Below are 144,179 nucleotides of genomic sequence, written 5' to 3'. Positions count from 1 at the left end.
AAATTGCCTGATTATTGTTGGACAACTAGCCACAGCTTCAGCTACATGAATGCACTTAGTCTGGGTCGCGAACAAAGGTGGGGTACCCGCAGATTCCTCGAGTTGTGGCACATTAGGTAAGATAAGGCTGTATGAAATGTTAACCGTGGCCCACTTCGCGAGGTATACGCTGACCTCAAATGCGACAACTGGTTGGGCATTCCTCACTCAGTCTTTCTTGGCAGACATTAATGATGTCTCTCGCATGGGAAATGAAATGATGACCAAGGGCTTTGCACAGTACCAATCATTATGTTTCTTTGCTTATCTGGGGGGAGAAACAAAAATAAGAAAAAGAAGCAAAAAGGAATGATGAACATAAAAGGATTATAATAATAATGCCATCAGATATCCTACAACAGCGAGGAAGTCACTGCAGTACGTCTAGCAGTGGCAAAAATACAAAAAGTGCTGTTTGTCTTTCTCAGATTAGCTGCAACTTTGAAACAGCCTCTGAAGGCACTTTAATGCCCGTACTGCAAACATATCTTGAAAAAAAAAAAAAAAAAGGAAGAAGCACACAATTTTGTTTTTTCTTCTGTTCCAATTCAGCCAAAATTAGTTGTTGTTTTTTGTTCGCTCGGGAACCCTGATAGTACTCGAATGGCATATATTAAGCCGGAATTCTAAAAAAAAATGAAAATGCAACTTTTTTAGTCACATTTTGCAAACACTTAAGTACGTCCACCGTGTTACGTCTATGAGACATTGAAAACACGACATTCGGAAATGTCACATCAAGGATATCCATGGGACGTCTATGAGGCATAAAGAAAAAGTCATTCACGAACGTAAAATTTTGGATGTCCATGTGACGTCCATGTGACAGGTGTGATATCTGTGACATATCCGACCTTTCTGGGATATCTTTTGGATGTTGGTGGTTTGCTGGGCAGGATTGTCGCTTTTCAGAAAACGTAACAAATAACGTCGCTACCGCTGTCATATTTCGCTTTCTTCGTTTCCTACATGACTGCACAGCCGTCACAATCAACACAGTTTTCGACAACTTCCGCCTCTTCTGTTTTCCCTCTAGCCCTGTAGTATGCGTGTTTCGTTTTGCACGTGCTTTTTAGAAGACACTGTATGCCAAATGTTTCCATGCAGGATTGTCGCTTTTCAGAAAACGTAACAAATAACGTCGCTACCGCTGTCATATTTCGCTTTCTTCGTTTCCTACATGACTGCACAGCCGTCACAATCAACACAGTTTTCGACAACTTCCGCCTCTTCTGTTTTCCCTCTAGCCCTGTAGTATGCGCGTTTCGTTTTGCACGTGCTTTTTAGAAGACACTATAGGCCTAATGTTTCCATGCAGGATTGTCGCTTTTCAGAAAACGTAACAAATAACGTCGCTGCCGCTGTCATATTTCGTTTTCTTCGTTTCCTTCATGACTGCAGCGCCGTCACAATCAACACAGTTTTCGACAACTTCCGCCTCTTCTGTTTTCCCTCTAGCCCTGTAGTATGCGCGTTTCGTTTTGCACGTGCTTTTTAGAAGACACTGTATGCCAAATGTTTCCATGCAGGATTGTCGCTTTTCAGAAAACGTAACAAATAACGTCGCTACCGCTGTCATATTTCGCTTTCTTCGTTTCCTACATGACTGCACAGCCGTCACAATCAACACAGTTTTCGACAACTTCCGCCTCTTCTGTTTTCCCTCTAGCCCTGTAGTATGCGCGTTTCGTTTTGCACGTGCTTTTTAGAAGACACTATAGGCCTAATGTTTCCATGCAGGATTGTCGCTTTTCAGAAAACGTAACAAATAACGTCGCTGCCGCTGTCATATTTCGTTTTCTTCGTTTCCTTCATGACTGCAGCGCCGTCACAATCAACACAGTTTTCGACAACTTCCGCCTCTTCTGTTTTCCCTCTAGCCCTGTAGTATGCGCGTTTCGTTTTGCACGTGCTTTTTAGAAGACACTATAGGCCTAATGTTTCCATGCAGGATTGTCGCTTTTCAGAAAACGTAACAAATAACGTCGCTGCCGCTGTCATATTTCGTTTTCTTCGTTTCCTTCATGACTACAGCCCCGTCACAATCACTGATCTCTATGTATAAAGGCTGGATCGCGCATGGGAGAGGGGCTCATGGGGGAGAGGCGTGCCTTCGGGCCGCCATGTTGGTGGGCCCTAAAGTGCTGTGTGTGCCCATAGAAAACAATGGGAGGCAACAGAGATTGTGAGTATTTATTGCGCTGCAAGCATTGGTCGTTGTTTGTCATCACACAATTTTGTAAGGTGCCAGTATACTGATGTATCCTAACAGTGTTTCACAGGTGTCCTGCCGTTCGATTCTTAATTACGTTATGTTTTTCATTCCGAAACTAGACCGTCACCGCAGTGCAGCGCTGGGGATTGTACTACAGCACGTTTCCCAGCCAATATTTCAATAAGAAACGACTTGAGGTTAACAACAACCATGTATATAATATCCCGTACTGCGTTCTGGACAAAAATTGTTCCATAAAGAATGGTCCGGGAAAAGATATACTCGCATGGCAGAAAGAGATCGTTCTGTAGAATCACAGCCGCAATGTTTTAGCCGTGTATGCGTTTAGTATGATTTATATCAAGCATCGCCTTAGAAAGAGTCTTTTAGTAAACGACAGCGGTGCTTTGCCTCGCAAATATGGACACACTGAAGCAGCCCAAATAATTACTTCACGCAATTAGATCACACTGGTTATGACAGTTAATCAGGTAGTGATGTAAGCTGAATCAATTAAGTTACTTAGAAAGGGGTAACACCTCCTTGAGACACAGGCCTTATCTCTTTTTGAAGTACAGCCCTTTATGTTTGTTTGCTTCTTCCTTTATTTGTTCTGATTATTTGCAGGCGCGATTGTGCCAAACTGAATGTCCTTCTCCAGCACTCACGTGCTTTTGTTGAATACAACTGCAGCGTGAGAAAAGCTGCTTGGGGACGGGGTCCTGCTATCCAGTGCCGACTTTGTCATGCTTGTTATGTGGAGCATGTTCCAAAAAATGCAGCTCCACGTATGGTCTTCAAATTGCAACAGGACTATTTGGAGCTTGAAACAGTTGTGATTTTGTCATTTTGGCCCTCGTGTACTCAGTCTGTGAAACGCAAACAAAAAAGTCTAACACAATATGCTTTTGTAATGAAGATCACTGATGATGAGTAAAGATAATATACGAGTTCAAGTTTATTCAATATTTTATATCATTCATTATATTATTCAACATTTTATGTCCAGTTTATACAACATCAAGTTTATTCAAGTTGAAGATTTATTTCTTGCACTTATGCGTTTCAGGATACAATGAACGTGCAGGGAGGTCGCAAAAGGCTACATTTATTGTTTTGTGACCTTGCTACAATGGCAATATATATCTCAGGAATGACAATGTACACGTACATTATGCAAATTTGTTGCACCCAATTTTCATACATGCTGAATTTTAAATTTTTGTTTTGCTGCCTATGTGTTCAGTGTATTACAAATTGCTTAATGCAAACAACACTTTGTTAATTTCAAGCTTTTTGCTCCCATCTAAGATATTCCTATCCTGGAGGAACTGCCGCTTCGACACCATAAAATATTCAGTAGGTTTCACTCTGGCAGGCCCTGCCACTGCAAATTTCCTGAATTGAAACCCTCCAAACTGTGTCATAATCTTAAATACGTCAATATTTCTGCAAGTAGTTGACATGCTGGATGACACTCCCCCTGCAGCTAAGGCAACTACAAAGAGTTCCAAGAGGCCGAAGGTAAACCTACAGCTGCATGAGTGTGATCAACAGTAGGGCATTCTCAATAAATAATTTTCTTGTTATAGTGTACATGTGCATGCCTATTAACTGGAATAATTATCACTGTTCCCTGACAAGTTTTAATTTCTCAGAGTGTACTGTAGAGGCTGCTTAGATCTACAACAGTTCATACAAGGTATTATATACTGTGAATGCCTTTAAAAATCCCATGTGACACATATGCCTTTACTTTCTGGAGGTGCTGTGGAGTTTGTGGGCATTACGCAGGTTCTGCACCCATTTCTTGAGTATGTCGAGGCAGCTGTGAAGTAACCTGCATTGATGATGATTATTCCAATTTTTATGGTGCATCGACAACAAAGGAAATAATACATCAGAACATTGGTTTGGGTGCAACCAGTTAAAAATGAATATGTTGTTTAATAAATGCATTGGACAAATGTTAAAACATCAGTTTAAAACATGGTTTACAATCCCAGTATCTTCTAAAAATTAAAAAGATTAAAAACTATCTACAAAGAACATGGGGAACTCTTCTAAAAAGAATTATAATCTTTAATTATTATATTCCTATGTGAAGGAGCCTAAAGTGTAAGGTGTGTTTCTGATGTGAACATGTAAGAAAATATGCAAAACTGAGAGAGGCTACCCACAGTGCGTGCACTGAAGTTGTTCCTTCCTGTAAAGTAGAAACCAGTGGATGAGGAACGTGATACTTACCTGTACACCCAGCCGTATCCCACTGCACAGATTATTCACTAGGTAGCCCCCATGACGAAACCTGTATTGAGAGACCACTTTTGCCTTAAAAACTGCTACAAATAGCACGACACGCTACAAATTATTACTATCGTAACAAGCTGACGATACAGCTCAGACACAACGGCGTTATTCAAGTCGCGCCACACCACCGTTACGTAGGATTCTTTGTCACAAATCAAACCAAGGCACAAAACAATACCAATAGATGAAAAATTGTGACAATCGTGGTCTCATTATGACGTAATACCGAACTTGTGCGCGAAGGTAATTCAAAGAAATGAATGTGGCACTTGCCTCCGCAAAGAACACCGTGTACCATGCTAGCAATGCATGCAAAAAAGCGCTCGAGTGCTCGCACATATATTGATGACAACACTACCTGTGTAGTGTAACATGTTCTTTCAAGCATATTATGCACTCAAACTGTATTTGCCGCCGGGTAAAATGCAAGTGTGCTCGATTGAACGTCGGAAGAGCGATCAAGCAACCTGCATCCAGTGTTCGTTTTGGGCAAAAAAACACTTCATAATGGTCAAGTAAATATACAGAATGGACGCCTATTTATTCGTTGATGAAGAGTGACTCACCTGTATAAATTTAGGCCCTGTAACCCTGCCAGTACGGTTGGTACGACCGTAATTGCAAGAAGTTGCCATGATCGCTGCGGCGACTGTTGTCATGACTGTTGTGGGTACAGTAAGATGGCGGCCGGTTTCTTCACGCTCGCGCTCCCTATCCGCCATCCAGCCTTTTACAATCGAGATCAGTGGTCACAATCAACACAGTTTTCGACAACTTCCGCCTCTTCTGTTTTCCCTCTAGCCCTGTTGTATGCACGTTTTGTTTTGTACATGCTTTTTAGAAGACACTGTAGGCCAAATGTTTCCATGCAGGATTGTCGCTTTTCAGAAAACGTAACAAATAACGTCGCAACCGCTGAATATTTCGCTTTCTTCGTTTCCTTCATGACTGCAGCGCCGTCACAATCAACACAGTTTTCGACAACTTCCGCCTCTTCTGTTTTCCCTCTAGCCCTGTAGTATGCGCGTTTCGTTTTGCACGTGCTTTTTAGAAGACACTGCAGGCATGTTTCCATGCAGGATTGTCGCTTTTCAGAAAACGTAACAAATAACGTCGCTGCCGCTGTCATATTTCGTTTTCTTCGTTTCCTTCATGACTACAGCCCCGTCACAATCAACACAGTTTTCGACAACTTCCGCCTCTTCTGTTTTCCCTCTAGCCCTGTAGTATGCGCGTTTCGTTTTGCACGTGCTTTTTAGAAGACACTGCAGGCCTAATGTTTCCATGCAGGATTGTCGCTTTTCAGAAAACGTAACAAATAACGTCGCTGCCGCTGTCATATTTCGTTTTCTTCGTTTCCTTCATGACTACAGCCCCGTCACAATCAACACAGTTTTCGACAACTTCCGCCTCTTCTGTTTTCCCTCTAGCCCTGTAGTATGCGCGTTTCGTTTTGCACGTGCTTTTTAGAAGACACTGCAGGCCTAATGTTTCCATGCAGGATTGTCGCTTTTCAGAAAACGTAACAAATAACGTCGCTGCCGCTGTCATATTTCGTTTTCTTCGTTTCCTTCATGACTACAGCCCCGTCACAATCAACACAGTTTTCGACAACTTCCGCCTCTTCTGTTTTCCCTCTAGCCCTGTAGTATGCGCGTTTCGTTTTGCACGTGCTTTTTAGAAGACACTGCAGGCCTAATGTTTCCATGCAGGATTGTCGCTTTTCAGAAAACGTAACAAATAACGTCGCTGCCGCTGTCATATTTCGTTTTCTTCGTTTCCTTCATGACTACAGCCCCGTCACAATCAACACAGTTTTCGACAACTTCCGCCTCTTCTGTTTTCCCTCTAGCCCTGTAGTATGCGCGTTTCGTTTTGCACGTGCTTTTTAGAAGACACTGCAGGCCTAATGTTTCCATGCAGGATTGTCGCTTTTCAGAAAACGTAACAAATAACGTCGCTGCCGCTGTCATATTTCGTTTTCTTCGTTTCCTTCATGACTACAGCCCCGTCACAATCAACACAGTTTTCGACAACTTCCGCCTCTTCTGTTTTCCCTCTAGCCCTGTAGTATGCGCGTTTCGTTTTGCACGTGCTTTTTAGAAGACACTGCAGGCCTAATGTTTCCATGCAGGATTGTCGCTTTTCAGAAAACGTAACAAATAACGTCGCTGCCGCTGTCATATTTCGTTTTCTTCGTTTCCTTCATGACTACAGCCCCGTCACAATCAACACAGTTTTCGACAACTTCCGCCTCTTCTGTTTTCCCTCTAGCCCTGTAGTATGCGCGTTTCGTTTTGCACGTGCTTTTTAGAAGACACTGCAGGCCTAATGTTTCCATGCAGGATTGTCGCTTTTCAGAAAACGTAACAAATAACGTCGCTGCCGCTGTCATATTTCGTTTTCTTCGTTTCCTTCATGACTACAGCCCCGTCACAATCAACACAGTTTTCGACAACTTCCGCCTCTTCTGTTTTCCCTCTAGCCCTGTAGTATGCGCGTTTCGTTTTGCACGTGCTTTTTAGAAGACACTGCAGGCCTAATGTTTCCATGCAGGATTGTCGCTTTTCAGAAAACGTAACAAATAACGTCGCTGCCGCTGTCATATTTCGTTTTCTTCGTTTCCTTCATGACTACAGCCCCGTCACAATCAACACAGTTTTCGACAACTTCCGCCTCTTCTGTTTTCCCTCTAGCCCTGTAGTATGCGCGTTTCGTTTTGCACGTGCTTTTTAGAAGACACTGCAGGCATGTTTCCATGCAGGATTGTCGCTTTTCAGAAAACGTAACAAATAACGTCGCTGCCGCTGTCATATTTCGTTTTCTTCGTTTCCTTCATGACTACAGCCCCGTCACAATCAACACAGTTTTCGACAACTTCCGCCTCTTCTGTTTTCCCTCTAGCCCTGTAGTATGCGCGTTTCGTTTTGCACGTGCTTTTTAGAAGACACTGCAGGCATGTTTCCATGCAGGATTGTCGCTTTTCAGAAAACGTAACAAATAACGTCGCTGCCGCTGTCATATTTCGTTTTCTTCGTTTCCTTCATGACTACAGCCCCGTCACAATCAACACAGTTTTCGACAACTTCCGCCTCTTCTGTTTTCCCTCTAGCCCTGTAGTATGCGCGTTTCGTTTTGCACGTGCTTTTTAGAAGACACTGCAGGCATGTTTCCATGCAGGATTGTCGCTTTTCAGAAAACGTAACAAATAACGTCGCTGCCGCTGTCATATTTCGTTTTCTTCGTTTCCTTCATGACTACAGCCCCGTCACAATCAACACAGTTTTCGACAACTTCCGCCTCTTCTGTTTTCCCTCTAGCCCTGTAGTATGCGCGTTTCGTTTTGCACGTGCTTTTTAGAAGACACTGCAGGCATGTTTCCATGCAGGATTGTCGCTTTTCAGAAAACGTAACAAATAACGTCGCTGCCGCTGTCATATTTCGTTTTCTTCGTTTCCTTCATGACTACAGCCCCGTCACAATCAACACAGTTTTCGACAACTTCCGCCTCTTCTGTTTTCCCTCTAGCCCTGTAGTATGCGCGTTTCGTTTTGCACGTGCTTTTTAGAAGACACTGCAGGCATGTTTCCATGCAGGATTGTCGCTTTTCAGAAAACGTAACAAATAACGTCGCTGCCGCTGTCATATTTCGTTTTCTTCGTTTCCTTCATGACTACAGCCCCGTCACAATCAACACAGTTTTCGACAACTTCCGCCTCTTCTGTTTTCCCTCTAGCCCTGTAGTATGCGCGTTTCGTTTTGCACGTGCTTTTTAGAAGACACTGCAGGCATGTTTCCATGCAGGATTGTCGCTTTTCAGAAAACGTAACAAATAACGTCGCTGCCGCTGTCATATTTCGTTTTCTTCGTTTCCTTCATGACTACAGCCCCGTCACAATCAACACAGTTTTCGACAACTTCCGCCTCTTCTGTTTTCCCTCTAGCCCTGTAGTATGCGCGTTTCGTTTTGCACGTGCTTTTTAGAAGACACTGCAGGCATGTTTCCATGCAGGATTGTCGCTTTTCAGAAAACGTAACAAATAACGTCGCTGCCGCTGTCATATTTCGTTTTCTTCGTTTCCTTCATGACTACAGCCCCGTCACAATCAACACAGTTTTCGACAACTTCCGCCTCTTCTGTTTTCCCTCTAGCCCTGTAGTATGCGCGTTTCGTTTTGCACGTGCTTTTTAGAAGACACTGCAGGCATGTTTCCATGCAGGATTGTCGCTTTTCAGAAAACGTAACAAATAACGTCGCTGCCGCTGTCATATTTCGTTTTCTTCGTTTCCTTCATGACTACAGCCCCGTCACAATCAACACAGTTTTCGACAACTTCCGCCTCTTCTGTTTTCCCTCTAGCCCTGTAGTATGCGCGTTTCGTTTTGCACGTGCTTTTTAGAAGACACTGCAGGCATGTTTCCATGCAGGATTGTCGCTTTTCAGAAAACGTAACAAATAACGTCGCTGCCGCTGTCATATTTCGTTTTCTTCGTTTCCTTCATGACTACAGCCCCGTCACAATCAACACAGTTTTCGACAACTTCCGCCTCTTCTGTTTTCCCTCTAGCCCTGTAGTATGCGCGTTTCGTTTTGCACGTGCTTTTTAGAAGACACTGCAGGCATGTTTCCATGCAGGATTGTCGCTTTTCAGAAAACGTAACAAATAACGTCGCTGCCGCTGTCATATTTCGTTTTCTTCGTTTCCTTCATGACTACAGCCCCGTCACAATCAACACAGTTTTCGACAACTTCCGCCTCTTCTGTTTTCCCTCTAGCCCTGTAGTATGCGCGTTTCGTTTTGCACGTGCTTTTTAGAAGACACTGCAGGCATGTTTCCATGCAGGATTGTCGCTTTTCAGAAAACGTAACAAATAACGTCGCTGCCGCTGTCATATTTCGTTTTCTTCGTTTCCTTCATGACTACAGCCCCGTCACAATCAACACAGTTTTCGACAACTTCCGCCTCTTCTGTTTTCCCTCTAGCCCTGTAGTATGCGCGTTTCGTTTTGCACGTGCTTTTTAGAAGACACTGCAGGCATGTTTCCATGCAGGATTGTCGCTTTTCAGAAAACGTAACAAATAACGTCGCTGCCGCTGTCATATTTCGTTTTCTTCGTTTCCTTCATGACTACAGCCCCGTCACAATCAACACAGTTTTCGACAACTTCCGCCTCTTCTGTTTTCCCTCTAGCCCTGTAGTATGCGCGTTTCGTTTTGCACGTGCTTTTTAGAAGACACTGCAGGCATGTTTCCATGCAGGATTGTCGCTTTTCAGAAAACGTAACAAATAACGTCGCTGCCGCTGTCATATTTCGTTTTCTTCGTTTCCTTCATGACTACAGCCCCGTCACAATCAACACAGTTTTCGACAACTTCCGCCTCTTCTGTTTTCCCTCTAGCCCTGTAGTATGCGCGTTTCGTTTTGCACGTGCTTTTTAGAAGACACTGCAGGCATGTTTCCATGCAGGATTGTCGCTTTTCAGAAAACGTAACAAATAACGTCGCTGCCGCTGTCATATTTCGTTTTCTTCGTTTCCTTCATGACGACAGCCCCGTCACAATCAACACAGTTTTCGACAACTTCCGCCTCTTCTGTTTTCCCTCTAGCCCTGTAGTATGCGCGTTTCGTTTTGCACGTGCTTTTTAGAAGACACTGCAGGCATGTTTCCATGCAGGATTGTCGCTTTTCAGAAAACGTAACAAATAACGTCGCTGCCGCTGTCATATTTCGTTTTCTTCGTTTCCTTCATGACTACAGCCCCGTCACAATCAACACAGTTTTCGACAACTTCCGCCTCTTCTGTTTTCCCTCTAGCCCTGTAGTATGCGCGTTTCGTTTTGCACGTGCTTTTTAGAAGACACTGCAGGCATGTTTCCATGCAGGATTGTCGCTTTTCAGAAAACGTAACAAATAACGTCGCTGCCGCTGTCATATTTCGTTTTCTTCGTTTCCTTCATGACTACAGCCCCGTCACAATCAACACAGTTTTCGACAACTTCCGCCTCTTCTGTTTTCCCTCTAGCCCTGTAGTATGCGCGTTTCGTTTTGCACGTGCTTTTTAGAAGACACTGCAGGCCTAATGTTTCCATGCAGGATTGTCGCTTTTCAGAAAACGTAACAAATAACGTCGCTGCCGCTGTCATATTTCGTTTTCTTCGTTTCCTTCATGACTGCAGCGCCGTCACAATCAACACAGTTTTCGACAACTTCCGCCTCTTCTGTTTTCCCTCTAGCCCTGTAGTATGCGTGTTTCGTTTTGCACGTGCTTTTTAGAAGACACTGTATGCCAAATGTTTCCATGCAGGATTGTCGCTTTTCAGAAAACGTAACAAATAACGTCGCTACCGCTGTCATATTTCGCTTTCTTCGTTTCCTACATGACTGCACAGCCGTCACAATCAACACAGTTTTCGACAACTTCCGCCTCTTCTGTTTTCCCTCTAGCCCTGTAGTATGCGCGTTTCGTTTTGCACGTGCTTTTTAGAAGACACTATAGGCCTAATGTTTCCATGCAGGATTGTCGCTTTTCAGAAAACGTAACAAATAACGTCGCTGCCGCTGTCATATTTCGTTTTCTTCGTTTCCTTCATGACTGCAGCGCCGTCACAATCAACACAGTTTTCGACAACTTCCGCCTCTTCTGTTTTCCCTCTAGCCCTGTAGTATGCGCGTTTCGTTTTGCACGTGCTTTTTAGAAGACACTATAGGCCTAATGTTTCCATGCAGGATTGTCGCTTTTCAGAAAACGTAACAAATAACGTCGCTGCCGCTGTCATATTTCGTTTTCTTCGTTTCCTTCATGACTACAGCCCCGTCACAATCAACACAGTTTTCGACAACTTCCGCCTCTTCTGTTTTCCCTCTAGCCCTGTAGTATGCGCGTTTCGTTTTGCACGTGCTTTTTAGAAGACACTGCAGGCCTAATGTTTCCATGCAGGATTGTCGCTTTTCAGAAAACGTAACAAATAACGTCGCTGCCGCTGTCATATTTCGTTTTCTTCGTTTCCTTCATGACTGCAGCGCCGTCACAATCAACACAGTTTTCGACAATTTCCGCCTCTTCTGTTTTCCCTCTAGCCCTGTAGTATGCGCATTTCGTTTTGCACGTGCTTTTTAGAAGACACTATAGGCCAAATGTTTCCATGCAGGATTGTCGCTTTTCATAAAATACTGGATCACGCGGGGCTGGTCGTTCTGTTTGTCCGTCTGTAGGTTCCAGCCTCACCTTACGGAGCAGTCGTATCGTTGTCTCCCTTCGTATTCTTTGTAAAATTATGTGCATTTTTGGCACGATTTCTCCGTCTGTACCATGGGCGTCCCTGTGACATTTTTTCAGCGTAGGGCAAAGAATTCCCGAAGGGAGGGGGGGGGGCAAAAACGTACAACCAATAGACCCAAGACAATAGGATGAGGACAATCGAATGCTCTGACATGCAGACGGTCCTCGGATAATGTCCAAATTATTAGACGATATCCGAGTAAAATTCTTGACCACCTGCGAGCCTGTGATATGTCGGTTGTCACTAGCATGAAGGTCAACGCGGCGCAAAGAAAGGTAAAATAAGAGGCGGGAACACTTCCTCCTCTCCCCGCAAATACAGTACGCTTTTCTTTGCGACAATCAACTAGGCGGGGCTAAAGCCGAATTTTTACTATTTTTTTAGACCATTTCTGTTTCTATACAGTGCATAGTTTCGGTTGGGTGTGTGGTTATCAGTGGAGGACTTCATATTTCTGTGAAAAAAAAGTGGGGTTCGCTTGGCAGTTTTCAAAGTTGAATTGAAAAAATAAATTTCCTGCAATTAAAAAAGGTCCAAAGCCTTCCTCAATCGTCGCAAAAGTTTCCAGAAGGTAATTGCCGAAAGTCCGACAGTCCTCTGGCGAGTACGTAGCCATTTAGAATATTTTATCACCTTAGGTGAAACACCCTGTATAGAGGTCTTGGATGGTATGTTTGATGACTCGTGAGGCATACCTGGCTGTTTTGCCTGAGTCATTGCTAGAACAATTGACAAAGCCTGTAAAGTGCAGTTGTAATGATAATTTGCAAATCATTGCTGCTTTTGACAAATCACGAAATAATTGTACTTTCGACAAGAACAAAAATAGAAAAATGAAAAAATACGCTACCTCTCACCTACTTCTATAAATTTATCTTACCGCATTTATTGAAAGCATCAACGATAAGTATTTCAGTTTCTGGTGCTCTAATGTCAATTTCTTTTTCGCCTCAAGGTGATCGAGAACGGGAGGCTGCCTTCCCTATCCGCGCTACAACCTCCACCGTTCATCGGATTACTTGGACGACTCATTTTAATGAGCATGTCAATGGCTTCCATTTTTATATATGTCACACTGCTCAATCTAGAACTCCATACACGGTAGTGCTCTCCTGTAGGTTAGGTTAAGTTGGGTTAAGTTAGATTAGGTTAGACGTTAGGGTACGTTAGTTACACGCTGGGTGTTAGTGCCCGTCACGGGACACACAAACTTCATGTTGTGGTTAACTGTTGCGTACTGCAGATTCATGTGTGTCCCGTTGACTCCGCGCAGGTAGCTTATGCACATGTAGTCTTGTCATTCGTCTGTCGCTACTTTCGTGCCCGGTGCGACGCTCTGCCGAACGAGTGGGCCAGATACTCAGATATCGTCAAAATGGTTTGAACATTATCAGAGCATTAAGTATCTGAAATCAGAAGTGCGAGAAATGAATGGCACACTCTGTTGTATTTGTTTGCCTTCCTTTCTCTCCTATGATCTTCACATTCAGAAATCCCCAAGTACGTTTGTTAGCAGGTCACTCTTTATGCAAAGCGCCCATGCAAAGAAGAGGTCTAAAATTTACGGTACCAGCTACTTCATTGTGTGGTACCCTTGCACCTATTTTTACAGCTTATAAATATTGTGCTGAAATATGAAATCGCTGTAAAACTTGCATCCTGCACGACATTACATTAAATGTGCTGCTTGCAGTTCTGCAGCCTTGTTTCTTCCTCACGTTCAAGTGAAAAGGCAAAAAGAACGCTCCGAGACTTACTCTCACGCAACCATTATTTCGGGGCCATGTCCTCGCACTAAATGTTCACGAGCATACTTCTGAAAACTATAGCGGCACATAGGGAAACCGACGTTGCATTTGCACCGACCTTCTATTTCCAATAATTCAACGAGACCTAATTAGTACATCCACTTCGGATGTAGAACATGTTGTCATCCATTATAACTGCAAAAATATGATTTCTCTAAGAATAAAAAAATCAGTCCATGGACACGCTATATGCACCGCACCTACTAGAAATTAACCAGTGGTTGCTGAAAATATACTGGTATTTGTGTTTTATGTGATGTGTGGCCCACATTTTCTTTTTGACCAGCTATGCCAGTGTGAGAGCTCCTACGCCAGACTAGCTAATTTTTAGCCTCAGATTTTTTTTATTTGTTTGTTCCAGCTCAAAACAGAAGCCATACACTGAGCAGCAGGGCATAATAAAAAACTCCATAAGCATCACTTTGCCTCTTTGGCTTTGGCAAGCATGGCTTTGCCTCCACAAGCATGACTTTGACATAATAGCCCATTTGCAAAAGTTCGAGGGAGCAGCGCGCATGCCGGGAAATGCTGTGCAAAACGACAGCGACGGCGCATGCGCCAGTGCGACGAGGACGACGATCGGAGACGATAGCAAATCGCTGTCGTTTTGCACAGCATTTCCCGGCACGCCCTGCCAGAACGCGCGCTGCCCCCTGGAACTTTTTCAAATGGCCTATTGCTTTGTGCCGTGATAAAGGGTACTATGCAGTGGCGTAGCCACGGGGGGGCTAGGGGGGGCTCGAGCCCCCCCCCCCCCTACCTGCCACGGACCGACCCACGGAAATCGTGCAAATCCGAGGAGAAAATAATATATATATATATGGGGGGGAGTGACAGTGTGACGATCGCGAAAGTTCTTACAGTCCTGGCGTCTAAGCAGCACTCTTGAATGGTTTTCGATGTATGAGCTTTTCAAAATCCTTCCAATCTCGTGACACCAGCTCATTGGACATGACAGCCTATACATGTAATCGTATTGTGCACGTCCAAATCAATGTTTTTTTTTAAACCGCATTTTGCGGTGTGCACGAGTATGTGTATGTTGTCGCGCCCAGGATCAGCGGCGGGGGTGTGGGGGGGGGGGGCGAGTTTTCGTATCAAACCCCCCTACCTTGGAGGTCTGGCTACGCCACTGGTACTATGAGTGTGTTCGCAGTACCATTTAAAACGTTGGCACCTATAGGGCTAGACTGCAGCCCCCTATTTCATACAGATATTCTGATGCCTGCAGAGCTGTAAGCTGTTCTTCCTGGTGAAAGAAAGCTTGAAGACTGCATACGTTGTGGCTCACTGCCAAAGAGATACGGTTGGAGAAGAAATTACTGGACATAAAGCACAGTGAGGCATGCTCCACCCAGGCCACAAGGAGGTACACAGTTAATTTGAGCCACCTTCTGTTAATGCAGCAAAAACACATATTTCCACTGAAAGAAAGATTGTGGGCTTTTTTTCTGTTGTGGTTGGGGCACACGAGATCATAATGAATTGTTTCCAAAAGCTGTTACGTCACATTCTGACATGATCTGAGCCAATATGGTCAGCTGATGCTATAAGATCTACAGAAAACACATGCCAGCAGATTCTGAACATGCTATAGGAGAGGGTATGCCCTTGAAATGATGAGATTTGTTCACTTTCCAGATGACTTCAGGTATGTGAAAACAATCAAATGTTGACAAAGCTGTTATGAAGCAGCGACTGCAACTAATCTGTAGAACTGGGCAGAACAGTTGAATGCAAAATTTGTTCAAAGTGTGCTATAGCGTCATACAGATGGGATATGAATGAGCTGACGAAACGTTTTTCTTGCGTAAGAACAAATACGCCTGTAGGTTCTCAAAATGGAAAAGCAGAGTGTCGATTTTCGCAGGAGAGAACCACAAAGGCATCTTATTATTTTTTTTTTTTTTGCTTCCTAGATGGCCTCAACTGACGAACAACCTGCAGCACATTAATGGTGACAAATTTTTTAATTTTTTTTAAAGAAAAATAAACCTGTAGATTTTCAATATGTTGCAGGAGAGGACTAGTTATACAAATAAGGGAAGATTTCTTTTCGACGACCTATATGTGAATATACTATCTGAAAAAAAAAAGTAATTTTTTGCAAGTGCTTGATATTCTCAAACACTTGGTTAAACAATGGATATAGATCAGCCTGATATTTTTATGTGAAGCTAATCCCAAACAATCAGTTACAAGCATAAATAATCTGGGGCTCCTTCAAGAATGCTAATTTGTAAGAAATTTATCGTAAATTTGACCCAAAATGTGCTCCGTTCTTGAGTTCTCACCACGTCACCAGATTTATTCTCGTTCTACATGCCCTTTGGGATGGCAGACCCGTGCTTCCCCTCTAACACCAGGCAAGGAAAGCGCACAAATGATGTATATGTCAGAAGGAAGCTGGTAAGGGACAACTTCATATTTCGGCACAGTTTAATGTGCCCTCATTGTTCAAGAAAACAAAATGATGATTTACATTCGATATCGTCTGAAAAATGCACACAATTTTTTTCAGTGATATTTAAGAGAGTCAAGCTACATCTCTTGCTGGTTTTGGCTGGTATAGCCCAGATTGACTGTACAAGCTGATGTATGTCAGCATTGAAAATCTAAAGGAAAAAAGGCAATTTAAAATGCCTCACTCAATTTACTACTTCTCATAGCTTACACCTTGACAGGTGTGTTTTTATGCTAAAATGGTTTCATTGCCAAAATCAACGAGAATGACCGTCATCACATTAACAAGTTTCAACTGTATACCAAGTAATAACAAACATGTGCTTACTTTTTCTGCAATCAAGATGTGAATTATATCGTTGAGTTGCAGGCTTCAGTGAAAAATCACTGCTTGTGATGTCACTGCTGAGTGAGTACGGCACTGCTAGTGACGCAACATGTGATTCCAGTGTCTTTCACCCCACCCCATGTTATTTCATGAGCAATTAGCATCAGAATCAATGAGCTTGCATGATGCACTTATGAAGGGTAATTTCATGTGTGCCGATAAACATACTGCAGTGCTAATTTAAAATGTAGTTTGTGGCTGTGGAGCACACTCATATTCAGTATGCCATGTGAACTAGAGGAGCATTTTCTGCCATAAACATTAGATGAGCGAAGACCCCAAAAAATGTAAGCACTGTTTACATGCATTTGACAACCTGCATTTTTATTACTGAGAGGCTCTCTTCGTAGCTAGAGGGAAAGGGTGCTGGCAATGTGGCACATGTTCATAAGATGTAGAACCAGAGGCACAGAAAAAAATTGACAGCATATCATGGTCTCACTCATGTCATTGTGTACGTGTTTCTGTCTCCTGTTCTGTATTTGTTAATCTTTTTGTGTAGTTGCTGGATTTTAGCCCAACAGCAGGGGTCAGCAATTAGACAACATCCAGAACATGCAAGGCATACATATCCTCATTCTCCGCATTCCTCATTCAAGTAACGTTGAAGAAGTAACCACGCGAAGAAACAATACAACAGTGAAGCTGGCTTCAGTACACTACAACATGTCACATGTAACAATATACAGTATGCCTCAGTGTTTCCCAAACCATGTGTCAGGACCCCCATTGAGGCCGCGATAGCCCAAACGGGGCCCAAGAGAAAGCAGATGAAGTGAGCGCAATATGCCACAAAACCAAGGAAACTATCTCTCTACGACTGCATTATATTGAAGTTGTTTTACAAAAATGCAAGTTCAGTTCAGCGCACAATCAGTCGGGAAACAAGCTAACTCGCAGCAATGCTTTCAATCAAGTGTGTCGCAGTATTCCTCACTGTATCATGACGAGACCGTGGACCTACATCAGACGCTACTTGCACGCGCTAGTATAACATTAATATTTATTTATTTATTTATTTCGAGAACCCGAAGGGCCCGGAGAATGTTACATTGGGGGTGGGAACTGGAGCGTAAGATACATTTACGGCAACTTGATAGAAACAAACAAGCAAGCAAAAAAGAACAACACAATTAGCGCTAAGTAAACAGGAAAATAAAGAAACGACGACCGTACAAACTTATATGAAAACTAGTATTAAAGCGTGAACAGGGAGTTCGTTCACATAAGTACAGATAATTAACAAATATGATAAGGGGGAGGAGAAAAATTTCATAGCAACTGACATACAAGCGTTGTGGTCTTGTGGGTGGCGTGAACGAGAGAGGGTGTTACAAAATACTGTATGGTCGATAATAGTTGCAAGAGGTGATGGGAGGTTGTTCCATTCGATGGCAGTTGAACAAAAGAATGATCTGGATAATGCATTGGTATTACAATGAAAGCGTGTGACCTTATTAGTGTGGTCGATGCGAGGAAAAATGACACTTGAGTGGTTGATGGGTGATTGGTGCAGTGACAAGATGAAAAAGAACCTATGGAAGAGGGCTAACTTGGCAAGACGGCGACAATGTTCGAGTGAGTCGAGATTAAGATTTGATTTTAATGCGGTTACAGAGGTATTGAATTAGAAGTCATTGGAAATGAAACGGGCAGCCCGATTCTGGATGGCTTCTATGGCGTCACAGAGATACTTTTGGGGAGGGTCCGAAATAGGTGATGCATATTACAGCTTCCTTCGTACAAGAGCCGTGAAGGTTAGGAGCTTATGATGGAGGGCGCCAACCTGAGGGTGCGTCTAACAAAGCCTAGGGAGCGAGAAGCGTTAGTTATTATGTGGTTGATGTGCTCGTTCCAAGTTAGGTTGGAGGAAAGGTGGATTCCAAGATATTTGTAAGAATCTGTTCGAGTTAATGTGATATCACTTAGAGTGTAGGGGAAGGGAAGAAGACAAGAGACCCGTCTTCAAGAAAACGACAAAATGCGACACTTTGCAATGTTCAGAAGCATTTGCCACTCATTGCACCAACGCCGGATTAGTGAAAGGTCGCTTTGTAAGGTTAGTTGGTCAGAAGGAGAGAGGATTTGCCTCTACACTACACAGCCGTCAGCAAAGAGACGAATCGTGGAAGATATGCCTCAAGGAAGGTCGTTTATATAGAAAGCACAGGTACATTTGGGGATGGGTGGATGTTGCAAGTAACAAATAACGTACGATTAGTCAGAAATTGAGCTATCCAACGGACGACATACGGATTGAGGTTAAGCAGAAAGAGTTTGTATAGAAGCTTAGAGTGCGGCACCATATCGAAGGCCTTGCGAAAGTCTAAGAAAGCGACGTCAGTCTGATGATTATTGTACGCGTGGAGAAAGATGTCGTGAACAAACACTGGCTACTTGAGTTTCACACGAAAAGAGCTTTCGAAACCCGTGCTGCAAGGGATAGAAGAAGCATTTTTCTTCAAGGTACCTAACTACGTTGGAGAAGACTATGCGTTCGAGAATTTTACATACTATAGAAGTGAGTGAAATGGGGCGGTAGTTATTAACGATGTGGCAGCTGCCTGATTTGTGAATGGGGACAATCTTCGCCGTCTTCCAGTCCTGCAGAAAAGCAGAATCTTGGAGTGACTGAGACATAGAATCTTGCTGGAAATAGATATCATGTTGTATACAACCTTCGCGTTAATAGAGTCCGGACCAGCACTTGGTGACAGCATAAGTGACTCAATGATTTTACAAATGCCATGAGTGCTGATATGAATGGGGACCATAGGTGAGGAGGCGATTACTGATAATGGAGTTTACCCGTTATCGGTGTTGAAAACGGATTACAAGGAGGAAGCGAAAGCATTGGCGCAGTCGTTGTTGGCGGGTGTCAGTTAGGCTGATAAGGTGGGATTTTGGCAGAGATAAAATTTTCCAAAACTGTTTTGGTTTATTCGTCAAGAGAGTCTGGAGGTCGATGGTAAAGAACGTATGTTTCACTTCCTTGATCGAGCGCCTGTATTCCCGTTGACAGTAGTGAAATTTAGCCCATGATATGTCGTCGCCAAGACGCTTTGCCTTCCTGAATAAACGCTTTTTCTTGGTTAGCAAGATTTTGAGACTTTTCGTGAACCAAGGATTGTGATCATAAGATTTCACTCTTATCTTTGGAACATGGTACTCGGTAAGGTAGTTTATGTTGTCACGAAAGAGGGACCAGTTATCCTCAATGGAGTGACGCGAGGTGCCATGGAAGGAATTTTAATACAGAGCTTCAAGGCCCTCGTTAATGGCTTGGAAGTTAGCTCGAGCGTAGTCGTATATGGTTTTATCGTTGAATTTACGAACATTTGGACGAGTTGAAGAGATATCGAAGAAAATGGCCTTGTGGTCACTGAGACCATCAGTGACATGCAAAGAAGTGATGTGCTCAGGAAGGGAAGTTAAAACCAAGTCAAGGGTTGACTGTGTGGCATGAGTTATTCGGGTAGGATGTGGAACGACCTGCGATAGATTATGTAAGGCATAAATTCACAAACAGTGTCTCTTGTGAACTCCGGGAAAGATTGCAGTGGAGCAAGTCCCAATTTATTGACCGTATATGTATCAGCGTAGATTCAAGGTATATATTACTGTATATGTACCAGGGCAGATTTCAAGCTTCCTGAGCGCGCACAGACGGTGATCTCAGTTGTCTCGCGACGTAACAGACGGAGAAAGACACCAGCTATCGCACTCACAGCCATCCCGAAAGCTATTCGCATCTTTGTTGATGCACCCACGAATCCACAGGAAGACTGCCTAAGCTCTCCCACTCGTATTAAGTACCTGTAGCTTGAACTACGAACAGTTTGGTGCACACTCCACAAAACGAGAACAGCTGATTGCTGATTTCATGGGCGCGGCCATGCGAGCCGAGAAGGACAGTTCAACAGAGGAGCAATTTTAGGTAAGTTCGAACGTGGCGCCAGTCGTCTGTGCAACAATTTCCAGAGTGAACCGAGCTCGATCAGCTCAGATAACGCTTTTTCATTCTTTTTCTTTTTAGTTTTATTTATTATTATTTTTATTCATTTCCAATTCCAGCTCAACCGCTCAGCGCGCTGACACTAGTGCAACGTAGAGTCAATAAATCTCTCGCTTCCTCGCTTCCCTAAGGAGATGAGTACTTGAAGTATATTCGTGTTTTGTGATTCTCTACGTTCCAGAAACATACGGTTTCCGAGCCAAGACAATATAGTTGCGAGCGCAGTTGACATACAGAAGTATCCCGTACCGTGAACACCACCACCCCAAACGTGGTTGCCATCGGTTTCGGTTTTAGCCCATTTACACGTACGTGTTTTAAAATTTTTAAACGTGGTGTGGATTTTAACTAGGACAGTCTCCCATATCGGTATCTGGCTTGTGTTCAAGACGTCCTTGTTAGAGTTAATTAATGAATTTAATTGATTAGTCATCCTTATTAGTCATTATAGGGACTGTGCGACAAACTGGTGGCGCCGCGATGCGGCCTCTGGAGAAAGTACCTTGCGTGATAGCCGCCGGGTAGCCAGCTTTGTTTACATGTGAAGTGCGGGCATCTTTTTTTGCCACAGCATCGCTAACTGTGCCAGCACCTAAAAGAACTCTTCATTAGGGACCAGATGCTTAATTTCTCTTGATTTCTACGCTTCCAATACCACCGAGGACTCGGAGCGAATAGCGTTTGTGACGCGCGTTCGGCCATTGCATGAGGTGTGCACAACATGAGCGAATATATTCTATTTCTTTTGTTCTAGTTTCAATGAAACTGAATGAGGACCTGCAAAATGATCAATGATTTACAGTTGCCACTTTCGTGACGGTGAAACGCCGCTGGATCACCGTCAAATGCACCGACCAAACGGCAACCTATTTCGAGATAATGATTGAGGTGTTTCATCGCCAGTGCCCAGAGCCGATATTGCTCCCGGGATGACGAGTCTCACAGTGAGAACAGAAGTTCTACGTTGTCCAAAAGGTTTAGTATTTACTCACCGACCATTTCACAGCTGTCGTCCCGCAAGCCTACGGCGGTAGCCGAGGTAAAAACTCATATACTTTCTTCTTTGAGGATCTCTTTAGCGTTATTGTATCTGAAGATACTGGAAAACTGCAGTGCAAGTTCAGGCAATAAATTGTGACCCCACGTGTTTATTTGTATGGGTAAAACGGACGCACGATGTAAATTTCAGTGACGAAGCTATGTGTGTGCAAAGACGACTAAAGGAATACAAGAACAAGACTCAGTCAAAAACATGATATTACAAATGGTTGGAGTCAGAGGAATACACGTATATAGCCTTCGCTAGCAAGCCAGGATTTTGTGACGAGTCAAATAACCATCCTCTCGACGTATCACTTACAGGTGTTTTGATCGGACAGACGCGAGTGGCTGTTCTCCTTCCGTACTGTTAGATGCAATATAAATACGGTGGTTGCTTCTGTGCAGTTTGTCTCCATTCACTTCGTTCGCGCCCCAGAAAGGTTCCACATTATTTGCACTTCGAAAATTAGCCCTTCTAATTACGGCGGTCGCCACGCAAGCTACGGTTCCACTTGAGAATGCATAGAACGGGCGGCGTGGTATCACGTCGGATACGTCCAAGAAGGCCACTGGCGGCGCTGTCGCGACGGAGCAGCGCGCCCCCTTTAGGTGTCGCACGGTCCCTATAGTCTTTCTTGGAAAAGATACGCGCCCGTAGAACTCAACTGTGAAAATGACGTGCTCTCGTGACCTTTTTATAAAAAATTTGTCCAAGCTGAAACACATACACAAAATAAACGGGGTGCCACAAAGGCATACTATACTTCGTGCATACTTCGTGGTCGTAGCCATTTTTAATATAGATTTTTTTTTTTAATAAAACAACTAGGACTACGTACGTGTACATTAGTTTCGCACATACGCGTATGCGAGTGGAGGAAAATTTTATCTGCAAGGTATTTTGGCATTCTAATTCAAATAATGGCGAATTCGGGTGGTCATTTCGGAGCAACTTTTTTTGCCAGATCTCGAGCAGTCATGTTCGCTTGGTCAAAATGAAGCAAATCTTGCATGTTCGCGTGGCGCTTTCCGAGCGCTCGGAATTTGCTAGCTAGCACTTTTTTTGCCCGGTCTCAAAACGATCGAGCAGCAGATTGCTCAACTGTATCCGGTGTCGTCACATCCGCACTGCAACGGTGGCGAGGCCTGTTGCGCTCAAGTTTGCCCGGCGACGCGAGCGCCAATCGGGACCCAAGCGGGAGCGGCAGCACTGACTGGTCCGCACAGCCAGGCAGCCAAGCATGTATCGTGGTTAAATATGCCGCCTTTCAGATTGCCAACGCACGGCAAGCCACAACACAAGTCGGGCACACAGTATTGTTGTGTCGTTGGCTACCATAACAGATTCCAAAACGTCAAAAAATAAGGTTTTATCGCTTCCTCGGAAACCCTTAGGAGACAGAAAGGCGGAAAGCGTTAATTGCGTCTACCGTAAAAACGCCGCGAAGTTTCCGCTCTGCATTCCACCTGGAGATAATGTAGAGCAGTTATACCCAAACAACTTGCGGTAGAAATTTACTTGGATATATTATTATTATTATATTATTGGATTATTATTATTATTATTACATCACAAATTTTGCGAAACAGTTAGTACTTTATATGCAGATTAGAGGGAAATATGAAAGGCTTACTGTGGGCATCGACTCCCGCCGGTTCTTCTTCTTACTGCTATGTTCGAGGGTCTTCGTGCAGTGTGATGTTTACTTCAATAAAAGCAATGACCTTACTTACTTACGTTCTTCAAGAGACCCGCTATGAAGCTACCCCCTGGCATTTTTGTTGGAATGCTATAATGGAACACCGTGCGTGTCCCTCTCATGACCTTTAGGAGATCAAATAGATTCTCCGTTTGCTCTCCCGTTACTACATTGTCGAAAATGCCGTTCAGAACCTCTTTACAGTCCCACTGTAAGGCTCCCCTCTGTTCAGACTCAAGGACCTCAGCGAGTGGACAAACTATGTCTGGGTACGCGTGAATGATATCACCAGGCGGTTTTCTTTTTGCAGCGGGAGACATTTGGTTGATATACCTACATTACACAAACAAGGAGAAATATATCAGATGCAAGCTGTTTATTACCAAGAGCAATAAAGCATTGTTTTGAGGCAACGTACTAGGTACACGGTACAATACTGGTTGATGAAACATATAAAATGCTGAAGAATAACAGAATAGCCAACGATCAACGATGCAGCAAGGTACAGCAGCAGCATTCAGTAGAGAAAGATCATTGGCAAATGATCAACGATGCAGCAGAGGTGACTGTAGCCTCATCAGCTCTAAAAATACAATATGAAAGGTCTGCACCCGAGCTCCTGCCTAAAGGAAAGCACATTGTCCACATTATACATACGTACTCGGAAATAAGTCGGCGATACCCTTTGTCATGTCACGCCTGCGGCTTTGAGCTTGGCTTGCCCCTCTTTTGTTGTTGCCCGTACATGTGGTGTCTTCTTCCTTGTTCAGGTAGCAGCAGACTGCTGCCGCGTGCTTACATTTTCCCGCAATTCCAGGTACACCGTTCCACAGGTACACGACGCAACATAACTGTCACGAGCACTTGGACACCTGTGATGGAGAGGTACCGAAATTGAGTTAAATAAGCTTTCAGTGCGGGTAAAATGTGCATTCAATGTTTTTCTGATCAGGTATATCATTTTGATGTACAGTTAACAAATATTACGTACGATCACGCCGACTCACCTCGAACCGGACGCTATAAACCACGCTGTCCTTCACTTCTTCCGAAATGCATTAACGACGATTTCGTTACCGTCCGATGCTTCGTCGACGCCGAAAACATTGACTAGTAACTTGCCCAATCGTCAATGACCTCCAGCTTTTCAAACCCACGCAGGATGCGATACATTGCTTGCTTGCGCCAGAGCGAAACCCGCGAAACCGAAACACTCTTGTGCGGACCATTGTTTCGATTTGCTTCCACATGCAGCGCTGTCGTCCGCTGATCGCAACGCCGCCTGGCCGAGAGCTACAGGCCCCGCATGTTGAAATCACGTGGTTTAGCAGACGACAGAACGCGAAGACTTGCGACCGCGACGCCCCTAGCGTGATCCAAGTACCTAAAACCGCTAGATTCCTAGCAATCATGTTCGGGTGGCAACGGTCACGTGATCACGGTCACGGTGGCTCGGTCGCCGACCTAGCAATTTCCGAGTGCTCGGCCGTTTTGCTACGAAATGACCACCCGAACTCGCTATAATTCACTAAGGTGTATTTCTTTTTTTTTTATGAAGCTGTTTTTCTGTCTTTCGAGGAACAGAAAGAGCAGAATTGCTGGCAATCGGTTTTAGATATGACATGAATCCTTCATCTGTATGCTTCAAATTATTATCCACAGCGGTGACATTCGTTTGTAGTGCACCATTTCAGGTTTTCCAGTATGGAGATACCTCGCTCGCACAAACTCGGAAATCGGCAAGGGGGAGCGAGCCCTAACCTAACCTAACCCAACCTGAAGGAGCAGCACTGCGGGACATGGAGTTAGAGATTGAGAAGTACGGCATATACAAAGTGGTCCTCTGAGGGAAAATTCGTGTGTGTGGGGGGGGGGGGGGGCACCGTGAAAACTCGAGGAGCGGTGGACTATTCCCCCTGCCCCCACATTCCGATTCATACCGAAACTAAACAGCTAGGAGCAGCTTTCCAAGCTGAGGTTCCCGAACGAACCGTCAACAGTAAAAAAACGATAAAGAAAAAAAGAAAAGAGAGGAAGGAAGCACAAAAAAGGTATATTCGCTTGAACCGCAACGGGACAAAAAACATTGCAAACACGTTTTTCTTGTGCCGGCCATCGGCATTTAGCAGCCTTTCTGAACCCTGATGTGGATTACAGGCCCAAATAATGACAAATGAGCAAGCAAGCATCCTCGCTGCTCACTTTTTGTTGTTTTACGTCGTTTGAAGTGCAAATTGTTGCGCCTGCCACTGGCAGGCTGCCAGTAGCGCCACATTCGCGTTGGAATTGCTCCTCTGTTGAACTGTCTTTGTCGGCTCGCATGGCCGCGGCCATGAAATCGGCAATCAGCTGTACTCGTTTTCTGGAGTGTACAGTTCAAGGTACAGATACTTAATCCGAGCGGGAAAGCCTCGGCGGTCTTCCTGTGGATTCGTGGGTGCATCAACGAAGATGGGCATAGTTTTCGGGATGGCTGTGTGTTTTAGCTTTACCCGTGCTTTACCATAGCTTTATCCGTGCTTTTTCCCTCTTTCTGGTGAACCGGCGCACCTCGCTCATACGCATCATATGCGTGCTTCCTCCCTGGAGCCGATCTTGAACAGTTGCGAGTTCGTGAACGTAGATCCCGTGCGTAATCGATGGAGCATTGTCTGCATAACACGGGGAAGATCTTTCGTGGGGAGGGTCGGTGATTCTGCATGATGTCCTGTATGCCAGGATGACGCACCTCAACTAGCTGTTTGACGACCATGTGCCTGTCAGTGTCGGCCGGGACTGGTAAGGATGGGCTGCAGCTGTGGTGTGCTGAGGAAGCTAGCTGGTCCGCTCGTTCGTTGCCTCTGATGCCGACATGAGACGGGATCCATTGGAGCGTAAGCTCACCTCCGGTTAGCCTATGCTGGGCACACGACGTCCTTATACATCGGGTTAGGATGCTACCACACATGGGGTTCATCACGTTGTTGAGGGCACTTCTGGAGTCCGTACGCAAAACGGCCTTAGCTGTTCCGGTGACTTGAACCGCAGCAGCTGCGTACGCAGCTGCTGCGTGTAACAGCTTACACGTGTAACAAGGCCAGGAGTTCGGCCGTCGTAGATGAGATTGGGTAACGAACTGATTTCCCTTGCCAGGCCATGTTCATTGACGGGATTTAGTACGCGCTGGTAGCGCTCTCGGAACGGTGGTCAATGGAGCCATCCGTGAACACCACAGTATGTGTGTGATAGGCGTCGTTTATCAGGTTCTCAGCCGCCATTCAGGCCACCAGGGGGCTGGACTCGCTCTTCTTCCGTAGACCTGGGATGTGAAGCATTGTTGCGGGCACGAACTCCCGCCACGGGGCAGGTCACATATTCAAGATAGGGTACGCTCAGATCTAACCCTGGGAACGAGACCTAGACGGAAGTGAGCACAGTCTCGAGCAACTGCGGGGTGGGGGGGGGATACCCCCCCGGACCCCCCCCACTGAAAAATGTACTGACCTAACCTAACCTAACCTAACCACACTATAAAATTTGCAAATTACAGCGTAATTCATTACTAGCGTACGTGCGACTTCCGGTTGGCATCGTTCCCAGGGTCAAAATGACGGCTTGCCCTATCTTGAATATGTGTGATTTCCCCCGCCACGGCGGCGTAGGTGGACCAGCTGGGAGCCGAGGGAGAGCCCCCCTGTTGGATAGAGAGCTGGTGGCACTAGCCAGGCGTACTAGGGATGTCTGTGTCGTTTGTTCGAGGTCAGTGAAGGGAATGCTTGTTGATAGATGTTGATGCATTATCCAGAAACTGGAGTCCTTTGAGCTCAGAGTGGACACTAACAGGCTTTTCCTTAGCTTCCAGGTACGTTTGGGTGACGCTAGAGAAGGTTGGGAGACCAAGCGCAGTTCTTATTCCGGCGCGATGAAGGCGTCAAGGGCATGCCATTGTGTAGGCGCGAGGTCTACGTATGGCGCCGATCAGGGCTTTGTGAAGGGTGAGCAATGACCGCGCGTTGCAGCCCCATGATTTACCGCTGATTCTGCGAAGCAGGTTGAGCGTTTTCTTTCCCTTGTAGATAGTCTCGTTCACTTGCTTAGACCAGCGTAGTGTGCTATCGATGGTGACACCAAGATATTTACATGACGCGCATATTGGGATGGAAGTGTTGTTAATGCTGAGGCTTGGGAAGTCTTTGCCCACGTACTTTCCACGGGGAATGCAGACCATGCATTTTGACATCTCTGGCGACGCTTCCAGCCCTCTCGCAAGCAGCGCTGCATTGAGCCCGTTCAAGGCAATATCAGCTGTGTCACGAACTTTCTCCTTGTCCGTCCCCACAATGCGGAGGCAGATGTCGTCCGCGTAGGTGGTGAGATGAAGGGCGTACGGTGTAGGGCGGATTCCTCGGTGAACCCCGGCCATGATTAGGTTGAATAGTATAGGTGATAGAACACTGCCTTGTGGGACTCCTCGCTCAAACTTCTTCACAGAGCTAATGCACCCGCGGACGGAGACGTCAAACGTTCTGTTGGATACAAAGTCACATAGGTATCCCAGCAGGCGGCCAGTGACTCGAGCTGCTTCGAGCGCAGCGAAACATGCCGAGTGCGTTACCGAGTCGTATGCCTTCTTCACATCAATGAAGAAAGCGAGAGCAAACTCATTGGACTCTCTCGCTTGCTTCAGGCTAGTAGCCACTTCAGCGATTGCGTCAGAGGCGCTCCAGCCCTTCCGAAATGCTGTAATGTGATCTGGGAAGCAATTGCCTCGCTCCAGGACCCAAGCCAGCCTTTTGTGAATTATACGCTCCAATAATTTACCAACGTTAGAGCAATGGGACGGTAAGAGGACAGTTGGCTCGGTGGCCTCCCCGGCTTTAGGACGGGTATTACTCGAGCATGTTTCCAATCAGATGGGATGCATCCAGAGGTCCAGACGTTGTTATATAGTTGGAGCAGAGCGTCGAGCTGGTCATCATTTAGGTTCTTGAGGGCCTGGTTAGGGATCCCGTCCGGGCCAGCTGCACTGCGCCGCTTTAAGCCTTGGATGGCGGACTTCAGCTCGAACATTGTGAGGTCGTCGTCCGCTGGGGAACCGTTTGCTACAGTGTGGCTAGGAGAAAGGCGTTGGGCACTGCAACTTGCGACGCGAGCTAGATCACTGGTATAGTCTCCTGCTATGTCCTTGGGCTCCCTGTTAGACGCTACCGATAACGTGACAAGCTGGTCGACAGGCTCGGGAAGGCTTTCGATCGCTCGCAGGGTATGCCAAACCTTCGTTGTTGGAGTATGGGTATTGAGGGACTCGCTGAACTGTCTTCATTGAGTCCGCCTTAACTTCAAGGTATATCTTCTATGGGCAGCACAGACACGCCTATAAGCGACCCAGTCGCCCTGAAGGCCGGTTCTTAGAACTCGGCGCTGTGCTCGGCGCCGCGCAGCACGGAGGTTGAGGTATCGGAGGTCAGGGGCAGGCATACTGGCCAGGTAGGATACTGCTTTTGAACTATTAGCCAAGGGCGCCTTTACAGAATCGAGCAAGGTATCTGCCGTAGAGCCGACCAGTCCTTCCCTGAACTTCACCCAGTTTGTAATAGTCTTCGTTTTCCTGGGGCCGTTACTGCGACTCGGAGGCGAAAGCAGAATGGGGAAATGATCTGAACCCCGTGTGTCAGGCTCGAATTCCCACTTTAGGGTGACGCCAGGAGAGACCAGAGTCAAATCGATGGCATTGAGGTAGCGCGGCGAACGCATATATGTAGGAGAGCCGGTGTTGAGCACGACGAGGTCGCTGGAGGAGAGGTAATTAACATTGGAATTACCACGTCTGCAGTTTCGTCGACCACCCCAGAGACTGTGGCTCGCATTAAAATCTCCGCACACAATTAGAGGACCTGGACAAACAAGCCGCAGAGCCTTGAGAGACTCGACGTTGGGCGGAGCATGACCCCACTGGTATACAGATATGACAGTGACTGACTTGGAGCCAGCCTTCAGTAGACACCCTACATATTCCTCAGTTGACGAGCAAAGGTGGGATAGGTCAATTTCACCCTGGGCAATGGACCGTTTGACAAATAGCGATGCCCGCGGGAGGCTGTCCGCATGGTGGCCCTCTGCGTTGTAGGAGACAAACGGCGGTATCTTGAATGATGGTTGGGTAAGGCTCTCTTGTATCGCTAACACATCAAAGTCCATCTTCCGTAAAATGAGTTTGAGATCGGCCTGTTTATGAATCAAGCTTCTTGCATTCCATTGAAGGATGCGGGGAAGGAACGCTCTCTTGTTTCTATGTTCGGTCATAATTGTCCGCCGATCGATGTACGAAAGCTGGTGTTGTTAACGCCTGCTACCGGGGAGAAGCAGGGGTGCTATCACGGCTTCGAGTTGGAGAACCGATTGGATTTCTGCTAGAGCAGTACCTTCAGGAACTGCCGAAACGACAGTCGTGCAGCTAAGAGGAGCTGGATGATGACCATGGGCAGATCTGCGCCTTCTGGACGGTCTAACGCCTTACGGTAGGCTGGCTGGGAATGGAGTGGGAGCGGGGGGTCGCTCTTCTTTCCATGGGGTTGTGCCCGGGAGGCATCCTTTTCCTCTGGACGGTCGACAGGGCCTAGGGGGCAAAACTGAGTTTCCGCCCAAACGATCTGTTGTTGCGACGCCTGGAGGCTCTTAGGAGCGAGTTGTACACCCCTGTGTGAAGGCTTCTCCTGAGACTTTCGTGTACCCATTGCCTTACACTCTTAAAAATGAACTTCTACGGGCGTACGCCTTTTCTGTGACAATTATGAACAGCATAAGTGTCACAGAAATGGCGTACACCCCCCGTTTTCAACAAATCAGGGTAGATAACGATATCATTCGAGATAATGGTTGGCTAGGAGCGTGCTATGCGGTGAAGTTCATTTTTAAGAGTGTAGGTTGGTTGCGACGCTTTGTGAGCCGGACTTTAGCCTTCGCCTCTCGGTAGCTGCTATTGCAGCGAGAGCGTTCCCTGGCGATGTGTCGTTGCAACTTTAGGGATGGGCAGTCCCTTGATGTGGCGACATGACGCGCCCTTTGCAGTTTATGCAAGTGGGTTCGGATTCAGGGCACATCGGGCTCTCGTGGGAGGACCCGCAGTTAGGGCATATTTTCCGTCCGCTACAGCATGCAGCTACGTGACCGTAGCCAAGGCAGTTGTTGCACTGAACCGTGCGCGGTAAGTAATCACGAACTTGCATGGTCAGGAGGTGAAAGCTGACACGCTTGGGAGGTTTCGGCCCAAGGAACGTTAGCCTCACCGCCCCAGCGTCCCGTCTTATTCTTCTGGCTGCTATTAGAGGAGGGTCGGACTTAATGGCCTCCATAATTTGGCTGTCGGAGATGGACGTATCAACTCCCAAAAGGACGCCATAGCACGAGTTGAATGGGCGTGGCTCATAGGCACGGACAGGTATGGAACATATGCGATTCAGCTGCAGGAGGGCTAATTTCGCAGCAGGGGCAACAACATCTACCGCTATAATGTTCTTAGCGTGATTCGGCCGATTCTCCTTCATTCTCCCAGGGAGCTCAGAAGTGAGGAATTGCGAGAGCTTTAAGTGAGCCTTCTGGATGGTCTTATGGGAGCTATATGGGAGCTTGAGCTTAGCTAGGTTCGATTCCCGCTCCAGTGGCGCGAAGATGACTGTGGTTCCCTCGAGCGAGGTGATGCGTTCGGTGTTGCGCTTGCTTGCCTTTCGAGCCCGTTTGATAACATCTTTGAAAGGTTGATCCTCATCGGACGACTCGAAATTGGAGTGGTCGCTTGAAGAGGAACCTCTCTTGACAGTGTGGCTGCTCGGGGGAGAGCCAGGTTCGGAGCTGTTCGCCTTTTCAGTAGAGGAATCCATGACTTCAATACAAGGGGCCCGCCGGGGAGCGTGCAGCTCGCCCTAGTCCAATGCGCAGCGTCGGCTTGCAGTATAGAGGTACCCGAAATAATCCCCTGACAATAGCTACACTGTTAAAACAGAACTTCACCACATAGCACGCTCCTAGCCAGCCACCATTCCGAACGATATCATTCTGTGCATTGATTTGTTGAAAATGGGAGGAGGCGCCTATCTGGGACAGATTATCTTGTCCCAGATAGGCGCCTCCCTCCTGTTTTCAACAAATTATGACACAGAATGATATCATTCGGTATGATGGTTGGCTAGGAGCGTGCTATGTGGTGAAGTTCTGTTTTAACAGTGTATGAGTAATTCGCAGGAATCAGGAGCAACAAAATCGAACAGAACTTCACCACATAGCACGCTCCTAGCCAACCATCATTCCGAATGATATAATTCTGTGTCCTAGCTGATTTGTTCAAAACAGGGGGGAGGCGCCTATTTGGGACAAGCATACTGTGTCTCAGATAGGCGCCTCCTCCCATTTTCAACAAATCAATGCACAGAATGATATCATTATCGCCTCGAGATCGAACTGCAGGTGGCGCTGCGACGGATGCCCTAGTGGGGATACGGCATGATCGGACGCAGCAGGCTCCGGCTTTTCTACGCAGATATCGCAGTGTTTCTGGATGAAATGCCGCTGTCAGTGCCTCACATATTGCGGATGTGTTGAAATGCGATACTTAGAACGCTGATAAGGTGTGAAAGTTGACAAATATTGCTGCACTGCGAAACGCTCAAGTCGCAAAGTTGTGAAAAGAAAATATCCTGTGTGCTTTTGAAGGGAGACACTGCCTCCTTTGTTCCAAGCGTGATTTTGTTTTAGTCTTTTGCAAAAGTCTTTTGCTGCTCTCGCTCGAATATTTATTTGTCGCTTGTGTATAGCTGTCTTTCCCTGCCCCTTTCTATCTTACGTCGCGACAACAAGGATTTAAAAAAATAAATAAAAGAACTCAAAATTCCTGTCTCCACTGATCTAAATGTACAATGTATTAATCAACAATAACAATCAATCTAAATGTACAAATGTGCAAGAATGCAACATAAGTGCTCTTCGCTACAATTTTTGCGTCGAATAACAGCAGTGGTTATTCCGGTCGTGCGAGTCCGGGAGAGGTTCGAGGTTTGATTCGTTTCCTGTGCGGGCATTCATTAAATGGTGCTAAAATATGTTAGCAGATGACCACACAGGTGTGGTGGACTTGACTTTGTGTGGGGTGCTACCGGTCAGGAAATAACTACATATAAACTAAGTTTTTGGTTCCAGCGGCAGGTATGTTCTGAAACACGCTGTTGCACACGTGCTTCATATACCACCCCAAAGCACGCGTGTTTTACATAGAACGTTCAAGGATGGTGCATTTTACCTTGAATGCGTGTGTTCCAATGATTACGTATGTGAAAGATAAAAGTCTAGCCTGTCATAGGGTCAGACGAACTAAGACGAAAGCTTGAAATTCACACATTTAAAAACACCCGTGTCATATATATATATATATATATATATATATATATATATATATATAGGGGAGAAAAGACACCAGAGACTGAAGTAGGGAGTAGGGGAAAGTTATTTATTAAGCTGGCATTTAAACTAAGGGTCCGGGGTCCCCTATCTATATTCAACATCCAGGTCGTTCGAACCTAAATTTTGTAGCGTATATATATATATAGGTTGAGGTAAAAGGATTATCAAACGGCCACGAAGTTTTACAGAAGTTCAAAAAAGGACGCGGAAACAGATTTTAGGGAAGCTACAAACACTAGTTTATTACATTTACATAGGGAGGGAGACGTTAAAAAGTAAAATGGGCAAGGGGTCGACGTTTCGACAGTGGCACTGTCTTCGTCAGGACAAAAGATGCTCAGTCACCCTCCCAGGTGTATATCGCTCGCTGAGTGACCCCTGGTTTGCCAATCCCGAACGATGCGCAGCTACCCAGGGCCGACGAGCCGCAAACAGGGCGAAACACGTGTCCTCTGGTGCTGTCGCATCGTTCAATGAGTATCTGTTTCTCTACGTGCAGTCATAGAAGCCATCTTAATCTGTAAGTTTGAATTTCAAACACGTCTAGCATCATTTACTAATTTTTTTAATGGCTTCCCCCTCTTTATATATATATATATATATATATATATATATATATATATATATAAGCAGGAAAAATCAGAAGAAGACAAAGAGCTTACAGGAAAACAAAAAGGGGAGTTTATTAACACATATAGGGATAGGGGTCGACGTTTCGGCAGTCAGCGCTGCCTTCGACGGGACATCCCGACGGGACGTCCCGTCGAAGGCAGCGCTGACTGCCGAAACGTCGACCCCTATCCCTATATGTGTTAATAAACTCCCCTCCTTGCGTCACCATAAGATCCCATTCCTGTTGAAGACAGCGCTGCTGTCGAAACGTCGAATACTCCCTCTTAGTTTTTAATAAAGTTCCCCTTTTATTCCTTGTCCTGTAGAAGCACCGTCTCCACTTCTGATCTTTATTGAATACCTATATATATATATATATATATATACTTAAAAATCATAAAAGTTAGGGAGGATGTCTAACTTTATGATTTTTAAGTTTTAATAAACCCCTTTTTTGTTACTTCCCCTACTTTCGTCTTCTGTCTCCCATTTATTTCAACTATAATTACGTAGCCGTCCGATCCAACTCCAACTTTTCAGGATATATATATATATATATATCCTGCATTCATATATCCCATATATTCATACATTCAATACAACTTGTGTTTAGCGCGTGCAGAATATCCTAACTGAGCATTATGAAGTAACTTCGAACAGCTAGCACAGAAACCGTTCTATAAATAACTGTGACATAGTTGTATGCTTATGATAAAAAAAACTGTTACAACATTGACCTTAGCTCTTGGTACATTTTGTTTGACACACAGAACCGCGGTGACAAATATAATATAACAAAGGCCGAGTGGAATCCGCATACTGGAACATATGCACGTTCTGTAGTCTTCTTCCCTGCTAAGTACGCTAGTGCAGAGAACTAGAGAAGTTGAAAAAAGTTTTCCACCAAGTCATTTTCACTCATTTTGAAGCGATTTTAAATGCCCAAATGTCCAGAAATTGATCCTTCCAAGCACGTTTTCGAGCACGATGACCACAGCGAAAGCACCGGCTCAAGCGGCGCATCCCCACTAAAGGCAGTTCACGGAGCAGCCGCATGGTGGCGTCGCTGTTCGAATTCGAGGCGAATAGGAGCGTGCTATGTGGTGAAGTTCTGTTTTAACAGTGTAGCTATTGCGAAGCTTGGCCCAACGTTTTTTGCAAGGACGGCCCAACGACTTTTAGGTCGGAAGCACACGTCGGCCCGGCATTTTGCCGACGTTGTTTTTCTCCTTGGGGGTGCAGCCAAAGCTGCATGGTGAGGCACGCTGCTTAATAGTTGGGCCATGCATTTTTTTTGCAACGGGTCGTGGTTGGCCCATGCACAGGGGTTGTTCCATGGACCATTGTAGGGCCCACGTTTACCCAATCAACCAAGCTTGGTTCCTTATTGGCCAGACATCGGCCCTACATCTGTCAGGTCGGCCCTCTACATTGGCCCGAGCTTGTGCCGGCTAAGTCGGCCCGAGTGAGGCCATTGTCAATCCCTAACCTTGGCACAAGCTTTTTTTGCAAGTTTGGCCCGACAACTTTTAGGTTGGAAGCAGAGGTCGGCCCAGTGTTTCGCCAATATTGCTTTTCCTGCTGGGTGTGTTTATTTGATTCGGGACAGTTACTGCGACCTCCCTAAAACAACTGCATCTATTGAAAGGAGGAAGCCACTGAAAAGGTTAGCCAGCTGTAGGACTTAACTTCCTCGACTTCCTACAGCTGGCTAACCTTTTCAGTGACTTCCTTCTTTCATTGTTCTTAGGCACTTGAGGCTTTGTGTGTTTGTCCCTTATTCTATGTTCCAGCCTGAGCACACCAATTTCTATCGTATACATCTATTCCATCTAGCCCATGTCATTCAGACACAGATCGCTGCGAGTTTTGGAATGGGTGTAGTCAAAGCGCGTAACCAAAATACTAGAAATCGTATCCAATAAAATTTTGCCTACGGAGTATAGTTAGAAATTTCACGCACGGCAAAAGTAAAGGCGTAAAAGTCGCCCTGCAAGAGAGAAGTCCAGTGATGCCCAGATGGTACGAGGGTGGTTCCATAAGTTTGCGGCCCGACCAACTTTTAATAGTCATAGAGACGAAACAAGTGTATCACTTTTCGACATAGTCACCCTTAACATCGATGCACTTTTGACACCTTTCAACCACCCCACCCCACCCCACCCCATCACCATCCGATATAGTATGTGTGTGTGTGTTTCAACCAGCATTCTTATACCCTTGAAAAAATAGCCCGAAGTTTTGTCCGCAAAATGCTGGAAAACTGCCTCTTGCACCTCACTATCGTTTTGAAATTTCCGTCGTCTGAGATCCCTCTTCAAGTTTGAGAACAGGAAGTGGTCACTCGGTGCCAAGTCTGGACTGTAGGGTGGGTGGTGGATTTCTTCGAAGCCGCACTCCTTCAGTGCAGCCTTGGCAACAGAAGCCGTGTGGACAGGGGCATTGTCCTGGAGCAACCGGACACGTCGACTCAACCTGCCGCGCCTCTTTTCCTTGATGGCGTCTCGCAGTCGGTGCAGGAGTGAAGTATAATAAGTCGCATTCACTGTGGTGTTCCTCTCTTTGAAGTCGATGAGGAGGATCCCGTGACAATCCCAAAATATTGTTGCCATGATCTTCTTTGTGGATTGTGTGACCTTGGCTTTTCTTGGGGGTGCTTCTCCTGGTTTGCGCCATTCCATCGACTCCTTTTTCGAAAGGGGATCATAGTAGAGCACAGTGGCGTAGCCAGACCTCCAAGGAAAGGGGGGCTCTATACGAAAACCCGCCCCGCCCTCTCCCTCCCGCTGATCCTGGGTGTGACAACACACAATACTTGTGCACACCGCAGCATGCGGTTGAAAAAAAAAAAAACACGAAAATAATTGATTTGGACATTCACAATACGATTATACTGTGATGTCCAATGAGGTGGTGTCACGAGATTGGAAGGATTTTGAAAAGCTCATAGTTTGGAAACCATTCAAGTGTGCCGCTTAGATAGACGCCATGAACTGTAAGAACTTTCGGGATCGTCACAGTACGTGGTCCCCCACATATATTATTTTCTCCTCGGATTTGCACGATTTGCGTGGGTCGGTCAGTGGCAGGTAGGGGGCCTCGGGCCCCCCCTAGCCCCCCCGTGGCTACGCCACTGGTAGAGCACCATAGTCTCATCCCATGTGACAATTGACTTCAATATTTCTTCTTCGTTCTCTTGACAGAGCTCCAAAAACTCTTTGGCACAGACGACGCGCTGTTGCTTTTGAACTGACGAGAGAGGTCGTGGCACCCATCTCACACTGACCTTTTTCATGTGGAGGCCCTCGCCGATGATGCGAAAAACGGTTGTTTTGGAAAGCCCCAGCCTTTCTGAGATTTCCTTCACCTTCAGACGCCTGTCGCTCAGCACTTCCTCCTCGACAAGAGACAAATTTTTGTGTCACCACTTCCACTGGACGACCATCGCGTGGATAATCTTCAATGGACTCTCGCCCCAGTCGAAACTGCTTAGCCCAGACTCTTACCGTTGTGTACGACGGAGAGGCTTCCCTGTACACGTTGTCCAGTCACGCTTTAATTTGTTTAAGCGAAAGTCCGATGACTTTTGTCAAGAATTTTATCACAGCGCGGTACTCGATTTTTTTCCATTTTAACTGAAGAGTGCACCCTGGCTGTTTGAAATGCCGCTCTCCAACCGACAAAAGCATGGAGAGGGTTGGGGGTGGTGCTCCGGTCCTCCAACAGATGGCGCCACGCGTCCTTAATCGCATTTTCAAATTCGCGCGCATTTTCTACCTCGGGCCGGAAACTTATGGAACCACTCTCGTACAGTATACGCACGCATAACATGGAGGAGCTCATCGGGGAAACCCACTGATCTCTATAGTAATAGGCTGGATAGCGGATTGAGGGTGCAACCGTACGGTCACCGGCCGCCATCTTGGGAAGCTCAAAACATTGCCGTCCGCCACTCAGCTGCATTATGTGCATGCGCCTTTGCATAGCATTTTTGTGGTGTCATGCCCGCCTGCTGTGGTTATGGGTGTGCTGACCGTACTGGCAAGGCACCGGGGACGACATTTCACAAGTAAGTGACTTGGTTTTACAAATAAATGTGATTTATTAGTCCACGAGCGGGGTGACAAAACGTTGCTGTTGATGCATGTGCGCGGCACTTTGTGAATCGTATCTCAAGATGCGTTAAACTTTAAGCCGTACGTTATCTGGATAGAGTCATTGTGATAGTCTAGCCTTCCTGCAGTTCACGGGTATGGTCTCGGCACGCAGCAGGCGTTGAAGTGCGCTTGTCAGCTATGATATCTACGGCTCAGTTTGTTGGTCACGGTATCGACGATTGCTTGCTTGGATTAGCCTAGTCATCCCTTCCGTAATTGATGGCATAAATTGTTCATTGCAGGTTCCCTCACGGCCGCCCAGAACATTTAAACAAAGTGTGCGGTAAATGTCAGGCGAAAGGACTGGACGCCGTCGACGACATCACTGATCTGCAGCAAACATTTTAAAAACAAATGCTTCGACAGAACGGGCCAAACCGTTCGACTGAGGCCTGACGCTGTGCCCAACAAGTTCGACTTCCCAGAACACCTCCAGAAAGTAATAATGCATGCGTCAAATGTAGAGGCCGGATTTATATGCACTAAAAGCTGGTTGAACACACATGCATGAAAAATTCATTTGTCTTGCTCAAAATATGCACCTCTAGGAATTCACTTGCATGCATTTAAAATACGCAACAAATTCACTGGGACAAAAGTATCTTACTTTATGTAGTGTACAAAAAGCATGCAGAGTTGAAAGCATAGATCGAGAAGTTGCCCGTCAAAAGGAACTCATTACAAAGTTACCGTGTGAAAAATACAACTAAGTTATCCAACCCGAAACGTAGTTTGAAACGTTACAGAGTTACTTAAAAAAAGAACGAGTTACTCCCAAGTTACTTCGGACACAAAATAACACTACACAGGTGCAGCTGAGTTCGACCCTGAGTTGCTTGGGTTGAGTTTTCGTTTATGTCCAACAATTCTAACGTGTTACATCTTATTCCCTGTCGGCACACGATGGTTCAGCTTCATTTCAATAGCAGCAGTTCTCACTTCCTGAACAGAATACTGTCGTCAGACTGGACATCATGTTTTATGACATAAAATGCTGTCGAAGAACCGTAAAGAAAGCAAGGAAATAAGTGGACGTGAGTGAAAAGTGAATTAGTAACTTGGAATGTAGCTTAAGTTACTTTGGTAAAGTTACCTGAAAAAGGAGTTCCTCTGAAAGTTACCACGGCGCAAAAGTAGCGAGTTAAGTTATATAGTTACCAAGAAAAGGAACTTAGTTACAGTAATGAGTTACCTCGAACTCTGGTTGAAAGTGTGTATTTGCATGAAAATCTAGCCTCTAGAATCATGTTCCCTAGTTAAAAGTTTCAAGCGATGGTTGATGATTGGAATCAGTACTGCATGAAGGGCACCTTAAAGCTGCAGCTAGTCCAATATATGAAAACACTCCTGAATTATGCATTCATATGCAGTAAAAGCCACTCCATATTGGATAGGACAATACTAAGATGGGCAAAAGCATATAAAGAAAAAAGTATTGCATGAAAATGTTGTCTAACGTACAAACTCGTATTAGTGGGACATACAAACACACCAGCCACATGTCTCTTTGGTGCGTTCCAGCATGTTTACTTTACTTAGTGACAATAAATAATTTTTCAACCTCGAATGTCTACTCTTTATTCTCGCTGCTTAAGTTTGCAACAACATATGTTTGAATGCAGCCCAAACGAAAACAACGTGATCCGTCTGATCAAAGAAGTTTCCCAGTGCTACAGCAGTATCGGACTGTACCACCTTGCCAAGGAATATACAGAGAAGGTGGCAGCCAGGCCTCAGCTGCGAAAGAAATTGTCAAGGTTGATCATATTCAACAACCAGTAATGCACTCTGCCCACTTACCTGCTTGACTGCTTCAAACTTGCTGTTGCAACTGGACTTGTGATACTTTGATGTTGGAGCTTTCACCACAAGACCTTGCTACTTAGCCTTTTTATGAGTTATCCACTCTACCTCTAGTCATTTTGAACTGTCTTTACCGCCATTTATTTCCCCAGTGCACATATTTCTAGTCTATATGTTTTTACCGCCATATAGCCTTTATATCACATATCATTCTAGTCCGTTGGAAGTGCTTTAGTGCCGTTCGGCATTTCGTGTCATAACTACAGTGAACCCCCGTTATTATGACCATGGTTGTTCCCGAAAATTTCGGTCGTAATACGAAATTGTCATATTAACGGGGGGATTTGCAGAGGTTTCACTGCATTGTTCCGCAAGAGTATGGTCATAAAGCGCGTATGTCAGGTTATCGGGGGTCATATTAACGAGGGTTCACTGTAGTTATATCTAAACTTCATGTGCAAAGAGTGCCAAACATTCCCTGGCATTCCGCACCGCCGAGCAGAAAGGAAATCTGAGAAACACGGGAAGCAACACGCTGCACACACTGACAGACGACAAAGGAAACCTAACACAACAAATACAACACCACACAAAACCAGCAAATCACATAATCGAAGTTCGAAGTGCAAAATTGGAACGACACGACCTCACGCGAGTACAGAATAGACAGGAAATAACATGTATGTGACGGGATTTCACACAAAAAACGTAAGGAACCCAATCACGAGGGATTTTTGCAGCGATCCGTGGCAAAATTTTAGCGAAGCAGCAAGGGAAGCGCTCACAAACAGCAAAACTTGTCACAGCTTACATGCATTCCTATGGGCTGTAATCGCTCTTTTGAGCACCGCAATATGGCGGCCGGTTGTCGTACCCTTTCCCGCGATACCCTCACCCATCCGCTATCCAGCCTTTATACATAGAGATCAGTGGGGAAACCGTGCTCTTGTCACGCCCCCCCTACACACAGTTTCACACTTCTCGTTCGCTCTTGGACCGAAGCCAGCTACCCCCCCCCCCCCCCTCCGCAAAATGCAAACTCGGCGCCTATACACAGGTAATTTTTTTTTTTTTGCGTAGGCACTTTCTAATGCAACTATAGCAAAGCAAGTAAAGCAACTAGAACGAGCGAGGTTTCTGGTACTGTACGTTTGCGAAAAGTTGCAGAAACCGAAAACGAGGAATTGGCTGCCCCCGTGACTTTGTGTCCACTATGTCGTAGACGGCAGTTTTCGAACGATATTGCGCATATAAATGAATGTGGCACACAAAATAGGCTCGTTCTAGTTCCTTTATTTGCTCCGCTAACTGCTTCGGAAAAGTGTTTGCGCAAAAATTATCGCGCCGAGGTGAGTGTGTCTGTTGAAAAACGAAGAACAACAAGAAAGAAGCGACTTTTCTAAACCTAGGAGTCGACTGTGAGACTACCTGGGAGACTACTGGCAGACAAATGTAGAATGATATATTAGAAAAAGAAAAGAAAAAGGAAGGGCTGCAAGACGCCCCAAAGGGTAGAACAATTAAGTTGGAATTTAATTCTCTCTCGTTCATGTTCGTATCGCGATCGTGAGATGTGTTGAAAGTTCAGGTATCCGACGCCACTGAAACCGTGCTGTATAGACGTCGCTGTCGTGCCTTTGTTGGACAGCACCCCTAATGTCCCCTCCCCTAAAAAAAAAAAAGATATTGGAACCCTTACAAATACCGGCCAGAAAGGCTAAACGCCACAAACGCCACAAATCACGTTATAGACGATAACCTGAGTTAAAAACACAGTGTTTGACAGGGAAGGACGTTAGGAATTTAGATGGTATCTTTGACTCGTTGCAGGCGCACGTGTTGCAAAAACGCATTCCCGTCACCGTTACAAACGTTTTTCCGCCCCACCACACCTAACAAACGTGCGTGCCCCAACAAATTGTATTTCAGTATATGATCCGTCCGATACGCCCATATAGGCTATATCGGCACTCACGTTGGTCCCACAGTGTTACCAAGCTAACGAGGCGTGCCTGTGACGCGTTGCGCTCCGGTTTAGGTTCTACGATGGAACCACGGCTGGAAGTCTGTCGTGTTCAGGGTGGAGCTTGCCATAGAAGCAAGAACGTCCAACTGTATGTCTCGACATGCTGCCGCGGGATCTTGTATATTACATTAGCTATTTGAAAGGCAGTATTTGCCAGAAAACAACTCCGATCGTAAAAGGTGTTTTCAATAGAATACTCCCCTTTTAAGGGTGTTTTTTTAAACGCCCATTATAAGAGTGTTTTATGAGGAACCTAATTGAAGGATGTTTTAGAAAACGCTTTTCATTCGAGTGTAAAGGCAACACCAAAAAGGTGTACGCCATGGGACAAGCCATTTACACCAAAAAACTGTTAAAAGGTTTACTGTGCAGTCTGCGCCCATAGATGGTGCTTCGCCTGGAAAGGTTACGCAACATGCTTTTATCCAAGTGGTAGCTTTACGGGGGTCACCATGTCGACAGCCGTGTACGCAGTGATTTATCCAGGCCCCCCAACACCCCCTAACAGCCCCCAATGTTTGGCGACACCCCCTAACTTTTCTACCTGTGCACCTCCTACAGGGGGGGGGGACTTTACTCTTTCAGCTTTAGAAACGTGGCGGTAATGATATACGTAAAGCTGTTATGACGTGACCCCCAATTTTTTGCAACGACCTCCGTGTTTGGGATTCTGGATAAACCACTGCGTGTAACAGTTGTGGAGAAAGAAGATGATGATGAAGGAGAGAAGGGGGGATATGAAGGCTTATTAAAATAAATAGAACAGAGATGGAGTCAAGGAAGAAGAGACAGAGAAGCGAAACGAGTGCGAGCGCCCAAAGAAGAACCGGAAGATGACTATACATTTAACCACGTTTCACCGCCAACTTTTTGTCCGCATTGCGTCTTGTCCCACTCTACATTCGCCATAGCTATACAAACATAATTTCTAATCTTCTTTCGTGGCAACTTTTAACCCGTTGGGCTACTCATTTTGCGTCAAAAAGCGTGCGAGACACGTGAAGCTGCAGCGAAAAACACAGCCCACGATAGACTGGAGAACCGTACTATAAAGCAAATATTACGCGTTTAATAGCGTCTTAGCCACAAGTTCAGGGCCAACCGCGTCTACAAAAGTAATGAGAATGATTTATTTTTAGATGTCAAGTGCATTAGTAAGTGCACTCATGAGTGCAATCTTATTGTTTTTCACACCGGCACGGACGAAAATGCGGAGGATCGTCGAGCAGCGTTCCGGTATCAAAGTTTGCGTGAAGCTTGGAAAAAGCTTCAGAAACGTTGGAGACGTTGAAGACAGCGCTGCTTTGTCGTCAGCGCAAGTTTTCAGGCGGCACAAGAATGGAAGGGAAACTGTTGATGATGAACAGTGCCCCGGGCGGTTTTGAACGTCAAGAACCGATGAAAACGTGGCCGTCATATAGAGTATGTTCTGTATCGGGATGACCGGCCTTTAAATGTCAGACGAATAGCCGCTGATGTACCTACGAGTCCTGGAGCGTTTGGGAAAAGGGGCTTTGCGAGTGCTCGCGCCTTGATATTGCCACCACGTGGGCCCTTCACCACAATGTGCCGAGTCACGCGTCATTGGCTCTGACGGAATTTTTGACACAGAAGGACACTCCTAAACTGACATGACGGAGTGCGACAGCTCAATTGTTGTACTTGCACATAACTATACTTCATTCTCATATCTCACATCTAATGTTTCGCGTGCAATGGGGTATAGTGTACTGCTCTCCAGCAGTGGTGAATCACTCCAGGTCATAGTCACGATTTATTTAAAGTTGTTGTTGTTGCCATTCTTGTTCTCCAAAACCAAAACGCACTTGAAAGGACATCGTTTTGGCACTGCTGAAAACGTCCAATCAGCTGCGACGAGAGCTGTGAACAGCCTCGCACATGAACACTTCCTCCAGTGCTACGATGGAATGTCGTTTCGCTGGAATAGCAGTGTTTACCCCCAAAGGAGTTGCTTTGAAGGTGACATTGTCTTTATGTTTTTTGAGTAAAAGTATGTTTTCAAAATGATTCTCATTATATCAAAACAAGAAGACGCAATACTGTCACTATACAGTGAGCGTGAAATGGTTATATCTGTGTGAGCTGGGTGTGAAATTTCGGTAGGGGAAGCTGGGCGCCGACTGACGCACGAATCCCCACTACTGCAAGCACTTCCATCACCACCACCGTTCGGGGAAGCGTGATGCGAAATGCACGTTTTCTTTCATGCTTCCACACTGGATTTAACACCCGATGATACGGTTTCTTCAACGTTAATTTCTCATTGAAGCATCTAAGCAATCGTAATTCGGCCAGGAGCCGAACCCACTAACTTCAGTGTGACCGGGAAACGCAGCGGTGTGCATTGTGCATGAAAACGTCACGCAGTGATGGAACATTTTCGTCTTATGCTCCTTTTAGGTCGCTCACACTATCATCAACATTGTCACATTACTAGATGTCCTTTTATAGCATATGTAGCATGTAACATGTCTCAATTTACGTTAACTTACTGTCGGAGCAAGCTTGCGTGAGATTACAGTTTACAATAACCGGCTATATAAATTCGCGCGAAATAAAACTTTGCGCCTTCCTCTATTTTGTACTGCTTGGCAAGATTCCCATTTTAGACGATTCGAACGCCATCAAAACCGGTTCGAATCGGTCCGAGTTTGTGCATTCTGGCACATTTTTTTAAATTTTGGATTAAACCCAGGTTTTTGATGAAAATTTCTCCCAAATCTCGCATAGAATAATGTAGTCGTGTTCCATTTATTCGTTCGCAGAACACTGAATTTCGTGTGTTCCACGTAAGTCGAATTATTCGGGTTTCGTTATTCGAATCGAACACCACACGGGGATTCAACTTTTCCCGGTAAAAATACAGCTTACCTTGCAGGAAGTAAGTAACATGTATTTCAGCTTCAGGAGGACAGTGGACACAAGAACGTATATTATCGAACGAGGCTTGGGAATCTCGTGGATCTTGTGTTGATCAAGCTCAAGATCACGTTACCCACTTGGTCCACCAGCTTGCTTGTTCTTCTTGTTCACCTTAGAGAACAGCTATACTTGGTCCAACTTTTGTCTCAAACAGCATGTCTCACTATCTTCCCTTCGCCACAGGAGACAACAATGATTGCACGAGGACGTATCTGTACAAGGCGCACATCACAGTCGACATTACAAAATTAGAGAAGAAAAAAGAAGGAAAAATTCTGGTTTAGAAGGGTACTCTTTCTGTGGATAATGGCTTCAGCGAGGACGGCTTGTAGTTGAAGCATGAGCGAGACATCGGGCGCACCGGCGTCGTCGAAATGGGACGTTTGCGGGGTCAAAACAGGGGATGGGATGCAATACCATGATAGGCAAGCCTGAGCGATGGGCAAGAACACGTAAACAAACACAAACACGAAGGCTCAAGAGGCTCATTTGAACCTTCGTGTTTGTGTTTGTTTATGTGTTCTTGCCCATCGCTCAGGCTTGCCTATCATGGAATTTATCCACCAGCTAGCCTGCATTTACGCCCCCCCATTCTGCCAATGAGATGCAATACCTCCTCGTATATCTCATATGTGGGGGTATGTTGGGAGATTGAGTTTTGAATCGTCTAGGAAGTGCTGTGCAGATGTGCTGCGAAACATGAACGACTAAATTCCGGCTATGGCACTGGTCCATCGTAGAGGAACATTTTGCATTTCAGTAATGGGACCCTAACACCGGGATCTGTAATAGGGAGAAAGGTACGCCAACAACTTCCGTCATTGAGACATCATTCAACAGGAGCCGCTTCTGACTGGAGAGGTGCCTGAACCGCTACATAATTTATGGATCGAGTCAGTGGCGTAGCCACGGGGGGGCTAGGGGGGGCTCGAGCCCCCCCCCCTACCTGCCACGGACCGACCCACACAAATCGTGCAAATCCGAGAACATAGTATATGGGGGGGGGGGGGGACCACTGTGACGATCGCGAAAGTTCTTGCAGTTCGTGGCGTCTATCTAAGAAGCACTCTTGAATGGTTTTCAAAGTATGAGCTTTTCAAAATACTGCCAATCTCGTGACACCACCTCATTGGTCATGACAGCCTATACATGTAATCGTACTGTGAACGTCTCAATAAACTATTTTCGCTCCTTTTTTTAATCCTGAGTTTGCGAGTTTGCAGTGTGCACAAGTATGTGTGTGTTGTCGACACAGGATCAGCGGGGGGGGGGGGGGGGGGCGAGTTTTCGTATCGAGCCCCCCCTACCTTGGAGGTCTGGATACGCCACTGAGTCGGACTCAGTTCAGCAAAAGGCAGTACATAATATTGCTGTTCTTTTTTCTTTTTCCTTTTTTGTTGGGGGGAGGGGGGTCAGGGTCTGTTTCAGTGGCCATCCCAGCCAACCTCTTTAGTTGCTGGAGGGGTCGGATAGACGACAGACGTTCTTTTTCATCTTTTTTATTTTTATTTTTGGTCCGCCTCCCTCGGAACCGTCACTATTCCATTCCGAGCCTACCCTGTGGAAGCTCCCTCCCGCCACTGAACGTGCATAGCTCACAACGGCCGATGCCAACTGATCGCCAGTGACTCGTCCCCCGACATCCGAAATGTGACATCGACACCAACCAGGAAAGATGGAGGCCCCCGTGAGACCTTGGTCAGCTCGACCCCATCACCCTAAGCTAAGTAATAATTTGCCACAGAATTTCGACGCATACCTTGCTCTTTTACTCTATCTTGGTCCAATTGTGAGGACTCATCGGCCGAAACATTTTGATCGACGACATGTTGGAACCAATTAATCAACGAGACGTCCTAATTCTTGCAGGGTTTAGCTCGCATCTCGCTGTCAGCCCTGCAGATTTTGTGTGAAAGCGAAATGGGTGTGAGAAGTGAGATCACCCCTGGATCTTTTCCTGCCAATGATGCGGAGGAAATGGCGCCCTCGGACGATGCCTTCTTCCGATGTCAAGGTTATCGACGACGGCCAGCCACGGCACACCTTGAAACCGGCTCCAGCAACTCGGCGGATGGTCCCTAGGAAGAGGTGCTACATTCATTCACGGAGGGGAAGCGCGGTTGTTGCGTGTAATAGGGGCGCCACAGAGAATGATGCTGGGGCAGAGAGAATGTGTGCCATACTCCGGTATGGGTCCTTTTCTGCCTTTTATGAAAAGGGGGGGGGATATGTTTATTGGGAGAAGGAAAAGAAAAGAAAAGAGGACAGGACAACCAGGCTCATATCGGCTTGCTGTTCGAATAAATAAATAAAGAAAGACAGTAAAGATAAAAATGCTATACGTTGTATACAGTCTGTTGTCCTGGACAGTGCGAGGCTTTGCTGGAGCAGCTGATGGATTATTTTGTTTGTTCGTATGCCAGACTGGACATGGGTAAAGCGAAAAGTACCATACATAGGCACCTTCAAAGGGGACTCGGAGTCACGAAAGACAGGCCCACCGGTGTGTATATAACGGCTGGCCGACATTTTCCCGTTGAAATATGGCGAGGAGGAGGAGGCGGGAGGAGTGTCGTTGGGAGGAACCCGAGAGGTCTGCCTGCCTGATTAGGCGGCATGTTTCTCGGGGAGGGAAAGGTGGTGGAGAGGAGGAGAGGAAAGGGTGAAGTGGAAGACCGAGCGGAATCCGCTCGGGGGGAGGATAGCTGCGTCCATGGGCCGACTTCAGGGGAACTGTGCCGGCATACGCCTATTACACATCTGAGGGAAACCCAGGAAAAACCCCAGACGGCACAGCCGGCCCGCGGATTCGAACCGCGGACCTCCCAGTCTCCAAGCGCACGCGTTACCGCTGCGCCACCGGAGCTGGTGTTGAAATATGGCGGTCGTCGAACAAGCGGGATTTGAACGACGCACGATTGCCGGTCAATTAGTGCCCTACCAAAAAAGGCCAAGCTGCTTTCCGACGACTTGCCAGGAGCCTCATTCAACTGGGTCCAGGAAGAAATGTCCCCGGAAAAATTGTTCCCGGAAAAAATGTCCCCTGAGGAACATTCACTTTTGGTACACGTGGACTGGTTGACTTCGGACGTTGACTTTTTACTAGGACGGTGTCAATATTTGGATTTTTGAGCACCAAATCGAGTAATCGTATATACTATTCCATTTCCGAATCAAATATGGAAAATCGAATCGAATTGATGTTTCTTCTAAACCGAACTTCTTCATTTATTGTTGTTGTTGTTGTTCTAAACCGAATATATTTGAATTGTCCCGAAGCTGCACACGTAATGCCGGCACATGGATGGCATAAAACAGAGTGAGCTCTATACTTGCGCATATACATACCGTACATGTTTCTATTCCAACATATGCTGTATATGTATCCGACAACGGTTATTCAACAAGTCGCTTAATTTATTCGTATTCGATTCCGTTTTGAAATGACTATTCACACATAGTATTTCTTTGCCTAGGGGGTCGCTGTGGGTGACCAGGGTCAGTTTTGGTGCATTTACTTCGTTGTTTCTTGCAATAAAGCGGCCTGTACAGTCATGGGGCTCTAGACGCAACGCGTGACACCGCTAGACATATTGAAATACATTTTTGTCTGTCAATTTTGTTGCTTTCCCCCCGCATTTGATTTTCCTTTTTACATATGATATCACCCTGCACTGCACGTCGATCCGCGCACTTTTAAAAAATAACTTGACATGGCCCTAACCATTCCGAATGACATCTTCTCTCCTGATTCGTTGAAACTGGGCGGCTTATATACGCCTTTCTGTGACATTTTACATTTGTGCTAATTAGCAGAGAAAATGTTTTTCCGTGTTAGCGCCGCGAAGCAACTGTTGCTGTAAGCGGTATACAGGCGTGGACAGAGGACAGCAGGAAGGAGGGTGACAGGCAGACCTGTAAAAATTACTTTTCCAAAGTAATTGAATTACGATTACAATTACATGTTCACAAAAGTAATTAAATTACAATTACTCATTTTCTATTGTGATTCAATTACAATTACTGAGAAAAGTAATTGCATTACACTGAATTACATTCACAAAGTTGACTGCAACGGGCAAACGGCAAACTGCAAGATTTGATGTACACATTTATTGCACATGTTCTGAAAGATGGTGGTAGTTGTGCTTGTGGTAGAAAAAAGGCTTTCTTTCTTCAGGTATGTGAACAAAGTGAAGATCACGAGTGCAGCTTGTAACGTCCATTGGCTTTCGAGAGTAAGGTATTCTCAAAGTTCTTGTCTGTAAGGCTGCCACGTCTCCTTGTCATAACAAGACCACTAACCGAAAACAGACGCTCCTCTAGTGCACTGCTGGCAGGGTTGTTTGGATTTAATCCACATGGATTTTATCCGGTGGATTTTTTTAGATTTTATCCACCGAATTTTATCCGGATTTTTTAGAGATTTTCTCCAGATGTGACTTGAAAGACAATCTGAATTCAACGTCACACTCTTTTTAACTTATTTTAACAAAATTACTTTTCACTTTTCAGATTTAACTTTTTCCCGTTCTCTTCTACTTTTGTCCATTCTTCCGCTTCCTGGAGGCACTGTAACTGAAGTGCGCCGAAACACGACAGCTAATCCAGGCGTGTAGGCAGGGCCGGTGCTAGGGGTGTGCGGGGCCTGAGACAGAGGCACATCGCGGGGCCTGTTTCACACGATTAAGTGCATACTTGCTATTTAAAAAAAAAGTAATCACTGGTTGAGGACTTCGTGCGCGGGGCCTATGCATGCGCGGGGCCTAAGGCGGTCGCCTTACTCGCCACCTCCCCCTATCGCCGGCCCGCGGCGTGTAGGATCCACACCATTCAACCACGCATTCAACCACTTTTCGGAAAGCAATAGAGACTGATACAATGTTGCTGGGACAGGCAGTTCCGTAAACAGAAACTATGAGAGGTCACCCGAAATCAAGAACAGCAAAGCACATTTGTTTTTACTCTGTGTCACATTTCTAGCCTTGTATATATTCTCCAAAAATATCCAAAAATATCCGGATTTGTTTCAACCCTGACTGCTGGGCAGCTCAACATTGTACTTCATGAACACCTCGAGCACACAAGGAAGATCTTTCAAGCACTCTAACGACTCTGAAGTGCGGTTCGATACCCACAATTTCCCTTATGAAAATGGTTGTTGAGCTTTTGTTTCTGTAATGACTTTGAGTCAAGTCGGAGTAGCAACCAACACTACTTTATTCCCAAGCAGAACACGCGTCCGATTAGTTCCAGAACCAGCACACAAGAACCAGAGCTCGTGCTGCTGTGCTCGCATTGTACAGTCAAGCGCGGTATCATTTGAACATACACAACAGTCCTCCCCACCTATTTCGAGACCACCATACCGTAGAAATCCGGCCTCTTTCTAGCTCGCTCAGAGCGTCGCAGGCCCGATGCACTAGGATCTACTAATGTGTTTCCTGTTGTCTCCGGCGATGCTGTATTGTCTGAGCTCGGCGTTGGAGTTGGGGTTGGAAATAACCACAATTCACTGCTGGCGTCGTCGTGGCTACTGCAACTTGCCTGACATCTGCGCATCTGGTTTGCATGCGCTCTTTGCAGTTCGCCGTCCTCGCGTTGTAACTTGAAAGTTCAGTTGCCCTCGACGCCAACCACCGTGACAGGTAGCCATTTGTGGTTACCCCTGTAGCTACGTACGAACACCTTGTCACCAGCTTTGAATCTTCGCTCTAGTGACTGCATGGTCAGCGTCCTCCGTCAACTGCCGTCTTGGCCGGACATCGCTTAGCAAGGTCCTCAGGCTACGGTTCATGAGCAGTTGCGCCGGAGATCTTGTGCTGTCCGCGCATGGTGTTGTACGTAATGCGAACAACAGACGTGATAGACGACAGTCAGGATCGTCGCGTCGTAGTTGGCGAAGCTTGTTTTGTACGTTCTGCACCATACGTTCTGCGACGCCATTCGACTGCGGATGGTATGGCGGAGAGAACATGTGTCTGATCGAGTTCCTTCTTAGGAAGTCGGCCGTCTCGGATGAAGTGAAAGACGTGCCATTGTCGGTAACCACGACATCGGGCAATCCGTGGGTCGCAAACACAAGGCGAAGATGACGGATCAGTTCGGCCGCCGACATCGACGACACAGGAATCACTTCCGGCCATCTCGAGACGATCGCCAAGAACGTGTACCCTTGAAGAGGCCCTGCATAATCCAGATGCAGCCTTGACCAAGGCTTCTGCGGCGGCAGCCACGGGTGTGACGTGTCTCTCGGTGGCATATTCCGCGTTAATTGGCACAGGGTGCACCGACCGATCATGCTCTCAATGTCAGCATCGATCCCCGGCCACCATACAAAACTTCTGGCCATTGCTTTCGTGCGTACGATCCCTGCGTGGCCTGAATGCAGTGTGGTGAGGATCCCCTGCCGTAGTGCTTGAGGGACGATAACTCTGGTTCCTCAAAGCAGGCAACCATCCTGAATAGATATCTCGAAACGGCGTGTCCAGTAAGGCTTGAGATCTCTCGCTTGAGGTGATGACTTCGGCCAACCGTCTCTAGTCCACTGTTGAACCCGAAGCAACACCTGATCTCTGTCTGTTGCAGCAGCAACGTTTCTGGCATGTATCGCTGCTTGTAGCACCTCTTCAATAAGGAAAACCTCCGGAGGGTTGGGTTCAGCTGTGGCTCCGGGCTCCACCTCTAGTGGCAATCGGCTGAGGGCATCGGCGTTGCCCATGTCTGCTCCCTTCCGGTAACGGAGTTCGTAACTTAACACTTCGAGCGTCAGCGTCCAACGAAGCATCCTTGGCGAAATTGCTTGTTGCATTTGCCGATGTGAGTGCAGGAGACCAAGCAATGGCTTGTGATTTGTGTATATCCCAAATTTGCGTCCGTAGAGGTATTGCCTAAACTTGGTCACTCCAAATATGATTGCCAAAGCTTCCCTGTCGATCTGCGCGTAGTTGCGCTCACTTGGGTGTAATGTCCTGAATGCGAAGGCAATGGGCGTTTCGCACCCGTTGTCATCAACGTGGGCAACCACCGCACCTATCCCATATGGAGATGCGTCGCACACCAGAACTAACTCCTTCCCCAGCTCGTAGTGGCACAGTAACATTTCAGAGCTTAACCCCCTTTTTAAGTTTCCAAAAGCTTGTCTGTGTTCCCTTGTCCAGCTCCACTTTGAATCCTTGTCCAGAAGGCGATGTAAAGGTTCTAGTAAAGTAGCCTTGTTCCGGATAAAACGGTCGTAAAAGTTAACAAGTCCCAGGAAAGCCTGGAGCTCTTTCTTGTCCTTCGGCTCCGTGGCATCGTGGACCGCTTTCACTTTCTCAGCACACGGGCGAATACCCTCGGCGCTGATGTTGAACCCCAAGAAGCTCAGCTAGGACATTGAAAACTTGCATTTCTTGGCGTTTAGCCGAAGTCCTGCACGTTGCAGTCGTTCTAGTGCTGGACTCTCTGGTCATGCTCCTGAACAGTCTTCCCAGTAATGATGATGTCATCAAGAAAAGCTGCAACGCCGGGAACACCGTGTAGTACCGTCTCGACGAAGCGTTGAAATATCCAGTCGTGATTACCGACAATGGCACGTCTTTCACTTCATCCGAGACGGCCGACTTCCTAAGAAGGAACTCGATCAGACACATGTTCTCTCCGCCATCCCATCCTCGTCGCCAGTTGTAATGACCTTGAGTCAAGTCGGAGTAGCAACCAAAGGCGACGACGGATGTAGAGAGACTGCAACAGGCGATGTCTACCGGAGCTTCAGGCGACGCGACGGGACAGTCAGTTCCAACGGCTATGGGATACCTAGGACACATGGAGCCCTTCGATCCCAACATGTCGGACGGCTGGGACGGACGAACCAAAGTCAACAGAAATAACAGATTTTCTTAGGACTTCTTGTTAACTTTGTGGTCACATCATATCTTTACTTCCTGTTGACTTATGGCCATTTACTTTCTGTAGACCACTCCCAACAGAAATGCAATATATTTTTCTATTGAATTTACACAGACTCTTTGCGTAATACACTCAACAGAAACAACGAATTTTCTTCAGACTTTTTGTTAATTTTGTGTTGACATAATATGCTTGCTTTCTATTGACTTATGGTCTTTAACTTTCTGTAGACCGCTCCCAACAGAAAGGCAATTTCTTTTGTATTGCATTTACATATCGGTTTTGCATAAATCAAGCGGTGCCAGTGTACACATTTTCTGAAGCCCTTCTGTTGACTTACTATTGACGTTTCAGGCGTGTTTCATGGGCATTGCTATGTTAGCCGTTTTGGGCATTTTGCGGAATTTGGAAACAAATGAGAGCAGCAGTGTGGGAGAAAGTTACAAATTAAGGAACAAATCATTGGCATTCTGGCCAATTCTGGCTATCATTCACACACTTGTAGGATCATCGAGGACAGTCCTCAGTGTCATTCGCAATAGCTTAATTTGCCAGTGCTTTCAGGACGTCCACCTCTGAACACGTAGCGTGTGGAGCTACAAAGGCATATGCAGCACTGGCATTTCCTTCCTAAGGGATACAAATACTATAAGCTATACTGCTTGCCTTGCGAGCTTCCGCAAATTCCAGAGTCCTGCTTACCTGTGAGTCAGAATGGAGGGTGATGTGTCTCAGATTAATTGGATTACCCATACAACCAACACTGAAGTTAGGAATTCAAGATAGCATCTGTGTTTCTAACACAATCATCGTTATCAAATAAAGTTGTTGTTGCTGTTTGTTTGTTTGTTGTTGCACTGTGAGATGGCCATTTGCATTTGCATCAATGTGAACCTGGATGGCAAATTACGCGCTGATGTGTAAGCTTGCAGTTATAAACACAGACGTTATCTTGATAGTGAGTTGATACTTCAGGGAATTCCCCACTTCAGTGTTGTATGTATGCGTAATTGAATTAAGCTGAGACACCTCACCTTTCATTCTGACACGGAGGCAAGCAGGAGTCTCGAATTTGCGGAAGCTGGCAAGACAAGCTGTAGTACTGTGTTCTTTAGTAATTACGTCTTTCTACATGCTAAGTGCTCAGAAGTGGACATCGTGAAAGCACTGGCAAATTAGGCTATTGCGAACGGCGCAGAGGATTATCCAAGGATTATCCTCGATGATCCCCACACGTGTGCCAATAGGCCACGTGTTGCTTTTCAACACAGGTTAAATAAATCATCAATACACTTTCACACGACAGGAACCCAACAGAATTCCAAGAGGTATGCGGTGGCCAATTTTCAACATCGCCAGTAATATGTGAATAGCTCCGGCAATAGAAAATCTAGTTTTTGTCAACAGGAAATTTATAGGCTACAGTGATACACTTCAACAGAATTTCCATAACAGTTTTCGTCAGAGTAAATTCTATGCAGAGACAAAAGACAAATATTCTGTCGATTTTCTTTTGTAGAGATGTCTACAGAAAGTTCGTGCCAAAGGAAAGCCGACGAATAGAATTACACCTGTTAAAGGAGATCTGTATATACAATTTATATGCAGGCTATACCCTACCTCGTATTTTGTCTATTGATGTTCTGCAGTTTGGCACAGCAGGTTTCCGTATAACAAGGCACGTCTTTTGCTTGTCTATTTTACGCTGCCTTTTGAAAACGAAGAAAAAGGAAATCCAAATAAAGTTTAGATACTTCTTGTTGTCGAACTATTTTGACATTTTGAAAAAATGAAATGCCAAAGGCGTCTATATCCGTTTTGTTTTACAATAACGTACAGGAAATCAAAGTGGGAACAAATGAAAAAGAGGCCAAAGGATATAAAAAATGGCAATAAACCTGCAAAATTCATTTTCATAAGGGACGTGTGCAGCTAGGATCTCGCTCTTTGAAAGGCACTCGTAGCACAAAGTGGTTTTGCTCGCTAATAAACTATACTTATGCTACAGTAAATCAAACAGGTTAAATTTCCTGATTCGTTTCATGTTGTTCCCTATGCAAACAGTCTGCTAAGTGCAAAAGAAAAACATGTTGCCTTTCTTGTTGTTGTGAGTGGTCCACAGAAAGTTAAACGCCATAAGTCAACATATGGTGCCAGCGCAAAGGTCCCAAAAAGTCTCAAGAAATCTGCTGTTTCTGCTGACTCTGGTCTGTTGACTGTAGACAAAAAACCAACAGCCATTTTTCAAAGGGATATGCAAAAAGTATGTGTAAATCCAATAGAAAAACATACTGCATCTCTGTTGGTAGTGGTCTACAGAAACTTACCGTCTCTAAGTCAACCGTAAGTAAATATATGATGTCAGCACAAAGTTAACAAAAAATCGAAAGAAAATCTGTTGTTTCTGTTGGCTCTGCTCTGTTGACTGTGAACAGAAAACAACAGCAAGGGTCAACCCTAGCTTTGCTCGATAATCGCACAGGAAGTCAAAAGAATTTCAACAGGACCTCCTGTATAATCCGTCTACAGAAGGTACATATAATTGTAGTAAACAAGCTTTGTACACGTTGTCAACGGAAGTTCCGACACAGAAAGTACATATAATGTAGCCCACAGGTAGTGCACACATAGTCAACAGAAATTGCTGTTGACTTGACCAGCAAGAAGTCAAAGTCAACAGACTGTCAATGTAGGAAATAAAGAGTACATAAGAAGTCTGTACAAAGGCAAAATCCATTTTCATAAGGGATCGTACTCCTTTTCCCATGGCGCAAGAGTTTTTCTCCTTCCACATTCAAATGTAGAAAATCTGGGGGCTTAATTGCAAGTCCACCTCACGAGCTAACGACAGCAACGGCTATTCGTTAAAACTAGCGCGAGACGGGTTTCACGGGGCATATTTCGTGCTCGCTTCGTCAACGGGACAGTGGCGTAATCTCTGGCCACAACTTCGACCGAACATAGTCGGCTGCATACCGAAATGGGGGAAGGTACAGAACCCGAGCGACGCGCGCGGCCCTTCTCATCCTCTTCTCCGTCCTTAAAGGGATAGTCGCATCCGGAAGCGTGTTCCGGAACTATTATGGTCATGTTCCCTGTCGTTCATAATGTACGCCGGCAAATTTTCTCCGCACAAATCCACTTGGTTGACTCAGAAACGATTTTTAAATGTTCGCGCTTCCGGCGCGCACGGCAATCCCCGCAAGGCGCCGACACTGGATGACGTCACTCGGATAAACCAACCATCAGGAGGCGCTCCTTCCCGTCGCAGATTCTGTGTGTGTCTGAGCGTGCGTCTGGCCCTTTTTCTTGTTGTCTTGTCGCGTTTGCTTTGAAGTACTTTGAACCACAGCGTGTGGCCTAGGATTTCACGCCGTTGACGTGCGATGTCACAGCCAGGAAACCGGTGCTACATGCTCGGGTGCAGAAAGACTTATAACGCGAATCCCGAGCTTACATTTCACCGACCTCGCAATGGCGAAACGAAACGAAAGTGGGAGGCAGCGATCGCCAGCCACTACTGTGGTGTGGCCCAAGGATTGAATGTTTCACGCGTCTGTTCCTGTCATTTCGCCGACGACGCCTATTTTGATGAAGATGTATTGCAAGTTCGGCTTGGGCTACGGCAGAAACAGAAGCGGCTGAAGATTGACGCCGTGCCTACCACCCCTACCACATTCGATCAGGAACAAGGGCAGGAACCAGTAACGGAGGTAAGTGACAATTTTGCGTGGTCACAGCTACACGCTGCGATGAAAAATATCAGTTGTCACAGTAAACATCATCGCGAACACCTGGCCTCGCCGTCGATTGTAACGTCACAGTCACACCGGCTACTAATATACACAAATTATTACAATGATTGCAGCATCCTGACGCAATAGTACGCGTACTCTAGAGAAAAAAGATTGGTGTGTTGTTGCGGTGCTAATTGTCGCCAGTATTATGCAGGAGTAACGTAACACTCCCACATGACAGCATTATTCTAATCTTATTGCAGCTAGTGGATGTTTCTACAGTTCATAGTGTAAGCCTGATGGCAGCATTCAGGGATGTGAAAGCATCGCAATCTGTGTTTGGCTACGTCGGAGACACTTGCATCAGTATTCTTACTGCAGCCTTGTTGCTAATTTCTGGCTCTATTTCAGGCGGCAGCAAGCACGTCAACGGAATCAACTGGATTTGGTATGTTTTGTCAAGCCACGAAAATATTGCAATTCTTTTTGCACGTCCCACAAAATAATGGATATGTTCGAGTCCTGAAAATTGTAGAGTTCTGTGAAAGGAATCTTGTGTGATGCGGCTGCCAGCGTTTATAACGTAATGTCGACAGGAAAATAACTGTGCCAGTGAAATAGGGACCGCAAAGGGGAAGATTTATTTGCATAGTCATTTTTATATTTGTTATTGTACCTGCTAGGCCCACAACATATTCTTTTGAGTGTTAACACTCAAGGCCATATTTCAGATGTGGAGGTCATGGCTGAAGCAAGTGCTGGGGACCCACTTCCCACTTCACGGCGCATCTCACAAGGGGGTTGTCATCCCCTGATTCCAGGAAGAGGAAAAAAAAAATGGACACAGACTTGCATAGCATATTAGTACACCAGATATGGATCTGCCAACATGAACCCTCCTAACATCCCTGTGGCAGCGTACCTGTAACCGCCCAGACTTCACACCACATTAATCTAGACCCACAGCACAACATAATAAAATAGCTTAGGTTTATTTGCCTCCCATACATAATGGGAGGCAAATAAACCTATGCTATTTCGTTACTCCCACTCCGTCATACTCTACTGTACAATAAATCGATACAATTATAGGGTCATTCTTTATTCCCGTCACTGCACCGCATTGAAAATCTGCACAGAATTCAAAATATTCCCACCTCGGCACTAACTTAGTGCAGTACAGTCTGGATTTGATGCCAGAGCTAATACTGCCACGTGTAGTAGTTTTTGCTGTACAGATGGGTAGACAGTCTGTTGACTGCAACTGGAGATACAGAGTGACAAGACAAAACATCCCCCACACTGCAATGACGAAAAGACGAAAATTGCAGCAAGACGAAAATTTTGCTGACATAGGCACACTTTGTGTAAATGAGCCCTTGGCCATCCCCCTTGCCTCCCATCAGAGGTTTTGGAGGATACTATAGGTGTGTGGTGTACGGATAGGTTTATCCGTACACCAGCCACCAATAGTATCCTCCTAAACCTCTGATGGGAGGCAAGGGGGATGACCAAGGGCTCATTTACACAAAGTCTGCCTATGTCAGCAAAATTTTTGTCTTTCCACTACATGTCTCCAGTTCCAGCCATCAGTATGCACCAGCTTGTCTCTCTTGTCAAGACACCCTTGTTTCGATGGTCCTAACGCTGATAGCCTTGATAGGACGTAGATGGGAACTCCCTCCTGATGGCTCGGACAACGCATCCAGGAACCTGTCGTCTGTTCCTTGGACCAAGGTATCCCCAGACCCATCTCGTGAATGACGAGTATGCCGTGAACCTCAGGCAGCTGGAAAAGACAAATCCACATGACATTTCTTTTTGTTTAGCATTATATCTTGTGGGCATTTGCATACCTGCCAAATCTCCCACAGTGTTGGGAAGACAATAGCCAGAACAGAAGAACAGACACTGTCCCAACCTTGGAGTTCAAAGCCTGTGCATTCCTTTCTTAGTTCCGGGGTCTCCTGCATTTTGAATGTGGAAGGTTGGCAGGTGTGCAACATAGTACAACAGAAAAATGGTCCGCCTCTTTCAGGATGAACCCGATTCCAACAGCTAACTCCCTCCCGAACCAGCTTCCCTCCAATTCCAGCAAAATCCAATTTCTCCCAAAATATATTACTCTTACATTCTTCAGTAACATGCCCCCCCCCCCCCCTTTATTGGCACCTCAAATGCTTCTGTTTTCAGACTTGTAAGACTATACTTCAGAATTCCCACTGGATATCTGTCAATCAGGGTTTTGTGTTGCCAATCAGGCCATGGCTAACTGGCATAATTGAGAGCATGTCGAGACTAGCTAAGGCGACTGTGTTGCTTCACTTTTCCTAATGGAATTGTTGGACCAGGATTCTGGGTCGTTCCACGGCTGTCGGCCACGCTTATGATTTATGGGGGACAAACTTGTGTAGGCCAAAAAAGCTGCTGAGAATAGCCGCCCTTTTGTATACAACCCCTGTCCACTTTAGGTTCGACAATTTGCGTAACCAACAACACCCGACTAGCACCCGAGTTTACCCTTCCGAATCTTGATGGGAGGTCATTTAAACCGAAAAAATCATTACGGTCGTAATCATAGCAAACGGAAGAGCACTGCAGCAGGCTTACCTGTGGTCCTGGGGATTGAGTCGCCTAAAATGTTGATCATAGCGGCAAAATTGAGGCGCGTACACCACTAGAAGCTCCCTACGGAGGCAGATGTCCCTGAGTAATGGGTGTTGTGTTATGCACTGCACTGCGGCACTGTTGCACATTTCTACCACCCTGGCAACAGAATGGCAACACAGGCGCTCGTCGGGCTCCTGTGGGTCGCAAACTCCACACAGACACCTGCCGACAACAATTTCAACATTCTAAACTGTTTCGCACATCCGACGGCAATCATGCAAAGAGATACGTCACCTGAAAATGTCATCCCGCGGGTTAGCCGCAGCCACATCTCGTGCATGGTCGACGGGTTCCAGAGGCATTGGGTCCGTAGAGTATGGGTCATCATCCAGCATTAACTCGTCGCCGCTACCGCTTACATGTTCGTCAGAATCTTCCCCAGACAGAGAAACATGACTCTCGTTTGGAGACTCCATGTTTGCTACCTTCGCCTTCGCTTCGCGATCGCCAAACAGGCGCGCGGCTCGCAGGCTCGCATTTACCCAGGGCGCGCGCTGATTGGCCTTATCCGGGTGACGTTTGCTCCCACTTTTAGAGAGCGAGGGCGCAAGGATTCCGGTTTCCTTTTCATCGGATTGCGCGGAAAGTACGCCGCGGATCGAAATGGTATTTTCGGGCCCATTTCAGTGGTCGGCAAGGAATTAGAATTCGCATTAGTTTCGAAATTGACCTCGGAGAATGCGACTGTCCCTGATGAAAGATGGAAGTCACTGAAAAGGTTAGCCAGCTGTAGGACTCGAACCCACGAAGCAAGAGGCTACCGAATAGAACAAACGTAACGTCGATATCCCCTTGGCGCAATCGCATTTCTTCGTAAGCCGATGTCGTTAAGCTGTCGGTGTCGTTACGGCCGTGCACGTGACATTAGCTGACGCCTGGGGTCGCGCCTGGAGCGCGAGCGCGTCAACGTCATTTCCGTCACTTCACTCCTTCAGTTTTTCGACTATTCTTTGGAAGGCAGCAAACATGCCGTCGTCGCGTGGTTTGCCTAGCAATACGAGGTTACACTCTTAAACCCGTACCTTTTATTGTAACTTTTAGAAACATGTAACTTCTATATAGACGTAGATTTCGAGATTTCTTATAGGTTACACCACTGTAACGTATATTTAGAGGTTAAAAGCGACCAAGGTCATGTCTTTACAACACGAATAGAAGTTACATCTCGGAAAAAATAAAAACAGCTTGTTGTAACTTATAAATGTACCCTCTACTCCGGCACTGTAACTTCTAAGCGAAATCTCCAACGATAATTTCTTTGTTAGTTTCTTATCGTTCATGTTCTTATCGTTTGTTTTCCTTCTATTTTTCAGCATAATGCCGCGTTTCAGCCTCCCATTCGAGACGACAGTTGAGAATCTACGCTGTTATTTTTTATCTGTTTCAGCGTCATCTATACGTCGACTACATGTTATCAATGCTGTATGAACACAGATTATAAGCTCGCAGTCTGGAATACTGATAGTATGTTTCTTTCTAAAGGGTGGAAAACCATTGTCAATGCCGCAACCACCAAGATTTCCGATTTCGCTGCGTAGCCGAGCCTGGTCTATGTCTATCCACACTGAGAGCGGTTGCCTTGAAACGCTTAACGCTCGTCGTCCGTCCGTTAACAAGTGTAATCTGTTTTAATCAGTGGTTTTCCTCGCGTTTATCATAGTATCGTCAGGAACAACGGAAAAGCTAGATGTCTCTAGCAAACAAGGATATTTTCGGTGTTCTCAGGGGAAAGTGTAGTGAGTGCGAAGATTGCAAAGAATATATAACCGAAAACGAACGTCACCACCGCAGCCCTAATTCACACACTCCATACACTGGGTAAGTGTACGTTTTGTGCTAGGTACGTGCGTTATTTTGATAGCAAGAGCTCTTAGCGCATCTTTGTTGTGATTATGGCAAGGTTTTGCGGTCCTGCATATGAACGCCACTTACGCTTGCTACTTTTCTGCTCTTACTTGGTCGCCAAGTCAATACACCGGCGTGCATTTTGCGAGCTGCGGATATATGCATCAAGATATATAATTCGCAGCTTCCTACTCGTTGTATTCTTACGATATTCTAAGACTCAATCGCATAGTGAACGCCTTCCTGCATTTATGCTGCTTTGTACCTTGTGCTTTGTACCGATTTGAATGGTTCCATAATTGTTACTCTCATTGCCCAAACTTTTGTTCCCAGGATCCCACATGCAGGTTCACATATACCGTCACCAGCGCAATGCAGTACCTCACAAACTCGTCCCAGAGCGCCTCCAACGCTGATAACGCAGTAATGTAGTGTCTCCTGCGTTACTGTACACTCATATTCCTCAAGGTTGTGTGCGTTTTATGTAATACTGTATTGCCATTTGCGCTCGCCTCTGCAACACGAATGTGGAATAAATTTTTTTCTGCTGCAATTCTCCATTTCGTTGGGTCTGTTCAGCTTAGCAAACATAGGTCAGTTGTTTTGACTCGCTGGCTTCCTCGCACTTTTATGCATTGCTTCTCACTTAGAAGATAGTTCTTTTTTCCACATACCTATGGTAAAGCGATCATGGTTCCTCCTCACATCAGAATCGCACTTGTGCACAATGTGTCACCTCTAGCTATACTTCTGTTTTTGTAATATACATATGTTCAAGATCTCCTTTTCTGCGGGTTCATTTTGGTACCTTGGTGTGTTCTGTAAATGTCTGTCCATATCCCACGCACGGGGTGTTTGTTTTTATTCGCATCACACCAGCGCTCATTTGACAGGTGGGTTACGTTAATTTTCGCAAATTAACCCATCCGTAGTTACAAACATCTCCGACATTTCCTGACGCATGTGTCTGTAACTACGGACCGATTAATTAGCAAAAATTCACATAACCCACCTGCCAAATGAGCGCTACTCTGTTGCGAATAAAAATGAACATCCTGTATAAAAAGCCGCGCGTTGGCGTACACTTTACGGGCAGGTGCTGGATTGAAGGCCGTAACCTCTAATTAGTGGGTTTCCTTGTAACTTTTATAAAAGGGGTCGCTCAGAGGGTACCTGGTAGCTTCTGAAATAGAGGGTAAAATATTGCGATTTTTTACCCTTTACTAAAGGGTACGGAGTTAAGAGTGTATGGCCCGATGCATGCAAACCAACGGTATTTTAGGGTGTAGTTCCGTATCGGGACCACTCGTTTTTAAAAATTTGTGAAGGAGTTAGGTAGGTAAATATTGCAGAGAAGTGGAAGGTCATATACTGAATCTAAAAATGTAAGAATTATAAAATTCTGTGGACTAGAACTTTTTTATATGCATTTCAACAACCCCATCTAACCAGAGGCGGATCTAGGATTTTTCCGAGGGGGGACAGGGGAGGGTCCGCTATGGACAAGTGCCAGGTGCATGCTGTGATTGGTCCATTGAACCCTATGTTCAAGTCTGGAATTGAGAGGGGGCCAGGACATCCGGACCCCCCTCCCCCCCTAAATCCGCCCCTGCAACTGATTCACTTTTAGCGCAGGGGAAACACAGAACCTAAGGAGTCTAAGGACCTAAGCCTAACGGAGTCGAAATTTGCCATCTTGCAAGAGGTATGGTGCAAGAGGCACTATGCGGTGCGGGCGTCGAGACTGTGCCTCCGGTTAGATCAGAAGGTCCTCAGTAAAGATGGCGGATCGCCCTCCAGAAACGGGCGATAAAATTAAATTGTTATACGTTTCACGCATTATACGAGGGTCATTCCTGTTTAATTTCGTTACTAATTAGCTCCTCTTTCACGTAGAAGCCCGTTTGATTTTTGTTTTTATTCTTTTTTCTTTAAAAAAAGCCTGTGGTCCCGATACGGAACTACATCCGTAATATATTCCGAGTGGCGTTTTCGTCCACCATATACTGACTGGGAAGACTTAGCAGCCATGCTGAATGCTGTTGGAGGTGCCGTGAAAGCCGTGCCGGCGAAAGCGGCCCCACATTTTCCGAAGCCATGTATTATACCAGTATCTGTTCTCCATTATCCTCCCACGTTGCTTCCTGCGTGGCGAGTAATTTGCAGGAGCTCCCCTCTACGTTTTACACCTGCACATTGTGAATATGAGTTTGTGGGTACGTTTGTGTGCGTTCGTCTCCAGGCATTTTCTTTCTCCCTTTCCTTCTCGCGGTAGTTCATGTTATCAAAGCACTTGTCGCTCAATATTATTTTGTTCTAATTTTGTTACGAGCTAGATCATGAAAGTGCCACTCTTATATAAAGCGCTGAAATCGAATATACCAGTTTTCCAAGATTAGACCCCGGGTTTGAAAATACACATTCAGGGGGATATATGTTCATACCATTAGGTGCAAATAATATACCTTCAGGGGGTATAAAATTACTTTTATACCTGGGACATTCGCCCTGGGACAAGCTGTTTATACCCTAAAAGGTATAAAATTTTCTAACAGTGTAGCACGTGGGCTGCTCTTTTTGACAGGCGGAATAGCTTCCTAAAATCTATTTCATCTAACTGAAATCCATCTTGAAGGTTACGGCTGCGTGGTTCACGGGTCGCAGCTTCCGTTATCTTCCAGGCAAAGAAACCTTCCGCCATTTTCTTGTTCTCTGTGGGTATGGTGAGCATACTGTGGGCGCATGCAACGTTAACGTCTTTTCACCTGGGTTACCCTCTCGTATAATACCGATCGCGGTATGTAGTTTGCCTAAGCCAAAGATTGCGCCACTTTTAACGAAAACGAGGAATTTACATCATGCGTCACGCGGAGCAAATCACGGGCCCGCTAGGCCCGCTGTGACAGCCTCGTTTCCTCGTTATGCGTGCAACTTCGTTATCATTTTTCGTTTCGGTAAGCTAACGATTCCTTATGTCGGTTCGTTTCGCTCGCGCAGCGATTAAGCCCCTACCGAAAACTGTACCGATCTGAATCGAGTCTTTGGGTAATGACTGTGAAAAAAAGAAAAAAAAAAAAAACGGTGTGGAAGTGACCCAAACTTTAAACATTGGGCCTTTCCAGATAGCGTTCAAAGTAACTCCGAAAGTAATCCAAACTGCGTTACGCGTTACTTGTAAAAGTAATTCAATTACTGTTACAATTACATAAAACCTAATGTAATTCCGGAAGTAATTAATTACTAAGAAAGTAATTAATTACAGTAATTCAATTACTTGTAATTGAGCTTGAGGGTCAAACAATACGGAACGTATTGTCACGCATCGTCTTCTTAAGGTTTCGAAAAGATGTGGTTCGCACGTTGACATATGTACCTGTCATGATTACAGTACCGTACGGTATGATTACCGTACTTTACAGTACGGAAGTACACGCAGAATGTGCATAAGAAACGCAAATAATAAGAGAAGAAAACAGGCCAGTCTTTTCCAATAAGGCGTGACAAACTGAAGTTATTGTCGGGATAATATAATAGGCTAACTTTGGTGCTCTAAAATACCTGGGCTTCCTGATTTCCATGTTTTGTCCTAAAAAATGAAATTTCGTTTTCGGTGATTCCGCCACGCAACACATGCCCTCGACGCCCGCCCATATATCAAACACTTTTCTCACGGAAAGTATAGAAAAGACAGACAAACATCTCACTGCTGTTTGTCTATCCTTTCTTGTGTGTCCTCGTCTTTATTGCTCACACGCTAATTCCGCACAGTCGTAACACAACAAGCTCAATGAGACCCATCTGAAGTTTGAGAACAGCGAGCTTAGGGTGCCCTGAGTGTGCCCCGGGCTCATGATGCTCCCTATTCAGACACCTTAGGCTAAAATGCCTCGCATCATATTCTTCGGAGGGGGTGGGGTGCATAGCCTCTACCCCTTGCCACACCCTCGGAACTCTCGTGATTAGTTGTACAAACTCGGAAACAAGCTTCGATATAGAAAAGCAGAATAGAGAGAGAGAGAAAGACATTGCGTGTAGGGGAGGATTTAGGTAGCGGGAGTCCGGATGTCCTGACCCACCCCCCTGAATTTCTGTCGTTGCATGGAGTTTCAATTGACTTTAGGTATAGTGTGGTAGGATGCCGTCCAAGGCAGGACCTCCCCCCACCTAGTAGCACAAAACGTCGCAAAAACGTCTTTCTTTGGTCAAATTAGAATAGAAGACGATCAGGACGTCAACGCGACATCTAGAAGCCGTAATTTATAGTACGTCTATAAGACGTACCGATTTTCCGGTTATAATTCGTCTTCGCCATCTCTGGTGAAGACGTATCCTAAAGGAAGGACTCCTGTAAACGTCTTCCATTCACGTTTGCAAGACATACCGACTTTCCGTTTATAATACGTCTTCGCCATCTCTGTTCACTGAGTAAGTTTACTTTGCGGGTGGACCTACTGACTGTCTCAAACCAAAAGCAGTAAGAAACACCGACGTTGTGTTGATGGTGAGTTAATACTCCCAGCAATTTCCTACTTCAGTGTTGTGTGTTTGCGTAATTGAATTAAACTTAGACACCACGTCTTCACTTTGACTCAGAGGCGAGCATCAGGACTATCGAGTTTGCAGGAGTTCCTAAGACAAGCAATGTATACTATCTGTTTTCCCTGCTCTGGTTTCCCTTTCAATCCGCGTAAGCGGTGGAGGGAGGCAAATGGGAGCCGGTCCCTCATATACTGGAGAGGGGCCCCTTGATCCTCCCCCGGGTGGGCAGTGTCTTTGAATCCGCGGCATATCAAACGGTCGTCGGGGCAGAATCGCTTGCGGTGCTGTTCCCGGGAAGATTTTCCCTAAACTCTGGTATCCTTACGCGTACTCGATGGAGGGGTGCAAAAGGGGAGTCTGCTCTTCTTAGGGCGGTCGAAAGGTCGCGTGGCGGCGTTGCTTGCAGTACTGCTTGGAGAAAGAGGAAACGAAACGTGTGGCGGCAGTGGCTAAAGTTGAAAAAAAAAAAAAAAAAAAGAAGAAGCGGATTCCTGCAAAACTATACTCGATGGATATAAACAGGGCTGCATTTTCTGACATTCAAATATGTATTTTAAACATTTTTTATACATCTTCAAGACGACCACAAACACGTCTTCAAGACTCGGGAAAGCGTCAACATATCCCGGGACAGAACACGTTATATAGATCAGATTGAAGACGTCTCCTAGATGAAAATGTGGTCGGGCTAGACCTTTCCTCGACGTTTACAAAACGTTTTGTGCTGCTAGGGAATCTACAATGTGATGAGAGAGGACATACCTTTCCCTAGGTCGGGGTTTTATGGTTTTCATGCTCTGATTAACTTCTTCAACGGAGCGCAAGGCAGGCATCGGAATTTTAAATATGATGAGTTGACATCCTCTGCGCACATTTCGTCGCCTCATTACAGCAAAAAAGAGGACGCAGCTCGCGCAGAGCTGTACGTAACGCGTTACAAGGAACGCGTTACTCGGTAACGCGTTACTGTTTTTGGTAACTAAGTAACGACTTAGTTACTTTCTAAAAAATATAACTAGGAACGTACTTAGTTACAAAAATTGGTAACGTGTTATACTGCAAGTTTCTCGTTCCTTTTTCCTTTTTCTTTTTGCTCACTGTCACCACGGTCTCTCAACGTACGGTGTCTCACCACGGTGTCTCACGGTATTGAGAGATCGTGCTGTCACCAACCACGACCGCCAGTTGTGGTTTTTCCCGCGCACATGGCGGTATTCCACGAGGCTCAAGTATGCGGAAAAATCCCCACAGCGAAGAGAAAAGGCTACCAGAGAGCAACGCCTTTCTCATTCCTCTATAGTGCCCATAGTGTTTCAGCACACTTAATGTATTCCTTCTTTAAAGTATTCACTGCGCTCAGGGCGTTTAGTGCTTTGTCTCTCTATCCCCTACTCGGGAACTCACGTCAATGATCATGTGAAGGCCTCCTTGTGAATGAACTCCGTTTTCCCCCTGAAAATCCCTCTTACGGGTGTGATGTAATGTGATGTGAATAAAGAAAAAAAATTGGGATGTTAGTTTCGACGAAGTCAAACTGGCTACCCCAGTACACTTAATACATCATCCCTCTTACGGGTCACCGCCTTCAACCCTGTTCTCCGTATGGTGTACATTAAGGCTTGGGCTTTTTTGATGCAAGAGCGAGTCGACAGTGTACATGAGACAATACAATATACAAGACAACATACCCAATTGAAATTGGACGACGGCCGACTCTCGGCAGAAAGTCGGGGACTAGTTGGCAGCCAACTAAGTCGGCCAGACAGTCATATTCTAACGTCTGGTAAACGTTAACTGCCAACTATACGTCGGCGAGGACCTGGCCAATGACGTTGGGCTAAGAGCCCGTGCCGACGGGACGCCACCGTAGCTTGACTTTAGGTATAGTGCGACATCCAAATCGGTTCCCGATTACCGAACTCATCGGTTACCGAACTCATCTTCACGTAGTACCAAGGTAAGTGGCCAATGATGTCTCTTTATGACGATTTCAATCAGTTCTCGGGGGTGCACATATTACCTAAGATTGAGACAGTCACGTAGACTCGTTGTAGTCGTTGAAACTGTCACAGAAGAGCCATATACGCCATATGAAAAAAGAGAAAGGGTCCTCTAACGTCCTCTATATGTTGCATTGTGATAGGCAGAGCGAGGTTGGCAAGCCGTCGGCCAGGGCAGATCTGTAGCAAGAAACGAGCTCGTTGGCCAAGCACGGCTCGGTTGGCCAGCCAAGCTCTTGCCAAGCTTGGTTCAATCTCGGTATGTTTCCTCGGGGAGAGTGAACGCGGAATGGTGTAGCACTGCATAAGTTCAACTTTCGATTGGCCAAGTGATTGTCTCAAACCAAAAGCAGTAAGAAACAGAGACATTATCTTCATGGTGAGCTAATACGACAAGCAATTCCTCATTTCAGTGTTGTTTGTGTACGCATCAAATTAAACTTAGACACCTCACCCTTCATTTTGACTCACACGCGAGTAGGACTCTCGAATTTGTGGAAGCTCGCAAGACAAACCTATGTATAGTATCTGCTGTTCTTCCTCGGGAAAGAAATGCAATTTCTTTTCTTGACACTGACCTGTTTGATTCTAGTGATCTCGGGCATATTGCGAGCTTTTATGATTCTCCCCCTACGCCGTTACCCTACCCCGCGAGAGAATTGAGTGAGTTGGGTCATGCATTTTTTTTGCAACGGGCCGTGGTTGGCCCATGCACAGGTGTTGTTCCATGGGCTATTCTAGGGCCCACGTTTGCCCAATCAGTACCCAAGCTTGGTTCCTTAATTATTGGCAAGACATCGGCCCTACATCTGTCAGGTCGGCGCTGTACATTGCCCGAGCTTGTGCCGGCTAAGTCGGCCCGAGTGAGGCCATTGTCAATCCGCAACCTTGGCCAAAGCTTTTTTTGCAAGCTGGGCCCGACAACTTTTAGGTTGGAAGCAGACGTCGGCCCAGTGTTTCGCCAATATTGCTTTTCCCGCTGGGAAGTAGCGTTGTCATGCAAAATTTCTTACTGGACCGTGATAGGGCCATATATGGGTCAGCGTTGGCCAGGTTGGCCAGAAAGGTTGGCCCAATGTTGATGGCCAATGGATGGCCAGTCTCAGGCCATTGTCAATCCCCAAGCTCGGCCCAACCATGTTATCTTAGCTTGGGCCAAGGTTGGCTTAGTTGGCCAACTCCTCTCAGCCAACCTTGGGCCAAGCACGTTTTTTCACTTGGGTTAGGCGATATAGATAGGCGATGCTTTCGTATTTCTGCTGTCTGGTATGCAAATGTAACGGAGTTTATTATATTTATCGAGAATTCCAAGTTTGTTATCGTTTATTTTTAAATCTCAGTTAACATTTGAAATTTGCAGAAAAAGCAACGGCTGTGAAACGACATGGTCACAAAAACGATGAGCGTTGCAGAAGCGCGCACTATTATGAGACAGAAATTGCAGACATGTGACATCTGTATTGGCGACGCGAACAGCTCGAAATCCGGGTACTCCTCGACATATTCGCAAGGTAGCTTTCACTCGCTTATCATCTTACTGTCTGGGTTGCAACAATTGTCTATCGTGTTATGTATGTATCGTCGTCGTCGTTTGCCTGGGCCAAAGAGACAACGAGGGCAACGAAGAAAAGGACACGAGGTATGGTGAGCTTCTAGCTCACCATACACGAGGGTGGCGTGCCACGTGATGGCGCCACTAAACTCATTGTTGCAGTTATTACGCGAATTACGCGAAAAACGCGAATTACGCTGTTTTTTTGTGTTTTTTTGTGATAACACTGGCTTGGTCACCACATGGCGCTCCGTCATTGGGTCCTGGAACACAGTCGCGTCACTATGCAACGGTCCTTTCAAGAAGACATTCGGCATCTTATCTGTGCTGCCCATGCACTTTGAGGATGAAGGGAAGCATTGTTCGCAGAAACAGAGAACTGGAAACTATAGGCGCTGGACATTTTTCATGTAAACTCGATAAATTGTCGAAATATCCTCAAATGCCCTCATATCGAGCACGGTTACATCCCACTTCGTCTATTCTCATTTCGCCTAATCCGGATTATCGTATTAAAGAGGTCGGAGGGGTGACAAGCGTTATAGGCGGAATGGGACTGCCGTGCAATCTCATTAGGCGAAACGGGACTGTCTGTAAGTGGGCGTTACTTACACGTCCCACCCCGATGGTGACGTCTGTAAGAAATGAATGCGCTCGTCCGACAACAACCTTATGTCGCCCGAAACAAGGACCCTTTACATTTGCAAATGAAGGTGTGCGCGATGGAAAGCGGACAATTGCTCACCGGATGTTTGCTCACCAGTCCAGAGCTGAGGCCGGACATTTGCTCACCCCGTTCTATTTTACCATGAGCCCACCCTGACAGTTTAATAATTTATTTTCATCTTTTCCCTCTGTGTAAAACAGTGAATTATAGTAAGCGTTGTATTTTCCAGGTCAATTTTATTTTTCGAACCTTTTAGAAACGACAGCATCGTCCCACAGCTGATATTTATATTAAAAAAGGTCAGTTTCGGTCTTCCCTTGGTGGAAGTAATGGCTTCGATAACGCAAATTATGACAATCTTAGATGTTGTCAGTCGTTTTTGCCCTTTATAGCCGTGGCCACAGCGCGCTTTTCTTTGTTGTTTGGAGGTACTGAACCCGAATGTTTTAATCGGCGTCTGTGTGGTACTGCGAAAAAGTATTTCCGTTACAATTTCGTCGTCCATGATTAACTATAGCAAAGGGATAAAGTTGTTATGTGGAGATGCGTAATTAACCTCCCGGTATAGAATAACGAATTTCTCACATCGACTTTTCCGTAAAAACAAAAAAGAAAAAAAGTCAACGCAACACTCTTAGAAATGAACTACACCGCATAGCACGCTCCTAGCCAACCATCATCTCGAATGATATCGTTATCTGCCCTGATTTGTTGAAAACGGGAGGCGTACGCCTTTTTTGTGACACTTATGCTGTTCATAATTGTCACAGAAAAGGCGTACGCCTCCCGTTTTCAACAAATCAGGGCAGATAACGATATCATTCGAGATTATGGTTGGCTAGGAGCGTGCCATGCGGTGAAGTTTATTTTTAAGAGTGTGCTGCCAAATGTCACTTTCGCATCTTCATATCACTCTACAACCTTGTTGATTTTACTCAAGCATAGCCTTCACTCTTAGAAATGAACTTCACCGCATAGCACGCTCCTAGCCAACCATCATCTCGAATGATATCGTTATCTGCCCTGATTTGTTGAAAACGGGAGGCGTACGCCTTTTTTGTGACAATTATGAACCGCATAAGTGTCACAAAAAAGGCGTACACTCCCGTTTTCAACAAATCAGGGCAGATAACGATATCATTTGAGATGATGGTTGGCTAGGAACGTGCTATGCGGTGAAGTTCATTTTTAAGAGTGCACGTCAGGGGACCGCCTTATATCCTCACGTGACACGGATTAGTAGGCGAAGTGGGACTGTCTGCAGCATACATTAGGCCAAATGGGACCCCTGTAGTTCAAGGTCGGTGAACCTGTTAAGGGACGGCGAGATGATCCGCTAAAAAGCATTAGGCGAAATGGGAAGACACGATCGAGCACAGTCGCCAAATAGGGCATCCCCTTGGGGCACCGACCCTGTGCAGTGACTCCAATGTGGAGAGGCAAGGAAGGAGATGAACTGCATTACACTTCGTGACTTGTTAAGTGACTGACTGCTACATAGTGGATTTGTGACGAGAGATCCACACTGCGTTGTCGTGAGGAATGGTAACCCGCAATACGAAGCAATCTCGACACGAAAGGCATTGCTCGATATTACTGAAACCCTCAAAAACGGAGTTTCTCGGATAAATCCCAATTTGTTGAAGCGTTGCCGGCATAAGTCCGAAAACCCAGAACCCTGCACGGTTACAAGCTACCAAGTTGGCGGAGGGCACTCAGGAGTTCCAGCCCCGTGGCTACACTCAGCGGGGTTTTGCGAAATATGCGCAAACGATACGATGCCCGCATTGTGCTCCGTTGACGAAGCGTATCAGGACATTGAAATCATTAAAATGCCAGTCTAAGGAAGCTAAAAATATAAGTGCCTCTTCATCACATTGAAAATTTGTATAATTTTGATTTTGATACGCACTCACTCGCACGAAGCTCGTAATGTCTTTTTTTATATTTTTTTTTCTATGCCGAAGCTTAGTCTCCGAGTTTGTACAACTAATACTGCTGTGTATTGGCATGCCGCAGGCAAAGCACACAACTATTATACAGTACAACGTGTTGAACCATCCGCTGTGACATCGAGGTCCGGATAATAACTAAATAGTGCATATAATAGGGCATATTTCAAAATAACTGGTTACTTTTCCAAAGTAACTTGGGAACTTCAAGTTCGTTTTCATAACTTGTAACTATATAGCTACATTTTCTGCACTGTAACTTATTAAAAGTTCCGTTTGTCGAGTAACTGCCCCGTCCCAGGTTCTGACTAGGGGAGCAGTTCCATTGGCTAGATCGAGGAAAGATGCGAGACGAGAGGGGGACGCTGCTGCGCCGCAGACAATTGCGTCACGGATGAAGTACATGGAGGAGTTGCGGCTTCAGTTTCCTTCTTTCAGACGACCGCTTTTGTTCTGTTTTCTTCTTCTTCTTTTTTTTTATTGTATGCGCATGGCCCCGGCCGTGCGTCACTTTGACTTACTCAATGAGGAAATCGAAGCAGCACGCGGAAGATCGGCTTGGCTAATATGAATGAAAGGGTGACGGACCATACCACTCCGATGTGCGACAGAATGATTGTGGCTCGATGTCGCTGCTAGTCTATTCGTGGCCTTCATTAGAATGAGAACATTTGAAGCTCCACAAGTGATGTCCATCGGTAGCACCCCGATTCGTCCAAATGTTTATTTCGTCCAAGTATTCACAACGTCCAAGTACTCAGCACGTCCGAAAAAAAAGTGGACATTGTGGGCATTGGACGAACTGAACCAAAGGGGGGGAAACTTGACCAACCCGTCCAAATAACAGTACCGTCCAAACCTTGTTTCGTCCAAAAAGGGAGGGGGACCTCCGAATGCGAGTGAACAATTCCTTCATTTACGATTGAAGGTAGGATTTAAACATTCATATCGAAAGATGCCATGCCATGCACCAAGTAAAACGAAAAATAAATGCTCAGCCTGCTCTGTTTATTTATTTTTCTTTCTTTTTTTTCATTACAACAACTGACTTATTAGTTGAAGGTCAGATTTAAACATTCCCACTGAAACGTATAAACGTAAACGTAAGTAAAACGAGAAACAAATGCTCAGCCTGCTCTGTTTAGGTGTTCTTTTTTTCATTTGAACAACAAACTTATTAGTTAGCATGGCCCAGCAAGTGGGACATGCGCTGCAGGTATGCCTTGATATAACATGGGCAAACTGCTCTGTTACGTCTGTGAAGGGTGCTTCGTTTCCCAGCATCATTTCCCCTGAGCTGTATTTTCCGTACGCCCATGAGAAGGAAGAGCGAGCCTCTTGTATCGTCTCCTGCTTGGCGAAGCCCCGTTCAACAGCAGCCGAATGCGTACCTGCAAATGGCAGTAAGAGGCATGAATACAAAGAGAGCAAGCGAGGAAGTATATATGCTATATTCTATTAATTATCATGATGATGTTCTCTGATTATGCGAATTTGTTGCATACCTGGTTGTGCTTACATTGTGTATGGTTGACTCAAATTCGACGAGGAACTTCGAAAACGTCATGTGGGGTTGGCTCTTGAATTTTATGCGCAGCGAATTATGCCACTTTTCGGCGTGATTGTTTGTGCGGAGATCGTCCTCATCCGCAAACTAATTCCAGAGATGAACGTTGGTAAGCCACTGCCGCTCGAAGTAGTCTACGTAAAGGCAAGGGGCCGCAAGTTTCCTTTCAGATCCCTAGATGTTTCCAAGAAAGATCACTGACATTGGGAAACGCGGTACGTAGCGAGAACACAGTTACAGAAAACACTCACTGTAGGTCAGCGGTCCTGTGAACGGGTTTGTGTTTTCTGTGATTCCCCGTTTGATCGATAATCCATTTGCTTTCATGAATACAGTCACCTGCCATTCACCCAGTGTCAAAATGGCCTGTGCTTTCATGAATGCAGCCAGGCAGTCGCCTGCCGAAAGGAGCAGAGCCTTAGAAGTCGTCTGCCGAAAGGAGCAGAGCCTTTGGGAATTCCCCCATTTGGACGAAACGGGCTATTGGACGGTACGGGTATTGGACGCGCAGGGCAAGTTTCTCCTCGCCTGTTCATTTCGTCCAGGTGTTCAGTACGTCCGATTTTTTTCGGACGAATTAAATATTTGGACGTTGTGAGCACTTGGACGAAATAAACGTTTGGACGAAATGGGGCGTAACCATGTCCATCTATGGCGTGTTTGACAAAAGGCGGAAATATGCATGCAGTATGTATGGCGTTTTAGATGCTGCAAAACTGTCTCCAACACGCGCATCGTCAAAGTTTCTGCGGTTCGATAATAGTATATATAATACTCAATCAACCCCACAGGCTTTGACGATGCGTCCACTCGAGATAGTTCTCCAGATCTGTTTCGATGGATGCGTGAATGATTATCGCATGCAGTTTATCGGAACAGATGGAGATGGAGGTTGATCCTTGCTGTGTCGCTGCACCGTCAAAACATAAGCTGATTTGTATACAATATCTACTCGAAAACTATATCCAGGAGATGTCCTTTCTTTTAACATATTCGTGTTTCCATCAATCTCGACCCTCTCATACTACATCGGTGACAGTATGAAGGCACCTGTTCGACGAGACGACTACCACTATAGTATCCGATGCTGGCCGGATGAGCAACATTTCGAAGCAGACACACACAACGCTGTGTATGGATCGGACATCTAACCGATATATCGCGTCATGGCGTAACCTTGACATGTAAGCACAATGTTATAGTTTAATAAATGAGTTCAATTAGTAAAATCTACGCAGGTTGAGATACTTCTTAAAGAACAATAATGCACAGACCGTACAAATGGGTAAACGACAGTCAGATATACTAAAAAAGTGACGCATTAAGCATCCTACATGCAAATGCAGCAAACAAGCTTATCAACGGTGGTCGTTTTTCAAATACAGAAAGCCTACCGGTCGCATCATTGTCTGTGAGGCACACTCGAGGAGGTACAGGGTTTGCTATTGATGACAGTGATAGAGGGAGCTCTATTTGGTGGCGCGAATCAGGAGCCAGTCTGTTCAAAGGTATGAAGCTCCAAAAGGTCTTCAACAAGCATGCAGGAAAGGCCGTGTATCAGCCGCAGATAATTCTTAGAGAGGGAAACGCAATATCTCATGAACTGAAGACATAACCGCTAAATGAAGACAGATGCCACAGATGCCACGTTTCCATTGGCTTCAGGTTGGGAAGGAACTACGAAGAGCACGAAGAGCGGAGACATATATCGGAAGGACCGCCCGGCCAATGAAGTATGCCTGGAAGACTCATTTCTTCAGAAGCCTAGGGGAAATTTTCATACGCATAAACTCAGTTTTACGGGGTAGCCACTGGCGTGTTCATTTTTGCTTTTGGCAATGACACAATTTTTGAAGGACTGGAGTAAGTGATTGATTCTAACGAATCTTTGTTTATCAGATCCTGAATACATGAGAGTTTATGGGAGCGATAGCAGCATTGCTTCTCTGCACCTTACGTGTAAATCTACTCCCAATGGGGTATAGAGTATCGCCCCTGGCGACGAAACTGCCCAATCAAAATCATAAAATAAAGTTGTTGTTGTTGGTATTACTGCTTCTCTGAATGTCAACGCGGCTTCGGTATATGTGTACCCAAAATTGGCTAACCCCCTAAAGCAGTATAGTTCTCAACCTTTTTTTTATCCATGCACCCATTTTGCCGTTCATTCCTAGGATTTTCATATAGGGGGCGAGCGGGTGGGTCCCGCAGGGGTGTGTGACGCCCATATCTGCTGCTTTTGTGGAGTTTTTGGCCTTTCTAGCCGGTATTTTTTTTGGGGGGGAGGGGGAAGGGTTATGAGGTTTTGGGGGTGCTGGGGAAATTCCTGCCGTGAGCCATGCGTGAGGCAGTATCGTGAGCCATCATGACATACTGTCGAGGCGTTCCTGGCGAGGGAGATGTCCTATCGTACTACGGAGAGTGTGCACAAGGTCCGATTGGAGGCGAATGTCACATAGCGTCATTCTCCCCATGGCATTCCCAAATTTTTCCTCAGGGGGGAATTCCCCCACCGGTTGAGAACTCCTGCCCTAAAGTTTTAGCCAAGGAATCCAATGAATCTAATAGCTGGTTAAATGGTTAGGAGTGTCTAATTTATTAATGCACGACGAGGAAGACAAGGGGGAGAAGGAGGAGGAGGACGAGACTGTGGGGACGAGGTTGATGTGAGCGGTTATTAAACGGAAACGTTCTATTTTCTCCTTTGACTTTGGTAATTGTAGCGGGAACGTTATAATTTTGGCGCGCCGACAGGATTGTCACCTAATTTGCAATGTGGGTGGAATTCTTTCTTCGTCCGGTTCCTGATGACGGGGTCGTCATTACAGCATACCAACCTCATGATGAAGATCGACAAGAGTTGCCTCCACAGGCCTCTACAAAGGATCTCCTACGATACTTAATGGAGAAGAGTAAGTTGGACTCCACGGCTCTACTTGCTAAAGTGCGATCAAGGTGAAGATGTCGGACTTTGAGGAGCTTTTGGTTAAGCCCCGTATGCTTCCTTCAGCCTCGCCCAGTGAAGCACCTGCCGTGGTGGACCCGAACCTTACTTTAGTTTTGCAACAGTTGGCCCAAACCCAGCAAGTGCTTACTACTCTCCTGGCGTCTGAGGTGGTGACCGCCAAAAATCGCGAGTCAAAAACCGCGACAGACAAAATCGCGAGTCAACAACCGCGATTTTCAAAAACCGCGATTAGCAAAAACCGCGACAGGTAAAAACCGCGAGGGTCAAAAACAGCGACAAGCAAAAAAGGCGACGTCCAAAGATAGCGACAGGCAAAACCGCGATAGGCAGAAACCGCGATGGCCAAAACCCGCGAGCAAACCTGCATAGAATTGAAGAAGATAATTTTTGAGCACGCCGGTGCTGACTGGCAGTGTTTCAGACATTTGACAAGACTTGAAATATGTTGGTCTCCGCCGGACGCCGTACAAATACGGACATGGAAGAGCTAGAGAATGGCATATACACTCATTCCCTGCCCGCGTCAGCTATCACGTTCACTCTGCCGGAAATATAACCAATTACTGAGTAATCGATTACTCGAAAAATTACTAAAAAATGTAATTGATTACAAGTAACGCGTTACGCACAAGTGTGAAGAATACAGATTGAGCGCATCGAAAACTGTAGTTTAAAGTAGCACAGAAGTAATTTTTAATACCCTGCTTTCTCCCTATAAAACTTAATTAGGCCAGTAAGATACGCCATGAGAAGTAATTCACGCCACAGTATCATAATTATCGCAGAAATTGAATTTAAAGTACGCCGCAAAAAGGGACCGGTGTGCGCAACGGTGGTGGAGAGCAGTACCAGCCTGTGATTTGCCCATGACCTCGCGCTGACGCCTTAGCTGTCGTCTGCTACTCGACTGTACGGGGCTCTGAAAAAGCATTGCTTCTGGATCGGTCATGATTCGGCCGCTCCTTCTGTCCCCAATTCTCCTGGGGGACTAGCAAAACTTTTTTACGGCAAAGGGCGCTGACCCCCACTTACCACCGAACCAGAACACGTATGGACCCTGTAACGTCATGTTTATGTGAGTTTTTCTTTTTCTTTTTTTCTGGGAAACAAACTGTATACACAAAACCTTTTGTGCTACCAGGTAAATTGACACACACACTTTCATCAAATGTCTTAATCTGAAATTTTTAGGATGGCCCACTGTACTACTTTAAGGCTTTTATTCCCGGAATGGAAGTTAGCCTACTTTTCATATCCTCGTGCCCCCCTTTCATCCTCCCTTCTAAAGGAGAGTGAGTAAGGTTTTTAGCTGTCGCGTTTTTAGTCGCGGTCTTCGGCTGTCGCGTTTTTTACCTGCCGCTGTTTTCCCCTACTCGCGGTTTTTGGTGTCGCGATATTTGTGTGTCGTTAATGCTTCCTATCGCGATTTTTGTCTATCGCGATTTTTGGATCTCGCGATTTTTGGATCTCGCGGTTTTTGACTCGCGGTTTTTGCTGTCGCGGTTTTTGACTCGCGATTTTGACCCAGAACCGTCTGAGCTGGGAGACGATGGACCTAAGTTCGAACTAACAAAACCCGATCCGTTTGATGGAAAGTCCTCCTGCCCGAATGCTTGGATGGAATTCTACGAATATGCTTGTAGCAAGAATTTCTGGAGAGCCGATGAGGATCGGATTAAAAATATCCGTCTGTTCTTAACCGGCATGGCGAGGAAATGATATGAGCTTCGTGTACTGGAGTATGCGAACTCTCCCTGGACCGACTGGAGTCGTTCTGAGAAAATGCGGCAGACCGATGGGACAAGGCAATTTTCTACAAGTTTCGCGTGGGAACCGTACTTGAGTATTTCTATGAGAAACGGAGGCTGCTGCAGCTTGCTGATCCCAAACTGTCGCCTGACTCCACTATCGCCTTAATTGTGCATGGGCTGCCAAAGGACTTGCAAAAGCAAATACAAGTGAGGGCTCCGAAAGCAGTAGGGGAACTTTTGCAGTGTTTGAAGGAGCTGTGTCTTACTACACCTAACGCCGAAACTTCGAACAAGAGGATGGACTCCTGGAGGACATCGAACAGTCAGGCCCGCGGGGCGTTCCGCACAACCCAGTCCGCCACTGTTGACGTGGTGGAGCAAGTGATCGATGACGCCGACGAAGCAAAATACTCGAAAAACGAATAAAAGAGACTGTACAGCCTCACCCTAGGACAAAAATGAGGAGTGTGTTTCTGAATAGCGGTGGTTTGCTACATGTGTCTATATTCGTGAATGGCTATGACGTTGAGGCGGTACTTGATAGCGGCGCCTCAGTAAACCTAGTCAGCAGGAGAATCGTAAAAGACGATAACATATCTGCCGGGCAAGTCATCCAAGTGCAGGGTTATGATGAACAGCGAAGGTGCTAGAGCAATTGGACGTCGCTGGAGGTAGTATACCAAATGAAAAGCTTCGTTCTCAAAGCATTAGTGATGGACAACGTCTCTTACGACCTTCTGCGCTCTCGCCCCACCCTAAAAGAAATGCGTTTGAATATCTTCTGGAACGATACGGTTTCTCTCGACGCGGATGAAACCTGTCCCATGCAACTGGACGAGCGCAGAGTAACCAGTGCGGAGGATGTGTCAAAATATTTCCCCGAGCTACAACCACATGGCGACTATCCACCTGCGACATCGCATTTTGAGGTACCGTTTACTCTCCGCGACACTACGGTTGTTCGTCGGAAGCCTTATCAAATGTCGCGAGAGAAGAAGAGCTGGCTGAAAGGAGAGGTGAAGGGAATGTTGGAGGCTGGCATCATCCGTCCATCTGTGTCCCCATTTGCGTCATCAATTACGATTGCTCCGAAGGAAGACGGTAGTTTCGCCTCTGCACGGATTACCGCTTCATAAACAAGCAGACGGACATCTTCCCCTACCCAATGCCGAAGATAGAGGACATCATTAACGAAACCGGAGGCTGTTCAGTCTTTTCACGAATCGACTTGTCAAAGGGGTTCTGGCAAGTACCTTTGACGGAAGAGGATAAAAAGTACACGGCCTTTGCTATACCGTTCGGCCTGTACGAGTATAATCGCTCGCCATTCGGTTGGAAGAATTCCCCCGCCTGGTTTCAAAAGATGATGGACTCTGTTTTAGAACCACATTTGGGGGTCTTTTGCAATGTCTACATTGACGACATCATTGTCTATTCGAAGTCTCTGGAAGATAACAAAGATCACGTCTCGAAGGTCCTCAGGTCCCTCAGTAATGCTGACCTACAAATTAACCTAAAGAAGTGTGCATTCTTCCAAAGACGCGTAGCGTTTCTAGGCCGCGTTTTTGATGGTCAGACAAAAACGACAAAAGAAGAATCCGTCGCACGCATAGCAGAGTTACCCAAGCCCACAGATGTTCACTCGCTTCGGGTGTTCTTGGGTTTAGTTGGACACTTTCGCGCCTTCATCAGGGATTTCGCAAAACGAGCCAAATGTCTAACGGTGTTAACTCAAAAAGACGTTCCATTTGTTTGGACAAAGGCATGCGAAGATGCTTATGTAGACCTCAGACAAGCTATCTCATCTGATCCGGTATTGGCCCTTCCGGATTTTGCCTTGCCCTTTGAGTTACAGGAGCACAGGAGCAGTGCTGCACCAAAGCCAGCACTTGGAGCCGAAGGCAAGAAGACTGAGAGTAATTGGATATCACTCATACACTTTCAGCAACAGTGAGATCAACTGTTCCACAACCGAAAAGGAGGCCTAGGAGGTTCTGATGGCATTCAGGTATTTCACAACCTATCTGGAGGGCAGACACTTTAAGCCGTTTACCGACCATCAGGCGCTGACTCATATCCTCAACCAGTCTGAGCCGAAGAGAAGAATGGCGCGATGTATTGCAGAGTTGTAGCACTTTGGTTTTGAGGTTGCACATCGACCAGGCTCATATCTGACGGACGCGGATGCGCTCTCAAGACTGCCCAATGTACACTCACCAGCGCTTCTGGAATCGTACTACCTAAAGTTATGGGAAGGTACCGAGGAGCTTCAACAACTGGGAGAAAGATTTCTGGTTCCCAAGACTCTTGTGCCCAAGGTATTGAATATGTATCACGACAGCCCGGAGTCTGGAGGACATGACGGTTTTTCGAAGACCTTCCACAAACTGAGGCAGCGTTTCTCCTGGGATTGCATGAAGAGAGACATCAGAGATTATACGTCAGGTCGTGCTCTGAATGCCAATTAAACAAAGCCAAATATAGACCCACTGCGGACCGTATGATTCTCACAGAACATTCAGCGAGCCCTTTCCAAACTGTCCACCTGGACTTCGCAGAGCTAAAGAAGAAGACGGAAGGCGTAGGAAGGACGCAGTCATTCCTGGTTGCCATTGATGAGTGCACTAGGATAGTGGCTGCCAAGCCGGGTAAAGAGGATACAAATAATGTCATAGCCATGCTTGAACGAGACATGTTCCGCAATACAAAGCGTGTTGTGTCAGACAACGGAGCGGCATTTACAAGTCGGTGCTTCTGATCATGGGCGCAGCAAAAGGGGATCACCTTGAAGACATCGTCGCCGTACCACCCTTCGGGCAACGGGCTGGCCGAGAGGGTTATCCGAGATCTCAAACAGTACATGTCTATGTATCCAAATTTTCCTGGTGGATGGAAGTGTTGTCTCGAAGCCGCAGTGAATCACCACAATAAGTCGTACACTGCAGGTTTGGGATGTACCGTAATTTCACGCGTATAAGCCGCACCGCAGATAAGCCGCAGGACGCGTTTCTTGCGACGTTTTGAAAATTTTCTGGCAGATAAGCCGCACCCGCAGATAAGCCGCGGGGCAATACGAGACGACTGATTTGTGCGACAAAGGAGACCATAGAGAAGTCCATAAACCCTGTGGTCCATACTCCGGGATCGGCACAGTGTACAACAGAGGAGATCAGTTCTGGAGTTCTGCCAAGATCGGATTGTGCCCTTGTCGGGTGTTTTTCGTGGACTGATGGGTCAATGATCTTCCAGAAGACGTGAATCACTGTCACCACTTTCCTTAAAGCTGCTTGGGGGAATGCACCAGGAAGATCAATCTACTCGAATGTGGACCCGTCCCTGTTACGCACTGTTCGTGCATCGGCAGGGCAGTGCTGTTCCAGAGACACTGTCGGCCCTTTCATTAAAATCGGCGTATGGGGAAAATACCAGGAAAAAATAGTCATCAGATAAGCCGCACCGGTGGATAAGCCGCAGGGCGCCCGTGAGAAAAAAAAATCGCGCATAAGCCGCGGCTAATACGCGTGAAAATACGGTAGTCCATACTTCGCTGCACACAGAGTGCCCTCTGTATTGCCCGCTGACACTCAACTGGGCATAGCAGACAAGATCGTCCTGAAAGAGAGCATAAAAACAGAGCCCGAACGACACACCTACAAAAAGGCGATGAAGAAAGGTTTCGACCAAAGACATTACCCTAGCACCTAGCATCGTGCGAATGAAAAACTTCAGTTTGTCGTCTGCTAGCATTCGCACAAGACCCACAAACTACAACGAGTTGAACCGAGTTTTTCCTTCTTTTTCTTTATTAGAGCTCTTGGCTAAAAGCTTTTGGGGGATGAGGCAATTTGTGCGCACAAATTTGTGGTGCACGAATGGCACTTAGCCGTAGACTTGCGATGAAGCGAGTCCGAGTGGCATAGCCAGCGCTTGTGGAAGAAAAGTCCCAACGGGAAAGAACATCCAACGGGGTCACGTGACGGAGGGGGAAAAGATCCAAACGGGAAAGAGGATCCACACGGAAGAAACATCAAAGAAGATCGAAACGAGGAAGTGCGTGCGTGTGTATGTCCTGCCGAAAAGAATGCTTAGCGTTCTTCGTTTTCGGGTTTTATGATTTTTCAAATTCGGGGAAGGGAAAACCGGGTGCTATTTACACACGAGAATTCATAGAGAAATGGGGCGCTATGATCTTTGGAGTTGGACGGAGTTGGACTGATTAAAAATAATACGGATGATCCCTGTTTGATATGTCACCGGGGAATTTTCGGGTGAAACGAAAGGCATATGAAACAAGACACTGCTGTGCACTCTAAAAACAGAACTTCACCGCATAGCACGCTGTGCTTCAACCATTGCCAAGAACGACAGGGTTATCGCTTCTGATTCGAATAGATAGGAGGGCGTACGCCTTTTTGTGACAATTTTCATATATCCAAATTGCCACAAAAAGGCGTACGCCCACCTCTCTCTTCAAATCAGAAGCGATAAACATATCATTCGCTATGCGGTGAAGTTCTGTTTTTAGAGTGTGACACTGGGACTGAGGGTGTCACTACCTTTGCTCGTCCTAACCACCCTGTTGTCGTCGTCTGTTCTGCCGCAAAATATTTCTAAGCATGTACCAACTACCCCCGTTAGTACAACTGCGCAACACAATAAAGTTCCAACGGGGTCACACGACGGAGGGGAAAAAATATCCAAACGAGAAAGAAGATCCATGCGGCAAAAAGATCCACAGGGAACGAAGATTCACTAGTGGATCTTTTTTTCCCAATGATCTTTTTTCCAGAAATCCAGGCGCTCGAAGAAAGATCCAAACGAGAAACATGATCCACACGGAATAAACAATCATAGGGATAGAAGATCCCAGCGAGAAAGAAGATCCATGCGGCAAAAAGATCCATAGGGGAAAGTAGATCCACTGTTTGCGCTTACAGGGAGAGCATCTTGAGAAAAATAGGGGTTGATATAGTGGACGGGGATCTCGGTCACAGGATAGGGCCTCCTAAGTTGAGCCCGAACCATCGGAACCGTCTGCACATTACGGAAGTGCACTCTTGTTTTTCAACATTGTCACAGACGAATATGCAGTGGAGCGCAGAGCAGCACCATGCGGTTACTGAATTTTGCGTGAAACGTGAAGAAAATTTCAGAAACAGAAATGTTGAAGACAGCATGTGGGGAAGCTGCGTTGTTGTTAACCTAAGCTTCCAGGTGGCACAAGGTCTTCGAAAATGGAAGGAAAGCTGTTGAAGATCAACCACGCTCCAGGTGGCTTTCAACAGCATGTACTGATGAAAATGTAGCCTTTGTCAAAACTGCTCCTGATCAGGGCTGACGTCTACACGTCAGTCTAAGTTAAGATGAGCTACCCTGGAATGTTTGAGACTGGCTTGGGGAGTGTGCCTGCCATTGCCACCACATGGGTCCTCCACGCCGGGTCACCTGTCACTGGCTGTGACGGAATTTTATGCACAGAAAAATTCCCTTACCCTTCACTGCCGACCCCAGAGCCCTGACTTGGCACCGTACGACCTTTCTTATTCCCCAAAATCGAAGCGCACTTGAAAGCACGACACTGTTCTGACACCCCTGAAAACCACCAGTCAGCTGCGACGACGCGCGGCTCTGGACAGTATCTCACTTTCACATGAAAACATCCGCCACTACTATGGAGAATGGCAGCTTTGCTGGAAATGCTGTTTAAGGTCCCAACATACTTTGAAAGTGATACAGTTTAATTGTATGATTTTTTTAACAAAAGTATTTTTTTTTTCAAAATTACTCTAATTACTTTTGGGGCAGACCTCGTATATCCAGCCGAAAAGGATGCTAAAGCGGACTATCGTATCATACCGTCAGTTCGAAAAATTGATTAGCAATTTAACTAACGCGAATTCGAAAATTTGGAGGGATCGGGTGTTCAAAACCCCCGAAATCGTACCTTTGTTAGTGACTTTGGGAGAGGGAAATGGGGGGGGAATCCTCCTTCACCATGTAAAGTCCCCCTAGAACCCCTCCCGGAATATTGTTCTGGCTACGTCACTGGCCTTATGCATTGATTTAATTAAGTAGGCTCCGTCAGTTAATTTGTGGGCAGTTCTCATACAGAAAGGCCACCAATGTGGCGTAATAATTTCGTTTTGAAAGAAAAGGAATCATTGCTTATAGCAATATAAAGCGCACGCAAAACATGGGTTACCTTTATACAGTAGTTTATCCAGAATCGCAAGCACGGGTGCTTTTACAAAAAATGGGGGGGGGGGGGAGGGTTCATCTTTACAGTTACATTGTAACAGCTTTATGTATAATTTCCTTATTTCTTTATTTTTTAGTTTTAAGCTGATATATCAAAGGCGGGCTGTAGGGGGCTATACAGGAAAGAAAGGTGTCGGTAAACAGTTTGGGGTGTAGGGAGTCTGGATAAATCACTGTCCTTTCTAGATAATTGCCTTTCTGCATTTTTTGTCATCATTTGCAAGGTGAGAGGCTGACATAATCTCGCTGGAATCAAGCTGGAGCGAGTGGTGGTGGTGGTGCTGGTGAAAGGGCTCGCCGTTGTCGGCCTCACAGAGGTGGGCAACGTCACGACTAACACTCTGGGGAAATGTGCGTCCTGGGCCGACTTCTAAGGGAACTGTGCCGACATAAGTCTGAAAGCGCGGAACCTCAGGCGCACAACCGAATAGTTCTCCAACCACGAAATAGTCATCGAAAAACTCGTGTCTGTCACGACAGACGAGGATCACGTGACTGAATGACGCCGCGAGGACTGTCACGCGCAACAGCGTCCGTTGAGTAGAGATTCGTTGGTGGAATCCTGATGTTATTTGTTTCGTGATAATCGCTTCCGCTCTGCAGGCTCTGCGGAGTGTCATCTACGAATGTCCAGCCCTTGCTTCCCGCAAGAAGGCCAACAGAAAGGTCGGGTACTTATTTCGGTCCGAACATGGTAGACCAGCACGGGGTAGACGACAAACGTGAGGGACCAACTTGGTGAAGATAAGAACAGCGGACAGGAAGGAACAGCGGCACACTGTAAGAAAAAGGAGTAGTTTTACTCATTTTGGGGAGTAAATGCATTGCCGCAAAAATTAGTCCCTTTCGGGAGTAAATGCATGGGTCCAAATGAATGTCAGAGAGTGAGGACTGCATTCCACACTCCGTTCTAAGAGTCCCAGGCACATAATTCATGTGCATAAATGAAAATACTTTGAATTAAACCGTCAACCGTGATATGTCGAGTGATATAAAATCTTGAGACATGCATAGGGCACAAGTTGACAAGAAAGAACAGCTGACTATTTCTTGCTCTGTGTGGGTGGAAAATTGCTAAGTTAAATAAGTTATATAGCATTATTTCATCAAATACACGAAGAGCGCATATTTACGCAGACTCTTGCATATCCATTTGCGAACTTCAGTGACTATTTGCAGTCCTGGGGAGTAAATTTCGGGGTTAGGGAACTAAAATGGGTAGTAATTGCAATGTAGGGGACTACAAGCTGCAATTACTCCCAATTTTACTCTTTTTTTTTTCTTAGAGTGTGGGGCACAACTGACACATGCGCTGAATGTGGCTGTACAACGGCAAGTGATTTAGCCACCAAGGGATTAGCACTCTACTAGCACTTACTAATTCTCCAGTAATTCCTGTTTTGGATGTCATTATTAATTCGTTGCAAATACCGCCCTTTTATGAATATAATACATACATAGAAAATACGTAAAGTATAAGTAAAAAAATTAATACGTAGTATAAAATATACAAAAGACAAATGAAAATAAATATGCGTAACGGACCGGTACAATATCTGTATGTGTTCCATGAAAGTTGTGAATTTGATTAAAATCACTTTTATCGATGTACCATCACCTCCGTTCACCTATAGTTCACCTGACAGCGGCTGCAGCAGCTACCAGCCGCTCCGTTTCCCGCACAGCCCCTCGTAAACGAAGTGAAAGCGGTCACTTCCTCTTGGAGCGGAAATGACGAAGGGAAGCTCGCTTCCTCGCTCTCTCCACTTGCTGTTTCGTGGATCGACATCATAGCATGGCCCTTCTTCTTCAACAAGAATACGGCGGCTATCTCAAGTCATTTTATCATCCTTCTACAAGCAGAGATAGTAAACAAGAGCAACAACGCTTCCATGGAGTAGACCAAGGAGACGCCGACACGGTGAGTGTTTGTGAGGGAGATCGGACCACGGTTCGTTTGCGGAGACCTAGTGGTCAATACGTGTCAACATAGGCGTTCAACACCTGGACGAACAACCGGATTTTCTGGTGTTGCGATCAAAATAGTTGTGGACGGTGCTTTTGGTGAGGTGCGCCACTTCCCAAGGTGGTTACGTAACACCACATCCGGTCGGCGGGGATTACGAGACGCCATCCGATAATCGGCTGGCTGTATTGCTTCTCATGTTGCTTCTGGCCGCAGCTGACTCGCTGATCGGCAATGCGGGACCACCAAATGAGGTTCAACGTGCAACATTTATGAATTGCAATATGGGACTATATATATGTATATAATGTGTATATATATATATATATATATCGCGGACACAAATGTCCTTCCAGGCATCGTGTCGCACAAACACATATGCCGTTGTGTTCGTCATGTTCATACACGCCGCAAATTGTTCCAGATTTTGTATTGCACCATTTACCATCATGTCATGAACCTCTCTGGAAGTATTATGCAGTGTACTGCTGTCGTAGGAGCATGGCCAACAGGGGCGGGTCCAAGAGCGAAGATCGCAGTTTTTCTTTTTTTTTTTAAAGCCGGCGTTAGGCATTTGGGGTTCTCCACTCGCAAGTTGTGAGATTCTCTTTACTTCCGTCTCCCCTATGGAGGATCTCTGTTGGCCGACATCAAGAGACGAGATTTCCACTAAGGGAAGTAACAGCTCCGAGCAGTGCCGGATTTAGGGGATGGCCCCACCACTAAGGGGCCCCCTCCAGTAAAGGTCTTGTCTAAGGGAAATCTGTTTTGCATGCCTGAAACGGGAACTTGGTAAAAATATGCCCTCCGTCCACGCATATCGACCCCGAATAACACATTCGATAGACATAGAATACACGAGGGAGCCCCCACGGCAGAGTGCCCCGGGGCCCCCATCACTGGAAATCCGGCACTGGCTCCGAGTCTGGAACACACAACACAATCCTCTGCCCAAGAGCATAATTGCAGTCTTCGAAATTCAGATCCGTTGGATTCTCACCGCTGTCGTTCAAGATTTTCATAACGAGCAGGCCGGGTGCTCGTCATGAAAATCTTGGAAGACTGAAATGAATGAGGCTATGCGCACGATCTAGGTACAGGGTGTGTACCTATCGTGCGCATTGTCTTATTTGGGGCATTCTTCGGAAACTGTTTTATTTCATTTGGGCATTTTCCATCGGTGTTTCGGAAATCCGCGGTGCATCTGGAAAACATACGAAATACCTCAGTTTTACTCATTCGAGGATTCCACATAGTTGAAGAAGCCTGAGCTTGGGCAGTAGGAAGAACGACAAATACACACAGGGGGAGCTCTGCCTGTCGTTCTTCCTAGTGCCCAAGCTCGGACTTCCAGCTTGCCTGCGTCCACCCTGGGGGATTGACTGAAGGGAGACAGCGCAAACTATTGCACCGACACCTTTGAGGAACGAGGCGCGACGCAAGTATTACGTAGCTCTCGATTGTTCCCGTTTCCAGCGGTCGAGGTCAGCTCTACTTCCGCCGGAACGCTAACCTACATTGCTTTCACAGGAAGGTCACACATTCAAACGCCATTGGATACACGTTGTTACATCCAGGTAAAGTTACGTCCTTTTTACTGGACTTTGCCGCACTATAATGAAAACTAGATGTCTTGCGTAGAATGTCTTAGGCGCTGCTCTACTTATAAACTACTCAGAATCGACGTCGCGTGCAAGTGGCAGGGTTTGGGGGTGATCCCCTCCACCACACATAAATAAAAAATAAAAAATAAAAAAATAATTAAAGAAAGGAGAGAGAGGGGGGTATGTATGTTCTACCCCAATCATCTGGAACTGCGAGTACCACGTAAAATACGACATTTATTTGATGATTTGAGGTGTGTCTGCAAAACTGGGGGGGGGGGGGGGGTTAAAGTGTGGTACATCCTAATTTACACCATTTCTGTGTCGCAGTGCGTGAAGTTTGCTCCGTTCCTGTCTCGCCATATCATCCTCTCATTGGCACAGCGACTGTGGAATAGCTTGTGCTTTTGGTTCATCATTCCGCACTCACGGCTAGTTACCAAAGAAAGCCGAATAATCTCTGAATAAGTCAAGGCAGACGCAAAAACGACACAAATTGTCCCGGCAGGTTAGTTCCGGAACGGCCGCGGTTAATTCAGTTCAATCGAAAGCATCCTATATCTCACAAATCACCGAGTCGAGATTCGCAGAAATCACCAATCTGAGGCGAACGGTGATAATCCTTACATGGTTTATAGTATTCATCTCGATCATCGGCGTTGTTTTTCAGCTTTGTTTGTTTTCTTTCTTTCGCGTAGCAGATGCACGTGCGATTAAAGCCCATGCACACGCAGGCAACGCAAGGCATTCGGCTTTTCTTGTTTGTCATTGTGTGGGGACGCAACGGAGGCAGGTGTTTGCAGGTGGAAATTCCATGGCGTCGCGTTTCCCGTTTTCCGGCGGACGCTCACGAGTGGCGTCTCTTCCGCGCGCGAGATACGCGCGAGCGTCCCGCGAAAAGGAAAGCGACCGCTCGCCAAGGTCATTTCCTTGACGGCCGCTTCGCTTGTTTCCTCCTTTGAGATTTTTCCAACGGGGAAACTTTGGGATCGGAACATCAAGGCTGGCTGGGGGAAGTTAGCCAAATGGCCTTGGACATTCACGAGGAAACAACCGCGAACACACTAAACTATTGTCTCACGCGCATTCACAAAGGGGGAAAGACTCAATTGCCGAAACAAAGCGACTTTTCACGAATCAGTTATTGAAGAGACCAAATGTAGAAGGCTTCACTACTTGTTGTTTTGCTTGCATTTGTATTGTTAGGAGCATTACCACTTAGCAGCAGCACAGGTGCATGCTGTATCAATACAATGATTGGAGGATACCAGTGTTGTACATAGCGTCGTGTCTTTTGGAACAGGTACGAAAATATATCAGAAACACAATGAGATATCGCTATAGTCATTCATTGCACTCCAAACGTACCGCTGACTTTGATTTATGGTGTTGTGCCTAAGGTGAAGAATTTCTGGCGAGATAGAATTACCAAAGCTCACCAGGGCTCACAACCGTTATTTTTTGGGGTTCGGTTCAAGTTCCGGTTCAAGGTTATCGGTTTGGTTCGGGTTTGGGTTCAGCCCAACCAAAATAGCGGTTTGAACCAATATTAATCGATTCGAACCGGTTTACGTGTGCTATGCTAATCAGTGTACCACATGTGAGAGGTAACATCAGGTTCCGGCGGTCGCTTGCTCCTCCTTCCTTCCTCTTACACCCTCGCCGCTACACTTCATAGCTACAAAGAACCATGCATTCCACAGCAGATCATCCTTTACTGTACCAAAAAGTGCTGGGAAATGGCATACAGCATACCATTGAACTACTGTGCAAAAAGCTATCGCCAATTTCTAAAGGAAAAAAGAGAGGTCGCGCCTCTTAGTTCAGCGGTCGGCGTCTAGCTGGTGCCAGAGCTCGACGCTTTGCACCATGCTCTGGACCACACGCCAACCTAGCGACATGTTTCCCATGGTCGCTAGTTCTCCGCGTTGCTTGTGGATGTCACTGTGAGCTATTAAAATTTAAAGAGTGATATTAAACGGTAGGTTAGAGGTAGGTAAGGTAAAATTTACGTTGCCTTTACACTGCGACGCTGAATGAAAGGAAGCACCCGAGGCAACAATGCGAAGTGTAGCCGTAGTGTAGCACATCTTTTTTTTTTACACCTCGAGTCACAAAAATGTACAGGGATGTCGTGAACCTTTTGTAGGTGAGGCTGTAGGAGATGCATGGACTCACCATTTCCTGGTTTACCAATTTGTTATATCCTTTCTATGAATACGGCAAGGTTCCGAGCGATACAGGGAGCTGGTGGGCGGCAGTCTAGTGGGAAGGTATAGGCGTCTTTACCATCTGCTGAACTGGTTACGGCATCATATTTTTCGGTTCAGTTCCGGTTCATTTAAGGGAAGAGAAAAAATGTTTTCGGTTACAGTTCAGTTCCAGTTTCGACCCCTGAAGCTTACACAGGTTGCTGGACACGTTCTAGTTATGTTCACACATTACATACGTTACACTGTGGATATATGAGCTACACAAAATGAATAAATAATAATACTAGCCAGGAGCCAGTGTACGCCAACATGCTTATTTATTTATTTGTTTATAATACGTTAAAAACCCAAAACGGGTATGACATAATGGAGAAGTTGGGCGACAACAACACTGTAGAAAAACGAAAAAGCAAGTACCATGTTCGACAAAGAGAGAGTCGTCAAGAGAAACGTCAAATATACTTTAAAAAAAACAGGAAATACAACACTAAATGTCATCAAGACATAAAGAAAAACCAGCAAGCATGTACACACATAGATGCCGCGAACAACTGTGCGGAAAAACAAAAACAACAGAAAGAAGAGTCAGGGGAGAGATAAGAAATTTGTGATGGCCGTCTGAAACCGGGGATGACCAGTGAAAAGTGCTACATGGCAGGGAAGGTCATTCCAGAGTCTTGACAAACGGGGAATAAACGACTGGAAGCAGTAAAGGGTATTATACTCATGTACACAAACCTTGTTTTCATGATCATGAAGTTCAGATACGTAGGAAGGAGGCTGTAAAAGAGATGTACGCAAGAAATGGTTGTGATGGATTTTGTGAAAATGCGAAAATCCCGATTGGATACGGCGCAACGATAAGGTAGGAAGAGCAAGGTCACTCCTGAGAGCGGTAATGCTAGTGTCGTAGCCATATAAGTTAGAGGCAAAACGAATGTCGACATGTTCAGGGAAATGCTACATGATATTTTTCTCTCGAAATGTTTCATTACGGAGGTGATCTCGCACGGGTAGACTCTTACTGAGGAACTCATACTCCCGGAAAAAGCATATTAAATGTAGATTTTCTTAGCCAAACGCTTTGTAAGGGAAGCTGTCGTGTGGCTGGAAGAAGGGAAGCACGCCTGCTTCCCTGCTTGCTTGCCTAATCCCCGGTAGGCAACAACATTATCTCCTAAGTCCCGTGAGACCTAAGCTTTGGTGCTGTATGCCAACAGCACAGCGTTGGCCCTGGCGAGAGTGAACATTATGCCATCAGTGTCAGTAAACGGTTGAAAGTTGCGTCATCGCTGTCTTGTTCCTTTCTTTTGTCGCCTGGTCAATGGATTATGCCATTTGTTTGATGTTTTCACCTCATGGTAGCCATTGATGACTCGATGTGTGGTCACTTATCATGGCAGTTGCGCAGCTTGATCACACTGATCAATTCATCGACAGGAAGCAGGCGGAAGAGTTGAGGTTGGGATCTGTGGATATATCGGACAAAATACTATCACTGCAGAAAAATCGTCTTGCGCTTCTAACATTCTGTCGGGAAAATTATTAAATGCACACATGCGCTATGTACATTAAATTGTCTTAAATGCGCATCATCTCAAGATGAAATAATATATCAATATACTATAATATATATCAATGTGAATGAATAATGTAATATCAATGTGAAATAATATATATTGGCTGCAGGTAGTGGTATACTGCATGTCATCTATGTGAGGGAACTTAACTATTGCATAGTCTTTAGATACATTTGACAACGAAATGCATGCAGTAAGGAGTTGCATAGAGAAGGGTACGGTAGCGAATAATTAGGGGCATAGTATTTATGTTACTTTTCTTTGGTAGCGGTAGCTACCAAATAAAAGCGGTCATAAAAAAAATAATAGTGGTATCTCGTTACTTTTTCAAATTTGTAACGCTAATACAGTGAACCCTCGTTATTATGACCATGGTCGTTCCCGAAAATTTTGGTCATAATGCGAAATTGTCATATTAACGGGGGTGATTTAGAGGGGTTTCACAGCATTGTTCCCCAAGAGTATGGTCGTAAAGCGCGTATGTCAGATTATCGGGGGTCATATTAACGAGGGTTCACTGTATTGCGTTACTTTCCTGTGAAGTAGCAGGCATCAGCACTTCGTTACTTAGTTTTGGTAGCAGGTACAATACTGGAGGATACACACGTACTTCCTGCTTATCTCGTGCTTTGCTATTTCAGCTATATCTTTTCTGCAGTACTTCTGATCCAGACAGGGGCGAATCCAGGATTTTTCTGAAGGGTGGTCCTGCCTTGGAAAGCATGCTATTATACTACCAAGGTCAATTGATACTCTATGTAACAACTGAAATTGAGGGGGTTCAGGACATCCAGCTCCCCCCCTCCTAAATCCACCCCTGGACCCAGACATAACCACTTTATCTGCTTGTCCCACTTACCTGGACTGCTTCCGTTTCCAGCCCAACCATCCAGACAAATTAGGAAAGCAAAAGAACCTTGCACTGAGAATGCCCTGAGAAGTAAACACTCTTATTTGGTTTAGAAAAGTCAACATTTTACTTTACGTGCGACGCGTGTTAGCAGCTTGTTCACACTTTCTGCACCATAAGCATCACTATATACTCTGTTAATAAAAAGCTACAAAACGACTGCTGATATAACCTTTGCCGACCATCTGGAGACGATATGTGGGACCTGTTTCTCACCATCTTCAGAACTGTTGTGTGACTCATTTCTGCTGTTGATGCATCATTGAACCATCTGGCAATGAAGGATTTGCACCAGCAATGTTTACTTCAGCAACAGTAGTATCTGTGCTGCCTTCCATTGGTGTTATTATATAAAGTGTGACCTCGATGATGCTCAGCAATGATGCTTACACATGAAATCTGGTATTGACTGATAAATTGCACATTTCACTGCTGATGAACACAGCCAGTAAGAACCAAGTTCAGGCGACCAGGCTGGGGTGGGACAGCACAGGTTCAGATGATGAAGTCGGAATACCTTGCAGACATTTAGAATTCTACTCCATGCCTGGATATGGAAACGAATTTCGGGACTACTGAGCACAGTTCTAATGGAAATGAAACCATTCTGAGGATCTTTGTACTTATAACAAGCGACACATGCCAGCGGCTATGCAAGGATAGCAACAAAAACAAAAAATGCGTTTTTGATGCTCCTGTGTGTGCCCTTCTGCACCCCCCTTGCCAGTTTTAAAAATGTAAAAAAAGGGAGCAGAAAACTTCAGTGCTTTATTTCTTCCATTCTAAGTATTTACTTTTGTGGAGAGGGTGATGAAACACCCCAACCATCATTCACCAAAGTAAAGTTATTCTTGCTTGTGGAGACGACCCATCCAAACTGTTCGCCTTTATTTGTGTACATGGAAAAGACGAAGGAAATGTGTGTGAACGGGGTGTTCCCACTCTCTCCCATAAAAGTTGTAAATCAATCTATGAGAAAATCACTGAAGCATGCCTTGTGTTGGTGATCAAGTGTATCCGCGATTTGATTTTTTTATGAGTGCATCCCTTACTGGATGGGGTTGCAAAAAGTGGAATGTGTGTTGGTTAATTTAGGAAACAGTATTTGCAATAATTAGATTACATTGTTAATAACGATATTGCGGTGATGAATGCAGGTGCCATGTCTGTAGAGGAGGGATTGTTGAGTCCCTGGGGCCGCCTACAAGGACACTTGAACTGGCCTCTATCCATGACCCTCGGGGATCTCCCTCAAGACAACCTCCTTCCCACAGGTTTAGGTGAGACCACCACAGCACTAAGGTCCTACTGCATTGAGGCATCTGATCCACATTCTGCGCATCCGAGACACAATATGGGCAAAACCGTGGGGGCAGTGTTTAGAGCTAAAGACTTTCTTTTTGCCATGCATTGTCTTACGGTATGATGAGTTTTTGGTTGGACAGGAATAAAGTTAATTGAATGATGGCAGCTAGGAATAAACTGCTTGTGTGATGTCTGCATTTGTTGGTGACTCACTGAAAGGCATATAGGATTCTAGGGATTTTCCTACTTCCCCACCTCCTTAACACCATCCAAAATTTTGTGATAAATACATTTTGTGTGAACACGGCAGTAGCGAGCTGAGACTGTGGTAACCCTGCCACCCCCTATGAGGAAAATCTTGTGCAAATCCCTGGACATGGCTAGAGCTACTGCCTTCCTACAATTACATCAAGTGCTACAAAATTCCTGGCTCTCGGTCAAATTGCTTATTTCACGTAAAACTGTAGAGGTGAAGTTTGACTCCGTTTAAACGGAAAAGAACTGATATGCGAGGGGAACTGCACCAATAAAACTGACTTAGCGACCATTGGTGTCACGTCTGGAGACATGAGAACAAGGGAAAAACGAGTACAAATTTTGTGTGTTGCGCACCCACTTCACCATCATAATCATAGTTATGACCGTGAAGTGATATGCCATCATGATGGTGCGAAATTGAGTCCATTTTGAAATTTATATAACTAAGGGGGCAAGTAGTAAGGGTAATTCTGCCTGTAATCAGTAATGTGGTCCAAAACACGCATTCCAGGTGTCACATTTACTAGAAAAAGTCTCTCCATTTCAAAGTTGCCTACCTGATTCACTACATACTGATGACTGTTGCTTGCAGGAAACGACCCACGGCAGTGGAGCAAGCACAATGTGTCCATGTGGCTGGAGTGGTGCACGGAGCAGTTCTCCCTGGTGCCAACTGATGCAGAAACCTTCCACATGAATGGTGAGGACGATAATTGTTGCAATTACACAGAGGAGAAGCAAGTTTCTTCATCAAATGAAGGACACAAATGAATAAGTAGCAATAACTGGGAGCAAGAAATAGAGGAGGAACGACATGGAAAAGTTTCTTTCTGACAACCACGACACCCAAAACTTGGATCATACATATATCTGCAGGGAAACACATCAGGTTTGTCTGTCAGGTGTTGAGGCACTCACACCTGTCACATAGGCTACTATATCTCTCTGGTTGGTACCTGCATCAGAATAGAAATCTGCAAAATCTAGGGCTGAGTGATACAATAAAAGTAAGTTGTCCTTTTTTTCACTGTGTGGAGGTGACAACCTGGCATATGCAAATGACTTGCAGGGAGTTTAATCAGACAAATTTGGGCACTTAGAGTTAGCACTTTATCTCATTACCAGCTTTGTTCAAGCACAGGTACCTCAAGATGCATTAGTACCTCATGCAGCCAAATCCAGACAAGTGGGCTGTGTGAAGTCTAGCACAACAAGCAGTGAACTGTTACTGTAAAATCCTAGGAAAGTTACATATGTGTGCACCTATTTCAAGCTCTCACAGGGTTGGGTTGGACACTTGTAGGGGCAAGATGCGCAAGACCCGATTTGCAGGTTTGAGCTTTGACAACCAATATGAGGTTTGTTAGAGAATTGAGACGTAGGATTATCAAGGAGGCGAGTGGATGTTATACTTTATCAGTAGACACATTTGATGGACAAAGTTGTGGAGCGCTGTCACCACACTTGCATATACCACGATTATTGTACATTCACACGACCAACTATCACCAACTTTAATTCTTCCACTTTGCAGGTAATGCCAACAAACATTGCTACACTACCTAAAAAACATTCATCAACTTTCGGCCACAATCGGAACCTCAGGCCTCACAAGCTCGGTAGCTTGAGACAGGCCTCCTTCACCCTGTTGGCATTAGTTGCCATGACAGTTTCCATGTCCACATCAGCAGTCCGCTGCCTTGTGCTAGCATTATGAGACCTTTTGTGGAGACACCCATGACTACTCGCTGTGGACTACTGCGCACATGGATACAAGTGCCACGTAGAATTATACTGAATGATTCCAAGTACTAGTATTGTCCCCCTTTGGAGAAAAGATAGGAATGGGGTTATTCACTTAGCACTGTGCATTACATAAAATTGGAGCGGAGAAAGAGTATGAAACCATCAGAAGCCGTGAGGTTCAGTGAACTGCGATCAGTGGTACAATCAACAGTTGGCATGTTACAAAAGCAAAGAAAGATTTCCTTCGAAGTATTACTTGAACTAGATTCTTGACATATGCACATCTGTTGGTCAAAATACTTGGACAATAGAACGTTGCCCATAATACCATTTCAGGCAAAGCTCTGTGCCTGCTTTCAAAAGGAGACTTCCTGGATCGAGCACCCAAGGCAGGAGATGTACTCTTCAACGCACTTCAGCTTCTGCTTCACAGAGCATTACACAATGCTCGCGTGGGTATGTCGTCACCATCGAGAAGGCACGTGCAGAGAAAATCTCTACAAAATATCATCTTCCCAGGGATACACAATGGCAGCATTCCCCCACGTTCTACAGTCATTACAAGAGATGGCTTTGGGCAGGTTCTTCTACAAGACTCCAACCAGCAGGTATGGCCACGTTCTTTAGAAACTAGGTAAATGATGTTCTGTGCCAACAGAAACAACAATATAGCTCTAAGTCTGCATTCCTACTCGCTTGCTTTGTTAAAGAATGCAAAGTGAAGAGGCAACCACAATGTCGATGCAGCTTGCATTAGCATTTTAAGTTGGCTACTTCTGCTGTTGCCTGATGTGCGTGCAAAAATGCAACCTCCAAGAGAACTGTGCTGCAGTGCCATTCTCTGCTACTGCTTCTGTAACCTGATGCTGTCACTGCACTCACACAGCTTGAACTAAAGCCAAATGGTGACCAGGTTAAGATTTGCTGTGAGACACTAGAGACACTCTGTTCAAAATACTATAATTTTTCACAGTGTACATTTGATATTGGCTCCTATGCTGATAAACTACAGTACAGGGTAGAGTGCCCTTTAGTGAATTTAGTTTAAGGTTCTACTGTGAGCAACATGACCCTAGAATTTTTTACAGTATCCATCATTCGATGTGGGCTCCTATGCTATGAACTACAATACTGTGTAAGGTGCCCCTTAGTGAATTGACACTGTCAACAAGACCTTCCGTTGCAGTTCATGGTTCCTCAGCCTTTCTAAGTCCTCTGGATGTAGCATTGCCGAGATTAGAGATCAAAAGCAGTCCCTTGATTGTGTATTCTTCTAAGGCAGTAAGAGTTAGTAAGGCAGCTATCTATCAGCTATCTATCTATCAGATACTATCACAGGGGCGGCGTGAACGAAAACAACAAAGCCAGCGGGAGATGACGCATGAGTTATGTTATGTGTACAATTTTTGAAGCGTGTCTCGTGGAAGAAGGCATGAAGCAGGTTGATTTATTCATTGACAATCATTCTTTTCTCTGCCATCTTGAAGACGACGCGAGCGCCTCAACAGGTAGTTGGAGGGGCGAATTGCGTAGATATTTTGTAATGCCGCTCCTGATAAACTTCCTGATGAATGAAGCAATGTTTCATGCAATCCTAAATGCCCTTTCCTTGCTCCACTAATATTGCTTGTTGAAGGATTTAGAATCCACTGAGGGTACTATAACAAATATAAACTCACGTGCAGGCTGTTGAATTTAGTGGTACCACGGTGGTGGTACTTATACTCAACTTGTATTGCTTGCACTCAATATCTAAGAGTACTGCATGTGACAGCCCTTGCAGGTGTCTCCATTGTCAGCAGAAGTGGACAGCACTGTCATCTTGAGCCCAGAGCCCAGCTCTGGAGGAGAGAGTGGAGACACACCCACTTCTAAGCTGGGTTCTCCCGTGGGACCCGAGGGAGGGATGCAGTCCGACCAGGCGTTTGCTTCCAGAGGTTGGGTGTCCGCGTTCCCTGGAATGGTGCCAGGTGTGGTGTCTGGAGCAGCTATACTAGGTGCACCATCTTCTGATGTGGTGGTGGCGCCACCTGCAAAGACCACACAGAACGGAACCGTATTAGGTTCTCCCGGAAGACTAATAGCTGATGGTCCTGGTGACAAAATGAGTGAGTTGGCAGTACTGAACTCAAAATGACTGAAGTGTGACGTGTAAGCACTGTTGTTGGAGAATCACGCCTGGGTCATTCCCCGGCAGATGATCCAGTCAGGCCATTTGACCATCTCTGATATTTTTCCTTAAACTTGCGCGTGTAGAGTACTTATGCGGACGGGTAGTTGTGGAGGTCTCAGCTCAAAATATATTTTCTTGAAGGTTTTAAAAGACCCAGTAGGTAGCATGAAAGTGAGAAAATAGCACCTCACATTTTTGCCATTTAGTATTCGCTAGGGCTGTGCGAGTAGCAAAATTTTCAAGTTCGAGTCAAGTTCGAGTAATATGAAATCACTGTTTCGAGTATCGAGTCGAGTTCGAGTAGTTGGCGTTCCATTAAATGATAAGTAACGTGTAGAAGCAGGAAGATAGATATAAAATTTCAAGCTGCTTTTGCGCCGCTTTTGGGCCAAATTCCCCTTAAAAATGTTCTTTTGTGCTACAGCTGACAACAAAAAATGAAATGAATGAAGATTATAAGAGCTTGTGCCACCTAAGGACAACATTGCTAAATGAATATTGAAACCATAAAAGATTTACAAGTTATGGGTAGGAAAACTGGTCTTTCTACAAGGTGCGGTTTAACACTTTCCTTACCGCCACAAAAATGGCCATTTTTGGGTGGTTTGACAAGTATATTTTTTGTGGCTGACAGTGTCACTTCAAAATATGTTGCTATATAGGAAAATGTAGCCAAATCAATGCCATATCGAATTATGTAAGTTTCATAAACAAAGCTATCCATGTATTTCCAAAATTGATTTTGGGACACCAAAAAATTGGTGCAAACAGCAGAAACCCTTCTGAATATATGCCTGTATCTTGAACAAAAATATCAATCTACAAGCTCTAAAATATACAAAATGTGGCAATCTTTGCCAGAAATAATATCTGAAAAGATCAACCCTCTGGATCAAGAAGTTCATGAGTTGTGGAAAATAGCGTGAACACCGCATGTTGTTCATGTAACTGAGTGACAAAGTTCATTGAATGAGTAAAACGGAAATTAATATCGTAATTTCCGCTGAAAACATTAGTTTCAGGCTCAGTTTTCCTGTTGTACCACATATTGCTATTTCGCCACTCTTCCATTCCTCCCGGTTAGTTTTGAGACAGGAAGAACAACAATAGTGGAAGTTATACATGCCCACACATGCAGGACAAAAATCTGATTGTCTAACACCTTGAGAGACGTCATTTGCGTTATAATAAACGAAATCAAATCAAAATATGCTTAAAATGGGAGTATTGCGCATTTGCGAAAGAGGTCTGCCGCGGGAACGTGACGCCCCAACCAAGATAGAATCTCCACACTGCCTCCTTGGCACAGGGCCAACTTCATAAATCGCTACCACAAAGCAAAGATAAAAGTGAAAATGGAACTCATTCTGCAGTGTTTATAGTATCCAACAAATGTGACCACTTGTCGAAATCTACCTTAGGGACCGAGTAGCGCCGCTCATAAAACGTCGATCACCGGTGATCGACTCTCTATGGGTGCGGTAAGGAAGCGTTCGTACTGGAAATGTTCGTAGAGTAGTCCTACACAAGGCTTCCATCCCTTTTCGGTTGTGGGGTGATGCACGTTCTTCACTCTTGTAGAACCGAAACAGACTCTTCCGCCGAAGAAACGAAACTACGAAATGCGCTCTTCACATGTTGGATACGCTTCCCCGCGTGCGACGCCTCCATGGCCAGCAGTAGCCAGTTGAAGCCGGCTTGCTATTCATATCCACTACTCAGCCTGTAGCCAAGTCGAGGTTAGCCGAAGCTAATAGTGAAAACAAGATGTCGGAATTGTGACAGCGATCACGGCTGCGCCAAATGCATGTTTCCAAACAGTGGAATCGTTGTGACAGGTTATATCTTACATGTGATGGATTTTAATGTGGATCTAATGCGCGCTCGAAACGATATCGAGTACTCGAAAGTTGACGACTCATCATTTGTCGAGTCGAGTATGAGATCGACTTGACTCGAACTCGAAATTTCGAGTACTCGCACAGCCCTAGTATTCGCTCATCCGATGAACTATTTAATGCCCTCAGCTGAGGATCTTTAAGGCAAAAATAAATTAAATGAAATTTAATGTGATTTTTATCTAATTAAAACACATGGTAATATACCCTTACCGGCATTGGTGGATCAGTTGGTAGCGTGTCCGCTTACTCATCCCAAGGATGCGGGTTCAAACCTGGATGAGGATGCCAGCAACTTGGTGGCAGGGCACAAGTTGCTTATATGCACCATCTTCCCCGTGGGGCGTTAAATATGGTGTTCCGTGTGCTGAGATTTCGGCGCAGGTGAGCCCTCAGGTGGGCAAAATCAGTCCACCGACTGACCACTGTGAAGTCGCTAATGATCATAGTTTTCTCGTGACGTAAAGCAATGAATTATTGCATGCCCTGCATAACTAATACAAAATGATTCTCTCCCTCACCTTCCAATGGTGCATGCACAAGACCTGATTTCTGCATGGTCTGTTTTTTTTGTTTGTTTGTTTTTTCGCTTCTTTCGTGCTGTTTTTAAACGTATTACAGTCGAGCCCGTTTATAACGATATTGACGAGAACGTAAAATCTGATTGTTATATCAGAGTTATCTTTATATAAGAGTTTTCGCGAAATCGTCGGTCGACATCATGTCAACGAAGTAGAACGGAGCTGAACATGCAGTTCGTCGAGAGCGCAAAAGCATTTTATCTAGCTGTAACTTGACACAACTTTGTGTCAAAAGCTTTTCCAAGGACAACATAACCGCCGATAACGCGTGAGGCTCCGCACCTTTTGGGATCGACGACTTCGTCCGTTGCTCGTCATCCATTGCCGTAGTCATCGTCATTCTCACTATCGTAACAGCATTGTCCATTGGAACGCGCCTCGTCCACGGGTAATTCGTCAACGCGTGTTTGGGTGGCGACATGCAACTGTCTGCCAACTCGCATTTTGGAAGGTATGGTACTTCGCAACGAGGTTTTGCTGCAGTACAAAATCCGTTGAGCATGTGCAACTTCGGGTCAAGCAATGTGCCTTTCCTCACGTCCCAGAGCCGCAGTCACCATCGCATCATGCAGCAAACCAAAGAAAACTTGAGGGCGAGAGGACAATGTTGAGAGGGAGCAACCTCCTCTACTTCTCTCGAGCCCCTTCGAAGTCGCGCGCATGTAATCCCCGTCAGTTATGCGCAGATAAACACACCACATTCTCACGTAAGCAATTTTTGCATTTTTTTAAATAAGAATATTCTGTGGAGATGTCGCTCGTGTGAGTACACAGGAAGCGCAGCAACAATGGCAGAGTCCAGGTGGTGTCCTCAAACATTTTGAAGGCAGGCCTGTAGCCTACTTTTTCAAGGGCATTGCACTGCTAATCCACACATGCGAGATGTGAGTCAGAGTAAAGAGCAGCTACAGTGAGGACAAACACAGTTGTTTTGCTTGTATATTTCTTTTGACTATCCTTGACTTTGCTGACCAAGAGCGAGGGAGGCTCTGCCTCCAAAATGCGCGCCAATAGGAGGACTCGGAAGGCGGAGCGCTGCGGCCTCTGCTCTTGCCTAACAGATGGCGCACCGGTAGCGCTGGGCTCAGGGAGCCTCCATGCGCTCCGGAGAAGCCGCAGCAACCCATGGAGGCTCCCCAGCTCGGCTCGGGATATGTGTGAGCCGCTGTTGTGTGCTTCTTCCGGTAGAGCTACGACCTTGAAGCTGACCCGCAGCCTCTGCTCTCGCAACATTGTCGTGTGGTCACAGTATCGCCGCGTCATCGGAATTTAGGTTACCTAAATTCCGATGACGCGGCGATACTGCGTAGTTTTGACGATTATGCTTTATGGATGTGTCATTACCAAATTTTTGGCCAGTTCGACATTTCGCTCCGCTCTTATGCGTGAACATTGCCTCAGCTCATGAAAAAGGAAAGGAATGTTGCTGCTTTTGTTCTACTCCTCGCACTGAAATAAATCATTTAAAATAATCGTACTGTGTGTGTGTCTTTTTCTTTCTTTTTTAAGTAGCTACGGAATAAAATAATTGCACGGTGTGTGTGTGTGTTTCGTTTTTGTAAGTAGTTACGGAAGTATGTAAAGGAAATAAATGTTGCTGCTTGTTCTACTCCTCACACAGAAATAAATCATTTCAAATAACTGTACTGTGTGTTTCTTCCTTTTTTTCTTTTTGTAAGTTGTTACAGGAGAAAATAATTGTACTGTGTGTGTCTCTCTCTTTTTCTTCTTCTTTCTTTCTTTTTGAAAGTAGCTACGGTAGGTGTTCGCCCGTTTGGTCGAGCGCCACTTGGTCGAAAGCCGTTTGATCGAAAGCCGGATGATCGAGCCGTTTCTTCTAAAGACGTTTATTCGAAGGGTAGTTCCCACTTCAATGAGAAGCAGACAAAAGAGGGAAAAAAATTCACGCAGCAGCGGTGGGTTCCGAAAAAAATGGTCCCGCGTCCGGAGTTTCTCTTGCTTGCGACATAAGAAGTGGAAAGAGAGGCTCGATAGCTAAATGGTACTTAATTAAGTATCTTTGCTTGAACTGATTACTTTAAGTACTGTAGGACGAAAACAGGATTGGGTCCTTTAACTCAGGCAACAGTCAGTGCCACAGGCTACTTTGCACCGGAAATAATGCACAAGCACCGGGCTTAGCCTATGGCCCATGGTGGCATAGGCTGAAATAATGGTTCGGCAGGGTTCCATGCTTCCAAAAATACAGGAGCAGCGTTGTGGATAGCTCATGAAACAGATGACACAGACAACGTGACAAGATTAAAAAGCAATTCTCCAAGGCCCTGATACCTTCTGCGTATTTCTGGCAGATATGTTGGAAAAATGCAGCGAACAACATGTCTCATGTTAGCGTGGGCGTAGGAAAAGCTGCCCCGGGCTGCGGAGCATTTTGCCAAATGAAATGTTTGCGCGTACTTTTAGCAATGCGCTCAGGCAGTATCAGCCACAAGGACATGAAAGTGGAGCTAAACCTCTAACTTTGCTTTCAAAGCTCGTGCAAACGCAGTTTCACCACTTAATGCAAATAAATAGCAAAAAAACAGAAACAAAAGGGGACACCATCGGATCGCCTTCTGGATGCGAAAAAGTGGATTAGGATGAGGAATGTGTTTATGGGCAAGCGGATTACACAGAGTGAAATATTCCTTAGGATAACAGCATTTAGAACTGAAACTTTCTTTTGTTGTTTTCATCTTCATTTTTGTTTCATCAACGCCCCAAGCGGACGAATAAAAAAATCTATCAAACGACCGCTGCCATTTCGATCAAACGCTGTTCGATCAAATGGCTCTCGACCAAACGACGTTCGATCAAATGTCCTGGCCCTTACAAAAAGCAAAAGACACACACACAGTACAATTATTTTCTTCCGTAACTACTTACAAAAACGAAAAAAAAAGAAACACGCAGTACAATTATTTCAAATTATTTATTTCAGTGTGAGGAGTAAAACAAGCAGCAACATTTCTCTTCTTTTTGCGTACTTCCGTACTTACAAAAACGAAACACACATACACGCAGTACAATTATTTTCTTCCGTAACTACTTACAAAAAGAAAAAGAAAAACACAGTATAGTTATTTGAAATGATGTATTTCTGTGCGAGGAGTAGAACAAGCACCAACATTTATTTCTTTTTTACATATTTCCGTAACTATTTACAAAAACGAAACACACACACACAGTGCAATTATTTTATTCTGTAGCTACTTACAAAAAGAAAGAAAAAGACACACACAAAGTACAATCATTTTAAATGATTTATTTCAGTGTGAGGAGTAGAACAAAACCAGCAACATTCCTTTCCTTTTTGGTGAGCTGAGGCAATGTTCAAGCATAAGAGCGGAGCGAAATGTCGAACTGGCCCAAAATTTGGTAATGACACATCCATAAAGCATAATCGTCAAAACTACGCAGTATCGCCACGTCATCGGAATTTAGGTTACCACGACCACATGTGCCCTTACAGAGCGCCAGTGTTGCGAGAGCAGAGGCTGCGGGTCAGCTTCAAGGTCGTAGCTCTACCGGAAGAAGCAGACGACAGCGGCTCACGTATCCCGAGCCGAGCGCTACCGGTGCGCCATTTGTTAGGCAAGAGCAGAGGCCGCAGCGCTCCGCCTTCCGAGTCCTCCTATTGGCGTGCATTTTGGAGGCGGAGCCTCCCTCGCTCTTGGTCAGCAAAGTCAAAGATAGTCTTTCTTTTGTAACACAGTTAGTGCACATGTGCTTTGCTCAACATAAGCTCTTTTTGTGTCATTAGGTGTGCGTCTACTATGGGACTTCCTGCAGCAGCTGTTAAACGACCCAGAGCAGCGGTACCGTTACTGCATTGCGTGGAAGGACCAAGCCAAGGGAGTCTTCAAGATTGTTGACCCACATAGGTTGGCCAAGCTTTGGGGAATGCAAAAGAACCATCTCAATATGAACTTTGACAAGATGTCCCGTGCCATGCGTTACTACTACAGGGTCAAGATTCTGCAGAAAGAGCCTGGAGAACGACTCTGCTACCGGTCAGTTTCACCTAAAGCTTTACTTGTTCTTGCCTTGTTTGGTCTTGGCTGTTGGAAGGCACTCCTTAAATAAATAAAACCTATTGGGGGTGAGAGGTAACAAACCCGCGTATGGCGATATTAATGGTAATCGCGAATTCAATTGTTATACGGGGTACATCGTTAAACGAGGGTTGGCCTAAACAGCATGTCCCGAAAAGTCGCGCGCCACCCTGCGTGTAGCAAAAGAAAAAGAAACAGATGCTAAAAAAACCTCGAAGCTGTGTAACATCGCAATGGCTTGGGAAAACAGGGACCAGAACTTGTGGAGGGAACCAGGGAACATATCAGGACAACTTCTGGCAACATTACGCGTCATCATTTTGCAAATCTGCTTCACCTAACACCTACTTGCTTTAGGAGAAGCTTGCTTTAGAACACTGTTGCACGACTCGAGGGTGGAAAGCACGTGCTAGGTCTTTTGAATCATCTCGTGAATTTGACCAGCATTGGCCAAATACGGGGACACAAAAGCGTTACCACCAACCTCTTTCTCTGACAGTGTTGGAAAATGAACAGTCGCTGTCTGTTTTCTTGCCTCAATTTTTACCATCGTCCTCTACAGGTTTAATTTTTTTTATACGAATTTCGGATGATAAGAATTTTTTCCCCTGTCCCGTGAGACTCGTATCATCGAGGTACTGTATCTTATCACGGTGATTTTCGCTGCGAGGTTATGCGTACGGGACAGCGTCCAACATCGTTATACGAGTACTCGGAACCGCGGTCTCTATTGCTGTGCGCGGGTTGTTTCCCCATACAAACAATGTATATTTTGACGGTAAAATCATAAATCATTGTTTGATGAGAGATATCGTTATACGAGATATCGTTATCCGCGTGTTTTACTGTATACACTTGCAAATTTTATTCCATTTATGAAGCAACAATCAATACTGGGAGCTAGTGGGTCAGCCACTGCACTATGCCGACTTACTAACCAGTATGTATTGTACAGGTTCTTGCGGCCACCGACAGAACTGCGTTACTGCAAACAGCGCTCCCTGCTGGATAAGGGTGACAGAACCCCGGAGAATGGTAGTGCAACACAAAGAACACAGAGTGAAGGATACAAAGAGGATATATTGAACGCTCTTGACATGAGCGTCAAGGATGAGTGCCTCTCCCCTGCCGAGTAGTTGACTGGATCCTTTTTGTCTATCAAAGGACACTTCCGGGTGATGCCGGACGATTAGAGATCTCAGCACGTTCCATTGAATGTGCATCCATGTTCTACAGGAAGAAGTACAAGGTGTGCCTCACCCACTGATGTCTCATATCGTGTGAGGAATACTGTGCCTTTTGTTGCAAATGTGCATCCTGGTGAGCCATTTGCATTTCTTTCATGTGAGACCAGACACTCAAATAGGTGACAGATAAGTGCGTTCATTAGCTTCCTCTTGTTCCCCTCACTGCGTGCATCAACCAACATCTGTGAGACCTAAAGAGAGAGCATAGGGTCTGGCCGGAAACTCTCCAGAGGACCATATACACACACATAGGTGCAGGACAGGCGTGAGATATGGTTCTTATGCACACCATTGCTCCTGTTCTGAAGGACTGGCTTATGAGAATGAAAGTAGCCATTCATACGACACAAGTGTGTATGACTGCGTGTTTGTGTGCTACTTTAGTTACAACTGTGCTGCGCCGTACTGTACCTCATGTGGGGTTAGTAGGACAACACATTTCTTTCGTACGTTAGTGTACACAGCACAATGCTTTGGGAATTCTTACGGGGAAAAGGGTTGCCCATACACGTGTAAACATGATGGTGTTGCGCAAGGAGATGCAGAATAGCGCAGAATATATCGCAGAATGCAAAATAGCGCAAGGAGATTCAGAGCATGTTGGTTATTAATGTACATCATGGTAAAGAATAGCACATAAAATAGCATTTACATCTGGCACCATGAAAAATAATTGCCTCCCCCATGTTCGGTTCCCAGTCATTTACAGCCCTGATACTATTGTTTTTCTTCCATGGAAGACATTGTGCAATCAGAGCCCAGATGCTGGTGGTGACCCTCTGCCACAATTTGGAGATGTGGAAGTGCTTTTTGTGGAACCAGTTGGTTCTATTAGAAAGTGGTATACAGGTGCACATCTTATAGCTCATGGGCTTATGGGGGTCAAAAGCATTGCAATGCTCTGCATGTGAATGGTTTGCATTGTACTGTGAAAGGTAAAAATATCCATATTACTACCCCCCCCCCCCCCCCCCCCCCCCCCCGAGACTAGGGAACTATGAAAATAGAGACACATGGACAAAGTCTTGTGTCAGTGGCTTTTCATAATGGCTTCATCGGTCCAACCTTCTACTCAGAGGCTCTGTATCGTTAGAAAGTACAGGGTTCGCCAAGATAAACTTCGGGGCTGGTAACGAAGATAAAACAAATAAGAACAGCGTCGGGAAGCTAAAGTAGCTAAAGTAGAGGACGTATTATGCCCCAAAATTTTATGTCAATAATTCTGCTTGGTGTGTTTCTCTACGGATAAGTCGTGAAAATTGAAAAAAACGCCGCTGCCTAATCGGCTATACCTGTGTTTCAGCTTCTTCCCGTCAGATGGCGAAACGGTCGAGCGCGGCGTTACAAGCGACATCGAAACCAAGTGAACAAGTGGAACTGAATGCAGACTCGTACTCTGCAACGCCGCGTTTGACCATTTTGCCATCTGACGGGAAGAAGCTGAAACGCAGGTATATAGCCGATAGGCAGCGGTGCTTTTTTAATTTTCACGATTTATCCGTAGATTATCCGTAGATTATCCGTATAATTATCACGATTTATCCGTAATTATTGAGATAAAATTTCGGGGCATAATACGTCCTCTAATATTTACTTTAGCTTCCCGACGCTGTTCTTATTTGTTTTATCTTCGTTACAAGCTCCGAAGTTTATCTTGGCGAACCCTGTACTCCAGATAAGAAGTTAACTCTTTCCTTACCGCACCCATAGAGCGTTGATCACCGGTGATCGACGGTTTCCGAGCCGTGCTACTCGTCCTCCAAAGCACATATGGACAAGAGGTGATGTTTGGTAGATAGTACGATAAACACTACAGAATGAGTTTCGTTTTCACTTTTAGCTTTTCCTCGTGGTGGTGATTTATGAAGCGCCCTCTGCACCAGGGAGGCAGTGTGGAGATTTTATCTTCGTCGCGGCACAGTGTTCCCATGGCAGACCTCATTCACAAATGCGCAATACTCATATCTGATGCATATCTGGGTTCGATTTTGTTTATTAGAATGCAAATAACTCTGAAGGCATTAGATAATCAGATTTTTGTCCTGAATGTGTAGTTATGTATAACTTGCACTATAGCTGTTCTTCCTGTCTCAAAACTAACCGGGAGGAATAGAAAAGCAGTGAAATAGCAAATTGCGGTACAAGAACACGAAAGTTGAGCATGAAACTAATGTTTTCTTCAGAAATTATGATGTTCATTTCTGTTCTACTCATTCAATGAACTATGCCACTCAGTTACATGAACCACATGGGTGTTGACGTTATTTTCCACAACTCATTAACTTCTTGATCCAGACTGTTGATACTTGCAGGTATTGCAGGTAAATTTGCCACATTTTGTATATTTTGGAACTTGTAGATTGATATTTTTGTTCAAGGTACAGGCGTATTTTCATGAGGTTTCTGCTCTTTGCACTGATTTTTTTATGTTCTAAAATTAATTTTGGAAATACATCGATAGCTTTGTTTATGAAACTTACATCATTCGATAGGGCATTCATTTGGCTACATATTCCTATATAGCAACATATTTTGAAGTGATACTGTCACAAAAAATACACTTGTCAAACCACCCAAAAATGGCCATTTTTGTGGCGGTAAGGAAAGAGTTAAGGAGACCACGAAGAGATCCTCAAAGCCTCTGTAATAATCTCTAACGCATTCCTGGGTGCTAATACATTAACTCTGTGGAGTATGAACCAAACGTCGACTAGAATAATGGAGAAATTAACTAAAAACTATGGTAACAAAATGTGACTGCTGCGACCTGACTGCTGCCAGTGCGACGGAAAAACTAGATGTGATGCCAGGACCAGGTGACCTTAGTTGTTTGTTTGTTTGTTAGTTTGTTTAATATGGGTTTTCGGAGAGTTTAGCCACGACAGGGCTGACTTCCCCACTGGTGGACTGGCTTGGAATGAGCAAATGATGCGAGTGATGCCATGCCACTTGTACGTGCGTATGTGGTACCGCTGCTAACCACTATTTCTGTGTGTGAACCGTGCCCGCATGAAATGCAATGTAGTGAGAAGCACATACATTTCAGATAAAAGTCATCCTTGTTGTTAGCCATTCTCCGCCGAGAGCTCAATTTTCGACGATCTCTTCGTGGTCCGAAACATTTTTGCCAAAATGTGTCTACTAGTAAAGGATGCTACTGTAGAGGTAATATACATAGTGTGCAGTCACATGGTAGCTTGCTAGCTACCTTCTTTCTCGAGTTCTGTCGAGTTAATACATGTTTATTGGTTGTGACAGTTCACCTCAAGTTATACCGGTTAGATAGAAGGGGTTGTTATATGCATCGACGTGAACCTCTTTTCCGAGTTTTTACGGCAACGAGGTAGCAGACACACAGAAAAATTGGCACGGTGAATACCAAAACCCATCCGACTGAAACATCACTGCAGCTCGTATCTGTCGCAGCCACCTGGAAACAGAGTCTGATCGCTTAAACGACGTGACGTAACTAGAGCCCCTAGCGCTTACCGCAAATCCGCGAAATTTTGGGGGGGATCAGCCATGTTTTGCGGAACCTGCCGTTTCCCTCAGAATGGTGTGTTTTTAATAGAATATTCGATATTTTTTAGAGTTATGTAAGGATTTCAATTGATGTGCGACATTTTTGCAGGTTAAACCCGATCAGTCACGACTGCAACGCTCAACAGCACTGACAATGCTTGCAGTTTCACTGCAAAATGTGCCGCAACTAAAAGAAATTTAATGAGAGCAACACTCGGAGTGAGATTGACAGAGTTGAGTCTAGTCTTTTTTTTGCGCACGCAAAAGTTATGGAAGGCTGGAAAAGCGCACAGGACGAGTCTGTATGCGATCTTGGGAGAATGCTGCACCCTTTTTGCTTGTTTTCTGTTGTCCACGGAATCCAGCGGATTTGTAAATCCCACCGTTTTCTATTTTCCACCGCAGAAAGCTAGGGGCTTTAGACAATAACAAGTCCGCCAATCACAACTGTGCTTTTGCCTGCCGTAGCTATGGAAACAAACCGCCATCAGACGCATAGGCAGCCACTGGAGGCCACCAAAAGCCTGTGCCTAAAATCGTCTGCGGTGACTGGCAGATATCCTGACCTTATACGTTGAGGTGCAAGATTGTGAGGACCTAAGCATAGCAGGACTTTCTGTATTTAGGTGGCATTGTTTCTGTGAGTGAGGCTGCCGTGGGAAAGGTCGCATGCTTACGAGATCCGATAGGAATGGCCAAAGCTCTCAAAGCTTCTCCGAGGTCAGAGCGCGATGCCGAAATTAGTTCGAGCGTTTATATATCACAAACTAGGACACGTGGAAAAATTTTTGCATCAATACTCTGCGTGCAGTACAATGCATGCGTGGTATGAAGAATAACACATATCAGAGTGTCACAACCCTTTTAAGCTACACTGTTCACTCAATCGTACTTAGAGGTGAGCACGGTTAACATAAACAGTATCGGCATCCATACAGTATCTGCACATGTAAAATCCGAGACCGCAACCGTGCTAGTTCAAATAGGTCTGTCTGCGGGATGTTGAGTATACCTGCACGTCCGTGCCTATAGCATTTGTAGGGAAAAAATCTCCATCGTGAAAATGCTATGTTGCAGATGTTTTTTACTTTTCAGCATACAAATGTTCTCAGGAACATTATGCAACCCACACTTATTTCATAGCTAAAGGTGCAGCAGTTAATGAGTAAATAAAAGCTGTTAAAGGAGCACAGAAACTTTTCTGTTCCTGTTGCGTTATGAAGGGATGTGGCTTGATTTGACGACTAATACACAAATTGTCCATACACAATGTTTATTATATAAAAAATGCACCCAAACATTGACGCGCACGTTCCCGCTCAACTTGCTCTGCAGGGCGACATCAGGAGGAGGACGACGAAAACGTCACCGGTGATGTCATTGCAGTTCCAAGAGAGACCGCACTCCAATCGGGGTCAGCGTTTCCCATCTTTTCTTCTTTTTCTCTCCCATTTATCCCTGTGCAGCAGACGATCTTTCTCCAAACCAGTTAGCGGGCTGTACTATACTAATGTCAAAGCAACATGGGCGGTTAGTCGCGGGCATTGCCACCGTTGCGCACGGTCACGATTTTTAAAATCGAATTCTGCGATATTTATGCATCTGTCTTACGAATCACTTTGCAAGGTGCATTTTAGTAGGCACGATAACTGCTTCGTTTGAAAAAAGGGTTGTGACTGACGCGCTTTCTGTGCTTCTTTAAAGGCACGTTAATGCATTGGAATGACACATTTTGACACCATTTTGGGTTCACTGTGTGCTCTCAATTAGGGCTCCCACTAGAGGACCAATATTTATTTGCGGATATCCGCGGTTACAGCAGAAGCGCGATTATGAAGACTGTATATTTTTATCCTCAAACTGGGATGTTGCCTGGATATCCGCCAATCCACTGATGACACTGCGACTGTGCTCACCTCTAACCATACTCTTCCTCCATTGTTGTATTCATTCTGAGCTGAAATTCTCTGTATTCGTGGCTGAAATAGAAAGCCAGTGCCTTCCGCAATGCACTAAAAATTTTTGCCACAGTTTGTGGCATGTGCACGGTAAAAATATTTACACATTTTCCGCACTAGTGGTCCTAGAACTGTCTGAGCAGTCCCTCTCAATGATGTATACTCGGAAGTTGTAAAACAGCATGAGCCCTCACAGATGTGCCAAGGTGTGAGAACTTTTACAGGGACCCAACAAAGTCACCAGTGTTGCCTTCACTTCACCTCCACACCTGCAGATGTAACACTATTTTCAGAACACATTTCCCATGTGAAAACACTGAACATGGTACAAGACCGCTATACCACAATAAATATATATGTATACATCCACAAAAATGGCTTCTGTGATATTTATTTATTATTTCAGTTTTTTCATATCTGGATTTCTGTGTTGAATTTGAGGAACGAATATTGTCAGACTATTCCACAGCTTTTTTTCCCATCTCCACATCCTAAAGATGAAATAAACTAAATTGAAATATTACTTTGACAGGAAGCACATAAGGGTACGGCTCCTTTCATCATATGGAACATTGGTATAATTTTGATGTGTTAAAACCAGTGTTTGGGATAACTCGTTTCTGTAACTAAACTACTTTTTTCTGTAACTTGTAACTTAACTTGTTGCTTCTGAACTCCAGTAACTTCCTGAGGAACTCGTTTCTTTTTTTAGCCAACTTTTTCAAAGTAATTTGGGGTAAGTTCCAAGTTCCTTTTGTTCGACCCTGGTCTACAACACCGCAAGCTGCGTAGTCTCTCTCTAATGAGACGACAGCACGTGTGACTCCATTCCCTTGTTGTTGCGTGGTGAATGGTACAAATTCTGTTTTGGACGTATATTAGGACACTCAGGTTACGTTCATCATAGCGATAAGCAGTTTATTTATAATGATGCAGGGCACCATGTAGCGGCCCTGCAAAATGTGCGTAGAGGACAACTCATGGAACCTAAACTTTCAATGCCTGCTTTGCGCCCCGTTGAAGAACCTTATTACGAGATCAAAATCATCAAAAGAAGTACATAAAGGCGCGCTTCTTTGGTAATATCAAATATTTGTATGGTTCTTGTATATCAAAACTGTTATAAAACATCTTGTACCACCCATTGCGAGATCAAGATCTGAATTGATTATGGAAAGGTCAAGAACTAAAGAGTGTATATTTGGTAACAAGTACCTTGAAAGTAACTCGTTACTTTTCCAAAGTACCTTAGGAACTTCAAGTTAGTTTTCATTACCTGAAACTTTGTAACTCAGCTACATTTCTGCACAGTAATTGAACGAGTTCCTTTTGCTGAGTAACTTCATCTCTGGTTAAAACTATTATGAAACATCTTGCACAACCCACTGTGACCTCAAGATTCGAACTACTTATAGAGAGTTCCAGAACTAAAGGGTACGTACTACGTACTAAGTAACTTCAATGTAACTTGGGAACTTCAAGTTCATTTTCATAACATGTAACTCGGGTAGTAACTTAACTTGTAACAAGTTTCTTTAGTCAACTAACTTCCTGATGTCAGCTACGTGCACTGCCGAAGCTCATTTGAAGCACATGGCGACAGGACATCAGCTCTCACCCCATGAATCCACTCCTAGCCTCAACCGTGTGCAGCGATCATGTGCATGGACTGCTGGACACTGTAAGGCTCATAACAGGTGACAACCTTGCCTTTTCTTCTGCAAATTGAAATGCGTTTCGCAAAGTTGTTGGTCAGGTGTCGTCCCATAAACCAAAACATGGACCTTACAGCTAATTTATTGCTGAGGGTATGAGCGTAATTGCAATGTGTGCAACTGAAAATGGTAATCAAGTAGCTGTTGCAACAGTTCCCAAAGGTCCAAGGAGTCTCACACAGCCATATGCATCACACAGCACAAGCTTGTGACTTTCAGAGACTTTGAAGGGAATGCGCTGCCATTAGTATAACTTATAATTCTCTGGTCTAGGCCTGGTGCAGTGGTGATGGAACCATATACACACTGCTGAGCTGAGCTGGCAACTTCTTTGCCCTTTGTAGCCTTGCTACACAGTTGTCACCAAGGTTTTGTCAGTGAGTGGAAGCACAGTTGGATACACTGTAGTATTAGTTAAGGAAAAATGCAAACCTTTAAATTAAGACAAACAAGGTGGACCCCCTCCCCCAAATAAAAAGAGAGAGAGACATTGGTAATCATAATTATACCGGACATTAAGAAGTATGATGTTTAAACCAATAACTTTTCTTGCACTTGACGGATTTTGGAAGAGAAGCTGTTCCTGTTTTCCCAGGCAGTGTACTTTATTTCCACAACAAAGACTAGCAACTTCTTTTGTAACGTATCCCTCTACCCTGAAGTACCTTGTAAAGCATGGCAGCTTCCTGTTCATTTACATGATTTCTTGCCCCAAGCAGAAGCTCGCCTCAGGACGGCTCTGGCTAAGTGTGCTAGACTGGCACTGTGTTGTAACAAATTGCTCCCAGAGTTCACCTTGATTTCATTGCAATTATGAGCACTTTTCTTTCATTGTTTCCAGAACACGCTGGAAAATTTAGAATTTCGCGACACAGTGGCGATCGAGAAAGTGCATGCTTGCTGATAACAGAGTACCCCTTGGCATAGAAAGTTAGACCGGTTAATGCATACAGGATGAAAGATCGTTGCTCGTAGGGAACACACAAGTGGATTGACAAGGCGAAGTAAGTGGTGGTTCTACAAATCGCCTTCAAAAATTCTCGCCCTACAGCTAAGAGCAGGGTAACTGTGTTCACCGTTCTCCTGTGCAAGGATTTTCCCGACATGATGTTACGTTACGGTGTAAATTCATAGTGCTACCTGCGTTAGAAGCAAAGTGCCAGTGGTTCTACGTGGTGCTGCTTTGGATGAAGTGAAAATGTCCCGAAAACTACGTATTGTGGGGTATGCATCATGCAAGCAGTCAAAGTGTCGACAAGAAGACCCAAACGACTGCCCGATACTGCCCGAGATAAACGACGACAAGAAAAACGCACGCAAAAAAAAAAAAGTCCAACCTTGCGTAATAAATACGCAGAACTACCTACGACCAACAATAACAAAAACGTCATCCATGACGTCTGTGACCTCATCGAAGTCTCGCAACATGCGTTGTTTCCCGAGATACAGCGAGGGAACTCTGGGAATTTTCTCGACTACACACAGATAGAGTGGAACAAAGCGTTGAGGAGGGTAAGTCGTATATCGAAGCATTGTATTTTGATTGTATGGTAAAGCGTACAAGTTATATCCTCAGAGACAAATTTATACAGAATTTCTGAAAACTGTGTTTCTTGATTTGGCGGATAATTAAAGCCCTGTTCCTATGATCCCATGAAGTGAGTATGAATTGCCTCGTTGCTAGTTAGTCCTAAGTTCGGCCATATTGTAAGGCATCGGTAATTCGATGGTTTGGCGTCTTTTATTGCAGCAGTGGGAACCGTTCATTGGTTTCTCAGCCACTTGAGACCCCCCCACGATAAATGTGATGTGTAAGGCCATACAGGTGTATACGTCAGAATCAACGACTGGGCTCCCTTGCGATGAAATGCTAATTTCTGATCTACATTGGCAGCCAAGAAATTTGGTCGCTCTCTGAGCACAGTCCATTGTTGAGTTTGGGAATTGGCACACAGGGCAGCACAGCAGTAACAGTGACGCAGCGGCATCCTTTGTTTCTCATGGCGCGACACCAAATACGAATGCGTGTTTTAGGGAGTGGTTTTTTATTCATTCTGAGCGTAAGAAATCTTGTACCTGAAGTGTAGCCAATGAGCCGAAGAGACGGATGTGAATACGCTGCGAGTTCATCAACCGGCGAGGTCACGGAATGACCAAATGAGTCACTTGACGTGGATGCTTGGGGGGACAGCTTTTCCTCCAGTAGCCTTGGATTTTACGCACTTCGTGCAGATTTTTCAGCTGTGCTTTGAAACGTCATATCTATCGCAATTGGTTAATTCTTGTAACTCGCCTATTTTATGCTGAGATGTCCTGAGGTGTGGGGAAGTCGCGATTTAGTCAGTCAATTCAATCATTGCGTTTTCAACTAGAAAGTCGCATCAGAAAAGATCGCAATGGGAGCAAGTTCAACCTGGCTCTGCTTGCAAACGTGTTGTCTGAAATTGAAGTAACCATTTCAATTCAGATGCAGTTCTTCAGGTTCAAGATTCTATTGGTTACATAAAGCTAACGTGTTCATATACTTTCTCCTTGTTGAAAACTCCTAGGGCAGTTTGACAAAGGATTGCTTTCAACTGCAGTCGCAACTGACTTGCAACTTGCCTTTGTTGTGCTGAGTGTTGTAAGAGGTCAGTACGATGTGGCAAGGTTGATAGACCTATTCAATTACTATTAAAAACTGTTTATTGCGGCAGTCTTTTGTTTCTAGGGATTCAGTTAGGGAACTTACACATAGGCAACCCTTCTGCTTTCAGAAGTTGGACATGTGCTCCAATATTGATTAGCCTGATATATGCTGACACAGTTGTGAAGAATTTGAGTGAAATTTGAGGTCATTCAGGCTAAAATAAGGGCAGGGTGGGTGCCACTGTGCTAACTTACGGTCACTTTTGTGAGGTGCTTGGAGCTGCCAAGACTGTGAAGAGGTTACTTGCCACCTTCTGTTTGAACCAGCCCTGACTACCACAAAAAACTTCATTGCTAGAGCACCTGCTTGCTCATTGTTCCCTAGAAAAGCCCCATGACATTGTGTCGTGAGGCACATGTCATGGAACACGCACATTTCATTGCTGTGTTGCAAATGAAAAATTGCTTGAAAATGAGACTGGGGTTTTGCATTGAATCATTGTGTGTGTGGTTCTCAACATGAAGGGGAAGGGTACCTGGGAAGTTCTGAGCTCTGTAGTGGGTTCAAAGATTAACAGGATGTGGTATCCATCATGTGGGTGGCCTAGTTGTCTAAGAAGTCTCTGAGGCTGTCTGTGCTCTGCTGTTTTCTGCGCTCTATTACTCGCTGCTGGAAGTCGATGCCTAAACTATCAAGATAACAGAAATTTTAGGTATTCTATGCTGAGGGCACTTCCTTAGGGTAACAGTTTGGTTTTTGCACAAAATCACATAGTTGTGTTGAATAATTTGACCTTCTGTCAGATGTCCTCAGCATTGTTGGGGGTGCTCATAGTTTCACTCCTGCATTCTAAAGTTGCCAAGTTCTACTTGGGGATTTAATTTTTTTTTTTTCGACCATGGTGTCATTCTGTTTATTTGTGCTAGTACAGTCAAACTCCTTTACAACGAAACTCAGGGGACAGCGAAAAAAATTTGCAGTAAAGGTATTTTCGTTAAAAAGGATGTCTATTATTGGACCTATAGGCTCCAGCGGGACCACAAAAATTTGCTGTAGTGGTATTTTCGTTAAAAAGGTGTTCGCTATAAAGGAGTTTGACTGTAGAATGATTGCACTTAAGTTAAAATGTTTTTGGAGATATATTGTTTCCAAAAAGCGTGAAGTGTAAGATTGTATACAGAGAACATACGCAGTAGTCTGGCACAGCTTGATCTTTGCTATTCTTGTGCCAGTAAATTTCAAATAAACCAGGGAACATAAAGGAAAATGTCAGTCGTCACAGGCAAAATTGTAGTGCAAAGGTTTTGTGCTTCATATGAGTGATGGACAGAAAAGGCATACAAATTTTATCTCTAAGAGCCTCGATTATGCTGTGGTGTAGCATGGTTCAAGTGCGCAGTTGGTGGGTGCATTGCTAGTGCGAGGCTTATGCAGTAACTGCAATTGAAAGCTTTGGGTTTGTTCTGCTACCACATTCAAGGACTCCTCTGGGAAACAAAAGTGCTAACACTTGCATCTTGAAAACGTGGAATAATTTGCGTCATTTTAGTGAGGCCATGTTTTTACGTTGTGTGCATCCATGACGACTGTTTTGTTTTCCTGATGTGACTGATATCTGTACTAATTTCAGGTGGTAAACTCGCTTAAATTTGTGTCGAAAAATGGAAAATCGAGTGATCCGGTGAAAGTAAATGGGAACACAAGCCAAAGGAGCTCCCTATCAAACTCCCGCACAATATTTTGATCACGCTGAGTCTTTTCTCACACATTCCATTCACCCATGTGGCATCAATAAAGCGGGACTCTAGATAACACTTCACTTTTATTTATTTTTTCAAACTCGCCTGGAGTCTGTTTGCTATTTCACTATCTGCTGCATTCCAAATTATCGCTAATTAAACCCCTTCAAAAGAATAAAAATAACATTTGCTTACTATACTTCACTACATTACCTTCTTTCTAATATGCTCCACTACTCTAACAAGGAGCACATGTTTACCACTGTCACATGGGCATTTCTGTAGTCCTTGAAATGAATGATGATTGAACTGAATGGCAATTGGATGCTGCTACATGGCCACTTTGAATTACCATTGACTCTATGGATGCTATGAAAACACCATTGAAGCCGTCAGGGGTGCTCAAAAACTGCTGCTGGCAGCCTTGTGGCCAGTGAACAAACAATACACACAATACACCTGCAACAAGTGCTATGAAATGCCCTGCAACTTCACTATAACAGTTATTATGGTTATTACATGTGGCTAGCATTCGCAAATTTACTTTATTACTCTCAACACCTCCCAGCACCAATCAGTCATACAAACATACATTTTAAATTAGTAGTTACGTGTAGTGAACAGTTCAAATACAATTAAACTCTACTCTGTCAACAAGGTGGAATATAGACCTAGTTGGTACGGTATCATGACTGAACAGCGCACAAGCAAAACAAGGACCACCACAGAATTGACAAGCATTGACTTAAACTAAAAATGTATTCAAGAAAATAGTAGTGTATATATATATATATATATACACACACATCAGTCATACGCACATGCAGAAACACATAATTGAGGCTGAAAGAATAAGCAGATTGGGTCCCACGTGTGTAAGCACCCCTTCTGTTGTACTGAATAGTACCCCTGTCAGATGGCCACACTTACGACCTTAAGTGCATGCGGTTATAAACTTGCCAGAGGGTCAGTCATACAGCCTTTGCGACGAAACTGAGATGCAAGTGTGACTGAGTTCCTGCAAGACGGTTTACGGCATTCCCTCGAAACAGCCAAAGCCTCGTCACCAAACACCGTGAACAAGATGGTGCAGATTTCCTTCAATTCGAAATGAAATGGTTTTCAGACGTAATGTTCTGTCAACTTTTTATTGCGTTCGATGCCTCGAGTTTTTCTGATACATTTTTGCACTTTGCTTCTCATTCTATCTTGTCAGTTCGTTAATACCCTCGAACCACTGTAACTCGTGTCGTCTGCATCCAATGTATTGCGTGCACAACAAAGCATCCAAAGCAAATCTCGTTTGCTGTTGTATTTTTCAAATTGGCTAAGCACCAACCAAAAGTTCTTTCAGAGTACTCAGCGAGAACAAGTGTGATTGCACAACATTCCATTCAACGTTCGCAGATGTGTTTATCGGTGTAGACATCATCTGCAAAACGCCTTCACAGATACTGTCTGACTGCCTCCCAGGGTTTAAGGCCATATTTCAGCTACGGCCTTTTCTTCATGCTGTAACCTTAAAGGCCGTAGCTGAAATATGGCCCTAAACCCCGGGAGGCTGCCGGATGGTATCCATAAAGGCGTTTTGCCGGAGATGTCTACACCGATAAACACATCTGCGAATGTTGAATGAAATGTAGTTAAATCACATTTGTTATCACAGTGAGTACTCGGAAACGGCATTTGGTTTGCACTTAGCTAATTTGAAAACCAGCAAACGATACTTGTTTTGAAGCAATTATGATGCTTTGTTGTGCGCGCACAGTTTTGGATGCAGATGACACGGAGTGCTGTGGTTCGAGGGTATCACTACGAACTGACGAGATATAATGAGAAGCAAAGTGCAAATATTCACCAGAAAAACTCAAGGCGTTGAGCACGAAAACAGTTAGCAGAACGTTACGTCCCATAAAAACATTTTATTTCGAATTGAAGGAAATCTGCGCCATCTTGTCCATGGCGTTTGGTAACGAGACTTCGACAGTTTCGGGGGAACGCCGTTAACTATCTTACGGGAGCTCCATTGCCCTTACATCTGTTTTGTCGCAAAGGCAGTATGACTGACCATCTGGCATGAATTTAATGACCGTATGCACTTAAGACCGTAACCGTTAAGGCCGTAAGTGCGCCCGTCTGACAAGGGGTATCAGAGGTATGACAATGAACTTGTTTTTCTCGAAGAACGTGCCTCTGTGTGCGCGTATGACTGGTGTATATATAGTATTTTCTAGAATAGATTTTTAGTTGGAAGTCTGCATTTGTCTGTGTTGTTCTGTGGGCCTTGTCTTGCTTGTGCGCTGTTCTGTTGGCTTGCAGCAACTCATGTCTCCTCTTGTGCCATAAAGCACCAAAACACCTAACCAAACCCATGTCCCTTCAATGCATAATGCCCAGGCTGTTTAAATACTATTCCAATAATGATGTCCAGTAGAGGAAAAGCCCTATGTGCAAAATATCGGTACCTTGGGACCTGAGGTTTCTGCTTCTATTTTTTTGTGCAAATTGTTTGGTAATGTACAACAAAATATGCCAAAAATGGTGTTGTACGATGCAAGCGCACGCCCGTGCACATGAGGACATAACCCTCAATGGCGCTCTATGGCCTTTGTTGCCTTTGTGCCATTAAACACATAATCAATCAATCAATCAATCAATAACCCTCAATCTTGAGTCTTTAAAGGGGCAATAAACAGGTATGGAAGGTGCACTTTTATCTAATGCAGTGTGATTCGTTTCCTACAGTGACGTTAAGCAAAAATTTTTGTTGCGAAAAAAGTAAATAATGGCTCCAAACCAACCGAATATTCGCTGCACTCTTTCGCGCTCATGCCCCGCCCTGCGATGCCCTGGCACACGTCATTTTGACGTCTCGCATCATCAACCATTCAAAATGCGGGACGGCTATACACTGACTTCGTCGTAATATCGAGAAGTGAGGTCAATTCTAAACATATTTACACTTGTGAATGCCAAGGTAGCCAGATCAAAAGGTACCAAAAGCCCACAATATTCCATTTCATGTTCGCACTATGTTTTGAGCACTGTATTGCTCCCTGACGTCACATCGATGTTCCTGCAACCGGTTCTCCCCGCACGCCACTTCTGGAATCTGGAATGCATCTTTGCTACACCTGCGAGACGTGTGACGTAGGTGTTTTCCGAGTAGGAAGGAGAGACTCACGCAGATTATTCTCTGAGTGGCATTGTTTCGTGGTAAAGATGCTCGCTAGAAGTAAATGAATTTCATAATTGGATATCATGAGCCACGTTCTTTCATAGAGCATAATAATTGGAGAATATTCGTGGAGCTGTTTAGTGCCCCTTTAAATCACTCCTACATACCACCACTGCACAAATATCAGACTGACCTGCTTTGTAACATTTTAGTAAGTATGAACCCCGTTTCAACGCTTGCATGTTGCACTTCATGGCTGTCTTGCAATTACCATGTGGGGGAACAATATGAAAAAGGCCACTCTAAAAACTTGCCCTCTCTTGTGGGAGTGAGCAAATCCTGGGGGTGGACACATGCAGCTCCTATGTAGGGAATACCTTCAAAGCTAGCTAGCCTCGCTAGCATTGCCTTACGGGCATTGTCTGTCAAAAGGTCACCTCAACCTCAGACTAGCAATAGGATGTGGTGTACCCAAAGGGGTACTTCTCTTCTTAATGTGCAGTGGTTATGGCATATTTTTGATTATTTTATGCGATGACATGTATGTATATTGCAATTTAAGCATATCTCTGACCACGAGAGTATTGGCGTGTATTGAACTGTTAAGTGGTCAGGAAAATGCACTGGAGCTATGGGAGCATCTGTATTATGAGTAACTTGACATTACCCTCTGAAGATAAATCGTACAATTGCTCGCATAATTTCTTGCGATCACGTACAGTGCACTCAAGAAGAACCACTTTAAAAGCTACCTCACAAAGAATTGTGTTGCTGACAATCAAATTTGCCATGTGTTGAAATGATCTCAATAATACGCTACGACAGTTTGTCTCTGTGCATTAGAGATAGTGGTGCTTGGGGAAGCCACATGACCAAGTGTCTGTCCAATCACAAGGCAGCAATAAGGGGTTTTTCTTAGACTGGCATGGTACTCAGCTTGGGTTCACAGAGGAAACCACGGGCACCTAACCTTGAACTTCTACTCCTGTTCTACCAATTGTCCCCGTTCATCATATTTATATACAGTCGAGCCTCGTTAAAGGGACCATCGCATCCGTCACGGTCGACTCCAAAACTACAGTGCCATTTTACTCCTCGTTCATCACCGACAATGATGCCGAAAATCCAACTCAAATTGGGGGGTTATTCCTGTGCAATTTGATGTAACACATGGCAAGAGCAGACGATGGATGTTGAGAGCATTCCGGAAATCTCTCTGGAAACGTCACTTGGGCAAGGCCAATCAGGGAGCCCAGAGAGACCTTGGCGTCTGACCACTGGGCGGGAGTGCAGGTCGCGGAGAGGCCCGAGATTGACTCGTGGAATGCTGCTTCTGGTTAGCGTCATACGTGTTTGTACAGGAGAGTAACACAGTGTTCCACGAAACATGGTCACGTGAGCACTCGCACTGGTAAGCGAAAGTCGTCGTATTTACCGAGGTGTTTTCATTTAGTATGTTGCGGTGCGAACGCGAAGCAGACAATCTCTGAGACAACCTCCTGCACTCCCATTTGTGTGCCCGGTTTGCGTCGTTCTGGCTTAGCTGCAGAGGGAGTGAAAATCTTTAAAACTCATTTAATAAGTATGCTGTTTTCGGAAGAGAAACTTTGCCAAATAAACTGTGAAACTGTGCCGAACATTACCATACCGGTCTCATACCCACCTTTCCGGATGCGATAGTCCCTTTAATACAGCATCACTGCTTTATGGTCCTCTTTCTCGGGAACCGTTCCCTCCCAATGCCCTTCGCATGTAACTCCTGTTTGTTTATATGACAATGACCGGTATTTTCGGAACAACTAGGGGCGAACACGTGTACTTTACCCTCGTTAATGACCGTTGGTCACTGAACCGGCGGTTCTCTGCCCTATAACGGCCAAAACGTGGACCTTTCGGGGTGATTCAGGATGCCCCTGTCTGACGTGCTTAGAAGAGCAGTATCCTTGGTCATATGATCATAGTGACCTGTCATACAGCATTTATCGACCACGTCTCAGAGGCATGACTGCCGGAATGAAGTGGATATGCATCAGACTCGAGGAGCGACCGTGCACCCACCAGGATTTTGCAGACTCAGACTTAAAAAAAAAAGTGTTATATATTCTTTCAAAAAGCCTCATTATTTGTATTTTGTTACCAGCTTCCGTAATTTTATACTTTTTGAAGCTTACGTAAAGGGTATGGTACGACTCGTAGCAGGTGTTCGTTAATATGACAATTTGCTTTGTGACCAAAATCTGCGGGAACGGGCGTGATCATATTGACGAGTTTCGACTGTACAACCCTTGTCTAAGATAGGGACCAATGAGATTGCAGCACCGACAGTAGGGGAGAGAGGGAAAGTGGGGAGCTGCACTGTCAGCTTACCTACTTGCATAGCGTGTTTCTTTGGTCTCGTGCTAAGAAAAATATATTACGCGTGGAAATGCCGATTATGTTTCTGTGCTCCACTAATGCGTCCGAAATAACTTCCTTCCAAAAGTATGTATAATATTTCTTTGTTTCAGGAGGTGTGTGCTCCTCTTGGACTTTGTGAATCCTCACATTTGTTTCTGCTTGTGGTGGTCACAACAGTCGTAACAACGGAAGGGCAGAGAGGACCGGGGGGTGCTTCTCAATGCTCAGGAGGAAGGTGAGGCTGTGCTCCCCTTGTTTTCTCAGAAATAGTGGCCCTACCTTTCACAAGGTGGCAAGGATTAGATAGCACACCAAAGTGGGTACAGCTTGAACAGCCAGAAAAAAACACTATGAACTCTAGAACCAGATGAACTCTATGAACAATTTTTTTGTAATGAACACTTGGATGTTTGCTACTGAATAAAAACTGCAGTATGCAGACAAACAACGTGCAATCGTTCTCTAAAAGAAACTTTTGGCTCTGATACTTCTTGGGACACATGTTCTGCAATCAAAATTCTGTTTATCCTGCTGTATATAACATACTGCTACAGTTGTCTGGACTGAAATTTGATGCTCCAGCCATTTTCTCGATGCATTATTACAGTCCTCGGTAGCCCAGTTTATAACTTGTCCACTTACTGATCCTAGTGTTGTGAACCCAGTCGAGGTCACCAACAACATGGTGACTTTACATCCTTTACGAGTGACTTCAAATGTGGGGTGCCATTTGATGAGGTTTCAGCTCATCTTGAAGAACCCCTAGGTAGGCAGAGCAACGTGGCATTGCTCTTATGATGTAAAAATTTAATGCTACCAAATTATCACTGCTGTTACAGTGCTTCTGAATGAGCAGGACTCTGGTAAATTGTGGTAAATCGTGAAAAATGTTGTGGAAGACTCAAGTTGCTCTGTATCGCTGTTCTCATTTTGCTTTTAGAAATGAGAGGAGCAAGCTTTCATTCAACATAAAAGGAGAATGCAAATGAGCTGGTGTAAACGTGACGTAGGTGGCATGTCCCTGAGATTGGGGTTAAGGCAAGGGGTCGAAGAAACTGCAAGTGCGTCTCTGCGCATGAGAGGGAAGAGGGAGGGTGCCGCCGTAGCCAATGGGGCTTCCCGAGTGGAGTAACCGGGAGAGGAGATGTGTGCAGAACGCTCGGTTACTTGCAGAGCGTATACAGGGCAAGGCTTGGGCCTTGTCCTGTGTTGTATGTCTGTCTGTTCGACTCCTTGCCTTAACTGCAGACTGAGATAATGCTGCCTACATCATGCTTTCATTGCTTTGTATTGTGGGTGCACTTTGAAAGAAATGTTGCCAAATTTTTAGTGTTGAAGTAGTGTGCATTTGTTTCAGGGACGATCCTGCCGCCCGCGTTACTACGACGGCCAGTGTAGGCTCCCTGCACCGATGGGTACCTCCGAGCAGCCTTAAGAGAAATGCAGTCAACCCCGAGAAGCCAGAACAACCTCCAGAAGGCAGACCCAGGCAGCAACAACAGCAACCAAACCGTCAGTTGGATGAGGGTCAGGCCCTGCAAGTGTTCCGCAAGGTACGCGGCATCCTCAACAAGCTCACCCCGGAGAAGTTTGAGAAGCTGAGGCGGGAGCTGCTTGTAGTGGGCCTGGACTCGACACATGTGCTCAAAGGAGTGATCCTGCTTATCTTTGAGAAGGCCTTGGATGAGCCCAAGTACAGTTGCATGTACGCTTCCCTCTGCCGGGAACTGTGCCGAGAATCTCCTAACTTTGATCACCCAGAAAGCAACACCTTCAGGCGTCTCTTACTCACAAAGTGCCAGGATGAGTTCGAAAACAGGTGAGTTTTCTTTAAGCTGCAGGGAAATGGCCCCGACAAAAGTTTACGGAACACGGGAGTGGTGTAAATAGCCATCGGAGCGATTCCGTTGCTGCAAACAGGAGCAGAGAGACTTACAAACAGGTGACAGGGTACTCCATGCACCTCTCAGTGTTCGCTGCTAGGGTGTCGCTCCGATCAAGAAATACGTCGCTCTAGTGTTCCGTAAGCTTTTGTCGGGATCTGTACCAGAAATCATCAAAAACACTCGGTGTCGCTCGTGAAATTATCTTCAATTTTGGGTACTAGGCCACAAAAATATTGCTGCTACTTGGTCTAAACTTGTCGATCTAAGCAAATTTCACCAAATTTTGAGAGCGAGGCTTGTGAATACAGTCGCCCAGACATGTTTCACTGCTGCCTGCCTTGTTTTAAGAGCTGCGAGAGTCTGTTCTTTTAGTTTCTCTCGTTGGTGTCTCAACGAACACGGATGACTCTACACCAAGGGTTTGCCACTAAAATTGGGCTTTAGAAAAAACATGTGGCATTGGAAATTCTGTGCAGCCATTTTGCCACTGTCACTCTATTTCACATAATCGGAGTGGTTGAACGGACAGAATTATACACTGGCCAGGCTCGAGTCAGGCCTTGAATAGGTTGAACTCTCTGCAGCGGTATCGGTCCATGGTCGGGTGAGTCTTTGTGACGTCCAGGCTGATAAATTTAGTCCTGAGCAATGCACTAGGGGGGATTTCTATGCAGCAGTATTTGCAAATGGGTGTGAATGCTGAGCAGCAATCCTTACGTGGTTCTCGACTCCTGCAGGTACTGCGAGTGGGTATTATACAGCTTGAATTTTTGGTAGGGTTGGGACGTGATAAATCCAGTACAACGGTGATAAAACAGATGGTGGTGCTCCGCCCAGCTTCTTACTCTTTGGCACATGACTCCTAACGTTTGCAAATGTCGTCAAAGTGCAAATATTGAGTGAAGCTACTTATGATCAATTCTGGGAGCAAATACAGTCACTCATTTATAGGGAACACCTTTTTAACGACACACCAATACCACTACAGCAAATTTTTTTTGCGGTCCCGCTGGAGCCTATAGGTCCAATAATGGACATCCTTTTTAACGAAATACTTTTACTGCGAATTTTTTTTTGCTGTCCCCTGAGTTTCGTTGTAAAGGAGTTTGACTGTACAGGGAAAAGCAGGGCTCACCTGAAAAGTTGTTGCCCGAATTAGGGGTTAAGCAGTACCTGTAACATAGATCGTAACATTTGCTACTCCAAAGGAGGATGTTATCTGAAGCAGTCATGGGTAAGTTACTAAAAAATAATAATGAAGTTAGTTAGTCAACCTGCAAAAATAGTAACTGAGTTAGTTACTCTTTTTGAAATATAACTAGAGCTACAGTAACCCCATTGAAGTAACATAGTTGTGTTAGTTATATTTAAAAATGCCAAATATGTGTAACTCTAAAAAATTGGTTTTAGCACCTGTACTGTCCAAGCATAGTTATACAGTGTTATAAACGGGGGATTTCCTGTGGGCCAGTCGAAGGCCATCTTGGCTGCGTATGAGATGACAAAATTCATGGAGTTCCTGGTTGGGAAAAAAGTAACTAGCTACTGTAAGTAGTTATAGCAAAAAGTAACTACAGTTGAACCTCGTTAATAGGACATCCCCGCTTTACGACCTTTTGTCTCAGGAGCTGTTCCTTCCCAATGGCCCTTGTTTATATGAAAATGACCGGTATTTTCGGCACAACTAGGGACGAACACGTCTACTTTACCCTCGTTACTATGGCCATTGGTGGTCACTGAACCGCCGGTTCTCCTGATTTATAACTGCCAAAATGTGGGCCTCCCTTTCGGGGTGGCATATGATGCGTCTGCCTGACATGCTTACATGAGCAGTGTCTTTGGTCATATGGTCATAGTGACCTGCTGCAGCCATGCGGCATTCGTCGCCCGTGTCTCAGAAGTGCAAACGAATGGCACTGACTGGCTGAATGAAGAAGCGGTTGTGTGTCCGATTCAAGGAGCGACCCTGTACCCATCAGGATCTCTGACTCGAGCTTTCTAAAAAAAATAAAGTGTTGCGTATTCTTTTAAAATGCTCGCATTCTCTTGCCAGCTTACATGATTTTCTACTTTTTGAAGCTTACGTAAAGGGTATGGTACGATTCGTAACACGTGGTGTTCGTTAATATGAAAATTTGCTTTCTGACCAAAATCCCCGGGAACGGCTGTGGTCGTATTAACGAGTTTAGACTGTAGTTACAGTTGCAAGTTACTTGCCGCTTATTTACTACCAGAGACTGATGTGAAGTGACTTTTACCCAGTAAATGTGGATCTCAACTGTTCCACAAATTATCATTATCATCTGCTGAGATCGTAAATAACAATGTTTTTGCAGCAGTTAAGAGCTCCAAACATTTTCTCATTTCGCTGTGCAGAGCATTGCAGTAAAAGCTGATATACTGTGAAAGGCGTTCCAAAACTTGGTTAGCTACCTGTGCATGCTCGATAATAGCATTCTTTTCTGGTGAGTAGTGATGCAAGGACCTGTGTTTGTATATGTTGAGTTTTGTTCATGCAGTGCTCATATATGTTCACTGCTTCAGACTGTGTCAACAACAACTACAATATCTCTTGAATACATAGAGCACTTGTATGAAATATTTGTAGAATACAGATATGACAAGATTATGTTGCATGCATTTTTCAATGGACTTAACTACTACTCTTGGACTTAACGTCTACTCCCCTTTACCAACGCTTGCAGGCACTCTTCATGGTTGCCTTGCATTTCTTTTGGAGGGAAAGATTAAGCAAACAGCCCTCTCTAAAAACTTGTCCTCCCTCGTGGGAGTGTGCAAATCCTGGGAGATGGCACATCTATTTGTGGCTGTATGAAAAGCTGATGTAGTGAAACCATGATGACACGATGTCCCATGGCACTACAGCCTCCCATTTTGTGGAGTAACATTCATGAAAGCAACATTTCCTGGTGAAATGAGTGATTGTTTTTGGTGCTGAACTCCCCGAACAGTAGGATCCAGTTATTCTGTGTATTTTCCAGGATATTTATGAGAATGGATGCAGTTTTTGTGTTCTGAATCATGTCTTTTTCTCGTTCTTTCTACTCTCGTACCTCTGTTGGCCAACTACATGATGATTTCGCCTGTGACTACGGGGCACAACATCTGGTAGTGTGTACAGTCAGCCCAATAGGGACCACAATTATAGGATAATTTGCACAACACTGGAAACAGACAATGCTCTGAACCGATTGGAACATGTTAAGGGTGCCTGACTAGTGGAAAGGAGTCGATTGCTCTGTGCGCAGTAATACTTTTTGAAACAGATTTTGCTAGAGTTGGGGGGTGGGTACAGTCATGTCCTGTTTAGCTGGATGGTTCTGTTCCATGGATCCATCGGGATAATGAATACATGTACAAAGGGGCGCCGTACTTTGTGGTGTATAACACATGCATTATCATACGCTGGGGTAGCAAACCTTCCACGGTGGTGTATCTGCATCACCCCTTTCTCCATGTATTCTGTGGCCTTTGGTATACTGTAAAAGTGGTTAATTTTGTGGTCTTCATAATTCACGAATTAGTGTGGGAGCGAGTTTCGGGAACATTTCGCAGGACCTTATTTCCTTCGTTTTCGGATAAGCTGATTAGAATGACATTGATTCTGGAAAATTTTGCATTACTACACATGGACAGTGAATTCCATTGAAAGAAAGGATTGGTGAGAAGTTTGCATCCTGTAATGCAGAGCAAATAACGAGTTTTCCAGTCGACTGTGCTATGATAAGCAGGGCATGACTATCGCATGTTGCGCTGCCTGTTGCTAAGCTTAATGCATAATCCTTCACGTGACAGTTACAGGCTAGAAAAAGAAAATGTGCACTGTTTGAGGTAGCCGTGGGCCCTGGTTAAGAGTGCTGCGGAACGAGCTTGTGTGCTTGCAATGGCTAGATATGCACACATGGACATTCACAGTAGTTCCTTGCTTAAGGCTGTTGTTCATCGTAAAATTTGATATTACAGCCGTGGCTTCCACTGTGGTTGTGTTTTGAAAGTGAGTGAGTGATGTGAATTCCTTTCAGGCGTAAGGTCAGCGAGGCGTACGAGCACCGAGAGAGCTCACTCACCCAGGAGGAACAGGAGCAGCGCCTGTTGGCCAAGCACAAGATGCTGGGCAACATCAAGTTCATTGGCGAGCTGGGCAAGCAGGGCCTGCTGCAAGAGAGTATCTTGCATCAGTGCATCCAGCAGCTGCTGGTGGCCTCCGCACGACGCAGTGGTGGCCGCACCACCCCATCTGAGGTGGAGTGGCAGGACCTTGAGTGCCTCTGTCAGATCATGGTCACCGTGGGGAGGCGGCTCGACACACAACGTGCCCGCTCCCTCATGGAACAGTACTTCGAGCGCATGCGCACGCTGGCGTCGGCACCGGACCTGCCACCTCGCATACGTTTCCTACTTCAAGACGTGGTGGAGTTGCGCCAGAACGGATGGGTGCCAAGACGTGCTAACTCTGAGCACGGACCCAGAACGATCCAGCAGATCCGTGAGGAGGCGTCACGCGACCTCGGGGTGTACCTTTCCGCCCGGGTGAGCAGCAACAAGGCCTCCTCTCTGGGAGGAATGGACGACGTCTTTGCACCTTTGCCCATGGGTAAACTGGGCACTGGACCGGGGGTGATTCCCTCTGACAGTTTCTTTCCCTACACTAACAACCGCAATGCTGGCCGATCATCCTCTCTTGGAAACTCTGGCTTTTTGGGTGGATTCTACAACGGACGTGGCACGAACCGGGCAGGTGGCAGAGGTGAACAACTTCCCCCACGCTTCCTCAAGAAGCAGGGCCCTGCCAGCATGGATGAGATCTCGTTGCGCCCGGCACAAAACTCTATGGTGCTGAAACCGAAAACTGCCTTTGCTAAGACACCTCAGTCACCCATCACAGCACCGCATCCCTTGGCCAAGCAAGCTCTCAAAGAGGTGGGTACAGTTGGGAGCAAGGGGTTGTGGGGCGGTGGGCATAGTTGGCATGGTGTGCTCCACATAGTCAACTGCACAATATGGCTACATCCGTTTTGAATTGTGTACTTCACTGCCACATATAGTGTATGCTCTAGCACCTGTTGACATAGGCAACCTTAACAATCTTGGCATCCTTTCCTAACTATGTTCAGCTGTCATCTGCTGCTGTCCTTGTGACAGATAGTGCAAACCATTTAGGAAGTAATGCATCAAGGTTTTGCATGTCTATCTGCTTTGCTGTGAACAAATGCAAAACAAGAATTTGCCAAAGGTTTTGCAAGTATAGCATCATTGAGGCGCACAGTGATAAGTGGAACCGTAATGGCATCGCCTCTGTTTATGGGAGAGCTTCATGAAAACATCAATGTGCAACCAGGTTACTGTTGATAGACCTCAACCTACTGCTTTGTAGTAGTTCCGTTGCTAGGAGATGTACACTCTGAAAAATCAGTCACATCGAATGTGTACAAAAAATTAGCTGTTCCTTGAACAAGCTTTCGGAAATGCTCTGTATGTGGAGAGTTGGATGATGCCAATGGTGCTGTATGAAAAATTTAAATATCTGGATTCCAAAAAATTGCTCGGCAGCTGTATTTGCAAAGACAAGGTGCCGTCTGTGTTGTGCATTATCATTGACCTGAGCTACTTCGGTGAGATTGGCCACTTTTGTGTCCACTGACTCTTCAATGAGCACATGGTGTTGGTAACGGAAGAAAGCCTGCCAGTTGTCTACTTGACTAGCTGCTAATTGACCTTAGCTGGTGAATTGCATTACATGAAAAATATTTCTGTAATTTCAGCCACCCATTGTGGTAAAGCAAGTGGTACAAGATAAGAACCGTGCCAATAAAGCTGATGCCCCCACCAAGGAAGAGGTGGTGAAGAGAGTGGAGGGTCTTCTCTCTGGCCTCAAGGGGGACAAGACAAATGTGGACGAAGTAGCAACTGCCTTCCAGGCGCTACGTATCCCAAAGAAGTTTCTACACGAGGCCCTCAGCAACCTCATGTTGGGGACCCTGCACAAGTCTGAGTCCGACTGGGACACTGTCACCCACGTGGCGCTCTCTCTCAAGAAGGACAATGCACTAGGCTCTGCATACCTAGATGTGAGTATATATAGGGCCCTCAGTTTTCGGGTTTTATTTTTTGTGAAAATCGGGGGGTAAATATCGGGTTGAAAATCAGGACCTGCCAAACAGGGTAAAATCGGGTGATATACTGAGAAGTGATGTATTTTCGGGTGAAAAAAAATACTTTTATGTGTTGAAATTAATTAATTAATAATTGGGGATATACGTCGCGAGACAACTGAGATCATGAGCGATGCCACAGCTGTCGGTCTGCGGAGTGTTGAAATTAAGTGAAAGAATATTTATTAAGAGACTGGTAGATGCGTATACGAAGAGGGGAGTCAAGTCCTGTAGATCACATAAACAAAATACAGAAGCCGACACTGAAGATTTTTGTTTAAGTTTAATTTGTACAAGCTTTCGCGTGGAGGTCCACGCTTCCTCAGGTACAAAGTGTAGTGGTGACACACATAAGTATATATAGTATAGACACTGCTGTACAGACACTGCTGTACTTTGTACAGCAGTGTCTATACTATATATACTTATGTGTGTCACCACTACACTTTGTACCTGAGGAAGCGTGGACCTCCACGCGAAAGCTTGTACAAATTAAACTTAAACAAAAATCTTCAGTGTCGGCTTCTGTATTTTGTTTAAGAGACTGTTAGATAAGTCGCTGTATAACCACTGCATCCATCACTGTATCCATCGATGAGCATTGAGATCATGCTCGCGCTCGCGCGCCTCGTATATCGTTGGCTGTTGCTGCATCCTCTTTACTACTCCGCGTACTTTGCTGATACAAGATACTCCCTACAAGATTTGAAACTTGGCTTCACCTAACACTTCCGTGTATTGCGGGCAAACCCACTTCAAAGAACGCCGAGCGTTGCTTAACTCTGTTTCTTCTCTGTTTAGCGTGATTACTGATTCCTTTACTATTTTTGGTAACAGCACAATCGTATACGAAGAGGGGAGTCAAGTCCTGTAGATCACATAAACAGAATACAGAAACCGACACAGAAGATCTTCAGTGTCGGTTTCTGTATTTTGTTTATGGTAACAGCACAAGAAAGGGTCTCGCCGACGTCCATGGAAAGCACTAACAATACAGAATCCAACACTGAAGTTTTCAACTTACTTATTGACACAAGCTTTCATGTAGCAGACTACATTTCTTCGGGTGTGAAAAACATAGGGCATTTTTGGTACGAAACCAGGGTATTACTTTGGTTGGCGTTGCCATTCTGCAAGGCGGCTTCACCTCATTATTGAAACGGATTTTGAGGGACAAGGGACGCTGTCATGGCCCCATTAATCTAACTTATCACTAAACTAACCAAGTTGATGATGTCTTAGGTTAGTTTAGTGAAGTTAGGTTAGATTAATAGGACCATGGCTGCTTCAATAATGAAGTTGGGAGTGCGAGGCAAGCTGCCACAGCCGCACTAATCTAACCTAATATATCACTAAACAAAGTGTATGATGTCATGGGTTAAAGTTGGCTTTCCCGTAACACAAATGAATGAATCGAAAAGTTCCGCTAAATCTACAAACGTACACTTAAAGCAACACTAAGCATTCGCTGAAGTGGGCTTGACCGCAATACACGGAAGTGTTAGGTGAAGCCAACTTTCAAATAGTGACCCCTACCAAAGGAACATTTTTCACGCTAGAAATCGGACCTGCATGCAAGCGTCTACAAACCCGACCTGTTTTGTTTACTTTACCAGCAAGACGCGGCGCGGTCGGGAGCAAATCGGGAGCCGTCGCGCGATTGCCGTAGTTCGCGCGTGTGCGGATCAAGTCCTTGGTTTGCACTTTCGGAAGCCCGGTTTACGGGTTTTATCGGGTTAAACCCGAACTATTTTGATGTAAATCGGGGGGTAAAAACGGGCTTTATCGGGTTTTACCCGAAAACCGAGGGCCCTAAGTATATACAATCGTAAAATACGTGACAGTGGATCACGAGGGGAAATAATCTGGGAAAATAATGCCCGCCCACCACAAAGTGATGAATATGGATGAGGATATGGGGAATTCTTGCACTGTATAAAATACTGAATACTCTGTGCCTCTCATGTGAGAGCTTAACTTTGCAGGAGTAGTGGTGATGCTGATCGTAGGCAATCCCATAGAACAGTATTCGAAATAAACCTTTGGCTGCAAGAACAGTTGAAATTTGCAATTGCATGTGTGCTATATCATTGGGCTCTGACCCAGGGGTTATTGAACGTGTGCTCAAGGAACCCGATATGTTTGTTGAATAGTGAGGAAAGTAGGTTCTGCACACATGGTTCTAGGTTCTGCACTGGGGTTCTAGGTTCAACTAGGTTCAACTAGGTTCTGCACCGGGCCACGCAGCTAATTCCACACAATGGAGATGCATTAGTTCATATCATCATGCGCTTGCGTCATTCCTGTGCATATTTTGCAAAGACAAGCAAGGGATACTGCATTAGGCATATGATTCGACCCTCTAGAACATTCTGAAAGCCACTTTACATTGCTCGTCACTCCTCATGTATTTCACAATCACTTGCCAAAGCTTGGTGAGAGGGGTATGGACTGGGAGAAGGAGTTTGTAGACAGCATCCTCTACCTCCGCAAAATCTTGACAGTGTAACGATAACGCCCATGCCCGCGTACGTTCTGGATTTAATTTGGTCTGGTGCGGTTATGGTGTTAAACCGCCATCACTTGTATGTTTGTTTCTCTCCTTATAAATTTACTGATAAATTTGTTTGATAATCGCCAGAAACGCATACGTCGTGGCTGGAAATACTATGCCGGGATCTACTCGCCGGGCCGGGCTCTAGTCACTGGGTCGTCGGGCCACATAAAAATATGAAGGTCCGGGTCGGATCATTTTTCGATGCGCCCGGGCCGGGTCGGGCCCGGAAAAGTCTGCCCGTGCAGGGCTCTACTATGTCACTGCTAGAGACACTGGGTTACAAATTCTTTCAATAGATAGAACCAAGTCTGAGTATTTTGCAGATAAATTGTCGGGGCACTAATAAGATGTTCATTTCACTTTTTTGTGTGACTCATCTAATAGGCACACATTTTGGTGGCGAAAAATACTTGAGTGTGACAGCTTGCCTTGAAACAACTAACGAACATTGCCATATTGATGCAGGCCCTGCAGGATGTGTTTGGGCGCATGAGCACCCTCGAGGAGGAGGGTGGCATAGCTCGTGTCAAGAGCCTGGTGGCTGGTCAAGTAGCCCGTGGTGTGCCCCAAGGACTTGTTTCATTGTCTGAACTAGCCCACCTGCTGCCCAATGGGGCTCACTACCCAATCTTCCTATTAGTGCTCCAGCAACTGAGCAAGTCTCAGGGGGCTCAGTGGCTGCAGGGAACCCTGCGAGCAGCCAAAGTGGACTTGGAGGCTACAGCCCTGCCACCTGAGGGACACCGATCACAAGAGAAGCTGGCTGAGGTGCTGGACGACCGTGGCCTCGGATTTCTCTTGCCTCGCCTTCAGGTGAGAGAAGTAATAAGCTACTAAAAATGTTAGGAAACCCGCACAGAAAGTCCAAGCAGACCAGAAGCATTGTTTGGGGATACACTGCTGTAGTAGCACTTTGTTCATGATTAAGGCCCCAGGTTTTCCGCGATTCCGTGAAATTTCATGAAATCCGGAATTCATTGCGGAATCCTTCATTTGGCACGGATTTCCGCGAAATCTCTTATTTTGCTAAAAATTTCGCTGCGTCTTGGTAAGGAATTTTGCTGAAATCTGATTGGGTTGAAAGACGCGATTGTGTGATGTGGACGATTACTTCAACGTGCAGCATCTCGGGAGAAGTATTGCATGCTCACGCAAAAGAGCGTCAGATAAAAGCACGTGATGCAAACCCAACTGCTCTAAGTACACGTGACCCTTCGACGTATTTACTTGCATATTTTGTGCCATCATATAATTTAGCACTAGTTTACCGCTAAAAATGACAAGAAAAAAAAACGCGTAATTTGTGCACCCGCATTTTCGCGCGCGGATACCTGGCACGCGCGTCTCAGCGACTGTGGCATTTGCTGTCCGTGCTACGGAAGTTATTGCGCTGCTTTTGTTTCATTTGCGCAAGCTTTCAGGTGATGGTTCACTGATGCGATGGATGTCACTGCCACTCGAATAACGAAACGCGGAAAGAAACGCTGGACAAACACCCTATGACAAACCTTACAGAACAAAATGACAAAGTTGGCGAACATAGCGTGCTTTCAATTGTCAAGTGCGACTAGTGGCACCTTCCAGCAGCGTCATGACGTATTTCACCAGTATATGAACGGTAGTGGGTCGGCATTTTGCCTCTCGACCGTCGGCAGTTGTGCGATATTTGGGTGCTTCTTTCGCACTCGCGCAATGAAGTGATAATGTCAATATCAGCTCTACCGAGAGCCTATGTGACTGGCATACTAAAATTTTTAAATGTTGCGTCTTTTGAATATCGTAACGAGCGTTCCCGCGCAATTTCCACACCCTCAACCTTTCAGACTTTTTTTTTTGAGAAAAAGTGCGCAAATTTTGCGAGTAAATACAATAATTGGGTTTTGCAACAAAATGAGGGTGCTTGCTCTGAATTTAGCGTCTGTCACGATCAAGTATTTGTAAGTTCGTTTAAAATGTAGATGCTGAATGATCTTTCAGCAGGTATAAAGTGATTGTAGGCGACAGACAGCATTCTCTGTCAGAGGAAAACACGAGATATCATGTAATGCTGAGCCATAATAGTGCTTTGAATCTAAGTTTATAAAATATTTTTTCCCCCCACATTGTACAAGAAAATACTGTTTTCAGTTTCAAGCAGCCGTTGACTCCTTGCCACGGGAAATCGTGGAATTTACAAGTCTGTGCCGTGAAATTTTGAATTTGCCGCAGCAGAAAACCAGGGCCCTTATTCATTCACTTGAATTGAGCACAGAAGGGATGTGACTAAGACAAGTGACGTACTAGAAGTGGTGCACTGGCATGCATGTGTGAAACTTTGCTATGCGCATCCAAGAGAAAGGTCACCATTGCTAGGTGGTTTACTTTTGTATCTGACCTACTGACTGCACTTTGGTAAGGAAGTACTGATGCGAAGGATGTAGTGCCGCATTTAACGAGCATATTGCTAGTTTTTGTGCAAAACAAACTGAATTGAGGGTTTCAGTTGGCAAACTAATAGGGACACTTTTCTACTTATATGACTGCAGGGCGACCTGTGGCGTCAGCTCCGTACGGACCCAAGCCCTGGTGCCCTCTACCGCTGGCTTCGGGAATCTCTCGACCCTGAGCAACAAAGCGAGCCTGCATTGGCAAGTGCTCTTATGACCTGCCTGTTACGTCACATAGTGGGTGAGGCTGAAAGTGCCCTGGACAAAGGGGAGAAAGAGCGAGAATTGGCCCAACGCTACCAGTCCCTCCTGCGGGCATTCCTAGCTGAACGGCCACCATTGCAGTTGGCCGCTGTGTACGCCCTGCAGGTGTTCTGGCACCAGCGTGGATTCCCTAAGGGATCCTTGCTGCGCTGGTTCATGCTTCTCTATGACCTGGAGGTGGTAGATGAAGAAGCCTTCTTGCGCTGGCGCGAAGACGTCAATGACGACTACCCGGGCAAGGGAAAGGCACTTTTTCAGGTAGGACTTGTGAGCAGTTTCTTCTGAGGTCCAATGCTGAACTCAACTGAATGTACAGTTTGTTGTAGTTATTTATTTATTTATTTTATTAGCAAAAAGCAACAATAGGATTTAAGTTAAACTTCACACCAATGTCCCCTTTTGAATTGGCCACATGTTGACTCTTATTCAGTCAGTTTTATTTGCCAAAGTAGTCAACAGTGGTCTGTTACATCAGGACCAAAAAACTGTGTCTGAAAGCATTGTCCAGACTGTGCCATTGTGTTTCAAAAGCACCTGTACTGGCAATGGAACAACATGCAAACAGCTATTTTTGTGGCCATGCCCAACATGTTTGATGCGTGCAGTACATGTTCTGTTAATGTGAATATCTGCTGTGTATCTTGTGAATATCTGCAGTATCTTATCTGCTGTGATGTTTGGTGTTCATGTTACCATATTTGGCAGCATACACGGCGTGGGTATCGTTACTACGTCAACGTTAACACGTGTCAAGGTCATCGGAAACTAAAACAATTGGCAATTCTCTTTCCCATGTCAATAAGTGCCCATGGTGCATGGCGTGCCCCATGCAGCACTGGGATTTCTTAAAATTGTCCGTTCTGAAACCGTTGTAGTACAACTTTAAAACATTTTTAGGTCCAAAATAAAGGACGATAGCTTGTCTTTAGGATGCAGTTAGTGAAGTTATGCTCTGTACTCTCGCTATCAGACTCTCTGCTGGAAGCAGTCAAGATTCCTTTCGTTAGGAAAGCATAAGCAGAGTTCGAAACTATCACTAGGTAGAGAAGGTGACCTTCTGATGAAAGTAGCTTTGTGGGTTCCTAAGGAACGTAACGAAGGCAGCATAAGGGAAGTCTCATTCAAAAATTTGGGCCTAAGTGTGTAGTATCCTACGAGTTCAAAAACATACTCTGGTGGGCATCACTGTACCGTATTTACTCGCATCATTTGCACACGAAAAATACAGAGAAAACAACAAGTTGCACAATTAACGAAACAGCAGTTTTTGCGATGGTTATCGGGCCCAGTGCCTCTCAACTGTTGGTTTCTGCTTTCCACATGTACCCCCTCCACAATCAATGCCAACTCTGTCAGTGCCACCGAAGTTACTACTGTGCTTTTGTTCCTTTTGTGAATGTCATTTGTACAACATTGCCACAACACGCTATGAACTTTCAACACTTCACAAGATTGGCAAACATAACATAGTTTCATTTGTCATGAAAGATGAAAGTCACTGAAAAGATTAGGCAGCTGTAGGACTCGAACCCACATCTTCTGGATTACCGGTCCAGGGCTCTACCAATTGAGCTAAGCTAACACACCTCACCAGCGACTTCCAAGGGTGCGTCATCTGAAGGGACAGGGGATTTGTCAGTGTGCCTAGCTGCGACTTCCAGCAGCATCTTGCCATATTTCACTGGTGGGGTGAGCAGTGGTGGGCCTGGTATTTTGCACCGATACATCATTGTGGGGGGGGATCAACACTGAAGAGTTCTCTGATCTGGTAGCTGAATGAAGTGAACCCAGGTACACAAGAGTTCACCCAATGTGAACGCACGGAGGCACCTGTACATACACAGTGCAAGTTTTAGGCTTTCCGTTAAATCTGTTGCCATTGTCTACTCCCCCTTCACCAACGCTTGCAGGCAGTGCATCTGTGTTTGCCTTGCATTTCTCTTGGAGGGGAAGATTAAATAAATGGCCCTCTCTAAAAACTTGTCCTCCCTCGTGGGAGTGTGCAAATCCTGGGAGACGGCACATCTATTATTTGTGCATGTGCAAAAAGTAGATTCAGTGAGCACAGATGAGATGGCATATCACATGGAGCTACGGTCTCTCCCTTTTGTGAAGATTTTGTTTGTAATTAACTATCTGAGTTGCCATAGAAACAAGTCTAAGTTCAAGCCTTTGTGTGACAGTGGCGTGTTAAAGAAATAACAGAAATCTTCATTGTAAAGCATGCAAAAATGTGCATTGTTGTGTGATTGCAGGAGCTAGACATGCACGGACAAATGTTCATGAAAAGCCACGAGTACAGTAAGACCCTCGTTATAACGAAGTCTTAGGGACCGGAAAAAATTTTATTAAAAATGGGAGCACCATAAATACGGTGTAATTTGACCAAAATTGCATGGGAGCGCGTTAGAACAAGTAATTTCAAGAAGACAAGGAGAAAAGCAGTCTTACAAACCTTTATTGTGGCGAGAAAAAGCTCATGCTCTCATATTGCCGGGCGGTATTGCTGGGCAGCAACAATGCGTTTTCCAGTTTCTTGGGGCACTGTATAAGGCTGTAGTCACCCCCACCGCATTGCTGTCGACAGAACCAAGCAGTGGGTGTGTAGTCCCTTGTCGACAGTGTAATATTCGACTCCTAACCATTTATTCAAAAGCCAGGACCAACATGCGTGTGTCCTGAACGGAAGCCCAATCAGAAGAGAAAAGAGACCCAGCGCGAGTCACGCGCATACAGTCTTCCTCGTCTTCTACAGAGCCGGCCAAACATATATAACAACTTTGTTGCGCAAAAGACGTATATTACGTGTTACCGCCGTCGACAGAATTTCCCGTGGTCCGTCCTCGAAGTCTTCGTTTTGACTTTCCGCACCCAACACTGTCTACGACTTCCTCGACGACCTCGTGGTGCCGTGGTGGCACCAACAATGGGCACGTCCGCATCCACAAGCGCGTGAGGAACGAATACCCTAGTCCATGGGTTGTAGGGTGAATGTCGTGTTCGCTGGCAAGAACTCCAAAGTGATAGCCGTCAGATGTTCAGTTTTGCCGTGACTGGTGCAATTGTCGACGACAAACAGGACATTGCGCTGTGCAGCAGCAAACTTGCGATCCAGAAGTCGCACGTGGTCTTCGAAAATAGCTGCTGTCATCTGTGCGTGCTTGTTGCTTCTATATATGCAATCCTTCGGCATAGTAGCGTTTCGAAAGCAGCGCAGCTTTTCTACCTTGCCTACTATCAGCAAGGGGAGCTTATCTTCCCCAGTGACAGTCACCTTGGCGATGGCAGTTTCGGACCGTTCTCTCTTTTCTACTTGGTGGATGAGAGCGACTTTCTGCTCCAAAGTTAGACACCTCCGTACAGACTTCGGTGCTGTCACGCCGAAAAGCGAAGCAACGGTTTCCCTCCCAATCACTACAGGCGTGTGACATGGTTGGAGAGGTGGGCACATGCACGACCGCTCTCCTTCGCGCTGCCCATCGTCCGTAGTCAGCGTTCTCGAGCGTCCTGGAGGGAAACAGCGAGAAGCGCATGCTGACGTCTAGCGTGACTTAAGTCGTGGGATGTCGCTGACGGTGGGACCCTGCATGAAGGCGCTCCCGAGTCTTGCGTTTTCGTACTATGCGGAGTTGGCTCGCGGTAGACTTCGAATAAAGTGATTCGAAATACATACATGCATTTCGATCGGGACCTGATGAAACTTCGAAATCAGCGATAATTCGTAAAAAGCGATTTCGTTCTAACGAGGGACTACAGTACTGTATTTCGGTTAATACTGCTGTTTGTGGAAGAGAATCCTATGTAGAAGGGACTGCATGGTGTTACAGTGCTCTACATTTTTTGTGTTCCTGTGGGAATGTAATGGTTAGGGTCTTATGTAGGGTAGTGTTCAGGGGTGGAAGTGCTGCGCCATTCTGCGCCCCGCTGCTTTTCATGCGCCAACTTGAGCCGCAACATCAAAGTTGCGCCAAACTACCCCCGAGGTCCGTACCACTCTGGTAACACTACCAAAAGCCAAAAGGGAGTCACAAGCATCCATATCCGCCCCACGATCAACCCGTCCACGAAGCTCTATTCATATCCTACAAAATCCATTCATATCCAACAAAATCCAAAGGCAGCCAATCCGAGACAATATGGTTTAATTTCAGGTCGGTTAGGCCGCCGGTCAGGCTCGTTAGGCTTATCTTTGATGGGGTGCGCGGCAGCGGCACTTGCCGCTTTTGCGGTTCCTTTTGCCTTTGTCATCTTTTAGGTGGTGCAGGCATGCTGTGCACCGGTGAGCAAAAGTAATGATAGGCAAAAGTGACTGCTGACTTGTTTTTCTCTTCTTCTTGTCTTTTGTTAGAATCACGGGACGGGGGCCCATATACATTTCAGAAAGAAACACGAAATTCAACGATGACATCTTCAAACGGATCGACTCAAATGGTGACCTCATTTCGTTGTGGTGCCAACCTAGTGTAAAATAAACCAATGCACTTTATGCAGCGTGGCCATTCGTGCACGCTGGTGGTTCGGCTGTCACGCGTCAGTTGCAGCATCAAAGAAACACAGACACGAGAGTGGCGTTCATCAAGTGCCGAAGCAAGGACCTGAACGCTTTTGAGGCCAGAGCTAACGTACAGGAAAGTTACTTTAAAAGCAGACAGTATTTTCGTACTTTATGTGATTGCGAACTCCTCCCCTTACACATGGGGAGAGGTCGCAAAGGAGATTTTCCCAGCCATATTTTCCCATTCAGTGCGGAAGGAAGAAACTTTCGTACGTTGTTTCCCAAACTACTACAAGGCGTACAAAGAACGCCTGGAACAAGAAGAAAGAACTGAGAACGCGGACTGCTGAGGATGCCCAAAATGTTCATTGAATGTCCAGTCACTGATCAGCCAAGGTGGCAAGTCACAGGACATGGTGAAGGTGGACAGTGCAAGAGTTCTACTGAAGGACGCAAAAGCAAAATTTCCAAAGTTTCTTCAACGCATTCAAGAGATTGAGAGTAACCCGCAGAACAAGAAAAGGAGGGGATCAGACGAACGTTATACTCTCAGCGCTGCACAAGTAACATGATGAAACTATGGGTAATTGTACCAGTGTAAGCACTGCACATGGCACTCGTCAGTCAACACTAAAAGTACAACGTTCTTCTGATTGTGTATTGTGACTGCATCCCTGCAGTGCTGAAAGTTTTTCTGTACTTGTTTTCACCAGGTGTGTGGGTGCATTTCAACTAATCAAGCCAACTGGTCAACAAAATATGCACTAGTTTTCACCAGTGTGTGTATGTTTTAACTAGTCGTGCTAGCTAGTGTATAAAATTTTGTACACTGATATTTTCATGTTTACATTAAGAAAATGGTTAGTTTCTCATCATTCATGGTATACCTGGCAGTATATGACAATGTGCGGATCTGAAATCTTCAAGGAACCACTCTGTGTACCAGACGTTTCTGCTCCAAATTCCGGCATATGTGATCCAAAATGTCATTTTTCCGCTGCTCCAAATCTGCTCCAATTGTAGCTCCAAAAGTCCTGACACCACTTCCACCCCTAAGTGTTTATGTAAAGTTGCTTCATCAGGATGCTGCATTCACAAACAAGCAAGCTCATTACATGAATGTTTGCAGGTGAACCAGTGGCTGACTTGGCTGGAAGAAGCTGAAGAGGAAGAGGAGTGTTCCGATGAAGGAGACAACTGACTGACCCTTTTCTTTTCTTTTTAAACTGTTTTAATGCCTGGGTTTCCTTCCTCTAGTGCACACTTTTACTAAGGCTTCCCTTATTTTTAAAAGAAATCCTCGCGACGAGTGTCTGGAGAACTTTCCTTCTTTGGGTTTGAATTTGGTGGTTCTTGCCGACGGACAAGGCTCTTTCCACGTGGCTGCCACTTGCCCGGGTGATTGGGCACCAATAAAATGTTCTTTGTCTAGACTCATTTGACTGTCTTTGTTTACACAGTGAACTTTGTGCTGAAATGACTCAACTTTGGTAGCACTATGCTGAAGCTCAGACATAGTTGGTCGCTGTATTTTATCCGACCCAGGTGGAAAACGTTTGCAGTTAAAAGTGGTTTATGAAACAATTTCTACTTGAAACCACTTCGTATGTAAAGGGTTTAAAGTGGAAATTGTTTCGTAAACCATTTGGAAAGAAATTTTTTCACCTGGGGGACCTGTGTTATACGCTGTTTGTGCTTAAGGACCTATGCAACCAGAGCAGTGTGTTGGGTGTCTGGCTATTAGGAGGAGCCTAAACTCTTGCCCTGTCAATCGAAATTTAGTGCATTTCATTGGATGCTGTTTTCTATGTGGGCCTCCATGACACTAAAATTTCATGAAAATGGTGGCATAGCTTGGAATGGCAAAGTGAGAATTTAATGGCAATTTTTTTCGCGAATTTCGTTCTGTAAGTATACCGGCTGTTTCACGTAATGAGATGAAACAACGTGACGTGTCTGAACATTATGGGGTCGAACGCGGTTTATCCTATGGTTTGAGAGAGTTTCGATGAAAGTCACTGAAAAGGTTAGCCAGCTGTAGGACTCGAACCCACATCTTCTGGTTTGCCGGTCCAGCTCTGAAGATCCAGAAGATGTGGGTTCGAGCCCTACAGCTACCTCCTCCTCCTCTCCTCCTACTCCTACAAGCAAATTGAGGCCTTGTATGTATTTGTCCCTTTTATGTTCCAGCCTCAGAACATCAGTTCTTTCATGTGAGAGATTTTGCCATGCAGTTTCATTGCAGTTCGTGAATTTTGCAGTTTTATCAAATTTAGTAAGCAAGAAATTGAATTTTCCATTTAAAACTCCGAGCTTTGCGAAGTCACCCTCGTTTTTTTTTTTTTTTTTTTTTTTTTTTGACAGTGTATGCCGGATTTACCCGACTCTATATAGGTAGGGTTCCGCGTTTTCGGTTTTAATCGAAAAACACCGAATACAGAGGGACATGACAGATAAATTGCAGCAAGTTGATGGAGATCAGAAAACCATACAGAAATACGGTGGTTGTGAAAAATGTCCGTTTACGTTTTCATAAGCCGTAACATGGCACCGCAGCGAACAACGCCATGTTGAATGAGCGTCGTGCGGAAACATGGAGGAAGGAAAATCCAAGTGCGGAAATTACATTGTGATTTCTATCCGCCGATAACTGTCGGGTAAACGATGTACACGCCTGGAAAAATATCGAAAGACGCCGACTTCGTGAAAATTAATAAACATCGAAAAACATACGCCGAATCCGCCCAAAAATAAAAGCCGTAAGGGACTGTGCGACAAACTGGTGGCGCAGCGATGCGGCCTCCGGAGAATGTATCCCACTGCGGATGGGTGAGGGTATCGCGCAAAGGGTACGCCAAGCTCAAAAGAGCCATTACAGCCCATTGGAATGCATGTAAGCTGTGACAAGTTTTGCTGTTTGTGAGCGCTTCCCTTGCTGCTTCGCTAAAGTTTTGCCACGGATCACTGCAGAAATCCCTCGTGATTGGATTCCTTACGTTTTTCGTGTGAAATCCCGTCACATACACGTTATTTCCTGTCTATTTTGTACTCGTGTGAGGTCGTGTCGTTCCAATTTTGTACTTTGAACTTCGATTATGTGATTTGCTGGTTTTGTGTGGTGTTGTATTTGTTGTGTTACGTTTCCTTTGTCGTCTGTCAGCGTGTTGCTTCTGGTGTTTCTCCCATTTCCTTCTGCTCGGGGGTGTGAAATGCCAGGGAGCAGTATTCTCAGAATTGACTCTCGACATTCAGCCTTGTTTGGCACGTTTGTTTATGTAACCACCTTAATGTGGTTGGGTATAAACATTATGCTTTGCACAGGAAGTTAAGATATGACTAGTTATGACACGAAATGCCGAACGGCACTAAAGCACTTCCAAAGGACTAGAATGATATGTGATGTAAAGGCTATATGACGGTAAAAACATATCGACTAGAAATATGTGCACTGGGGAAGTAAATGGTGGTAAAGACATTCACTCTACCTCTAGTCATTTTGAACTAACTCATAAAAAGGCTAAGTAGCAAGGTCTTGTGGTGAAAGCTCTAAGATCAAAGTATCACAAGTCCAGTTGCAACAGCAAGTTTGAAGCAGTCAGCCAGGTAAGTAGGCAGAGTACATTACTGGTTGTTGAATATGATCAACCTTGACAATTTCTTTCGCAGATGAGGCCTGGCTGTCACCCCTGTATATTCCTTGGCAAGGTGGTACAGTCCGGTACTGCTGTAGCAATGGGAAACTTCTTCGATCAGACGGATCACATTGCTTTCATTTGGGCTGCAAACATATATTGTCGCAAACTTAAGCAGGGAGAATAAAGAGTACACATTCGAGGTTGAAAAATTATTTATTGTCTCTAAGTAAAGTAAACATGCTGGAACGCACCAAAGAGACATGTGGCTGGTGTGTTTGTAATGTCCCACTAATACGAGTTTGTACGTTAGGCAAAATTTTCATGCAATACTTTCTCTTTATATGCTTTTGCCCATCTTAGTACTGTCCTATCCAATATGGAGTGGCTTTTAAATGCATATGAATGCATAATTCAGGAGTGCTTTCATATATTGGACTAGTTG

General features: G+C 45.2%; 3 protein-coding genes and 3 long non-coding RNA genes across 8 annotated transcripts; 4 read left to right on the top strand and 2 right to left on the bottom strand.

Annotated features, from left to right (window-relative positions):
- Positions 1-49,923: 49,923 nt before the first annotated feature.
- Positions 49,924-50,583, bottom strand: LOC135395681 (uncharacterized protein K02A2.6-like). The gene has a single exon (XM_064626778.1). It carries the CDS (start codon positions 50,581-50,583, stop codon positions 49,924-49,926), a length of 660 nt encoding a protein of 219 aa, XP_064482848.1.
- Positions 50,584-55,539: 4,956 nt separating this feature from the next.
- LOC135395475 (uncharacterized) lies at positions 55,540-56,807 on the top strand. The gene is made up of 3 exons (XR_010423107.1): positions 55,540-55,834; positions 56,270-56,306; positions 56,590-56,807. It is a non-coding gene; the product is annotated as an uncharacterized LOC135395475 (long non-coding RNA).
- Positions 56,808-84,118: 27,311 nt separating this feature from the next.
- On the top strand, positions 84,119-105,821 carry LOC135394300 (transcription factor ETV6-like). 2 transcript variants are annotated; one of them, XM_064624986.1, is made up of 10 exons: positions 84,119-84,407; positions 85,262-85,548; positions 91,632-91,731; positions 93,058-93,180; positions 94,056-94,163; positions 95,546-95,665; positions 95,729-95,817; positions 96,984-97,317; positions 103,625-103,874; positions 104,872-105,821. In XM_064624986.1, the coding sequence occupies exons 2-10, from the start codon at positions 85,423-85,425 to the stop codon at positions 105,050-105,052; spliced, it is 1,431 nt and encodes a 476-aa protein (XP_064481056.1). In that variant the 5' UTR covers positions 84,119-84,407; positions 85,262-85,422; the 3' UTR covers positions 105,053-105,821. The 2 variants fall into 2 exon arrangements, with proteins under 2 accessions (XP_064481056.1, XP_064481057.1); XM_064624987.1 differs by lacking the exons at positions 84,119-84,407; positions 91,632-91,731 and having other exon boundaries at positions 85,436-85,548.
- A 4,629-nt stretch (positions 105,822-110,450) lies between these two features.
- LOC135394301 (uncharacterized) lies at positions 110,451-113,763 on the bottom strand. 2 transcript variants are annotated; one of them, XR_010422821.1, is made up of 4 exons: positions 113,499-113,763; positions 112,262-112,361; positions 110,748-110,912; positions 110,451-110,664 (listed from the first exon to the last, which is right to left on the bottom strand). It is a non-coding gene; the product is annotated as an uncharacterized LOC135394301 (long non-coding RNA). The 2 variants fall into 2 exon arrangements; XR_010422820.1 differs by lacking the exon at positions 113,499-113,763 and having other exon boundaries at positions 112,262-113,486.
- Positions 113,577-141,535, top strand: LOC135394299 (eukaryotic translation initiation factor 4 gamma 2-like). Its single transcript, XM_064624985.1, has 8 exons — positions 113,577-113,870; positions 122,412-122,536; positions 123,659-124,120; positions 128,231-129,128; positions 129,971-130,276; positions 133,383-133,730; positions 135,443-135,865; positions 141,232-141,535. The coding sequence occupies exons 1-8, from the start codon at positions 113,592-113,594 to the stop codon at positions 141,301-141,303; spliced, it is 2,913 nt and encodes a 970-aa protein (XP_064481055.1). The 5' UTR covers positions 113,577-113,591; the 3' UTR covers positions 141,304-141,535.
- A 1,401-nt stretch (positions 141,536-142,936) lies between these two features.
- LOC135395474 (uncharacterized) lies at positions 142,937-143,934 on the top strand. The gene is made up of 2 exons (XR_010423106.1): positions 142,937-143,705; positions 143,769-143,934. It is a non-coding gene; the product is annotated as an uncharacterized LOC135395474 (long non-coding RNA).
- Positions 143,935-144,179: the final 245 nt, after the last annotated feature.

Source organism: Ornithodoros turicata, chromosome 5 (assembly GCF_037126465.1).
Source record: "Ornithodoros turicata isolate Travis chromosome 5, ASM3712646v1, whole genome shotgun sequence".
Taxonomy (NCBI): domain Eukaryota; kingdom Metazoa; phylum Arthropoda; class Arachnida; order Ixodida; family Argasidae; genus Ornithodoros; species Ornithodoros turicata.
Note: the sequence above shows the minus strand (reverse complement) of the source record. Positions and strands in the feature narration are given on the sequence as shown.

What these genes read in the sequence shown, in the direction of transcription:
- LOC135395681 (XM_064626778.1), bottom strand. Translation starts at nt 50,583, where the DNA reads ATGGCCAGAAGTTTTGTATGGTGGCCGGGGATCGATGCTGACATTGAG.
- LOC135394300 (XM_064624986.1), top strand. Translation starts at nt 85,423, where the DNA reads ATGGCCCTTCTTCTTCAACAAGAATACGGCGGCTATCTCAAGTCATTT. An exon ending in TACAAGACTCCAACCAGCAG is followed by an intron (nt 95,818 to 96,983) that starts GTATGGCCACGT and finishes TGCATGTGACAG; the next exon opens with CCCTTGCAGGTGTCTCCATT. An exon ending in TGGTCCTGGTGACAAAATGA is followed by an intron (nt 97,318 to 103,624) that starts GTGAGTTGGCAG and finishes TTGTGTCATTAG; the next exon opens with GTGTGCGTCTACTATGGGAC.
- LOC135394299 (XM_064624985.1), top strand. Translation starts at nt 113,592, where the DNA reads ATGCAAGCAGTCAAAGTGTCGACAAGAAGACCCAAACGACTGCCCGAT. An exon ending in CAGGATGAGTTCGAAAACAG is followed by an intron (nt 124,121 to 128,230) that starts GTGAGTTTTCTT and finishes AATTCCTTTCAG; the next exon opens with GCGTAAGGTCAGCGAGGCGT. An exon ending in CCAAGCAAGCTCTCAAAGAG is followed by an intron (nt 129,129 to 129,970) that starts GTGGGTACAGTT and finishes CTGTAATTTCAG; the next exon opens with CCACCCATTGTGGTAAAGCA.